The 118,895-nt window shown below is 38.6% G+C and overlaps 1 protein-coding gene, 2 long non-coding RNA genes and 2 other non-coding genes across 5 annotated transcripts; 1 reads left to right on the top strand and 4 right to left on the bottom strand.

The window, feature by feature from the left end:
- The first annotated feature begins 10,299 nt into the window (after positions 1-10,299).
- mib1 (MIB E3 ubiquitin protein ligase 1) lies at positions 10,300-66,333 on the top strand. The gene is made up of 21 exons (XM_003219650.4): positions 10,300-10,839; positions 17,847-18,018; positions 18,231-18,360; positions 19,755-19,859; positions 22,476-22,542; positions 24,880-25,084; positions 26,456-26,639; positions 28,537-28,681; positions 29,942-30,075; positions 33,362-33,469; positions 34,176-34,373; positions 35,576-35,727; positions 47,785-47,917; positions 49,908-49,994; positions 52,454-52,615; positions 54,166-54,347; positions 56,276-56,468; positions 58,284-58,362; positions 58,826-58,939; positions 60,048-60,148; positions 62,647-66,333. Exons 1-21 carry the CDS (start codon positions 10,611-10,613, stop codon positions 62,785-62,787), a joined length of 3,021 nt encoding a protein of 1,006 aa, XP_003219698.1. The 5' UTR covers positions 10,300-10,610; the 3' UTR covers positions 62,788-66,333.
- On the bottom strand, positions 28,276-45,301 carry LOC134298897 (uncharacterized). The gene is made up of 2 exons (XR_010006015.1): positions 44,513-45,301; positions 28,276-29,697 (listed from the first exon to the last, which is right to left on the bottom strand). It is a non-coding gene; the product is annotated as an uncharacterized LOC134298897 (long non-coding RNA).
- Positions 39,209-39,305, bottom strand: mir133a-2 (microRNA mir-133a-2). Its single transcript, NR_129850.1, has one exon. It is a non-coding gene; the product is annotated as a microRNA mir-133a-2 (primary transcript).
- On the bottom strand, positions 42,978-43,073 carry mir1a-1 (microRNA mir-1a-1). Its single transcript, NR_129905.1, has one exon. It is a non-coding gene; the product is annotated as a microRNA mir-1a-1 (primary transcript).
- A 7,934-nt stretch (positions 66,334-74,267) lies between the features above and the next one.
- On the bottom strand, positions 74,268-82,472 carry LOC103278532 (uncharacterized). Its single transcript, XR_506119.2, has 3 exons — positions 82,201-82,472; positions 78,395-78,484; positions 74,268-74,621 (listed from the first exon to the last, which is right to left on the bottom strand). It is a non-coding gene; the product is annotated as an uncharacterized LOC103278532 (long non-coding RNA).
- Between the last annotated feature and the right edge of the window lie 36,423 nt (positions 82,473-118,895).

Here is a 118,895-nt window from a genome sequence, read left to right as displayed (position 1 = left end):
CTGCTGTAAAAACCCACTTGAACTGCCACGGCTCAAGGCTATTGGGATCTTGGGAGCTGCAGTTCTTCAAGGTCTTTAGCCATCGCCGCCAAAGGTTGCTGATGCTTCACCAAACTACACATTTCAGTATCCCATAGCCTTGAGTCTTGTCGAAGGCTTTCATGGCTAGAATCACGGGGTTGTTGTGTGTTTTCCGGGCTGTATGGCCATGTTCCAGAAGCATTCTCTCCTGACGTTTCGCCCACCTCTATGTTGGAATATTGGAAAAAAATATACCTCGCAAACTGCTTTCGTTCTTCAGTGTCGTAGATTATAGACAATGTGGTATAACGGTGCGTAGGCTGGAGACGGAGTACATCCACTCTGCAGAGACCACTTTAATTGCCATGGCGCAAGGCAGGACTCCTGACTTGAAGGTTGGGTTGCTGACCTGAAGGTTGCCAGTTCGAATCCAACCCAGGGAGAGCGTGGAATGAGCTCCCTCTGTCAGCTCCAGCTCCATGCGGTGACATGAGAGAAGCCTCCCACAAGGATGGTGAAAATATTAAAACATTCAGGCTTCCCCTGGGCAACGTTCTTGCAGACAGCCAATTCTCTCACACCAGAAGCGACTTGCAGTTTCTCAAGTCACTTAACACAAAAAAATGCTATGGAATCCTAGGAGTTGTAGTTTGGTGAGGTACTCTGGCAAAGAAAGTTAAAGGCCTTGTAAATGTGCAACTCCCAGGATTCGATAATATTGAGCTATGGCAGTTAAAGTAGCATCAAACTGCAGTAATTCTGCAGTGTAGAATTCCTTAACAATCTCTTCATAAATTATAATGCTTCATGCTGCTATCTTTATTATTATAAATTGACTTTAAAAGAAAATACAAGCCACAGCAGTTCCTAGCTTCTAACATTAGCTTCACCGCTCTAGCAAGACTTCTACACTCAAGCTGACTCAAGGCTCAACTGACTTCTAACTGTCATCCTTTTAAAACTGAACATTCTAAACTGTCACTGAGTCAGTCACATGGTTTGCAGCCCCACCCACTGCTTTAGTACAAAGAGACAAGGAAACCGCCAATCAAAATAAGACATACATTTCAGGATATAAAATGACATAATACAAAAACAGACAAACATCACATTGAGGAGGCTTGAGAAGGTTGCTATCTCCAACACTGCTTTAACTGCTGAAGCTCAATGCTATGAAATCCTGGGATTTCAAGTTTGGTGAGGCACCAGTTCTTTTTGGCACAGGAGGCTAAAGACCTTGTAAAACTACAATTCCATTGGTTCCATAACATTGAGTCATGGCAGTTTAAGTGGTGTTGAACTTCATTCATTCTGCAGTGTAAATGTATTCCAGGATTCGAATAGGCACAGCCATAGAAACCTACTGGGTGTCCCTAAGCACTTAAAAGATGTTGGTGTCCCTATCTCTATATATAAAAGGGTAATGAAATTTCGGCCTAGGACAAAACAACAAAACTACACATCCCAGAAACACTAAACTCAGCAGCACAACCTGTCATCCATGCCTCTACATTCATACAACAAAAAGAAAAGAAAAATAAAGTCCTAATTAGAGGGAGAGGAAGAATTGTTTTTATCCAATTACTGCCAGTTAGAAGGCTAAGCTCCACCCACTTGGTCTCCTAGCAACCCACTCAGCCCAGGGGACAGGCAGAGTTAGGCCTCACTTAGGCCTCTTCCACACTGCCTATAAAATACAGATTATCTGATTTTAACTGGATTATATGGCAGTGTAGACTCAAGGCCCACACAGCTATATAACCCATTTATAATGGACTTAATGTAAGGTAAAACCTTTACCCTTTACCTTAACTACCACCAATACCTCAATACTTTATTTCCCATACCACCATACTTCACCACAGCAACGCGTGGCTGGGCACAGCTAGTATAAATCTAATTAAAAGGACAGACAATAATAAACCATACAATAGAATTAATGTATGCTATTAACTTCTAGCATTACTATTTTATTATTTTAATTATTGTGTCTGTGTGTAATCTTTTTCATTCATTGTGGGAGCACCTTTTTGTGAAACCTGATTCAGCTGCACTATTTGCAATTTTGAACCCTGTGGCCAATGGGAAATTTCTGTGGTGCCAGCCTTCACTTGATGCTTTAAGCACACAATTATTTTGCTTATTCGTGATTCCAGCCTTGAGTCACATGCTCTCAGCCTCAAATGCCCTAGGAAAACACCCTCTGACCAAATCTTGCCAAGAACCCTCCTTTGATATGACTGCCATCAGTAGACATGCAACGCCCAAACCTTTCTGATATAAGAGACCACACACAGTCCCTGGCTTTCTCTTGACTCCCCAAAGCATCCAGGTAGACCTTTTTTATCCTAAAGGCTGCAATTTGTTTTATTTTAAAGTATTTACACCTCGCCCTTCAACCCCAAAGGCCACAGGGCAGTTTATACATCATTGATTTGACAGTTCCCTGCCCTTAGGCTTTCAATCTAAGGTAAACACCAAACAAAAGGAAATGAAAGATGAATTAAGATCCTGTTTCATAATACTGCAGCTCACTCTGAGTGTTGTTAAGTTTTGCTTCTGTTTGGCTGCCACGTTTAATGTTGTCTTAAATTATATGATTTTATGCCTTTTTATTTGAGCAGTGTCTGCGGTTTCCTTATCCTAAGGTTCCTTGAAAACTTCTCAGTGCGCAGATGTTACAAATGAAATACAACAGTGAAGGGTTTGTGTGTGTGTGTGTGTATAAATGGGGACAATAGTTCAGAGGCAGAGCACATTCTTTGCATGCAAAAGCTCCTAAGTTCTTAGTCTTTGGGAAAGGAGCCCTCTTTTAACATTATGTAAGCTTGTGGGCACTTCAAAACTATTCCACTGTTGTTTGTAAAATTGGTTTCCATCCAGGCTGGGTTCTCTCTTTTGCAACCAACACCCATGCCATAATAAGAAGTTTGTTTCTAGAAAACTGATAATTATAAACTAAACTTCTTTGGGCAGCATGCCCGGGACTGTGGGAAGGCACATTGCTCTTGGAAGTGGTTCCCAGCCTTTAAAGACCACGGCAAAAATTGAGAAGATTGCTGCCAGAGTCCTGTTTGCAGACTCAGGTGACAGGAGGGGGGGCTGGGTTAAAAGAAAGATACTACAACCGGGACTCCAGCAAAGCAGCCTCCTCAAGCCCAGGCAAGGAAGGAAGCATCCAAGGCCTCATTTTCCACCCCATCAATTGGCTGCTGCTGCCAGACCTGTTTGCAGTCTCCTCCTTACAACCCAGCCCTCTGCTAACAGGAGCCAGGGCTCTGTTTGGGATGAAGCAGGAGAGGAGGGCCAGAAGAAAAAGAAATGTGTATGTGCGTGTGTGTGGATTAAGCCTCCAGGGCTCCTTCTTCAACTCAGGTTTTCTGTGAAAGACCCCCAGGGACCACTTTTCTGTTTTTGGCAAACCACCTGTGGTCCACGAACCATTGATTGGGAACAGCTGCTCTTGGGGAACCTGTACATGGAGTCTCCTCTCTTCCCTTAACTGGCATACTTTGAAGACGGCCCAGAATCTGCAATTAGTGCAAAGGTCTGCAGTCAGGCTGCTTAGTGGGGTGGATTATAGGGAACATAGGTAAAGGTTTCCCCTGACATTAAGTCCAGTCATGTCCAACTCTGGGGGTTGGTGCTCATCTCCATTTCTAAGCCGAAGAGAAGGCGTTGTCCGTAGACACCTCCAAGGCCATGTAGCTGGCATGACTGCATGGAATGCTGTTACCTTCCCGCTGGAGCAGTACCTATTGATCTACTCACATTTGCATGTTTTCGAACTGCTAGGTTGACAGAAGCTGGAGCTAACAGCGGGCGCTCACTCCGCTCCCAAGATTTGAACCTGGGACCTTTTAGTCTGCAAGTTCAGCAGCTCAGCGCTTTAACACATTGAGCCACCGGAGGCTCCATTATAGGGAACATACTACCCCTCTTTTAAAGCAGCTCCATTGACTGCTGGTTTGCTTCCAGGCCCAATTCAAAATGCAGGTTATCACTTATAAAGCTCTACACGGTTTGGGCCCTGCCTATCTATGCAACCGCATCTCCCCCTATGAACCAACATGGACTTTAAGATCAACTGGGGAGGCCCTTCTCTTGATCCCATCTGTCACAAGCATGGTTGGTGGGGATGAGAGAGAGGGCCTTCTCAGTGGTGCCCCCCCCCCCAGAGAGATTAGACAGGCACCCACACTGTTAACCTTGAGGAAAGAGTTGACAACATGGCTATAGAAACAGGCTTTTGACAACGGCTAAATGGTTTGACATCAAACACTGAATTGAATAATACAATGAACAATCTTAATTGGGACTTAATTAGGACAATGGTGGGGAGGTTAAGGGTAACATAGTGTAAGTCTTATGCATTATCTATTTTATCTTATTCATGTATGGTGTCTTTTTGTCTATTATGGTTTGATTAATTTTTGTAATTGGTTATTGTTGGTTGTGTATTTAATTTGAAATATTTGTTTTATTATGTATTTTGTGATTTTATATTGTTGTGAGCAGCTCCGAGTCCCTGCAGGGAGAGGGAGCAGGATATAAATAAAGCTATCATCATCATCATCATCATCACATCATCATCATCCCATTCTTTTAAAAAATCCCATTCAGATAATCTGCTGCCATTTCCAATATTCCATTCACTCATCTCCTCCCAACAAATGACTGATTTTATTATATTTATTATACTACACATGTAGCTATAATTTTTCTAACAATCACAACGTTCCCCTCTCCCCTCCAAAATCCATAACATCACGGAGGCTTGCAATTGGTAGAGTGATATTGATTAGGGCCAATCAATCTTCCAAAGCAATCTTTCCAGTTCCACAGAAATCTTTCTCAGAATGTTTACCATCACCACCACCACCACAAAGTCAATGGAAAGGAAAATTTAGTTCAAGGTGCAGGTATTTCCTCAGAGGAACTAACTTTTTACCCCCTTTCCCAACTCATCAAAGTCCTAAGGGCCGTGAAAGAAAAAGACGAAAAAAGATACATTCTGTAAAAGTGTTTTCTTTCCCTAAATATAATGTCTGTGTTGAGAACTAGGAAGCATATCAGAAATTCACCAATGAAAAGGGCTGCTGTTCTATACTGTACTTTATCTTCACATATCCTTGTGAACGGTCATTGTATATCTGGTTTTGCCGTACAACCCTCCTCCTGTCACTGGATATCCCAATTTATCTGTCTCTTCTCGATTGGAAGATCCTCAAAGACAGAGTGAAATCAGTGCTCCAGTCAATAAATGGGGATTGTGGTTGAGACCAACATAATTTAATGGTGGTTGGATTTACAGCAATGTTGAATGAGAATAAGCATGAAAATGGAAGCAGGAGTTAGGAACATGTTGCACAAAGAGTGCATTTGACATTATCAGGAAATGCATTGTATGCACACAGCTGGGAAAGCTAATATATGCATGGCAGCTTTGTGTCCAGTTAGCTTTTGAAGAGCCAGAAGGTCAGCTTGGTATTAAAACAACGAAATGCCCTAATTGATACTCCACACACATTGTACAGCACTTTTGTGGGGAATCAATGAGGCATATAACCTGGAACAGACAATAGAGGGTGCCACCTGCAGTTTCCCTCTTGGGAATGACATTTCTCCCTCTTTGGCATGGCTAGGCTCTGCCATCTACCGGGTGGAATCTGAATCCTCTTCAGTATTCATTGCCAGTGGTAAAAAGGAATGGGGTTTTCCAGACAGCTACCTTGGTTCTGATATGGGATATAAAATCATTAGCAATCCAGCATTTGAATTATTGCTCACTGAGATACTGAACACGGAATGTGAAAATAAAAAGTAGGATTTTTGCTGAGACGAGGACATGTCAAACTCACTGGGTATCCATGCTTGGAGTTCCCAGTGGGTTTGAATCTGAATATAAGTAATTTCACTGTACTCTGGAACTAAGGGTACATCTACAACGTAGAATGAATGCAGTTTGACACCGCTTTAACTGCTACGACTCAATGTGATGGAATCCTGGGAGTTGCAGTTTTGCAAGGTCTTTAGCCTTCTCTGCCAAAGAGGGCTGATGTCACATCCAAATACAAATTCCAGCATTCTATAGCGTTGAACCTTGGCAGTTAAAGTGGTTTCAAACTGTATTCATTCTATGGTGTAATGTATGGTGTCTCAGAGAGTGTCCCAGTCACTTTGGCCCCTTCCACACAGCTGTATAAAATCCACATTGAACTGGATTATATAGCAATGTGGACTCAGATAATCCAGTTCAAAGCAGATATTGTGGATTATCTGCCTTGATATTCTGGGCTATTTGGTTGTGTGGAAGAGCCCTTTCTTTCTCTCGACCTGACCTACCACACAGGGTAGTTTTGCGGGTAAACTGAGAAAGAAAAGAGCCATGTATGGCACTTTGATTTTATTGGGTTAAAGGTGGGATACAAATGAAAAAAAGAAATAAAATTAAGTGGGGCTAAAAATAGACAATGAAAAATTACAGCTGCTGATAAAACAAACATTCTCTATTTTCTCCTGGTGTGTCTTTGATCTCTAATGAGTATGCTACAGATTGAAGCAATTATTCTGAAATGCACAGTCTTCCAAAACAGGTTTGTGGGCATGAGTATATCCATCTTTTATATATGCAGGCACACAGGTATGTAATCTTATCATAGGCTCCTTCCATACAGCTGTATAAAATCCAGATTGAACTGAATTATATGGCAGTGTGGATTCAGATAATCCAGTTCAAAGCAGATATTGTGGATTATCTGCTTTGATATTCTGGGTTATATGGCAATGTGGAAGGGCCCTCAGTCTGAGCTTGTCCAATCAGAAATCATAGAGATTGGTGTTAGGCTCCTTCTACACAGCTGTATAAAATCCAGATTATTAGCTTTTAAGTGGATTATATGGCTGTGTAGACTCAGATAATTCAGTTCAAAGATGATAATGTGGATTATCTGCTTTATATTCTGGATTATATGTCAGTGTGGAAGGGCTTTTAGGCACCTGAAAGCAGACAAATGTACATCAGGGTTCCTTTACTAGCACTTTGCTTAGCATCTTGCATCGGTCAAGATGTACGCATAATAATGTGATGTATTACACCAAGGTTGGGCAAATGTAGTACGTACATTTTCACTCCTGCGTCCACTTTTAGCGGGCCACAGTAGCATCAAAATTTAAGTGAAATTCGTGTTTTAAAAATCATGGTTTTCCCACTTTCACAGAAGTTCTGCACCCCAACACATGCATAAGTACAGATTGGATAAAATAAGAGAAATTAAAGATAAATGGATGCTTTATATTAAGCATGGGAAAAGTTCGGCCCTCCAGGTGTTTTAGACTTCAACTTCCACAATTCCTAACAGCGTACTAGCTGTTAGGAATTGTGCAAGTTGGATTCCAAAACACTTGGAGGGCCGAAGTTTGCCCATGTCTGGTTCATATGGAATGGATAAAAAGTGGCAAAGCCAATGTAAATATTGTACAGAAACTAAGAAAAATGTGCTCACGGTTAAAGATATAGATGAAATATGTGGTCTGGGTGTTGAGTGGCGTGGTTGGGAAGATTTTAACAATTAAAAAGTAAGGTACTGTGCCATTATCTGGGTGAAAGCCACAAGGGGGCACTAGACAGAGAAGGATAGTCCATTTTATTGGGGGAAGGGGGGGAAGGAGAAAAACAATTTTCCCCATTTCTCCATGTTATTTCCCCCCCTTCCCATATCATAAATGATGGTTTTTTCAACTACGGTGACATGGGAGGGGAATAATAGGAAAGAATAACAGGAAAACAGGGGGAAATTATTTAATTCCTTCAAACTCCCCCGCCTCTGAAATGGACTATCCTTCTCTGTCTAGCACCACGTTGTGGCCTTCACCCAAATAATGGAACAGTACCAAAATTAATTTAAAAAATGTTTATTCATTCAGTTGCTTCCAACTCTTTGTGACCTCATCATGGACCAGTCCACACCAGAGTTTCCTGTCGGACATCATCACCCCCAGCTCTTTCAAGGTCGAATCAGTCACTTTAAGGATAACATCCATCCATCTTTCCTTTGGTCGGCCCCTCTTCGTTTTTCCTTCCTTTTTCACCATCATCATGATCTTCTCCAAGCTTTCCTGTCTTTTCATTATGTGGCCAATCTACTTCATCTTTGCCTCTAATATCCTTCCCTCCAGTGAGCAGCCGGGCTTCATTTCCTGGAGTATGGACAGGTTTGATTTTCTTGTGGTCAAAGGCACTCTCGGAATTTTCCTCCAACACCACAGTTCAAAAGTGTCTATCTTCCTTTGCTCAGCTTTTCTTATGGTCCAGTTCTCACATCCATAGATTAATATGGGGAATACCATTGCTGTAACTTTGTGGACCTTTCTTGCCCAGTTCTTTAAGCTGTTTCTCATAGGGCTTGTTCTCCAGACCCTTGATCATTTTAGTTGCTCTCTTCTGGACACATTCTAGCTTGTCAACATCTCCCTTCAATTGCGGTGCCCAGAATTGGACACAGTATTCCAGGTGTGGTCTGACAAAGGCAGAATAGAGGGGTACAATGACTTCCCAGGATCTATACTCCTATTGATGCAGGCCAAAATCTCATTGGCTTTTTTAGCAGCTGCATCACACAGTTGGCTCATGTTTAACTTGTTGTCCACAAGGACTCCAAGATCTTTTTCACACGTACTGCTGTCGAGCCAGGTGTCCCCCATTCTGTATCTTTGCATTCCATTTTTTTTTCTGCCGAAGTGAAGTATCTTGCATTTGTCCCTTTCTTCTGATTTCCTGGATGCAGTCTGCATCTGGTAGTAATCTTCATGCCTAGAAATATAAAGTCTATCACTGCCTCCACATTTCCTCCCTCTATTTGCCAGTTATCAGTCATTCCGGTTGTCATAACCTTGGGTTTTATATGTTTAACTGCAACCCAGCTTTTGCACTTTCTTCTTTTTATTTTAATTTTTATTATTATATAAAAAGAAAAAAGTCAGTACATTTGCAATACATTTATAATACAGTAGACATATAGGTAAAGGTAAATGTTTCCCCTGACGTTAAGTCCAGCCATGTCTGACTGGGGGTTGGTGCTCATCTCCATTTCTAAGTCGAAGAGCCGGCGTTGTCCGCAGACACCTCCAAGGTCATGTGACTGGCATGACTGCATGGAGCGCCGTTACCTTCCTGCCTGAGAGGTACCTATTGATCTACTCACATTGTCATGTTTTCGAACTGCTAGGTTGGCAGAAGCTGGAGCTAACAGCGGGCGCTCACTCCGCTCCCGGGATTTGAACCTGGGAACTTTCAGTCTGCAAGTTCAGCAGCTCAGTGCTTTAACACACTTCGCCACCGGACATATAATTTCTTATTATTTTCACTTTTGTCTATATTTCTATCACTCACCTTATTGCCCTCCTCCCCCTGAGCCACTTCCTTTTATATCCTCTATCCAAAATTTCATTTCCTCTTGTGGAGGTAATTCTCCATCCTTCGTTTAAAATCCCTTTTCAATCATTTTTCTCCAAACTTCATCAAAATTGTTTTTTTTTCCATATTCCTCTTCTAACTTTTTAAAATTGCATGTCAACTTATCATTTATTGCCAATTTCCATAATTCCTTATACCACTTTTCAATTTGTATGTTTATTTACCCTTTTCCTTTTGTTGCTATAATAATAATAATAATAATAACAATTTTATTGCTTAAGTTGCTTAAGTCGCATTGACCAACCGTCTGCGCAGGGTTCCATATTTCTCACGTTAACAACACAACCGTTCAATGCTAAGGCTTCCTGCCAAATGGAACTGTAGAGGAGACTCTACTGAACAAGCCAGTATCTGCCGCATACCAGTACTGCCATCTGTTGAGGTGTTACGAAGGTGGAGGAATTACTTTTCATTCAGCCCTCGTATCTTCATAATTTTTGAGTAATGTTTGTTAATATTCGCTCTTTATACTTGTGTTAAATACCATTTCCATATTAATTTGTAATAGTTTTCTTTAACACGTATTGATAAGTTTTTAAAATGTCTTTGCTCCCATAATTGTGTCCACTGGGGGAAAAAGTGCAAAGAGAAAAATAGAAAATGTTGTCAATCAGCATTTAATACACTCCTCCTTCAAACCTTTTTGCCGTGTCAGATGCAATACCTGTCCCGGCCCCTAGGTGTCGCTACGGAACATCCCTCTTTGTTCTGAATAGACCGCTCCCTCCGCTCCTCCCCCCCCCCCCCCCCCCCGTTCTCGACTGAAATGACAGAATCGGAACATGCGCAGAAAGTTCTATGGCCCTTCCTCCACTCAAGAGGCCGCTGTCGCTGCAGGGGCCCGGATGTAGCAGCAGACATCCCCCCCTGCATTTGGAATTTGGACGGCGCCGCGTAAGGGTCTCCCCAAGTAGGAAGAGACCATTTTGGGACTGAAAGGGAGGGGTGACCGTGTGAGAAAGAGAAAGAAACGTTGCGGTGTGCAGGCCGCGGACGAGGCAGTTCTTCCCCGCAAGCTGAGGAGACCGGCGGGCCCGGCTCCAACTCGAGCTCCTGGTCTTTGTTGCGCCGGCGTTTGTTTCCTTTCCCCGCTTGCGGCCTCCGCGTCCAGAGGATGAGCAACTCGCGGAACAACCGGGTGATGGTGGAGGGCGTCGGGGCCCGCGTGGTGAGGGGCCCCGACTGGAAGTGGGGCAAGCAGGACGGCGGCGAGGGACACGTCGGCACCGTCCGTAGCTTCGAGAGCCCCGAAGAGGTGGTCGTGGTCTGGGACAACGGCACAGCCGCCAACTACCGCTGCTCGGGGGCCTACGACCTCCGCATCCTCGACAGCGCGCCCACGGGTGAGGCGGGGACAGGGACAGGGACAGGCCTGGGAGGGAAGGGCCTCCACACAGCGGGATTGGGGCGCTATCATCGCGCGTTAACGGCCCTGGCGCCGCCCCTTGGAAGCCTGGAAACTCCTCCCTTGACAGACTACGATCCTTGGATTCTATGGACACTTCATCACACCAAGAGCAGGCATGGGCCAGCTTGGCCTCTCCAGGGGTTTTGGACTTCAGCTCCCACAATTCCTAACAGCCTCAGGTCTTTTCCTTCCCCCCCTTAGCCGCTTAATGTGTTGCCGAAGGTTTTCATGGCCGGAATCACTGGGTTGCTGTGAGTTTTCCGGGCGGTTCCAGAAGCATTCTCTCCTGACATTTCGCCCATATCTATCGCGGGCATCATCAGAGGTTGTGAGATCTATTGGAAACTAAGAAAGCCACCATGTCAGATTACACTGAGAAGCCATTGAAATCCACAAGCATGTAGACAATTTCAACAGAAAGGAGGAAACAATAAAAATGAACAAAATCTGGCTACTAGTATTAAAAAAACCCTCTCAACCCTCTCAAATCCCAACAAGTTTATCAGCTTTTAGGATTTCTGAGAATTTAAGGCCAAAAGCATCTGGGGACTCCAGGTTGAGAAGCACTGCTCTAAGATCAGGACAGTAAATAAAGAACAACACTCTGAAAACGGGAATTCCAGACATGAAACAATCAGGGCCAGTTAACATCTCCCAACAAAGGATTCCCTTAGGCAGGAAGCAGCCAGGCTTTGAATCTGCAAGGTCATTCAGTGCTAATCAAAGTGATCAATTGCAACATTCACACATGCCTCCAACAGACAAAGTTCTCTCTCCCACCCTGGATTTTCCACAGATAAATAAATCTCATATGCCTAGTGGAGCCTCCGGAGGCCTAGGGGATAAAAGCCTTGTGACTTGAAGGTTGGGTTGGTGACCTGAAGACTGCCAGGTTTGAATCCCACCCGGGGAGAACACGGATGAGCTCCCTCTATCAGCTCCAGCTCCATGTGGGGACATGAGAGAAGCCTCCCACAAGGATGGTAAAACATCAAAAACATCTGAGCGTCCCCTGGGCAACGTCCTTGCCGACGGCCAATTCTCTCCAGAAGCAACTCAGGTTGCTCCTGACACGGAAAAAAAAAACTTGCCTAATTTCCAGCAGACCTCACAACCTCTGAGGATGCCTGCCATAGATGAGGACTTAATGTTATGAGAGAATGCTTCTGGAATACGGCCATACAGCCTGGAAAACTCACAATAACTCATCATAATTATGGTTTGAGTGTTGGACTGTGGGTGCATCTACCCTATAGAATTTATGCTGCTTGATACCTACTATAGAATCATGAGAGTTGTACCTTTGGCCTTCTTCACTAAAGGGTTTTACAAAGTTTTTAGCCTTCTCTACGAAAGAGTGCAGGTTTCTCACCAAAACACAACTCCCAGGATTCCATAATACCGGCAGTCCCTGAGTTACAAACATTTGCCTTATATCCGACCTCTACTTAAGAACGGGAGTGAGACGTCAGGAAATGAGAGAAATCCACCCCTTGGAAGGGAAATTCACTCCTGAAAGAGTAGTAGTAGTAGTAGTAGTAGTAGTATTAGTAGTTCATTTTATTGTACAGTAGAGTTTCACTTATCCAACGTTCTGGATTATCCAACGCATTTTTGTAGTCAATGTTTTCAATAAATTGTGATATTTTGGTGCTAAATTCGTAAACACAGTAATTACTACATAGCATTACTGCGTATTGAACTACTTTTTCTGTCAAATTTGTTGTATAACATGATGCTTTGGTGCTTAATTTGTAAAATCATCTAATTTGAAACACCACAGGGCTGTTAACTCTTCCCTGCTATGCAAAGCTTACACTTATTTATTTGGTTGGAGTTACATTTAAAAAAATATAGGAACTACAGCACTATCTTGATTGTAACTTGAGGTCTGCCTTTATTGGGACATGGCAGTTCAAGTGGTGTCAAACATCATGAATTCTATGAGTCCACCTGTGACTCTGAATACCAGGGTTTGAATCCCTGTTCAGCCATGCAAAACCCTTGGTTGACATTGGGCAAGTCCCATTTTCTCAGCCTCAGAGAAGGGCAAGCGCAAACCCCTTTTGGAAAAAAAATGCTGCCAAGAAAACCCCATAGGTTTCCCCTTGGAAGCTACTTGAAGGCGCACAGCAGCAACAATGACCCTACTCCTGTGTGGGGCTTTTTTCTACTACCTGTGGTTGTTGTGGCATCTGGCTGGGCTCCTCTCCAGACAGCCAGGCGGCTACAAGGCAATGCTCCTTGCCAAGAGCTTGCCCAGCTGCCCTCAGGGCTCCTTGTTGCTGTTCAGGATTTCCCTGAGGCAGAGGTGTGAATGTGGAAGCAAGGAACAGCAACAGGCCACAGCGAGGTCAGCAGAGAGGCGGGTCCATGAGAGCTGGGAGAAAAAGGAGGTTATAGGGCAATAATCCAAAGCATGCCTGCGTAGAACTCATGCTGTTTGGCCCCAGTTTAATCAGCATGGTTCAATACAATGGAATCATGGGGTTTGTAGTTTGATTTTACAAACTCTTTAACATTCTCTGCCATATAGTGCTGTTGTGTCACCAGACTGCAACATACATGATTCCATAGCATTGAGCCACAGCAGTGTCATTCTACTTGAGTTCCACAGTGTAGATGCAGCCTGAGCCATGTTCAGATCAGCTCCCAGGTAAGTGAGTTTGAATAAGAGTTTGCCTTGGAGGAATCTACATTGATTACAGTTTTTAACCGGTGTTGAAGAAAGTGATTTCACTGTGCAGATGATTACATAGATCATACTGGAACCAGTTTGTGGCCGGGGTGGCAATTACGCAAACCATAGAGCATGGATGCACATTAAGGACTTCGTTTCACACGCTTTTGAGGGGGTTTGTTGGTTGACTCCCATGGCTTGAAGCTAGCTTCAAACTGCATTAAATGGTTAATGTAGATGGGGCCTTTGGCCCTAGTTTAGGAGTAGGACTGAGGGTGTATCTACAGTTCTACACTATAAAATTACTGTCTTGTTTCAATGCTATGGCATTATGAAAGTTACGGTTTTACACATTCTTTAGCCTTCGCTGTCAAAAAGGATTCCATAGCATTGAGCCATAATATTTAAAGTGGTACCAAACTGCATTCATTCTACAGTTTAAATTCACCATTAGTATTAATCCTCTTTAAGAGATATTGCCTTGATATTTAGAGAAAGAAAGATCTACAAATCTAGCATTTGAAGAACGTTTGCATGGATGATCTTGGTACCAAACTGCATTCATTCTACAGTTTAAATTCACCATTAGTATTAATCCTCTTTAAGAGATATTGCCTTGATATTTAGAGAAAGAAAGATCTACAAATCTAGCATTTGAAGAACGTTTGCATGGATGATCTTTTTTTTTTTTTGGGGGGGGGGGCGGGTAGACACTTCTTTCCTGGTAAATGGGTGCATGTATTATGTGACTCTCCAAATGTTGTTGTATTGCAGTTCCCAGCATTCCTCTTCATTGGCTATGCTGTTCAGTAGTCCAGCAGCAACTGGAGGGCTGCATAATTGGGTTAATTTCTTCTGAAAACAAAATTTTGCAATGAATTCAAATCCAACATAATGGAAAAGAAAACCCTCTTGGTTTTTCATAGGGCTTTATGAGCATTGGATTGCTGTCAAGACCCAGGCTGCAGAGCACCAATAACCATACACAGAGGCCAAAATCTATCTAATATCTTTATTGAAGGAGTATATAAAGTTAATTAAAACAAGTGTAGAAAATAGTCCAGAATTAGACCTTTCAGGAAAGGTCAAAATTAGTCCAAAGAAACAATGTCCAATATGAAATATTAAGGTCCAAAGTTGTAATCCAATAACCGAAACACTCACTTTGCCAGGCAAAGTGAGGGGAGATGACAAGGTCCTTAGTCCATGAAACTTGAGCGAGGCTATGGAGTAACTTGAAACAAGGCTTGGTACAAGGCAGCAAGGAACGAGAAACAAGGACAAGATCCGTGGAATTACTTGGCAAAATCCGGGAAACAAGGCAAGGCTGAGTCCTGGAAAAACAAGGCTAAGTCCTAGGAAACAAGGCAAGATCCGTGGAGGTAAACAAGGCTGAAAACGGGAACGAAGGCTTGGAAACAGGAGCGCGCTGTCCACACACAACTTACTCCCGTAGCTGACGAATTGACTCCGCAAGAACTCTTTGTGGGCAAAACACCTAAATAGGGTCTAGTTTTCCCACCAAAGAGCAGTTCTCTGGGGAACCAGAAACGAAAGCTAATCTCTGAGTCCAGATGCATGACTCCTTAAAGTTTCCCATGGAAAGCAGGCTTAATCAGCTGAATACTTAGCAGCTATCCTAGCACTCCTGCGAGACGCTGCTTGAACTCCCCTCTGTTGTTTACAAAACTCGTGGCGAGAAAACACAGGAGATTTAGGCTCAGGGCTTGTTTGACAGACTTCTGGAAGACAAATCTCTTGCAGGTGCAAGGTTCCCAAATCTGGCTGGGAAAGTTCCAAATCTGACTGAGACGGTGAAAAACCCAAGTTTTCCTCTTCATCTGGCACTACAGTGCCAGGAATGGGACTACATGGCCCATGACTCATCACACTTGCAGCCTTGGACTGCATAAAATGCATTAAAATGAGTTTCCTGCTGTTATGTTAATAATCTTTCCTGTAACTCTAGGAATGCATTGACTTAGTAAGAATGACTTGAGCAACTTTTGGAAATGTTTTATTACTTGAGAAAAAGAGAGTAGGATTTGAGAACCTTTTCCCATTCTGGTGACTCATTTCATTACTTATTTGTGTTATTTTTAATTTCCTGGCAATTTTGAAAAGTTATGCTTAAAGAAGGTACCTGTTGCATTGTTTGAAACACCAAGTGATGCAATACCTGATGTTGTCCTTCTAAAATAACAAGGAAATTTTGATGGTAAATACTCCTATTTTAAAAAAGGAATAATGATTGTAATATCTTTGTACTTATGGTGTGGTAAACAATTTATAAATTATGACAAAATCCAGATTCCATAGCATGCCTTGAAGTCAGATCTTGACTTATGGCAACTCCTTGTGTAGATGATACCTTATTGAGCCTATTAAAAGTTCCAGACTATATCACACTAACTTTCAAAGCTTTGTTGATTTCTCATTGTGCAAAAAATTATGCAGGAGAGAGTGAGACTGTCTGCATTTTAGGTTGTGATGTGATGGTAGCTATGGCTAAATCTGAGGCCAGAGGGCCTCTAAATGGCCTTCCACAGAGCAGCAGATGAAGGGACAGTGGCAAAGAAGTGAGGGATGAGCATCTGGGATACAATGAACATAATGTATTTCTTTGTTTAATTTTGAAGACATTGTATAGCAGAAGATGTGACCTTTCATATACATGGCTACAGAAAAGATTTTTACAGGTTGAGCACCCCTTACCCAGAAATCCAAAATTGTCCACATGGATGTCTGAGATTGTGACACTTGTTTTTTATGCACAAAATGATTAAAGATGTGGTGTATAAAATTTCAGGCCATGTATGCATGTGAAATGATTTAATTTCATGTTTAGACTTGGGGTCCATCTGCAAGATATCTCATTATATTTATGCAAATACTCAAAAATCCAAAACATTTCTAATTCTAAGCACTTTGGATAAGGGATATCCAACCTGTTATTACTTGGAAATTCCCACTGAGTGAGTACATTTTCAAAGACAGTGTTCTGTATGATTGGCTTTTAACACTGAGGAATATCATTGTCAATATCAGAATGTCCCTTTATGGGATATCGCTACACTCCATGAAGCTTGTGTAAAATTGGAAGAATATAATCTATGCATTCCTTTAAGGATCTTGATTCACACATACTACCTAACATCATCAGCACCATTAGTGAAGATGGTAAGCAGCAAACAAGTGTTTAAATTAGAGATTTGTGTGAATATTTTTTTTTGCTATGCAGTATTTTTCTGTGAAAAACTTACTGCAGTATTTTTCTGTGAAAAACTTACAGTATTTCTAAAAACATATTTTTACATGAAATTAATTAACAGTGTAATTGATATTAATACTCAGTCAGTGAGACTGGAAATTTCAAAATTCTGAATATACATACAACAGGATGCTGATATTTGATAAGTTAACTGCCTTTATTACATTCATAGTTTATCTTGTAAAAAATAAAGAATTCAAAGAAAATTAATCTGTTGAATTATTATGTGGCCCAGTATGAAAAATAATGTCCAGATGCATTATAGTTTGTATACAATTTTCAAAGCACAAAAACATTGGAACTCTATTTAGGACTAAGCCCTTTTCGGTTCAGTGAACTGTACTTTCATGTGGATGTGTGATTGCAGTCTAAATGTACTGTTCCAATAAAATATTTCATTTTTGGCTATTAGAAAAAGCTTCTAAGATATTTGTGTAAAACATAACCTGTTTTAGTTTTGTTGAGAAGAAATATGTGTTAAGTCTATTGCTATTGTTATAAGACTGGAAAATTGTAGTAAACTTCCAACAAATTTGAATCTTTATGGGGACTCATATTGAGACTAATAATAGGATTTAGGTCAACAGTATTACCATTGAATTAATGTATCAATATTAATTGAAGCTGAATGGAGAGCCTTGTATGAGACACCAGCTGGTAAGCATCTGCCTGCTTTGTCCATTGCTTTGCAGTGGGTAATGCTGAATTCCTATACTTTTTTACTGATTAAGTTCAGATGTATGATGTTTGTCAAATTACTAGCATTAATAGATCTACCTATCCTAAAACATTGTACAGTTTATTGACTGAACTTGCATGTAGTACAAACAGTATGTCATAGTAGGAGAATGGGCACAAAGTAGTGCAAGAAGCTACTTCTGAAATGAATAGGATATTTGAGACATCAGGTTGTGCACATAAGTATGCCTTTTTGTATATACATGCAAATAAATATACCAAAGTATTGTACTAATAGTACTCTTTTCCACAGGAATTAAGCATGATGGGACCATGTGTGATACTTGCCGCCAACAACCAATAATTGGCATCCGATGGAAATGTGCAGAATGCACAAATTATGACTTGTGTACAGTATGTTATCATGGGGATAAGCATCACCTGAGACATCGCTTTTATAGAATAACTACCCCAGGAAGTGAAAGGTAATTTTACATGCACATGGTAACAAAAAATACCTGTGTCATCAGTTCTGTGAGTGGGAAACAAGAGAGTCCTAGCAATAGTAAAAATGCTGAGATAAGTTGCTTTTAAATAATGGTTGAAACAGTCTGTCTTAATTTTTGAAAATAAAATATTATGTTGAATTTATTTTAGGTGTGGAATTTAAAATCTATTACATAATATTAAATTTTAGGGTACTACTGGAATCCCGCCGTAAATCTAAGAAAATCACTGCAAGGGGAATCTTCACTGGTGCCAGGGTGGTGCGAGGAGTTGATTGGCAATGGGAAGACCAGGATGGTGGCAATGGACGTAGGGGAAAGGTAAGAGTAAGGCGCCAATGTTGATTCCTGCGTCTTTGATACATAATTATTTGGGTAGGCATGAACTAAAGATAATGGGTGAAAATACAGATTTGGTTTTTTGATTCACTTTTTAGTGGCTTATAGATACAGATGACTTCTCATATATGTAAGGGATTTACATTGATATGCTGAGCACTCCTGCCATGGTCCTTGCATACCTCTGAAAGAAGGGCCATATTGAGGTGCTTTGCTCTGATATGGTTCTTTCTCAGCACGACTGTTATTACCTATCTCTTCCAGCAGGTCTACCTGGACAGATTTAATGGTGAATTTTAAACTCCACTGTATGCCTTGTTTTTGTTTTGTGTATTTCGATACGTAGTTTATGGATACAGTATATGTTTTAATGTGTGTATTTTATGAAGTGTTTTAAAATGATTGTGTTTGTTTATGTTTTAGTAATGCTGTAATCCGCCTCGAGCTGTGAGGAGAGGCGGGCTAGAAATAAAACTATTATTATTATTATTATTATTATAACTGAACAAAGAAATTGGGACTGAGTATTTGGTAGCTCACTTTTTCTTAACTTTCAGTAAATTTCACATGAAACTGCTTATATTAGTACCCGCTTATGTCATGTTTAGAGCAGAACAAAAGATGAATGCAATCAGTGTTCCATTTGGTGCTGTTAATAATTAATACAGAGTGTTTGAAAAAGAACTCCCTAGTTTTAATGTGTTTATACTTAAAACTAGGGAGTTCTTTTTCAAACACCCTGTATATTTCAACTTCTGCAGCTTGAGGACATGGAGCTACTACTCCATGGTTGTTGGCCTCCCTAAAATATTCTTGATTCTTGTTCCTCGCAGTTAATTTTTTAGGGTATTTGACTCCTTCAGTCACAGAAATAAATATTATAGGAAAGGTGTGGTTTTCTGGAATTGTTTAAATTTCCAGATATGATTGACCTGTAATTCATCTTGTTGTAGAAGTGAAACTTATTTAGATATTGCTTTGATGATAAATCAAAATATAATTCACAACAGATTTTCCCTCATGCTGTCATTGGGACTAGAAGAGAAGCCTTTTGATGACTGTACCTTTTACATTCCTAACCCAGAACTATCTGCTTAACTGCTAGCTGCTTGACTTCCTTTTTAGGGTGGCCTCCTTAGGTTATCAAAAGTTTTAATGCAGTTTGTGTTAGCTTTTATTGTGCTTTCATTATGATTTGAATGTGTGTATGTTTTCTGTTGCTGCTTTTGGTTATTGGCAGTGTTTAGTTGTATATTTTATTTCTTTTTCATGTTAATTGCATTAACAGTACACGCTAATATTCTTATCAGTATTCTTATGATGTGAATAAAGGTAGATTTCTTTTTGAAAACAATTCCTCTTCTTCACTTTTCTAGGTAACTGAAATCCAGGACTGGAGTGCATCAAGTCCGCACAGTGCAGCATATGTTTTGTGGGACAATGGAGCTAAAAACCTCTACAGAGTTGGCTTTGAGGGCATGGTAAGAGTAAAGCCGTACAAAGAGTAAAACTGCATGTGCTGTGCTTTTATCTTCTTTTGTGATATCCTTCTGTCAGTTTGCATGCTATTAGAAACTTCATTGTTCATACAGCTGTAGGGATAGCTCATGCATATGCAATAGTCTGGTCTCAGTTTATTAAACATACAGACAGAGTTGGCTTCTGTCTCAGTCTTAGTCACAAGTACTTTTGTAAATAGCATATTTATTTTTATAAATAATATGGATAGAAATGGTTAGATATAAAGATGACTGAAAAGTATTTAACTTCATCATTTTTGTTTATTTACATGCTATAAGGTAATCTGATATTTTGGGGCTGTATGGTGTGCTAGTGTTGTAAAAACTTTGATTAAGTTGCAGTAAACTTTTAATACTAATTTCTATAATCACTCTATAATTGAAAGTAGAAGTGGGCCAGATAATATTTTCTTTTTCTTGGAGGTTTTGGAATATTATTAAAATAATATATAATATGTTCAAGATTCAGTAAACAGTATGGAAATGCCTGGTATAAGATATAGTTACCAGCCCAATGTACTTTTTGACATTTGTGAAATCATTATTCTTTTCTTTGGATCTTGTATTCAGTGAAATCTATTGTCTTTGGGTGAACAACCAATATATTCTAATTGATTCCCACATTCTCTGTTTTCTGCTTGAAAACAGCATCATTTACTGGTACAAAACATTCTTTACATTATTTGCTTTCCTTTCTCACTTTATAGAATGTTTGATTTTGTGTACACAAAAATATGCATGCTTAGTGTCAAAATTGTGGTTGAAATGTAAATACGCTTTTTTTTGAAGTTCTATTTTTATTCCTGTAATGTCAGTGTTGCATATGTTTTTCTTCCACTAAATTATACAGAAAGGAGGATTAGTTGTAAAGACGTTGAGCTGAATGCAGGGTGACTAAATTCACTCTTTAATCCACTTTTAAAGGTTATTGTCTTACATGCCTAGGCAAAGCCATATCTTTAACTACAGGAAAGCAGCTTCAGTACATTGTTGTTCAGACACATACTTTTTCTATTGCATATATATTTTCTGCCTCATATCTGTAGTATGTTTATGATTCTTGTCCTCCTGGAAGTTTTTGTTGATAATATTTTATTTTAGTATATATTTTTTTCAAAAAGTCAATGGTCAAATGGTTATTTTTTTCATCGTGCAATCTTCCAGCACCTCATATTTGCTGCTTTGGACCTTTTTTCTACAAGCAATAAAGAAACAGACCTTTGCTGTAGCACATGGTTAGCCCATACACCACCTGTCCTTTTGTTTGCTTCCTTGGTTCCAGATGATATGAATAAAAGGGTTCTTCTCTTCCTGTTCGCTTCACACTTTAGTGTAATATGTGCTGAACAACCTTTGTCCAGTGGGAATTACTTCAGAGATAGCACCAGATGGCTGCTATTTGGATTAGGAGTCGCAAGAACAACAGAAAAGGGCAACATAGTAGCAATGGTTGCTAGGTGTGCTCAATAAATGTTACTTTTGAAATAAATAGCTTATGTATCCTGTAAAGGCAAAATATAGAATATTGAGTTATATTACTGTGGGATATTATAATTTTTTGTTAAGCTGGTTAATTGTTATGCGTAGAAAGTTTTATTTTGACTATTTACAATTTAAGAGTATTTGGGGAAGCAGTCATACAATTTAGAATTGTAACTAGAGCAGCAAAGGACAAGTGTGTTTCTGAATTTGGAGGCTTTTGTGAACTGAATATAATAGAAAAGGAATGCCATGCTTGTTGGGAAAGAAATGTTGCATTTACAGGCTTCTTTTTGTCAACCAGGCCAGTAGTTTTCTTTCTACTGGATTTTGTTTGGAGCTAAGACATATGTCATAAACAATATTTCAGAAAAAAAGATAAGTGGTGCTTAACTCAAGCTAGCCCCCATACTTTCTTAGGGGAAAACCTATTTATTATTAGTGCCATCCTTATTGATTGGGATTAGGCAAGGCAACCAGGCAAGGAAATCAAATCTTGATTTCTAGTCAGAGGTTGGAGGCAAAGGCTATGTAAAAGTATTTGCATTTTAAATACTCTTTTAAATTTTTTATATCAAGTACTCTTTTTAATTATACACACCTTGGACTTTGCATTGTATGTACAAAGCTGTTGGGGACATTTTTTTGTAGACATGCATAGAATTGATTTTTACTTAGCTTGCCTAAAATTTGAATAGATATGCTTAGAATTGAGCTATGTTCTTCATGTTAGGTGAGAAAATGTCCAGTTTGGTAAGAATTTGTGCATGTATGTGTGTACATAAATATATATACAGAATACAGTCACTAGCCAAGCTTTAATACCGCCCTTTGGATAAAGATTTTTTTGCATTCTTGGAAGACGATATTCACATAGGATCTATGGTAAAGCATAATCACCTATCCTAGTACCCATGGAAGGAATAAGGCAAAGCAAAGCTAATTAGTTGAAGACGTGGTTAAAGGGAACTCCAAACAGCAGGCCATCATAGTTAACTGTTTGAAAAGTCACTGCAATGCAGATAGTAGTTCACCAGGCAAATTAATCTGTGTTCAGATAGCTAAGGCTAATTTTTGTGTGTTTTTTGTTGCTTTTAGTCAGACCTTAAATGTGTCCAGGATGCAAAAGGAGGTTCCTTCTACCGTGATCACTGTCCAGTGCTTGGTAAGTTAGGAGAAACATGAACTGCTATTTTTACAAAATTATTGTTTATGTTCTGAAGGCTTATAAGATTTAGTTTGGAAAAATGAGTGTAAGTGGAAACATGGTATAGATATATAAAGGTTTCCATATAGTGGAGAAGAAAAAAATTGTGGGGATTAGATCTCAGTGAAAGTGGAAAAATACTAATATGAAGAAAATTAATTTTTACCTGAGAGAACACTCCTCTATGTCTAGAGACAACATATTTTTGATCATGCATAGGTCAGTGGGAGAGGTGGCTATATTAGTGTGTGAATAATTAAATCATCAAATGCTTAAACTGAAAATGTGGAGGTAAACTGTGAAATTCCTTGCTACAAAATGCCACAGGACAACGGAATAGAGAGCACACATCTCAAATTTGACACCAAATTGAGAGGCATACCCCAGGGGATAGAATCAGAATCCAAAATGATTGATTGATGGGGTTTTCAAACTTTTAAAGCTGCAGAGCCCTTTTTAAAGGAAAAGCTTATTGTGGAGGCCCACAAAACTTTTGGATACAGGGGACGCATTGCATTTTAAAATTTAACAGATGGGCCTAGCCAGTGGCAGATAAATGGAGAATATTTGTGTGAACTAATTTAAAAAATGAACACATTTCTATGTACACTTTTTATATCTTGTTTCTAGTGCAAAAGAAAGAAAAAACGATCAGTACAATATTTTAAATTAGGAACAATTTTAACCAACATAAACTTGGCAGTATTTCAGTGGAAGACCCCAGGGCCACCCAGCTTTTGCAACAACAACAACAACAACAACAACAACAAAAGCAACCCCAGGGGCCACTTAGTCCAATCTGTTTCTGCCATGCAGTAAAAGCACAAATCAATTCACCTCCAATAGATGACCATCCAGCCTTTGAAATAATAATAGTAGTAGTAGTAGTAGTAGTAGCAGCAATTCTATAGGCCATCCATGCCTCCTATGTGGGGAAGGGGCGGGGGGCAGAGCACAGTTTGAAAATCGCTGGACAGCTGGGTCAAAACTAACAAAATGAATTTCAACAGGGAAAAATTTATGGTATTATACAGACAATACAAATCAAATGCACAGATCAAATGCAAGATGGGTGACTTGAAAACAGTATATGTGAAAAGGAACTAGGAGCCTTAATAGACCATAAAATGAACATGAGTTACCAGTGATACGGCTCCTGAAAAAGATAATGTGATCCTAGGCTGCATCAATAGTAGCCTAGTGTCTAGATCGAGGAAAGTCGTAGTCCCACTCCATTCTGCTTTGGTCAGACTCATCTGGAATATTGTGTCTAGCTCTTGGCACCACAATTCAAGAAGGATATTGATAAGCTAGAATGTGTCCAGAGAAAGGTAACTATAATGATCACAGATTCGGACACCAAGCCCTATGAGGAATGGCTTAGGGAGTTGGGTATATTTAGTTTGGAAAAAAGAAGGCTGAGACCGGGAACATAATTATGTTTAAATAATTGAAAGGATTTCACTTTGAGGAGGGTGCAAGCTTGTGTTCTGGTGCTCTAGAGACTAAGACACAATGGAACAGTGGATTCAAATTGCAGGAAAAAAGATTCCACCTAAACATTAGAAAGAATTTCCCAATGGTAAGATCTGTTCAGCAGTGGGATATGCTGCTGTGGAGTATTGTGGGAGTCTCTTTCGCTAGAGGTTTTTAAGCAGAGACTGGATGGCCATCTCTTGGGGGTGTTTTCATTGTGTGTTCCTGCATAACTCGAGGTGGACTGCATTGCTCTTGTAGTCTCTTCCAACTTTAGAATTCTATTCCACATCAGGAGCATTGTGCCTCTATCGGTTGTTGGGGACTACACGATGATGGTACACTTGTACTAATTCGCTGGCACACCTCCCTAGATAATGTATTGGATAGTGTGTGAACAGAATGTAGGTCAGCATTATCCAACTCAGCATGTATCTTTTTAGGTTTATGTGTTGCAAGATATATTGAAGTCTGAGAATTTGTCTGTATGGTTTGACAAGCCATAAATTAGAGTAATAGTTATATTCTCTCTAGAGATTACCATAGATAATGGTTCCCAGTCCGTACAACATACCTGTAAGTGTGTTAGATCTAAATTAAATACTTACTGACTGCACATCTAGCTACATTACACTGATAAATAACTACACTACCTTATTGAATTCATAATTTGTTTGTCTGCATAAGCAAATTTATGCGGTTATGACAGTAGTTTCTTTCTGTTATATGTTGTTGAGTTCATTGTTCCTTTATTATAAGATATATTGGGTTCTTCAAAATATCATCTTTTCTCTCCCCCCCCCCCCCCCCCAACCTTAGGTGAACAAAATGGTAACAGGAATCCAGGTGGCCTGCAGATTGGTGATCTAGTAAACATTGATCTTGATTTAGAAATTGTTCAGTCTTTGCAGCATGGCCATGGAGGATGGACTGATGGAATGTTTGAAACCTTAACTACTACTGGCACAGTTTGTGGCATAGATGAAGATCATGACATAGTTGTACAGTACCCAAGTGGAAATAGGTATGTTAATCTCATGTAATTTGAAGGCATTTTTTCTTATAGTTTGGTTAGTGTTCAGAACTTTTCCTTGATTCCTTTGGTATTCCAAAACAAGAAAGAGACTATAAACTTAGTGAAATTTATTTTTAAAAAAATTCATATAGAATGCAAGAAAGGAAGTAACCCTTTTCTTCTTTATTTAAGTTGTATTTTGTGCCAGAGTATTTCCTTTAGTCTAGATCAGAGATTCTCAGTCTTTGATCTTTCACTTGTACTAGAGCACAAACATTTATCTGCCAGCATGCGAAATTCTGGCATCTGAAGACCAAAAGTTAGGAACCACTGGTCTAGGCAACAGAATAGGAAATAAACAATAATTTTCTGACTCATTGGGTTGTATGCAGTAATGTTAATTTACTAGTGCAGAGCACCAGTTCAAATCTTTGAGTGACCATTTTTAATGTTGTTTCATTAAGAGAACTAGCCCTTAATTTCTAACTCTGCTTCTTATTCTTTCATCGATTAGTCAAACTTTAAAATGGGGTGAGCAAGGGATAATGACCCAGATGTACGTTTTTTGCAGTTCTTTAACTCCTAATTTTTTATTGGTGGATTTATATCACACTTTTCTCCCAATATAGAACCCATAGCACAGTGGTTCTCAACCTGGGGTCCCAAATGTTTTTGGCCTTCAACTTCCAGAAATCCTAACAGCTGGTAAACTGGCTGGGGTTTCTGGGAGTTGTAGGCCAAAAACATTTGGGGACCCCAGGTTAAGAACCACTGCCATAGCAGCTTACAATATCATTTTCTTAGATACATAGACTTTACCATTGATTATGTAAGCTTGGGCTGTTGAGGCAGAGACTTTATCCTCTTATTGTTGTTGTCATTCAGGAATTAATGAGGTTCTGTTTATTTGGAGTTTCAGAAAACTTTTGATAATAGCTTGCTGATATTCCTTATTCATTTACATGTTAACCCTTAGATGACTCAGATTTCTTAGACAGAGCTTATTTTGGAGAAAGCCCTATAGACTCTTTGGCATGATTTGTTCTTTTTGGAGTGGCTGAAGAAGTAGTCCACAACCAGTAGGTTATTCTGTTGTGCCAGTTGATTCAAGCAGGAGTCCCAAAATTCCAGTTCTTTTTAATGTGTTTACTGTTTATTTAGAAATTACGCTGCTCTGTGATTGTCTGGGGCCCTAGATCCAAATTTTAAAATTGATGTTGAACATGAATCTTCTTACTTTTCTTATAAGATTCAATATGAAATAGCATAATGGCATGCAGGGGCGGTGGAGACCTGTTCATAGTGCAGTTACATAGCTACTGTTTATTAAAATACTAAACTTTACACTTTTTCATGTTTCACGTTACTCATCTTTTCTAGGTGGACCTTTAACCCTGCTGTTCTGACCAAAGCAAATGTGGTCCGAAGTGGAGATGCTGCTCAAGGGGCTGAAGGTGGCACTTCACAATTTCAAGTGGGTGATCTTGTCCAAGTTTGTTATGACTTAGAAAGAATCAAGCTACTTCAAAGAGGACACGGTGAATGGGCTGAAGCAATGCTTCCTGTAAGTATATAGATATACCTTTATTAATTTGAAATAAAAATACTAAAAATGCCTCAGATTAATATATGATTAAATTAGCTATAAAACTGCTTTGTAGTAAGAGGAAAAGCCAAAGAGAAGTTTTCTCATCTTGTTTGATGCATAGATAACTCGATACATTTCTGCTGTTTGAGCTGGGGATAGAAACTGAGTATTTTACTCTTGTATTGGTTTGTGAACCACTCACAAATTGCCTCTATGTTTATGTAAATAACATGTCATTATTAAAAGTTGTCATTCCTGTGACCTCATGTTAAAATGCTTTTCTAATGGTTTTGGTTTAGGAGATCCTAAAATAAAATTTTGTTTAATTTGTAAAGCTAGCAAACATTTTCCATTAATATGTGCTCTGAGAAGTTTGATGATCAAATGTTAGACTTGTTTCTTCATCACATCAGTTCATAGAGAACAATGAAAGCATTTCAGGACTATTGGTTTTGATGTTTTGTTGCTTATTTATTAGTTGAATGAAATACTGGAGAAGAATCGTATTGATATCTCTCAAAAATCAGTGAAAGCTTTTTATGTAAATACAAGACAGTGGGAGAAAAATGTATTTTTATCTTTGGGTGAGTGGGTGGGTTTTGAAATGTTTACTCATCTATTGCTATTATGGTAAAAGTGATAAATCTAGGTTTTTGAAAAATTAGAATTTCACTTTATTGTTGCAGTTTTACACAGACATTCTGCACATTTCCCAACCTTTTGTATTCAATATACTAAACCGATGTCTGGTTTTGATACCTACATGGTCATATTCTTTTTACTACTTATTTCTGTAGTGTCATCATTGTACATGAGTTTTTACAAATGAAAGGACAAAGCTATTACCTACCCTTGTGTCAGTAAGACATGACACAAAAGGAAAGCAGATGGCAGTGTGGGAGGACACTGTTCTAGTAGAGTTGGCCCTCCATCCACTAGGGTACAAGATCCCCACAAATATGGAAAACCTGTGAATATCTAAGCTCTCTCAAATCATATTTATCACACCCCCCCTCAAAAATGTTCCTGTACTGTGCGGTGGCTGGGCTCAACTCTGTGCATGTTGCCTCACTCACTAGGGTAAGAGGAAGGAAGTACATATGCAAGAGAATTCACATGCACACCCTCCTTTCTTGGTGGTTCTCCTCCATCTCATCCCCATCCCTCAAGCAAGTGTGCCAAGGAATCCACAAGCCCCCCCCCCCCGTCATGTTCCCCATCGCATACCCCCTTGCCTGCACAAATGAGTATGCACACATCACCCACCATCCTTGCATTTATCCCCCCTCAAGCATGAGGAACATAGATTCCCCCCTCCCCCTGTTGTGATCCCTTGCCTCATACACTTCCTTTCTCAAATGCCTGAGAGTGAGCATGAGGGAACACACAAAGGATCCGGTTTAGCCACCCCATCAGATTTGATAGCTGATTTAAGATTTATAAAAACTCATACAGTTCTGATTTTCTCAAAACATCCTAATGTCATTTGCACCAGAGAAATAAAGCTGTGGATAATTTATTAAAGGAAATGATCTGGGAATTGAATCAGAATCATTTATATACGTAATGTCTGAAACGATAAGAAAATAAACTGTATTTCCAAACAAATTCGTAATAGAACAGATCAAAACATTTATTATAAAGTTACACACAGTGCAGTTTTTTAGCTATTACCTTATTTTTAACTGTGAGCCGTTTTGAGTCTTCGTATGGAGACAAAAAACAGGATATAAATAAACATAATAAATAAATAAATTTCTTGACTGAACTGGAAAACCTGGCCAAACTAGAAAAAATGTATCAACATTAGTGCAGATAAGTGTACTTCTCCAGCTTTTCAAAATAAATCATATGTATTGGGATTTGTCTTTAGACTTTAGGTAAAGTTGGAAGGGTCCAGCAGATCTATTCAGACAGTGATTTAAAAGTAGAGGTTTGTGGAACTTCTTGGACATATAATCCAGCAGCTGTTTCAAAAGTAGCATCAGCAGGCTCTGCTATAAGCAATGCATCTGGTGGTAAGTTAGAATCTTAGTCTCTCTATGTGATTTGAAATGTTTAAAATGTCTTTAAGATAATAACATGCAATAAAAGTATCTTGTTAAACTTGCAGAAGCTTTTCCTTAATGCATAAAAACCCTCCTTTTTAAAATTCTGCTTTTTGAATTAATGGAAAGGTAGTTGCATACTTCATATGTTGAGAAATTTATTAGAAGAATAGTTGAATATGGATATTTCTAATTAATTTTTGGAAAGCTGCACATTTCAATTCTATTGTGTGTTTCTGCAAGCTGCTTCAAAAGGATAAAGAAAGATTGATAGTATGTAGTACAATTCTGTATATGTCAACCCATGTTGTCACTAAATATGGGGTTTTTTTGGATTTTTAGTCTGAGACTGATAAAAACTTCTGGAGAGTTTGAATATTATATAGTATACTCCAGATTTGCTGGGGTTGGGGCACAGAACCTCCACCAAAGTTGAAAAGCCTAAAGAAACCCACAACCCTATTTTGTTTTACCTTCTAGATTTCCACATCCTTGGGGTGTTGTTGAGAGGAAAACTTGCATTTTTTCCATTCGTAATTTTTTCTAGAAATTTTACCTCCCCTGATCAAGGTTTATGTTTGATATGTATTTGCGCTGAGAAGGAACATGGAGAAAATGGTGATGGGATAGGAACTCATTGAGTAACGACTGAAAAGACTGCAGTGTTTTGACATAGAGATTATCAGTATTTTCCCATGCTGTCAGATCTTGACCCTTGTTTTTTCAGTCTTCATCTACACTTCTCTTGTCTCCACTTCATGCCCCCTTGTCTTGTCCAACCAGTTTACTTCTTGTTATTGCTTCCAATAGACAACTCCCGCTTACAGTTGAAGTGTTATATATTCCTTATGTCACTTCTGACACATTCCTTTATTTTGACCTATTGCATTTGTCACAAATTTTCATGTTCTTCATCTTATCTCATTTTTATGTTTGTGCTCTTTCCACAAATTGGTGTAGTGGTGTACTTTTCTCATCTGCCTAAACTGTGAAATAGGAAAGTAAAGCAAAATAATCAATTGTATTGTGAGACTCCTCCACCACATCTCTTTTTGCATTTTGTTTCAACTGTAGGAAAGTATTACCACATTTCTGAATATAGTTATTACTCACACACTAATAGCAAATCACAAATGATTTTCAAAACCGTTTGAAATATTGATTTCTTCATTCAAGTGCAATAACATTGATGTACACAAGTTCTGATAGTATTTGTTTTGATAATCACAGAGAGATTGTCACAATTACTGAAGAAACTGTTTGAAACTCAAGAATCTGGGGATCTTAATGAAGAACTGGTTAAAGCAGCAGCTAATGGGGATGTAGCCAAAGTGGAAGACTTGCTTAAGAGACCAGATGTGGATGTGAGTATCTTATTTTCTAACTTCTAATGCCAAACAAATTTGAGAGCTTCCAGCATTACTCAAAAGAGTTTTTGAAGAATCAGGGCACATAATTGAGATATAAGAGAGATCAGTTTTTCACAGTTTTTCCTGCCAGAACTGTGGCAGTGAAAAGCAATGATGTGTTGTTTTTGTTGTTGTTTTGTAGGCGGAGTAAGTTGGGAAAGTGCATTCATTTTTTCATGTGTTTGTTTGAGCACTAGGGATTGTTGATGCTTGCCTTAGAAGAATACCAAGAATTGCTTATGCTGTATTTAACCCATCAAATAAGATTGATTCTGGTATAACAACCTAAGGATAAATGTAGATACAAATATATGTGTATACTGTATATGTGTGTGCATGTATATTTCATGTTAAAAAGTTGCACTAAATGGTGGGATACTATGAGGAAAATATTGTTTTGGAATATTGCATTGCACTGGAAATTTTTCCCTACATTTCTGGTGAGGGGATGGAAAGTTAATGACACTGAGTGGGAGAATCTGGCTGGTTTTGGTATTCTACAGTTCATTTCTGTTGTGTTGCTTATACACTATTTCCATCAGTTTGAGCATTACTGCTATTTGGCCAGTGGGCGAATATGACTTAGAATTGACATAATTAGTCCACTGTATAAGCATGTTTGTGGTGGAATCCCAGTTCATGCATGGAAAGGGAGAGTTAAGGGACTATAATATTTTATCAGTTTTAGTCCATTTGTCTTGCTCTGGATTATATCTTTCAGTACAAATTGTAATTAACATTTATATTAAAAATAATAGGATAGTGATCTACTCAGATCTGATCAGGTTCCCTTCAGGAAAATTTCTACTGCCAAATTTTAAAATTCTTCCCAGAATTTTAAAAGTAGCAATTCTGTTACTTTAGCATAGTTAGTAAATGAGTAAGACATTGAGATTTGAGAAAAGGAATCCTAATACATTTGTGGTAGAAAAATATTTGTAAAGTGTATAACAGATTATCAGTGCAATACAGGTATTTCTTATCCAAAATTCTTGGGACCAGAAGTGTTTGTGATTTCAGATTGGGTTTTTTGGGGGGGATTTTGGAATATCTATGTATGCATGTAAGTACATGAAGAGATATTTTGGAGATGGGACCCATCTATATATATATAATGGTAATGGAATCCCGGCGCCGAGCAAAACAACAAAACTAAACACCCCCCAACCTAGCAATTTAACCACACAATACAACATCCATGCCTTAAGGTTGAAACAACAAAAGATCACATCACGCACCTCCACACGGACAGAAAATCACACAAACCCACAACGCACCATCTACGCTTGCGCAAAGACGCCCTCCTCGGGCTTCCCGCCATGGCGCCCCATTCACTCACCCAATCCCTCTTACGCACACACCTCCCTCTCATCTCCCCTCCCAGCCTCCCACCCCACGTGTCTCACCTACAGCAGAACCTCTGCCCTCCTCCATGACCAGCATGTCAACCGCACTCTCCCTGCTCCTCCTGCCTCTCCTGACCACGAGAGCAACAATGGCGGCACCCACTTTCCCTCACTAATTGAAGAGAACCACGGATGCCGGGAGCCATGCTGGGGGGAAGGAGAAGCCTCATGGCCAGACCAGAACAATCCAGCTCGCCGGCTACAGGAAAGGCAGGCAATGGGAAAAAGCTGTCCCCTGGGTCCTACCGCCCACCCATCATCTGGATTATTCACTCTCACAACAGAAAGAAAGAGAAACAAACCTGCCCACCAGTCATTCTACACTACTCCACAAAGACACACAGAAGCACTACTCCACAAAGACTCACAGAAGCTCTACAAGATATACAATTATATACTGTATATATAATTATATATATACACACTTTATTTATTTATATTATTTATCTCCACTACACTCTCCCTTATCCAACCTTCTAGAATATCCAACCCATTTTAATACTCAATATTTTAAATATATGCTATAAACCATGACAATCAACACAATCTGACTCCTAATACTTTAACAAGCTTAAAATCAGAACACCAAATAAAAAACAACACCCTTAAAACAGGGCCATTCCAGACACTAAACAATCAGGGCCAGCTAACACCTCCCACGATCTGCCATGCAAGACACAATCCAAGCACTCCCAACAGATGGCCACCCAGCCTATCAATAATAATAACAACAACAACAATAATAATAAGAACAACATCATACAATCCTAAGGTTTGCAGAGACCCCTAAGAATCATCCAATACAACTTCCTTCTGCCATACAGGAGGACACAATCCAAACACTCCTCACAGATGGCCATCTAATATCTCCATAATCTCCACAATAAAAATAATAATAGAATCCTACAGTCACAGAGAAAGGAGAGATCCCTAAAGGCCATCCAGTCCAACCCCTTCCTGCCATGGAGAACACAATCCAAACATTCCCAACAGATGGCCATACAGCCTCTTGATAATAATGATAATAATAATAATAATAATAATAATAACCACAACAATATCACGGAATCCTAAGGTTTGCAGACACCCCTAAGGATCATCCAGTACAACCTCCTCCTACCATGCAAGACGACACAATACAACCACTCCTGAAAGATGGCCATCCACCCACTATATAATGATAATGATGATAATGAAGATAATGATTATGATGATAACAACAACAACAACAACAATAGAAGTATAGAATCCAATAGTTTGGAGACACCCCTAAGGACCATCCACCCCAACCCTTTCTACTATGCACCAGGACACAATCTAAGCATTCACAACACTTGGACAACATATAAGTACTATACAATACTACACAGGGACAAAGACCCCCTTTACTCTCACCACTTTCACAGTACACAAACAACCAAATACATACTAAATATAAAGACAACCATACAACAGACATTCAATACCACCACTAACTCAAATTTTTCACCAACACCACCAGACAATGCCACAGCAACGCGTGGCCGGGCACAGCTAGTGTCTAGATATTTTGTATGTATACATAGCCTGAAGGTAATATTATACATAATTATTTTAAATACCTTTGTGTATGAAAAAAAGTTTGTGTACCTTGAACAGTTAGATAGCAAATGTGTTGTTATCTCCGCCACCCATGTGGACACTTTTTGGAGTATTTTAGATTTCAAAATTCTGGGTAAGGGATACTCAGCCTATACTCAGTTTAATTGAATGTGTCCTTTAGAATTTTAGACAATGTAATTGTCAGTATACATGTATGTTTAAGCTTCCTTGACTTGATTAACCATGTATTTCAGGTGAATGGGCAGTGTGCTGGACACACAGCTATGCAAGCTGCTAGCCAGAATGGACATGTTGACATTTTGAAATTGCTCCTGAAACAGAATGTGGATGTAGAAGCAGAGGTATCTTAATGTTATTTTCTAAATTTAACACTAGTAGACGTAACTTATTGTGAATTCAGTAATGGTAAACTCAGTCACGTAAAGTGTGTAAATCATTTCTTTAAAATTTGTGGACAAGGACCATTTTTACATCTTCCTATTTATTTTTATTTTCATCAGTAATATTGTTTAATTAGAATATTGAACAATTGTATTCATCTGGTTCCTTATTTTTTGCTATCAGCGGTCTAATTGTCTTAAATGCAAACTTATTTTTTTATTTTCTCTGATTTCAGAATAATAAACCAATAAACTGATGTAATACATTTTGTTTCTGAAAATTAACAACAATTATTTGTAATGTCAAATACACAAAAAAGGGGACAAGTGATTTTGTTGGTTGTACTATTCGTAAAATATGGTTCAGTGCATTGGCTTCACATTTGAGCAAACTATTATGTATAATAGTAGTACACTACAACACCAAAAAACTGGTTGAAATCTTTAGGTACTGTATTACAAAAAAGGCACACACATTACTGTAGATAAATGTCAAATGAATTGTATTTGATTTCCATTTTCAATATCCTCATATATACTTATGAATATAGAAATACTAGAGTGATAATTACAAAAATAATGTCAGAATGTAAAGCATTCCAATTTGTTAAAACTGTTGCTTAGAATAAAAGTAATGTGCTTAATTCTAGTGAATGTTAATTTCTAGGACAAAGATGGAGACAGGGCTGTTCATCATGCAGCTTTTGGAGATGAAGGAGCTGTGATTGAGGTTTTGCACAGAGGCAGTGCAGATCTCAATGCTCGCAATAAACGTAGACAGACACCCCTCCATATTGCTGTTAATAAGGGTCATCTTCAGGTGGTAAAGACACTACTAGACTTCGGTTGCCATCCTAGCCTCCAGGTAATTCCTTTTTTTTGCCATTGAATGTATAAATGTGTTAAAATTACTTCATTAGACAATATCTTCAAAAATCCCCCAATCTGCATTGCCAGCAACTTTATCAATTGAGGTTTTATTGCTGAAGAATGTTTGGAAATGTGGTATATTTTAGTATGTGTATAACAGAAAAGTAACCAAATAAGGTCTGCCATTAAATTTACTATTTCTTTGTATGCCTTTAAGTAACCTGTCAAATATGTATATTTTAATTTATTCCATATTTCTTCCCACTCTTCCATCTTAATTGAATGTCCCACATTGGCTGCCCATTTGATCATACAATCTTTTACTTGTTCAGTTTCTGTTGCTCATTTTAGTCAACAGAAACAGACCATTTTAGTAGTACAGTATCTTCTAGATATTTGTTATAACCTTTTCTGTCAAGATTATCCCATATGGATTCTTTTCTCATCCTATTTTCTTGCCTTTGTGGATTTTTTTTCAATTTTTGGTACTGGAACCAGGAAATGCTTTTGTGTGTTTTATTGATTTTTTTCTTAAGTTTTTATTGTGTAATTTCCATATTGTTTTTCGAAAATTCCCTTATATGTAGGCCGTTTTTCCCAGCTTAATTCTCTTCTTTGTATTGCTTCCAAGGGTGAGATCCATAGTAGAGTTTTCAAATAGAACCTAGATTTATATTTTTCTCAAACTTTAATTAGGGCCAATCTTATGAAATGGTTTCGAAAGTTAAAATCTTGGTTTTAATTAGTTTTGTCCAAAACACTCATTTGCTTTATCCCACACTTTCAGTTTCAAAATCTTGACTTTTCTCCACTGTGTTAACCAGTAATTTTGCAAATTGTAAATGGGTTACATCAAAGAGAGAGTGTATCTGTTTTAGTTTTAATGCGATTTTCCTGCTGCTTGCCAGGGGGTTGGACTGGATGGCCCACGAGGTCTCTTCCAACTCTATGATTCTATGATCCATCAGGCACTTTCTTTGAAGACATGGTAGTTCAGTATTTCAAGTATACATTACCGTATTCTGTTTAAAGTCAGCTTTTTCCTTGCATTGATTGAATGAAACATATGCTTTAAGTTTTATAATAATCGTTACCCAAGAGTGTATATTTAAACTGATTGAAGAAACTTAGTCTTAAAAACACAGATTGTTTTTCTGAGAATAAGTTTTTAAAAGAATTAATTAATGCTTTTTTCAGGACTCTGAGGGTGATACACCTCTTCATGATGCAATAAGCAAAAAGCGTGATGACATCTTGGCAGTACTTCTAGAAGCTGGAGCAGACGTTACTATTACAAACAACAATGGATTTAATGCTCTACACCATGCAGCCCTGAGAGGAAACCCAAGGTATTGTACACATTTCTTCTTCCTGGGATTTGGTAAACAAAGTAGCTACTAGGAAAAAAAAAAACAATTATGGAGAAGACAATTCAAATATTGCAGCTTTTTCTGTTCCTCTGTGTGTGTTTATTCTGTTCTAATGTACTCCAATGCTACTTTTTTTTTTTTGGTATGATGTTGATTGGCCAGAGCACTTACCAGTGTCCCTAGCTTATCATTTTTCTAGTGCTAACGTGAAATATTCATATTTCATATAGGCATTTTTGCATTACTAGCGCAGAAAGTCAGCTGTGTATAAATAGTTCTGCTACGTAATAATAATAATAATAATAATAATAATAATAATAATAATCAAAACCGCACTACAAACTAGAGCTGACAGCTGGCACAACAAAACATTGCATGGAAAGTTCCTTGAAAAAATTGAAGGAAAAGCTGACAAGGAGAAGATCTGGCTATGGCTCACGAATGGGACCCTGAAGAAGGAGACAGAAGGCCTGATCCTTGCAGCCCAGGAGCAAGCCATCAGAACAAATGCAATTATGGCCAAGATCGAAAAATCAGCTGATGACCCAAAATGCAGACTGTGCAAGGAAACCGACGAAACCATTGATCACATCCTCAGCTGCTGTAAGAAAATCACACAGACAGACTACAAACAGAGGCACAATTATGTGGCCCAAATGATTCATTGGAACTTATGCCTCAAGTACCACCTCCCAGCAGTAAAGAACTGGTGGGATCACAAGCCTACAAAAGTATTGGAAAATGAGCACCCAAAGATACTGTGGGACTTCTGAATCCAGACTGACAAAGTTCTGGAACACAACACACCAGACATAACAGTTGTGGAAAAGAAAAAGGTTTGGATCATTGATGTTGCCATCCCAGGTGACAGTCGCGTTGCCGAACAACAACAGGAAAAACTCAGCCGCTATCAGAACCTCAAGATTGAACTTCAAAGACTCTGGCAGAAACCAGTGCAGGTGGTCCCAGTGGTGATGGGCACATTGGGTGCCGTGCCAAAAGATCTCAGCCGGCATTCGGAAACAATAGGCATTGACAAAATTACGATCTGCCAACTGCAAAAGGCCACCCTACTGGGATCTGCGCGCATCATCCGAAAATATATTACACAGTCCTAGACACTTGGGAAGTGTTCGACTTGTGATTTTGTGATACGAAATCCAGCATATCTATCTTGTTTGCTGTGTCATACAATAAATAATACTTTATTTCAAGACTGCCCTCTCTCCCCAGAGGGACTCAGTTGTAGAGTTAGGGCTGAGACTGAATCATACTGAATTTAGAGTATTGCTAAGAATGTCTCATTTATAGTTCTTTGGTAGACAGACAGAACGTCTTCACCTCAAATAGATATACTGTTACCTCTGGAGCAGAACAATCTGCGGAAGATGGATTTGAAGTCTGGCCATAATAGGGGAGAGTCAGTTTAAACATGTCAGCCAGTGAATAAAGAAATCAGTTATTATGTGATGTGATACTGAATTGACAAACTCGGCTGATGAATTGTAAATCGTGCTTTCAACTGTGTTTGGATACCAGAGTTTGTCTGTGGTTTTGTTGGTCCTCGGAATTATAAAAAAAACAAAGAAACAACCCGACGCTTTTGTTTGTTGTGTGTTTTTAAGTTATTTTTGATTTATGGTGACCCTGAGGTGAATCTTACTTATTTATTTATTTGCCCCATTTGTACCTCACTTTTCTCACCTCAGAGGTGACTCAAGGTGGCTTATATAGGCACTTGTTCAATGCCTTCAGATACATATATCGGACATACATTGAAAAATATAACAAAAATTAAAAATCATACAGTACCATTAAAAACCTGATAATTAATTAAAATTAATTAAAATCATGGGGTCTTCTTGGCAACCTTTGTTCAGAGAAAGTTGCCTTTGCCTTGCCTTGAGTGTGACTTGCTCAAGGTTATTCAAGGGATTGAGCAAGGATTCGAACTCTGTTCATTGGAGCCATAAGCCAATGCTCAGACCACTGCACATACTACAACATTCATTTACCCATTTATTAAATATATTTAGATCTACTCCCATCAGTAGATGTCAGTAAATAAAAATAGTATAACAAACAAGAACCCAATAAAAACAGTGGTAATAAATGGTCAGTAAAAGCTAAAAACTTGTGTAAAGAGCCAGGTCTTAATTAGGCACCAAAACTCAAGTATTCTTCATCTTTCTGGCAAGATCACACATTAACCCCTGAACTGTTTAATAATTCTTAACTCCCCCAAACCTTTCTCAGCTCTTTTCCCTACCTGACTGTCCTCTCTGTTACAGTTTTTACCTTTCTCTAAGCCTCCCATCTATCTGAAATCCTTTCCTGGTCTCTATGCCATAAACTCATTACTTTGGTTTATATTTTCTCACATCTTCACGGGAGCAATTGCATTGAGTGGTGATTAATATCTAAGGATTCTATGCAATACTATTGATTTGCAATGAATTCCTTCTCATCAGACTGCCAGGTGTACTTTAGATGGTTGAGGAATCCTCTGAAACAGATTAAGGGTTGCATGAGAAGCATGTGCTAATAATGGAGGTGCAAACGGCTGGTGGAGCCCAATATGTGTGAAGGTGTTTTTTTTTTTTTTACACAGTTACCATAAATAAGTGGTAACATCATGGTGGCCTAATACCCATCTGATCTCGGAGGCTACGTAGGGTCCTAGTTACTACTTGGATGGGAGACTACCAGTGAATACTAAGTGCTGTAGGCTATATTTCAGAGGAAAGAATTAGAAAAACCTCTGAGTATTCCTTACCTAAGTAAACCCTAAGAGATTCATGGGGTTGCCACAGGTTTATAGGCAGATTGAAGAGATGTTTGCCCACAAAAATTATTATAGTGATCCTACCAAAGTAACACTATCAGCTTAACCTAATTCAGTGTAGTATTTTTTTGCTGCTGGATGTTCTTTACAGTGATCTTCTGAAGAACTATCCCATTTTGAACATTTATTTAACGTCAATGAATACTTTGTCAAATAATCTCACATTTGTGGTGATGAAAACAGTTTTGAGTTTAATACCTTCTTTGGTCAAAAAAGGTTTTTGTGAGTGCATGGTATTTTTTAATCTTAATTTGAGACAAGAAAAACATTGAAATAGCAGGCTCAAACAGTATTTTAAAATACTTTGACTTTATTTCATGAAAACTTTGATAACTCCTTAAGCAAAAAAACCCAAACATGTTCAAGAAAGTGATAGAAAATTAAAATAACCATTCTTTTCAAGGTTATATTTGATGTACAACAGTGGGAGAGATTGAACAAATTTTAATATATAGCTTTTGTTTAGAAGTAAAATAACCACTCCTGGCTTGCTCACAATAGGTGTTCATTTTTTAAGTTTGTTCATAGTTATGTTCACCGGTTTTAAGGTGCAGAGGGACTCCTTGGTCTTTTTTTTAAAACAAATCTTGCTGATGAAAGTATTTGTCCAGTAGTGATCAATACATAGCTACAGCTGGTTGAAGGGGACCAAATCCATTTAACAGGTGATTTGGTTCCATTTTACCAGCTTTAGCAAAGCATCGACATTAAGGAAGCGTAGAGCTGCATACAAATGGTATCACTAATAGTTTATTATATAAATAGATATTCGTTTACAAATTTTAATTTGTATTCCGACTTGAGTTTTGAGGAAAGGAAATAGTGTAAATAAAATTGTTAGTCATCACTTCTTACAAAATACAGTTTTGAATTTGAAATGATTTCTCATAATAACTTAGATATCACAGAGAATAGAATTTTAAATATTGTCATACAGCAAACACATAAGATACAATATTTATTTATCCTTCACTGATCTATTTTTATTCATAGATTTTAGTGATAAATTAATGTAACAATGTACAATTAAGCTCCTTCCTTGACTGTTGAGTTTTACAATTGTAATCCTTTGTTTCGGCTGAACAATGTATTTATCACTCAGTGGGAACAGATTAGTGCAGCAAGATATATATTTTAAACAGCTGTTGCTCCTAATTATAATTCCTGCTAATAGAAAGATAATTAGGAAAGGTGGAGGAGCAAGGTTTGGCGTTTTTTTTTAAAGCTTACATTTGTAATTCTTTCCTAGTTTACAGGTATATGTATAGCTTTTTGTGTTCTAATGTTTGTGTTTTCTATATAAAATATGCTGCAGTGTACATTTTATATGCAATTGTTTTACATTTTATGACAGTATATCAAATAGCTTGTAAAATCAGATACGGTGTGCATTTTGATTAATAAATGATTAGCTCAAAATGACAGTAGATGTCATAAAACAGTATTTCAGTGTTGAGTCAAGTAAGAGGGGAGCAGTATTAATTTAGGCTATATATTAATAATGCATACATTAAATTTGTACTCTTTGTTGCAAATTCTACTGCTAGTGATGATAAGATTTCTATAAGTATACTTTTATCATTTGTTTTTATTAGATACTGTGTGTGGCTTGTACTTGAGCACTTAAGGCAGCTATAAAACTGGTGTCTATTTTTATCAGTTATATGGAAACTGTTGTACTGGTACAGCTGCTCAGACGTTCTCTTGGATGGCATTGGTTTTATGTACTGGCCATATCAGGGCAAAAAGTGACTGTGGAAAGACCATGGTAGCATTTGATAATGTCAGCATCTGTTATCCTTGTCAGTCAGATGGTTGAGATGTTTGAGTTACAACTCTGTCAGCAGATGTCCAGAATTCAGTTTGTACTTAGCCAGAATTCAACAGCTGACCTCAGTAGCAGAGGTGATATTTTAGTGTCGCTGACAAGGTTCTGAGCATATGAATTCTGACTCACTTTATGCAATATTCAGGTTTTTTATTTAAAAAATTGCAGCCTTTAAAATTAGTCATTTTTTAATTATATGTTTTTGGTCAGTATGTACTGTTTCATAGAAATAACTGTATTTCTAATACTACTTGTGAATTGTCAGTCTTCATAAATCTCCTCATTGTGGATCAAAATTAATTTTAGACACAATCTTCTGGTGTTTCTCAAAGGTTCAATATAGTGTACTTTCAAGATAAAATTGACAAGTACATTTTTTGAGTTTTTGCCTGCTTAGAAATTTTATCTGAAATTTAAAAAGTAATATTTAACATAGATCCATTTAATCCATATCAGATAATTGCCATAATTGACAATGTGTCTTTATTTTAGAATATATTTAAGTCTTGAAATATCCCATCTATATTTTGAGTGTTCGCTTAATGTTTCAGGTTGGTATTTCAATTTTTCGCATTACTTTTGCATTTAACAATTAATATGATTTATTTGGAAGGAGGCAGCAGAAGAAAACATTTCACATTAACTGAATCCGAACTTAAGAAATAAAGTGCTGTACATGATTCAATACGACCCAGAACCCATTCTGCCATAAATTACTAATTCACCTACCTACTTTGAATTTTCAGTTAGTAATCACTTGAAAACTTTTTCACATACTGGTATCATCTATATCGGTGGTTCTCAACATGCAGTTCCCAGATGTTTTGGCCTAAACTCCCAGAAATCCCAGCCAGTTTACCAGCTATTAGGATTTCTGGGAGTTGAAGGCAAAAAACATCTGGGGACCCCAGGTTGAGAACAACTGATCTATATGGTTAGCAGTATTTCATGGATGAATAAAAATCATGTTTATAACTGTTTTAAAATTATATATTCTCTATTTTAAAGAATATATAAATACATTTTTTCTTAAATAATAGTTAGATTAATCCCACTTTCTGAAGCAAGTCTGGTGGTGGTCAGGTTGGCAAGCTGGCCTTCCAGCTTGTGCAGTGATTGTTCTAGCATTTATCTGGCTCCATCATTACAAAAAATACTTCAAGTTCTTTAGCAGTGTGTGGCTATTGGGCTTAGAGAGTGCTTGTACATGGGAATATTGTAATGACATTTCCTATACAGGCAGTCCATATGTTACAAATGACTCATAGTTATAAATGGGGGTGAGGCAACAGGAAGTGAGAAAAATCTACCCCTAGGAAGGGAAATTCACTCCTGGAAGACTTGTCATGGGGAGAAGGCGTCTCCACTGAAGCTTTATCACTAATTCTTGTTTCTACAACAAGCCAAATTTTTTCAGAATCTAATTGTCACAGGGACTGAAAGTGAGGTGAAACTTTCTGAACAGGCGCACAGACAGCAAAAGAAACAATACAGTGGTTTAAACCCTTCCTATATTATCCAACGCGTACACACACACACACATATATCATGTTCGTAACTTTCAGCAAAAATGTACTGGTTGCAAAGGTGAAACTTTCTAAATAATACTCTGGTTATAAATTAACATGCTTTACTGTTCATATCTGCATCGTTGTTGAGGAATATGTGATATGTCAATGGAAAATTTATTTAACTGCCATTTGTTTATGTTGCTTTGAATCATATTAGATCAATCCAGCACACAGCAAATACCATCACCTTATTTCATTTTAGCAAGTGAAATGATTGAATATTGTTTTAGATTTTCTCCTGGACTAAGCCAGTTGATATGTTGACATATTTGCCCAACTGGATAAATTAAAGACACTATTTGTTTTGCTTCAGTGTATGCATATATAGATTTTATGCATAGGCATATCTTAAAAACACAAAAGTGGGCTACAGAAAGCAAGAATAATGAGTGGACCACATGCACGAGATTCAGAGTGCATGAGTAAAATTCACATTACGTCATGAATAGATACTGGGCAAGTGCAGGACGAGTGCCATTTGAGAAACTGCTAATCACAGCAAGGGTTGCCAGTAAGTGGATAAATGCTTACAAGATTTCTGACTTCAAAGGTAAAGGGAGATTAGGCAGGTAGAAGTTCAATTTTGCTAGTATGTTGAATTTATCACACATTGAATGTTAAATATTTAAAATGAATCCTTTTTAGAGTACACAAAATTTGGCGACCAGGAATTTTTTTTAATTTTAAAGGGAAATTATGTAGTAGCTATAATCATTTGGCAAATAAATTTACTATTGTTGCTTTAATCTTCTTAGAATTTGACCTGAAATAATGTGTACATGTATTGTATTAGTAACAGTAGTACAAATATTGTACTGCCCAAGAATAGCGTAGTCAGCAAATTTTAAACATGCTACTATCTCACAATTGTAAAACAAAAAACAAATGTGCAGTTTCATACTATTACTTGTACATGTTAATTTACATGTTAAAAGATCAGCATTTTTTTTCATCAGGAGTTTAATTCAGCTTTCTTTTCCTGGTAGTTTGTACCTATCAAAAATACATACTTCTTTACATTCCATAACATTGTATCTTCATATGGGTACATAAAGAAGTATGTGCTCTCAACAGGTTTAATAGCTGCTGTTTGCTGAACAAAGCTGAAAATCGTTTTCCTCTAAGATGCAAAATATTTTTCCCAGTTAGTTACAACAGCAGATTTGAGTAAATAAGTCCTGTTATTGGTGATGCTAAATTCCACAATGTCATTTATCTGCATAGTAGTTAAAACCTATTAAAATCATTATTTTTTCATGAAGATTTCAAGTAGTTATCCACAATTCTGTTGTTTCTTACTATTTCTTAACGTATAAAGAACAATATGATTTCACGGAAATACAAATGCTATCATGAAATTGTACATTATACTTCACCTTGTGCTTCTGTTGCCATTTGTCTTCATCAGTACTTTATTATACTATTCTTAATCTTCCCAGTTCCAGGACTTTGCTGTAGTTTTTATTATGCCCTTTAAAATCTTTTTACTGGGTATGTGTTGATTAAAAGGCTGACACACTTCAAATGGAGAAAAACCCTTATAATGCAAAGATTTGGCGTTTAATTCATTCCATTTCTCACAATTTATACTGATTCTCACTTCAGTAATAGTTAACTTTGTGAAATAATTCATTTGTTTCATAACAGTATTATTTGTAGACTTGCCATACTATTTTAGATATATTACGATTTTTGACAGTCTAATCAGTTCTCTCTCTGGCTGCTGAATCCATTAGCAGGGCAACAAAAGCATAATATGAGTTTGGAAGAAACAATTCAATTTTGTAGGATTAGTTTCCTTTTAAAAAATTGAATGATGTAGATTATAGTTTGCCAAGATTTCTACTTGTGTTTTCAAAATCAGTTGGTAATCCAGACAAGGAAATAGGTTTACACTTGATTAAAAGTTAAGAAAAAAACTCAAGTGTAACAAGGGTCTTGAGAGAAGATGAAAACCATAAATGTCCTATTTCTGCAGCCCATGACAAAAAGGTAGTGCAGCTGGTGGAGAGCAAATCAGAGCCTACCAAGTAGCTAAGTACAGTACTACAAGGAGAAACAGCAATGCAGCATACGAATTACAAGTTGCTTGTTTCAGACAAACTAGATTGCAAGCAAAATAAAATACCTTTTAATAATTTCTCTTCATAACATTACATTATAGTTACACAATGCATTTCAATCTGTTAATGGAATTTTTGCAAAATGTTAGCTAGATGCGATCCAAAAGGAAGAAGAAGGCAGTGCATTCCTTAATACTTTTAGAAATGCTTAAACATCAATAAATACAATGTGAAAAATACAAATAAAATAAGATAATTAGCTATGTTATTCTGTTAAGAAGGATTTTTCCAAATCTGCTATTTGCATTAGAAAAGCTTGATACTTAAGAACACTGGTTATAGATTTTACTTGTACTAGAGATTACTGTACTGTAACAAAAATACAATCTAGTCGATGATACATGCAATGGAAATCTTTTGAACATGTGGAATAATTTAGGACTTTTAGCTGTATTACCTGTAAGCTTATCATGCAGCATTTGTGGTTGGAAGAAAGGTAATGACCTAGAGAGAGACATCAGCAGCAGCCATCTCTTCTTGGGTGTTCACTCTATTCGCTGATTCAGCTCTTCATTATGGAGGAGGGGGAGCAGTGGGAAGAGGGGGGGGTGGAACTGAACATATATTTCACTTTCTAAAATACTTATAGCCCAAGCATATTGGATTGTGTTAATAAGTCTTTGCTACTTTTTATCCAGATATTAAGGTGCAGATGTGAGAAAGTTTTTTGTACCTGCAAAGGCAAAGTATCCAGGATGGCTGCTAGGAAACCAAAAGAAGGATAAACTCAGTTTTGCCTTTCTCTTAAAGATGACCTTTTAAAAAGTTCACAAGACCTTCGAGATTCAGCATGCTTCCCCCCTTCTTCCCCCACCCTCCATCCCGCGAGTATTGCTTCTTTCTCCTTCGAAGTTGTATTTTCTTCGTGTTTCCAGACATCCATTGTCTGTCTTCTCTCTTCAGAGGTCAAACTGTTGTTCATGTCAGGGCTCATAGATGCATATTCCTTCTGTTGGATCCATTTGCCACTCAGAACACAAGCAAAACGGTTTCAGCTTTATAGACTGCTAAGCAGTTGGGAGCTCCACTCCCAGGCTCTCTCTTGCCTCTCTCTTTCTCTTCCCTGACCATATTTAGTCAACCATTGCAAAAAATAGTCTCTCGGTTCTTAGTTGCTGTTCAAGTGCAGAGGGTGGCTCTATCTTTCTCTCTGCATATTGATTGCTAATCCTGCAGTCCCAAAAGTGTTCACCTATTTGCACTGGTTTGTTTTTAGCAGTCAAATAAAGTGAAGACTTGTGTTTCTACTTTCCTAACCCCCCACCCCCTCCTAAAATTCAGGAGACTGGTGAAATCTCAGATACTGCAAATATCTGTCATTGTGCTTGGAGACACTAAAGATCAAAGTGAGGAGAATATAGTAAGGGGAAATTGAAGATAAACAACATCTAAAATCACTTCAGTTAGACATTTTGGTTTTAAAAATACTAAAAATAGTTATAGACTGCAGTGGGGAATCACAGGTAATTCTGTTTAGTAATCAGAACGAAAAAAAACCTATATTCATCATTTTATATCAGACCCTTCTGCAACTGAAAGACAGTACTCTGTTTATTTTTTACTAATTTTTCTGTGTATGTTATAGATAGTTAGCTTGGTATTCAAAAAGCTATTTTTAAAAACATGTCATTCATTGTGGTCTGTGCGTAATATACATGTTTCTGTGACTCTCTGTGAACTTTTTGGATAGCTGAGATTTTTTAAATTTTAGTTTAAACAAAAAAGCCATATTGCAGACATTTAGGGTTGAATTCCAATCAGATTACAGTCTTGATCACACCTCCCTGTTTCTGGGATACCTGATAACTGGAGGAAGTGTGTGGTCAATAACAAGATCAATTTAGGGTGTGCTGTGGTTTTAAAATTTGATTTTGTTTTAATGATTTTTAACTGGGCTTTTAAAAATACTGTTTATATTTAATCCCTTTTTAATGTTTGTATAATTGTATATTTAAATGGTTATGTTGATGCTTTTATACTGAACTGCTTTGAGTCCCCTTCAGGGGAGATAAAGAGAGATATAAATAAATATGATGATGATGATGATGATGATGATGATGATAATAGCAGCAAGGGATTCCCATATGCAGACCATGGTTCATGGAAGAGGATGAAGAAAAAATGGTTGAATCTCCCCTGTTAAACATTTTAAAGTATTCTTTCAGTGAATTTGATTAATTTTGGAACTTTTTGGATATCTCTTTTTCTCTTCCTTTTTTTGGCTTGGTATATATTTCATATTTTAATTATCTATAAACTGCCTTGGGAAAGTATGCTGCAGTATAAATGTATTTAACTAAGTAATTTAATTAATGCAAATCACCCCCAGTCCTTTCTGCTGTTAAACTCAAATAGTCTCTTGTGTTGTAACCAAAACATTGGACTATAATAATAATAATAGTAATAATAGTAATAATAATAATAATAATAATAATAATAATAATAATAATAATACTTTAGATTCCGCCCTTCTCCTTGAGGGGACTCAGAGTGGATTACAACATATTAACAAACACAGGTAAAAATTCAATGCCTTGTTACAATCAGATACAATGAGACACACATACACAGACAAAGACAAAGGCTTCTCTCATTTCTGGCTCTGGAGGCGGTGCTCATCTTTGACTCTGAGGGAGGTGCTCTTCTTCCTTTACCAAGCCGAGGGGCTTCATTGTCCGTAGACACCTCCCAGTTGTGTGGCTGGAATGACTGCTTGGAGCATCTTTTTTACCGTTTCCTGCTGAAGCAGTACCTATTTATCCACTCACATATGCATGTTTTCAAACTGCTAGGTTGGCAGGAGCTAGGGCTAACAGTGGGAGTTTACCCTGTCCCATGTATTTGAATTGCCAACTTTCAGGTCAGCAGTTCAGCAGCACAAGGGCTTAACCCATTGCTGCGACTACATGGCAAGCTCTTGAAGAGGGCAAGGTAGCAGGGAAAGTTGTCTTTTAAAAGCATCCTAGATTTGTTTTAACAGGGAATGTCAATATGTTTTTAAATTTTAAAATAAATAAAAACCAAACATCTCCATGTTTTTGCCATTGAACCCTGTACAAAATTCCCTGCACATACTGTATATGAGAAGCAGGTATGCAATGTCAATCTAGGAGATTGAAGTACACCAGGTGGTACATATACTGCATGAATATCATTCCTGAACATGAAGTCATGATATTACAGACAAGAGAGAATGAACAGAATTGGAAATTGAGATTGAGGACAGTATTTAAAGTAGAAACACTTCTTGAAATTATGATGTAATAATCCAAAATGATGTTGCTGCATGTGTACTTAAAATTTATACTTACTAATGATTACTTTAAAAATTTCTATCACTAAAAGTACTACATTAAAAGACACTGCAGCAGTATTTTATTAGCAAATTATATAGAGAGAATTTCTAAAAAAAAACTGGCCCTGGCTTGTTAATTTCTGCAGTGAATTTTTAGACAATTCTTATAAAGATAAAATGATGAAAATGAATAAATCATAAATTATGTTTAAAGTAAGTTTGGGACAGTCTTTCTACCATCATGAATAGAAAAAATGATTTTTGGCTACTCTAAAATCAGTGAGCTTGGGGTTTTGTGTTTGACTATTTGGTTTTGGCTCTATTATAAAAAAAATACAAGACAGTAATACTGTACAATGTTTTATGTTTTTCAGTGCAATGCGAGTGTTACTTTCCAAGCTCCCGAGACCATGGATTGTGGATGAGAAAAAAGACGATGGCTATACTGCTTTACATTTGGCAGCACTTAATAATCATGTAGAAGTAGCAGAACTCTTGGTGCATCAGGTAAAATTTTTACTAATATTTTGGCATGTAAACAATTATCTGGTTGGATTAGTTGCTTATATGTTGTTCTAAACTGTTTTCACTAGCCATATGAACACAAACAGCTTTATTTTATTTAGTATATCTAGCACAGTGGTTTCCCAAACTTCCCCAGAGGCCCCAACTAGTTTTGCCAACCATCAAGACTTCTGGGAATAGACATCCAAAAGATCTTGAGGACTAAAGTTTGGGAACCACTGATCTAGCCCATTTTATCTAGTTTTGCAGTCATAGAGGTTAATTTTGTACATCATATTAGCATTTTGTGCATCATATTAACACTGGCACTGATTTAGAATTATAAACCTTCTTTATATAACAACAACAACAACAACTTTATTTGTATATTGCTCTATCTCCCTGAAAGGACTCAGGGCGGTTTCCAACATAGGTATAGCATTTAATTACCAACACAGAAACATACAACAGAACCATAATAAAACATTAAATATAATTACAATTAAAACAAATATACTCATTTAGAATTAAAACTAGTTTCAGTACTACTCCATTGGGCGAAATTCAACTGCCAATGGTCAAGATTCCAGGGTGGACCTAGATAACTATGAAAGGTTAGGCCAGGGGTAAAGTGCAAACTGATGGCCAGGGTAGAGCCTGGGTTACTCGATCCCAAGGCCTACTGAGCAGCTATAAGAGGGTTAGACTAGTGAAATGAGGCCTTGTAGGGCTGGGAAAGTGGGTAAAGTGCAGCAGGGTCCTAGGTGGTGGTCAGGGTAGGGTCTGGAGCTAATCATTTTCAAAGGCCTGTTGGAACCACCAGATTTTCAGATTCTTGCGGAACAAGGATAGTGACGGGGCTTGCCTTATCTCTTTGGGGAGGGTGTGGATCACTGTGGCCAATCAGACTTCACAAAGTATGGTCACAGCTGGCGTACAAGCTTTAATTGTGCAAAGACCCAGCCACCGCTGACACCTGAGTTATCAAGCATCAGCACAGAAACCAGGAGGATCCCCAAGCTGCAGACCTGTGTTCTCAGGGGCAATGTAACACCATCGAGCACAGGTTGCCACCCAATACCCCGATCAGCCCCGGGACTGACCTGGAGGACCTCTGTCTTGTCTAGATTAAGTTTCAACTTGTTAACCTTCATCCAGTCCATCACAGCTGCCAGACACTGCTTTAGAGTCCAGGAGGCTTCCTTCCAGTTCGGTGGAAAGGAGTAGTAGAATTGGGTGTCATCTGCGTAAATATGGCACTGAACTCCAAAACCCCAGATGATCTCACCCAGCGGTTTCATGTAGATGTTAAAAAGCATGGAACCTTGTGGGACGATTTCAACTGTTACTTCCCTTATCACATGACTGAGATTGGAAAGCAAATAAGCACACATCCATCACATTTACAAGCAGACATCCATGGAATTCTCAGTCGCTTCAGTATGTGACTCCCTTTGGGCTGCTGTGTTGACTAGTTTTGCAAACAGTCTTTTTTTATTGTCAAGGTAGACAGAGATCTAAATGCCATTAATATTTCCAAATTCAGTAGACACGTTAAATCAGTGGAACATATCTAAATGTTGACTTAGCAAAATCTTATTTCATTCATAGCTCTGCTTTATTTCCAAATGATAGTGGAGTTAGGTCTTAATCCTATTTCTATGTAAAAAAATTGTATATTTTTAGGAATTGAAGTTTGGCAGCATACAGGCATTGCATGATTGCCATCTGTAACGTAAAATATGCCGTTGTAAATTATTTGATTATGTTAGTTTAGTTCAGTAAATTAAATCAAATTGCTTTCAGATAGTTTGCCGAAACAGAGACAAATTGATCTCTTCTTTGTTTGTGTCTGCTACTTTCCCCCCATGGACACAGTATTATATAGCTTGCTTTTGCAATAATGATAATGATGATGACTACAATAATAATAATGATCTCTCTCTCTCTCTCTCTCTCTCTCTCTCTCTCTCTCTCTCTCTCTCTCTCTCAGGGAAATGCTAATCTGGATATTCAGAATGTAAACCAACAGACTGCGCTGCACCTTGCTGTTGAACGGCAGCATACCCAAATAGTGCGGGTAAGATGTCTACAATATAGAAAATGTTCATTTTAGATTTTAATTTATAGCATATTTCTGAATGGATCATTAAATAAAAACATTTCTCCTTCATTTTCAAAAGCACGCCATTTGTATATTATGGTCCTTTTAAGAAACAGGCACAATCTTTTACCCAATATCATGCTTAAAATGTGTTCAATATGTTATCTTCATCGTAGTTGTATATATATGTGTGTGTGTGTGTGTGTATGTAATTTTAAAGCAAATGCAAAAAGCATGCAGCACTTCTCGCAGGTCTGTTCTGGATCCCCAAAGGATAGGGGTAATTATTATTTAAATGATTCATGAATAAAAATAGTTGCATCAATTTTGTTCTAAATAGCTAAGGAAGGCAGAAGCAAAAATATTTATTAATAATTCTAATATATATTTTGCATATAGTATGCTATACTATTAATAATAACAGCCCATTTGTTCCGTACCTTGGTCAGTTCTCTGATGCACAGTGGGGCAGGGGACAGCAGTAATCTGTAAATTTGTAGCAACCATATGGTTTGCAGTAGTATAATAACATTAAAAGAGTTCTGTGAGGTCATTGGATAGGGTACAGACTCGACATCACAAAATGCTGGTTCTTTGTGAAAGTATACAAAGAAGGTGGAAGGAAGAATGATTAGTGGGAACAATAAAAGAGGAAGAAAGGTATAGGTAATGAAAGATTAGTGAGAACCAGTTATTTGGGGTGTTGTGTAGTTTCCAGGATGTATGGCTGTGTTCTGGCAGCATTTTCTCCTGACATTTTGCTTGCATCTGTGGCTGGCATCTTCAGAGGATCTGATGGTAGTAAAGCAAATGGAGTGTCTTGGATGGGAGAAAAGAACCATTGTCTGTTGAACAAGTGTAAAGGGTGCAGTTAGCAAGCTAGATTTGTATCTGTTGAGTGGGATCCACTCATTAGCATGTGAGTAGCCATGAAGGGATATGGCACAAGTGTGACTGCTCCACTCAACCAGAATTTAGAAGGAGCCATCAGCCCAGCAAAAGTTGAGGATATTCAGTGAATACTGAAGACTGTCTGTACAGAGAACTAGAAAACCAGGGTGAGCGGGTGAGTCCAAACTTAAAATGGCTGAAACTTTGAATAGGCATTACCTGGACTGCAATACTGAAAGATAAAACATTTCCCAGTGTTTGTTATATTGACATTATCATTCTTGTATTAATATGTTTTCTGCTTGGCCACAGTTGTTTCCTTTGCATCTGTGGCTCCTTCTACCATATAAAATCCAGATTTATTATTTATTTTGTGTCAAAAGCATTGCATAATAAATAAGTTTAAAAGTGATAAAATAAAGGAATCACAAACAGCTAAATAGTTTTGGACCAAAAGCGGGCAACAGCAATCGCATTGTCCGTAGCTTTAAACAACTCCTCCTCCGTGCATGAGGCAGGGCATTGTGGGCAAGCATACATATGAGGAGTTGTTTGTTCAGCTCCACAGTCACACAAGGTGGAAGATTCCTCCAGGTAGTGCCATCTTGCCAGGTTGTCTTTTGATCTGCCCACTCCACTTCTCAGTCTATTTAGGGACTTCCAAGTTGCCCATTCTTGGTTTGCCCCTGGAGGCAGACCCTCATGAGGGGCCATCCAGTTAGAATTGCCTGGTTTAGCTGCCCAGAGGGACACCCTTGCTGTTGCTGGGGGGACATCAAGAGGAGTGGTGGTTCTCATGAAGCCCTTCCTTGATTTGAGTCTCGTGGGAGGAGGGTGATAGTCATGCAGTGGATGGCTTTCACAATGTTCAACCTTTTTTCTCTCACAGTTAGCTGCAACTTCCCGTCGCACGTCAGGGGAGGCAATGCCAGCTAGCTTATAGAGTTTATCAACAGGTGTAGGTTTAAGGCATCCTGTGATTATTCTGCATATTTCATTCAGTGCTATGTCCACCTGCTTTGCATGGGCAGACTTGTGCCAGACAGGACAGGACCAGATTATCTGCTTTGAACTGGATTATATGTCAGTGTAGGCTCAGATAATCCAGTTCAAATCAGATAGTGTGGATTATCAGATTAAATAATCTTGGTTATGTGGCAGTGTAGAATGGGCCGTTAGCTGTCTTTACGCAATTTGCTACCTTCCATATGACTCCCTGTCTACATCGTGTTTTAGAAATTGTGACAGATCAGAGCGAAATCCGTCATGTTTAATACTTTTGCATGTATTTAAACAGTTTCATTGAGTTGAGGCAACTGCCGTTAGAACCAGTCAATATAATCTTGACAATTAATAAAGTAGTTGATGAAGTTAAAGGTGAAAAAACTTGCACAACTTCTAAGGTGAAAATAAGTGCAGTCATATAATTGTCCTGTCTTGCAAAGCTTTGTGCTGTTTTCACTTTTAAAGTTTGGTTGTAACTTAGCTATGAATTATGCATAAAAGAAGATGTTAAAACTGTTGGAATATTTATTTCTCTTCAGCTCTTGGTCCGTGCAGGTGCTAAACTGGATATTCAGGATAAAGATGGGGATACTCCCCTGCATGAAGCTCTCAGACATCACACTTTATCGCAGCTTCGCCAGCTTCAAGATATGCAAGATGTGGGAAAAGTCGATACAGCTTGGGAGCCATCAAAGAACACGGTAAATAGATTAAATTTATTTATCACTTTTCTACTGTACAGTAGAGTCTCGCTTATCCAACACTCACTTATCCAACGTTCTGGATTATACAATGCATTTTTGTAGTCAATGTTTTCAATGCATTGTGATATTTTGGTGCTAAATTTGTAAATACAGTAATTATTACATAGCATTAATGTGTAATGAACTACTTTTTCTGTCAAATTTGTTGGCTAACATGATGTTTTGGTGCTTAATTTGTAAAATCATAACCTATTTTGATGTTTAATAGGCTTTTTCTTAATCTCTCCTTATTATCCAACATATTCGCTTATCCAACGTTCTGCTGGCCCATTTATGTTGGATAAGTGAGACTCTACTGTATTTCCATTTTGCAATGTTTCGTTCTGAACTGCTTTCTATTTTCTGAAATTTGAAGTTAAAAAATATACTTATCAAGCATAAACGCCTTTTGATAAAGTTATTTACACTCATGGATATACATATATATAACAAAATCTTTAAAAGACCCAAATGTTTCACTGTAATTGATTTTGTTAATGGTCATACATACGTTTAAAATGTGTATTAAAAGTGTCAAAATGTACACAAAAGTATCATTTGAACACATGAGTAGCAGTACAGAATAAAGAGCAGCTACAACACTTATCTTTTGCATAGCTAGTAGTTTTTTCATAGAATGCTTGCTACAAAACTATACAAACCAATATACTGTGCATGTATCCTCAAATCCATGCTCTTGAGGAGGCACAAAAGTACTTATTTTGTATGGATGGTTTTATTTATCATAGATGGCATTGCTTTCTAATATTATTTAGTTTCAGGGTTTTTTTTCCGTGTCAGGAGCGACTTGAGAAACTACAAGTTGCTTCTGGTGCGAGAGAATTCGCCATTTGTAAGGACGTTTCCCAGGGGGTATCCGGATGTTTTACCATTCTGTGGGAGGCATCTCTCATGTCCCTACATGGGACACTGAAGCTGACAGATGGGGACTCACCCTGCTCCCTGGACTTGAACCGCCAACCTTTCGTTCAGTAGTCCTTTCTGGCACAAGGGTTTAACCCATTGTGCCACTAGGGGCTTTTTTAGTTTCAGGTAGAATAATTGGGGGGGGGGGGGGAATTGCAAAGAAAATTTGCAGTATGATTGGATTAGCAGTAACAGGAAAGAAGGTTAGATTTAGGATGCCTCTGAACCTTCAAATGGGAATACAGTAATGCCAGAATTGCTGGTTGATGAAAGCTATCCATGAAGTGTTGGTATATGGGAACAGGGCATGCGACTTTCAGCATAATGAGTCATGTACTCCAAAACGACTTTCAGCATGGTGAGTCATGTACTCCAAAGAGACATAATGGTTTGCCTGTTTGGTTTATTCTTTGAATGAAAGGAACTAACAGCATCATATTTTTCAACAGTATTTGCTGTGATCTATTAACAACATTTCTATCTGTTACATTATATATAATCTGTTTTGTTGGCTCTTGAAGACATTTTTTCTTGGGTTCATCAAGAAAAATTCAAGAGGTTGCATAATTACTTTGTTTCAGCTTATAATGGGACTGGGTACTCAGGGAGCAGAGAAGAAGAGTGCAGCATCTATCGCTTGCTTCCTGGCAGCCAACGGAGCTGATCTTGGTATTCGTAATAAGAAGGGTCAGTCACCGCTTGACCTGTGTCCTGACCCTAGCCTCTGTAAAGCATTGGCTAAGTGTCACAAAGAGAAAGCGAGGTTTGTATTGTAACAAAACACATATTCATGTTATTCTCCCCCCATTATATTAAAATTAAGTGAACAGTGTTTACCATTTCGTTTAACATGAGCTAAAACAAATGTTGGCCCTCTTGCTTCACTTTTTTAATGCATGAGACCTTTGTCATTCATTGTTGCCACGTTGGGTCATTATATTCCTAAGTTTTGACAATTTTTATGGCATGACTTTAGTGGGCTTGAGTAAGTAGCATTTAAAAATCTATAGTCATGTTAATTGATTGGGAAAGAATATACTATAATACTTTTAGGGATAGTTAAACAGCAACAGAAAGAAGTACTTTAGTGAATTCAAACTTTTAATCATCTAGAAGATAGGGCAGTACAGGATGAATGCTATGCTGGTGTAAGATGCATGCTCCTAATAGGTGCCATCCTCTATCAGCCATACCCTTTTGCAGCCTGCATTGGACAAACAGGATAGTTTCTACACAAAAGAGAAAAAAATGAAATCAAATTTGCTATTACATGATAACACCTCAAAACCAGTGGCGGAATACCTTTTAATCTTTCTGTAGTGACTTTCAAGTAGCTATTCTGGAAAAAAGAATCAAAGGAAGGTTAGAAAGAAAAACTGCTAAATTGCAGTATATTAACAAATTCCGATCCATTAATATGAACAGAAATAATGATTGCTTGTCAGTACATTTTTAACATACAGGCCGTTGCAACTTCACATGTAGCAAAATAATTTTCTTTCAGTAAAAACAAGATATTGCTTTAACAACTCAAAAGACCAGCTTCCTCACCAATTTCTGCCATCGTGCTCCGCTCTTCTAAGTTTTATGAGCATTTTCAGTTTGCATCTTTTGATATCCTATTGTATTCTGATCTATATTCCCACATCCACAAAGCTGTTAATATATCTTTAGCCAGGGGTTTCGAAACTAAGGCCTGTGGGCTGAATGCGGCCCTCCAAGGTCATTTACCTGGCCCCCGCCCTCAGTTTTAGACTTAGGCTCGCCCAAAGTCTGAAATGTCTTGATGGCACACAACAACAACAATCCTAATTAACTTGACTATCTCATTGGCCAGAAGCAGGCCCACACTTCCTATTGAAGTCCTGATAGATTTATGTTGGTTAAAATTGTTCTTATTTTTAAATGTTGTATTGTTCTTTCATTGTTGTTGTTGTTGTTGGACTATAAATAAGACATGTGCACCGTTCATAGGAATTTGTTCATATTTTTTTCAAGGGATAATTTGCCCCCTCAACAGTCTGAAGGATTATGGACCGGCCCTCTGCTTAAAAAGTTTGACGACCCCTGTCTTTAGCTTTCATATAGAGTTCATTTATTCACCCAAGGATGTAGACTGATACTCAGAAAAGTTATGCTAAAATAAACCAGTCTTATAAATGCAGCTAGATTCCTAGTGTCTCTTTCCCCATATTTTCTTTTCTATGCTGAAGCGGACTAATACATTTGTCTTTGAAAACTTGCATATTATGTGGTCTTTTACTTAATATTAATGAAGCTTTTGTTCTGGCATTTATTCTGTCTTTTTACTCAATGTCAACGCTACTCTAATCCAGAGTTTTGATTTTGAAAGAATACTGTCTGCTTATGTTTTTGTTACATTGGTCCAATATTAAGTTATGTTGAGTCTCTTTAATGGTTTGATAGGATTGTTGCCATGGCTTCCAACTTGTCAAGGGCTTTCTGTTAGTTGGCTGTGAAGATCTGTTTGGTTATTTCTATAACTTTGAAGTACAAATGAATAAAGTTCACACAACAGAATGAACTTTTATATAGCAGAGTAAGGTTACAAATAGCCTGCTGTATATATTTGAAATATATATTATATAATTATAATTATATAATTATTATATTATATTATTGTTATATATTATATTATAATTTAATATTTGGATTAATGTTTGTTTTTAGTGGCCAAGTTGGCTCCCGTAGTCCTTCTATGATCAGCAATGATTCAGAAACTTTAGAAGAATGTATGGTATGTTCCGATATGAAGAGAGATACTTTATTTGGCCCATGTGGACATATTGCTACTTGTTCGCTCTGTTCACCAAGAGTCAAGAAATGTCTCATCTGCAAAGAGCAAGTTCAGTCAAGAACAAAGGTTTGTGTGTTTATGTTTGGCATTCATTTTTGTATGCAATATCTTAAACTAGTTCATCCCAGGGTGTCTGATCTGGGGGAGATCCCTCCCCTTTTTAATTTTTGGTAATGTGCTAGGGATAGTACCATATTTGTGTCCATGGATCACACATTTCTTCCTTTCTCTCCCCCCCCTCTCTCCCCCCCCCCCCTTCCTTCGTTTCTTACTTACTTACTTACTTACTTACTTAAACAAAGATCAACACTGGTCCACAAGCCATCATTTTGATTAGCATGGTCATAAATGATGCTCCACATAGCATCAAGGCAACTGTCCAGCTTCAAGGGTCTGCACATACCTGTCACTAGATCTCTGAAGGTTGCATATCGCCATGTGCTTCCCTCCAGTGTTCATTCAGTCATTCATTTTCTGGCTAATATAGAGGAGAAATGTACTAACATTCCTCGGCAAGAGCCCAATATTCCTTTTCAGTTAAACTGAAGATTCCCGTTTCCCTTGTCTCATCTCTTGTGCCCTTTCAATGATATGAGTATTATTGTGCTTCCATTTTCATTTGTTTTAGACTTTGGGGAAGCCTTTTCACCAAAGTCTAAAACAAAGAAGGGAATGGATAAAAAATGAAAAATTGAGGCGTACTGTCGGGCCACACTTGTAACATAAGCAAATAAAGATTTGAAACAGTAGTTTTTAATGTTCTGATTCTGCTTCCTGTCTGTTTCTTAAAATATTAAGGTTTCCCTTTTTTGACTTTTTGATGAATATTTTCAAGCTGTGGTTGGTGGAATCCATGGATACAGAGGAAAATGCTATCTAGGCATTTTCTAGGGCCTCCCATGCCACTCTAAAGTATTCTTGGTCCAGAAATTCATCATTTCAATAGAATTTCCTATTATCTACAGTTTTTCATATTTATACAAAGTGCAGGAATTTAACCCTCACAGATACAGGGATCATACTATAATTAACAGTCTGTAAAATCATATTTCTTTATGGTTTAATCTGTGTGAACAAGATATACCCTTGGCACCTACCAAACTTTTGCTGCATTTAAACTTTAATTACCAGTATTTTTATTTGTCATGTAGAGGGGAGGTTGTGTAAGCATAATCTGGATATCCATTTTTTAGGATTGGACAGAAATGCTTACAAAGTCCTTTCTAACCATGTGATTCTGCAATTCTTGGTTTGTTGTTTACTTAAAGGTAGACATTAGGACACTATCTTTGCAAGATACTGATCTTTTGCAGAAAAAATACTTCTGCTGCTCCATCTAGGACAGATTTTATGTTAATCCTCATTACTATTTCTTCTGCTCTTCCTCCTACTATTACCACTGTTTTCATTTACACCTCACATTTCTTCAAAGGAGATCAAAGCAACATTCACAAAATTCCTCTTTCCCACTTTATCCTCATAAGAAGTTTGTAACTAGTCAAAGACAAAGTCGATAAGCTCACAGCAAAGTAGGGAGAACCAGATGTAATTATTTGAACACATCTCAGGATTAATCTTTAATGAAATTAGAGCTCCACTCACTCCTATGTAATAACCCCTTGCTTTGGAATGCAGTGCTCAGTTACATGCAACATATTTAAGTACCTTTGTTTTTTTCTGATTGTAAATCAGAGGTAATAGCCAGAGAAGAATTTGTCAGAAGGTAATCCCATAATTTGGAGATTTCTGCTTCATGATTTTTATCTTTATTCATCATTTGTCAGTTTATCCTGAAAAAGGTTTATCCTAATTGGCCTGTGATTAAAAAAAACTACATACTAATGTATGAAAAGTTGAAGGGTGATCATTATATCTTTGTAGATTGAAGAATGTGTGGTGTGCTCAGACAAAAAAGCTGCAGTATTGTTCCAGCCTTGTGGACACATGTGTGCTTGTGAAAGTAAGTGCTTTTGGTGGATTAAAATTATTCCATGTGATTGAAATTATTTATTTAATTTGACTGACTTTTATTATTATTTGTAAGAAAAAAATCTTAAATTCATATGTCAGAGGTTTCATCTTCAGCCTGTAAATTGAAGGATCTCAGTTGTGTATGGGTCTTGTTTCTGATCCTGATGGTTCAGAATCCACTGATGGAAACTATATGCAAGGAATATGATATATTTTTAAGATCTATGGTCTTCCATTCTTAAAGTGAAATTTATTAAAGGGATTATTAAATTTGTTTAAGCCTCTGGTGTCAAATTGGTATATTTTGGACATCAGCTTCCAGAATTTCTGGCCATTGGACAAGCTAGCTAGGGCTTCTGAAAGTTTCAAGGCCAAACAAGCTGAAGGGCCACAGATTTGACACCTCTGGTTTAAGCCATAGCAGCAGTTGATACTGTACATATTTCTTGCAGATTGTGCCAGCCTAATGAAAAAATGTGTGCAGTGTCGAGCAGTGGTAGAGCGAAGAGTGCCTTTTATTATGTGCTGTGGTGGGAAAGGTCAAGAAGATGCTACAGATGATATCTGTGAGTTATTTCTTTTGTTTAGCCCTACCCTGCCTATGACTCGTGTCATTTCCTCATCTTCACCCTTTTCTTTTCTCTGCTGCTCCCATTTTCCAATGACCTTATAGTTCACTTCAAACTGGAGAAGATGCAGGGATTACTATACTTCTTCCTAGTACTTTGTGATCTGGGAAAGAATAGTACTCCAGGGGCATCTCAAAGTATAACAGAGCTAGGAACCAATGTTGGGATGGTCCCACATCACTGTTTTCCAAATCCTGCAATTATCAGGGATGTGTCACCCTGAATTAAGGGGAAAGCTAGAAATGTGTTTGTTTTGTAGTGGACTGTCAGGTTCTGTGAGAGTATAGTTAGAGTATTTAATGTTGGAAAGGTTAAAATACTATCCTCAGTTTTTTAGAAGAAAGTTGTTGCAGGTCATCTTGAACCTTTTTGAACTGCTGCTAAATGTGGCTGTAGAATCCTAGAAAATGCTGTAGTTCAGTGTTCAGAGATTATAGGTTGAGGAGTACAGAATTATAAACACTTTTCAGTAGGATTCAGTATTATCTGGGAATCTATCCCTTGCGGATATGGGGGTCATTCTGTATTAGAAACTTTGTGTACTTGTCAATATTTGTTTAGAGGGGGATTTACTGTTGTTTTTCTAGGAGGCTGCGAGAGTGTCTCTTGCCCAAGGCCACCCACTGGCCAAGTTCTGTGGCCAAGTAGGGATTATTTTAAGTGGTCTACCAGAGTCCTAAGTAAATGCTCAAATCACTGCACCACATTGGCTCTCTCCTGTATTTTGAAATAATATCTTATTAACAATAAAACAATTTCCAGTATTATTAATGAAGAATTCCCAAGTCATTTTCAGCAAATGCAGTCCTGTATAGAAAAACAGTTTATAAGATTCATAGTCACGATTTGAGTATCTTTATAAAACATATTTGATAAGATTTTGTAGGGGTTTCAAGCAAGCTTTATGAGTTTTTAAAACTGTAATTGCGATACGGTTATGCATTTAATAGGCTAGAAAGAACTTGTAAGTAGGTTTCATTTTGTTGTTGTTTTTATTACCTGCAACCATTTCATGTCATCATTTTCTCTTCTCTGCAATGTGTAGCAAGTGGAAACATCCCTGTTCTGCAGAAAGACAAGGACAATACCAATGTCAATGCTGATGTACAGAAATTGCAGCAGCAATTGCAGGACATAAAGGAACAGGTAAAACAAATACACTTCTGAGATAAATACCAAAGGAATTCTGAAGCCATTCTATGAACATTCTCAAAATACGTTTTATATGCATTGAAAAAAAGGTGCATTTTCCACTGTATTTTGTCATCAGCTGTAGAATAAATTAAAGGATTATTTTACTTAAGATTGTAAAAAAAATGAAAATATTTGGTTAAAGCATGCAGAAAGATTCAGCTCACAATGTTATCTTTATATCAATTTTAACATAAAAATAATGAATATAGACTAAATTTCAGAAGAACAAGAGCTGGGCTATGTCTCCTTATTTATTTATTTATTTATTTACAGCATTTATATTCTGCCCTTCTTACCCCGAAGGGGACTCAGGGCGGATCACATTACACATATAGGCAAACATTCAATGCCTTTTAACATAGAACATAGAACAAAGACAAACAAACATAGGCTCTGAGCGGGCCTCGGACTCATGACCTCCTGGTCAGAGTGATTCATTGCAGTTAATTGCAGCTGGCTTGCTCTCCCGCCTGCACCACAGCTCGGGTCCTTAGAGTAACTCTTGCTTAAATTAAACAAATAAAAACGAGCCACAAAAATATATATTTTTTTCTTAAACTGTGTACTGTATTTGTTGTGTCAAAACACTTATTGACAGTGAAATCTTAAAATACAATTTTTTAGAAACTTCAACTGGCTCAAAATGCTGACACTATTTACTGAGACGGGCTACAGGAAGCATATGACTCATTACCAGAGTTTTACTGGCTGTCATCCTTTTTTCAGGCATACCTTGAATTGTTAGTTATAACCTACAAATCCGTGTATGCTTTGGATATTGTCTATGAATAATCACACATTCTTACATATGAGAAACAAGGAGATTCTTCTCAAAGTTCCAAATGAGAAGAGGGCACCTGCAACTCCTAAACACTCTCATAAGACATCGGGAAGGCCTCTTCTCAGGCTTCCCTGATATATAAAGTGGTCATGCTGTGGGTTCAGTATATTTTCACTAAGATTTAAATGCAAATCTCTGTATAGGTCACTTCTAAAAATCTATAAATACTTAGCCTTCATAGCAAAAACCACTAGAGACACATTTTTATTCTCATCTTGCTCCATCCGTTTGGCTGAAGCACTGAAATGCATACATACAATCTTGAGCAAACCTAGGCTCAATCTGCTGTACTAGTACTTTGTGGGTTTTTGGGAAAGATGCTCTTAAAACACCTTCATAGGAACCAAAGTTAAGAAGAAAGCTTCTCTTCAAAAGAAGGAAGCAAAATGAAAATGTAAACAACCTTCCAGTCCTTTAATCTCTTTTGCCTTTCTCCTGCCTTAAAGACTTTAGTCTGCAAGATCCCCATTCTCACACCATCTGCAAGGACGGTCCAACCGACCTCCTCAACCTGGAGATCCCCCACCAAGAAATGAAAAGTCCTTGTGACTACCCAGCCCGCCAGATAAAATGAAGGCTAATCACCTTCACCAGTGCCTGGGAGGCCTGTGCTTCAGAACTGTGGGTTTTGCGGACTATAATCAAAGTCTACTCCATACTGTTTTACCATACTCCCAATATCTCACTTTTTATAGCCTCCAACATCAAGATCTCGCACAAAGGACCAAGCATTCAGCAGGTCATATCCCATCTCTTAGATCTGGGAAGTGGTATTTCCCAAAGATTATTCTATCCTTTTTTGGCATATCCAAAAAGAAGAATTGAGTCCGTCCAGTTCTATATTTCAGATACATAAATCAGAAAACTCCGGATGGCAAACCTCCAGACCATTTAGGAATTTCTCTTCCCATGGGGTTTCCCTCTGTCTGTGGCCCTTTCAGAATCTTATTGTCATGTGCCCATGCATATTTTCTCAAAGTATTTTTGTTTCTGTTACCACAGAACCCCCTCTCTCAATTCAAAGCAATTCCCTTCAGTGAAGCAGCAGCACCCTGAGTATTGCCAAAACGTATTATAGCTAATTAAGCAGTGTTGAGACTGCAGTACTTCTACTGTCTCCTTATAAAATCAACCTCTCTTCAAGAAGCCACAACTCTGTAGTGCTATAAAACAACATATTTTTGCAGTCAACAAGAGGAAGACTCCACCTTAGTCACTCATTCACCCCAGATTCCTCATAGACACCAAGAAAAGACTCATCTCCCTTTCTCCAGACAGAATCCAAAAGGTTTGCTTGCAGTATGGACAAGATTACATTCTCAGCCACTTTGATGGCTACTCAGACCTTTCCAAATATTCTCCATCTTATACAATAACATACAATTACATCTTCCCTAGGAGGTCAGGTGTTGCCTCCTATAATCGATGCACATACTGTGTGAAGTGCTCAGGATGTTTTAAAGTGCTGTAGTAGTTAAGCTACTCTAAACATTACTCCAGTCTGATTTTCTTTTCTTCAAAGCTATTTAGATGAAAATAAACAAGATAATGAACTATTGCTATTGATTATTTTCTTCCAGTGCTCCATGTCTTTATTATTCTTTTACAGACCATGTGCCCTGTATGTTTGGATCGTCTGAAGAATATGATCTTTCTCTGTGGCCATGGAACATGTCAGCTTTGTGGTGACAGAATGAGCGAGTGTCCCATCTGCCGGAAGGCTATTGAACGAAGAATCTTATTGTATTAAACTATAAAGTGTCTTCCTTTAGTCTGTCACATTATTACTATATTTTGCTATTTGAATCTCCATAAGCTTTAGTGGTAGGTAAAGATTTCATGAAAATGTAATGCTATGGAGCGTGCTGCATTTTAAGTGCTGATAACCACAACACAAACCAGTATTTGAGTGGTCAGCCACTCTTTACATCAAGAAAGCTAGCCCAATTAAGATTATTTAACAGCATAGTTTGTTTTATATTGTTTGCCTTTCTCCTTCTCCCTACCCCCTTTATGTTAAAGGGACAATCTTGATTTCCCCTTTTGATATTTTATCTATATATATAATAAAAGTCAATGTTTGTTTGCGAGTATGTGGCAGCGTTCTGATTGGCTCCCACTTTCACAGACAACTGTGACCGCCACGAATGACGGACCTGGCCCAAACTTGGCACACATAACCCCCATGACCCATTTTATGTCCTGGTGCCGTTTGGGGGATGATGGGCCATGGAGGATGGGATTTGCAGTACTTTTAATTGCTTTGCCTTCCACAGACCACTGCGATGCCCACCAGTCACGTAACTGGACAAAACTTGGCACGCAGAACTTCCATGACCCCCTTTATATCCTGGGGCAGTTTGGGGAAGGACAGACCAAGAATTATGGGACTTCCAGTACCTTCACCCACTTCTAGAGTCCACTGCAACTGCCGCGAATCACAGAACAGACCCAAACTTGGCACACATATCCCAAATGACACACTTCACATGCTGCAGCAGTTTGGGGGAGGATGGACAAAGGATTATGGGATTTTCAGTACCTTCACCCAAATTGCCTCCCACTGAAAACCCCATCAGCCACAGATCTGCACAAATGGGCCCATTCAAAATATCCAAAACAACTCAATGCCGCCCCCAAGCTAGTTTTATATATATATATGTGAACTCTTTATTTCAGCAGTGTTGATTTTTATACCGTTGGTTGTTTTTTATGTATAAATATTTTTAATTCTCTATAAATTGTATCCATTGTAAAGTTTTTTTTCTCACAGTAGTATCATATTGAATTGCAGCAGCAAGCTAAGCCTTGTAGCTAGTTGGAGGAATAAAAACAATGATATTTCAGTATTACACGTTGCCTCTAAAATCTGAAAGCCTATACTTTTTTGTGCTCCAAGATAACTTGAAGGAGAACAAGAGTACAAATAAATCTGCTCCTAACCAAAGGGGCTGCTAGGTTAATCACACATAGTAGCCATTTCTACTAGAACAGGTGAGCAATTGTGGCTATCCAAATGCTTTTGGACTGCATAGTCTCCCAGTAGTTGCCTGTGATGGGCAGGACTGCTGGAAGTTGTGGTAAGAACATCTGGAAATTCACCGCCTACCCTTGTCTAGAATAAGACAGCTGATAAACTTCTAAAGCAGGGAGACTCGTAACATGAGGCTGAATGCAACACATACTGCTGCTTCTGATAATAAAAAGTAACAGTATGCCAGGCAAATGCTTCTGTATACCCATAGAGCTGTTTGGATCTCAGAAGTCTTTCAAGTGATAAATAAATCTGAATGAAGACATATATTGCAGCATATAATATTATTTAGATACTTAGAATCATTCTAGCTGTAGTATTGGATCCATACTTAGTGGAGCCGTTGCAGTCAGTGGACTTGTCTGATAACTCACTCTAGATTCATTTATTTAAATAGATGTACTCTAAGTATGACTAAATAGGTGTCCAATCCATGGGTCAGAATTACGCTTGAGTGCTGTTCTGCAATAAGAGAAAAATATAGCAAGAATTTAAAGAACTTGAACAAGAGGCTTTCCTATAAGAGTATTCCTGTTTGTTGCAGACTGCACCTTACCCTTGAATTGTTTTTTTTTTAGTCAATACTCTTGAACTTCACTGGGACCATTTTGTTCATAATAACTTAAGACAGTCATTAATAGGTTGCTGAGTTTTCTTTAAATTGGGTAAGATGAGATAAGAGTTGACTTCAAAGCTTAATGTAAGTGGACACAGGAGAGCAATTTGCTCTAACTGTTCCATGGTAGGCTGTAGATAGATATCTATAAGTTAAAGCAGCTATTAAAAATGAATGTGTGGCTGAAAATTTTTTTTTTATATTTTTAATTGGCAGATAACACCAGTTTTATATTTATTTCCAATTAAGTTCTTCTAAGCATTGTGAAGGAATACACTACAATAGATAAATGAATTGCCTTTTCTCTAACAAATGGTTTTATCCCTGTTTAAATTTACTTAATTAAGGGAATTGCTTGCAGGAACATTCTGTATTTGATGTATGTGATTTGTACCATAGAGATTTGAGCTTTTTATTTTTATTAACTTTTTAATTTACAAATATCTTCAGAACTGGAACACTTTTGATCATGTATTAGGAACGTTGCTCATAGATAGAAACAGGTGTGAAGGCATATGGTATTATCACGTAAATTGGCAGTATTCTTCAATATTGAAAACCTAGAATCTTAAATCTTGACTTCCTGGAGTGTCCAGATATTCTCTACTTGCTATAGCTAAATGACTAAGGTTGCAGTCCTATGCATACCTGGGAATAAATCACACTGTGCTTACTATGATTTTGTTCTGACAGGTTTGAACTATGATACCAAAGCACATCTGTCTATAATTTACGTCAAAATTAATGGTTCTTAGAGTTAAGTTTTTAAAAATGATACAAGTGGTAAATGTGTATTGGAATGAAATATAAATATGTCAAATGTCGATTCTTAGTCCAGTTTATAAAATGATAAAATGTATAAAACAACTCTTGTAATGATTGCATAATGAATTGTATAGTTCCGTTTCAAAACCAAACTAGCCGATTCCAATTTGATAAACTTTTTCCACAGGTATTTTCCTGGGGGGAAAGGCTTACATGCATTGGGTCAAATCTAACATATCAAATCAATCTAACACTTAAGATAGATTTATCCAAGCATTTAGAGTCAATTTGATTTTGAAAGCTAAGTTTTTATAGATAAGGAATCACACAGAAAAAATAATGTTGTATATCATTGATGGTGGGTTCCCTTGATAAAGTAACGTGTGGTGTACTGTGATAAACCACACAGACAAGAAGGCTGAATGACAAACTTATTAAAATACTTTGTATCATCTGTCCCCTTCAATTTCTGCAATACTTTGTAAAGCATGTAGTTCTGTGAACAAATGACTAGAACTACACACTTACCTCAAAGTAATTCCCATTCAACTCAACAAAGCTTACTCTTGCATAGGCATGTGTAGGTAACTTCATGTCTGAAAAGATGGACGGGAGGTGCCACTCTCAACCTCATATCTAGTATAAGAAAGTAGGACACTCGTTATGTTAGTACCTCTTAACCTTTTTTGATGTTTTGATGATATTTTATACCATTTTGTTCACCATGTTTTTGTAACATCCGTTAGTCAACAGAAAATGCTACATTGGTTTTAATTTTTCTTAATTTATTTGATATGTATCTTGTTAAACTTTTATAGTATATGAAGTCAGATATGGAGACTTGAATTTATACCTTTATTAAAGTGTAAATACAAACCTGAGGTGGATGGCTTTGTCAAACTATGTTACAATACGTACATTTCAGAAAGCTGTAATTGCAGTCCTTCTCGAGGAATCATGTGAGATTCGCCCTTATTGGAAAAAGTAGTTTTATGGGCAGAGCAATTCGTCTGTCAAGGGCTGATCAGCTGCCAAGGTAGCAGTGCGTTTCCTTCATGCTGTCTCTCCAGCATCTCAACTCTGGCTCCTTGCATTGAATCTGTGTTGCCTAATAGCTTTACAGATAAGAACCAATGAAGGAGGAAGCACCACTTCATAGCCAATAGACCATAAGAAGAGCTGTGCAATTCAATGGCTGGAGTCTGTATTTTGGTTCTCTTGATACACAGCAGAAAGGATCAATTTTAGAAAATTTTAGATGCACACACTAGTGAGGAGAGAATGAGCTACAGTTGATTGCTGGGTCTGTGGACTATGCAGATCTCCACACGAAACACTTGGACAATAATGCGAGTGAGCTTTTTCGAAGCTCTGGGAGCCTGCTATTCCTTCATCTGGGTGGAGAGAACTGGATCTTTTTTCATAAAGCCGTGAAATTCAGCAGGTAGATCCCCCCCTCCCCCCCCCCCCAAAAAAAAAAACTTGGGCTAGGTATGGCACTGAGATGCAAAGAACTTCATTGTTGTGTTAACTGTTCCATGTAGTTAATACAGTATGATTGCATTTTTAAGGATATATTCTCCGAAAAGAGGTTTAAAGTACTTTACAATTTGATTGATGTAGACTCAGCTCTAGAACTGGAAAGATGCCTTTCCCCTCCTTAAAAACTTCTAGGGAAAACTCTTCTCAACTTTGTGCCATTGTGCATTTTTAATAATATACTTAAAACCAATTCCTTATTAACACATGCTCATATGTTGCTGAGAACTTTATTTTAGAGTATATAGTCATAAAGTAGAAAGGTATTTTTAAATGTTTATACCGTATATAAAGCAAGCTTTCCCCCACATTGTGGCCCCCAAAGTATAGATGCCAAATCCCATTTTCCCATTGGTGTTTGCATTATAGTACTAAGTTCAAACCTGATGTGACAAGAAATGTGTAAACATATTTCTCTTTGCAATTTGAGTTGGGATCATAGTGCAAGAAAAATGAAAACCATATTTCCCCTTCCCTTCTTGTAAGAATTACCCTTTGCTTTGAGATTAAAACATGTGCTTGTCATTTATATGGTTGTGCTTCCTCCTTGCACAAATACAACCAGGTAAATGGCAAAGTGGAGGTATTGTTTTCCTGATGTAGATTCCTGAAATGCTGAATTTTATAGAAGCTCTAAAATTGAAAATGGAATAATAGAGTTTTGTTGCTTCTTCAGATAATGAATACAGTCTGGGTATGCAAGCAAAAACATCAATATGCATAGTTACAGAATTATTTTTAATACAGTAAAATATTAGCTCTGGGATAGTTTACAGCATTTTATGTAGAAACATGAGTGCAAAGGCATAGGCTAGAAAAAATGCACAAATGTATTAATTGTCAATAAAAGCTAAATCAGTTCTAGCTTGGTCCCAAATTGGAATCGAGTAACATGTCAGCGAAGTGTGCCTTCTCAATATAACGTCAATGTGCATTATTGTTGGATTTGCTTGTCAAATTTTAATAGAGATTTTTGCTTGGAAAGATGTGAATTATTTCGTAGAACTGGTGTGTGGATCAGTGAATGGATGTGTGCATAATATTAATAATATTGGACAGCTTGCATATTGTACTATTTCAGCAGTTTATAATAGGCATCCATATCATTCAGGGGCTTCCCTGCGCATCTGATTGCAGATACGTATTTGCCTCCTTTTTGCACACGTGGAATGAAAGCACCCATTGAAATGAGGAATACTCAGAAGAGTTTAAGCTCCAAGTTCATATCAATATGTTTGCAAATGTCAGGGTGGAGTCCAGCAAGGAGCCCTACTGTGCAGCCTCCATTTGTTTGATCCGTATTTGGGGATTACTACAAGCAGGTTGAAATAGATGTGGATTATGCAGCGACATCAGTATATAGTTTCTATCTTTTTTTATTTTTAAAGCAATTTCATTTTTATAATAGTGTGGTGCCCTGTAATATCTATAAAAAGATAAAGTGGCATGATAACACTTTTATGATTGACATGTTTTAGAGGTCAGAAACTCTTATGCTAGGGTTCTATGCTTAGTTTATTTTTGTTTTTAATTGGATACAGCTTTCAATTTCTTTGTGTCTACGTTGTGGGTTAGACTGGTTTCTAACCCAAGTTAATTTTTTTATCAATCCCTTGTTCTTTATCAAAACACTAATCACACATTACTACCTCCTGTCTGGAACTATTGCATCTTGATTGAATTAACTTCATAGTGAACAATGTTGGCCACATTTTTTTTACTAAAGTTTGTTGTTGTTCTTGTGTGTGTTATTTGGCAAGAGGAGGGATAAAAGAAACAGTAAATAATATGGGTAAATAACCTTACTTTGGGGGATGAGCACAGTGATAGTAGTGAGAGCCATAATGCTCATATCTGGTACATTAGCAGATGGCTAGCTGCCCTACATATAGGTAGTTCTCTCAGTTCTTCTCCAGTGCCTCAGTTCTGTTGGACTGTTTGTGTCTTTTAGTTTAGTACTTACTACAAGACATTTTGGACCAAAACTTGCTTTTTAATTTTCCTTTCTCTAAACTTTTCCTCCCTTTGTTTTGCTAAGCTGTCTGCTTTCACACTGTCAAACTGCCTGGTAGACACTGTCTGTGACTAAATTGCATAAAAGGCCCACCTCTGTGCTATACTGAAACTTGACAAGGGAAAATGTCAGGTCTGTAGCTTTCAGGTGCCTCCCACGTTGCCTTTTGACTATCCCAATACATTGGGGGTGATGTTAACTTTTCAATACTGTACACTCATGTTCTTTCCTTGAATTTTTAAAAAATATATATGTTCTTATTCAAAGATTCTGGTAGAGTTGTAGTACAACCTTCATAAATGTAAAAATGGTTTGAAAGCTTTTCAGACATCTTGACTTTTACTCAAAAGGATTTTAAGATCGAAGCTTGGTCATAAGCATGGTTACTTGGAAGTAAGGCCTCCTATATTCATTGGGGGCTCATCACCAATTGATCATGCCCAGAGTTGCAGCCTTAATGCTTTAACAAAATTGTTTGTCATACATTACATTCTTACAAAAAGCTGCCCATTGGCTTTGATTGGTAATGGCAATACTGAAACCTAGTCTGAGAAAGAGGTGATGTTCCTAGACTCTTCCCCACAGATACTAACCAACAGGTTGGCTCCTGATGGCATGGCCAAGCTGATGGCACGGCCAAATGCTCAACAGGCTAGTATGGTCCTGCTTATATGAGGGGGAAAATCGTCTGCCCGATAATAAGCAGCGAGGGTTCCCCACCAAGTGAGCCTAACATCTCAGCCCTACGTAAAAGCAATGGTGCATTGTGGGGTTTCAATTTGTTTTAACTCCTTTAACAGTATTCTGTGTTGAGCAAGCCATCGTTGAGGTGTAATTTCTGTTCCAGCCTGATAATATATTAGGCAAGCAGGGATCCATTAGTACAGGCAGTTCCTTGGTGACCAGAAGGCCCTGAGGAGCAGTGTGCACCTCGGCTGTCCTCCCCTGGGCTCTTCTTCCACCACTTATGGTGGTGTGCCAAATAGCATTGGTCTCTACTACTACACTAAAGAAATGTTCTAGATTAACTCTCACTTGATATGATACAGCAAAGTGGCGCTGAACCACGGCAGTATGTGAGCAAAAAGACTTGTGCTCAGATAATTGCAAAAGGGACTGCAGCTTCAGAATAATTTGAACAAGGTTCACCATACAGCAAGGCTGTTTCATTTGGTATTTCCTGCACTCCAAAATGCACATCTGCCTAGGATTTCCCAAAATGTTTCTAGAGTTTGGTTAATGTAGTATATTTCATAGCACTGTATGAGTTGTGTTCATACAACCTATCTTTGCTGTCCTTAAAAACAGTGTTTCAGTTAATGTTACTATGTCAGATTTTAATTTATGTGGATGTCATTAATTTTATGATAAAAATTATTCTTGCATAATTATTTTGATAGGATGCATTATAAAGCTTATGCATGCAAATTAATGTACTTCATTAATAAAACATGAATGATCATTTTAGTGTGATTTCTTCCCTCAAATATCAGAATGAATGAGTTTTTGGTTATGTGAATGTGACTCTCCTAATTGTAGAATGAATAAATGTGTAGTTATTTGAATGTGTCTGTCATGTATTATGTATGTTAAATACTTTTATTCTTAATGTTCTTCTCTATTAGTACCCACAACTACCAGTAGCTCTAGCCATCATAGCCAATGGGAAGGAATGCTTGGAGGGACTAACAATTTCCATCTTTGCTATATATTAGTGGTTCTCAACCTGTAGATCCCCAGATGTTTTGGCCTTCAACTCCCAGAAATCCTAACAGCTGGTGAACTGGCTGGGATTTCTGGGAGTTGTAGGCTAAAACACCTGGGGACCCACGGGTTGAGAACCATTGTTATCTATCATTTTGTTAGCGTTTTTTATCTTCTCTCTTTGCCCCTGGTAGCGTAATGGGTTAAACCCTTGTGCCGGCAGGACTGCTGACCGAAAGGTCACCGGTTCAAATCCAGGGAGCGCGGCGATCCCCTGTCTATCAGCTTTAGCTCCCCATGCGGGAGAATGAGAGAAGCCTCCCACAGGATGGTAAAACATCCCGGCATCCCCTGGGCAACATCCTTGCAGATGGCCAATTCTCTCTTTTCTTACTTAGGTGATCCCTTGTAGATCAAGGATGATAGTCCTCCAATTGTGGGGTCTTGGGGGCGGGTCCATAGGTGGCTGAAGAGACCTATTTTTGTTCCGTGAAGACATCGGTTTCCAGGTGGAAGATGGTCCTTTCTCTTGGCATGTTTCTCCCTTAAGCCCTCTGTTCGTGCCTCTTCGAATTCTGCAGCACTTCTGGTCACAGCTGACCTCCAGTTAGAGCGCTCAAGGTTCAAGGCTTCCCAGTTCTCAGTGTCCATGCCACAATTTTTAAGTTTGGCTTTAAGCCCATCTTTAAATATCTTTTCTTGTCCACCAACATTCTGTTTTCTGTTCTCGAGTTGGGAGTATAGTAACTGCTTTGGGAGATGATTGGGCATTCGGACAATGATGGTGGACTTTGCTTCTTCCAGCACACTGACATTTGTCCACCTGTCTTCCCTGTCTTCCCTGTCTTGGAAGACAGGCCAATTCTCTCACACCAGAAGTGACTTGCAGTTTCTCAAGTCGCTCCTGACATGAAAAAAAATTAATTATGGTAATAGTGGATTTTGTTTTTAAAATTCTGTACATCTCTGTTTTGAAAAACATGAATGGTAATATTGAAATATTTTTTAATAATGTGACTGCACAACCTTTGTCATTCAGAAATTTGCCCTTTTTCAAGGAATTAACCCCCCCCCCCAATAAGTGCATACAAATGATATATCGATTGTATAAAATCCTTGTCCTCAGATACCATTTCACTCTTCAATTTTACAAAGATAGCTGACCTAATGTATTTGGGAGTTTTGTGACGCCCCTTATAGATTGTAATGGTGAGAAAAGGCAGCAGGAAACTTATGGTGTGCACAATCTACATCGCATCAACGTCAATGCTCAAAGTAACCTTATTTCTCCCTGCAGTTGTGTTATATTCCAATAAGGTGTAGACAACATATTCTGGAATTGAAGTGTCATCGGATATAGAATTCAGAAATCAATTAGAATGTGGTATCTACATTTGATAATACCTAAAATGTTTATCAATTGATCATGAAAATGGCACCTATTGTTCCCTGACTTATTTGTGTTTAATCAGGTTACTGTAGATGGGATGTTGTATGGTTTACGGACTGTACAGCTGTGTTCCAGAAACATTTTCTCCTGACATTTCACATGCATCTGTGGCTAGCATCTTCTGATGACATGTAGATTTTTTAAAATCAGAACCTTTGGTACCAGATGCAAAGATAACATGCTTTACCCTCTGAGAACTCAGAGCATTACACATGGCTTTATAGCAGGCCTGCATGACCTGTGACCTTCAGCTTCCAGCTCCCAGAATTCCTGGCCATTGAACAAGCTGGCTAGGGTTTCTGGGAATTGGAGTCCCAAACACCTGGAGGGACGTATGTTGTGCGGGCCAGCTTTAGACCATATTTTGTCCTTGCAATACCCATTGAAATAAGTTAAATTGAAATATGTTATTGGCCCGCAAACACCCAGTGGAGCTCAGTTTTGAACCTATATATTTCAAAATTGTTCAGTAATTTTTATGACATTATTCTAGGTTTCTTACAATAACATCAATATAGTCAGAGGTGCAGATGCATCTCCCCTCTCTTTTTCTTTACTTAAAATGACAAAAGTTGTGAACATACATGGTATAGTTGAATATTTGTCACAGAACTGAGATATCGGGGTTTGGATACCTGCTCAACCGTAGAAACCCACTGTATGATCTTGAGCAAGTCACACTTTCTCTGTCTCAGAGGAAAACAAGTGAAGAAATCCTTGCAGGAAAGCTCTGATAGCTTAGAGTCTCCCTAAGTCAGAAATTACTTGGAAGCACACAAAGATCATCTTGCTATGTCTGTTGGGGAGAGTGTAAGCGTGTGAGAGGCATGCATTGATGAGACAAGAAACTCCTTTCCCTGTGTTATTTCAGGACACTCCATGTTTTTAAAATAATGCAGGAAGATCATGTTAAAGACATCTTTAGTGGATAAACCGAGTGATGTTTCCGTTTGAAAATGCTCCTTTTATCACTGTTTGCTGCTCAAGTTTCTGTTCCTTTTCTAAATAATCTGTATGGGTTTTTAAAAACTTGTTCAAAGAGAAACCAAAAGCTTTATTTGCAAGGCTTCCATTTTTTCAAAGCCACTTCAAAATGTCAAAAAGTGGATTGAGCATTCTTTCTTAGTGATAATGCTGGCATGTTTTTAGAAGAGTAATTTAATTGTGCCTCGGATTGTTAAAAATAAATGTGTATAGTAAAGGTAAAGATTTCCCCTTGACATTAAGTCTAGTCGTGTCCGACTCGGGGGGGGGGTGGGGGTGTTGGTGCTCATCTCCATTTCTAAGCCGAAGAGCCGGTGTTGTCTGTAGACACCACCAAGGTCATGTGGCCGGCAAGACTGCATGAAGCGCCGTTACCTTCCTGCTGGAGTGGTACCTATTGATCTACTCACATTTGCAATGAAATATGATGTATACATTCAGTTTTATCGTATTTATTGTATTGTTACATGTGTTTTATCTAATTTTTGTATAGAATGTAATCAGGTCTTTTCAAGCCTGGTTGTTTGGCTTGGTACTTTGATATGGCCTAAGGGCTAATCAATAAAATGTTCTTCTATTCACATTTGCATTTTTTCGAACTGCTAGGTTGGCAGAAGCTGGGGCTAACAGCAGGAGCTCACCCTGCTCCCCGGATTCAAACAGCCAACCTTTTGGTCAGAAAGTTCAGCAGCTTAGCGGTTTAACCCAGTCCAAGTTTTGTTAAGGTTTATTTTCAAAGCTTTGTTAGTTTTGACAGTGTAAATACAGTGAAGTATATTACAGTGTTGTTGTTTTCCCGAAAGATACTAATTATTGAATTTGTTCAATTAGACACGCATGGCTACATCATATGATTCTTTCCTGAATCTTCCACTAGGGGCCAGTAATGCATTGTAATTGTAAAGAAATTGGAGCAAAGCCAAGTATTTGGCTAAACTTTAAACCTTTTAAAAGCCACCTTTTGTGAATTGAGACCTAGATAAGGTGGGAGTAATTATTTTCTGCTGCGTAATGTTTCAAAGATCATATTAAAAATCAATATATTTCAAACATACAGGTCCATACCAGGTCTATTAGCATAGCTGAAATGTAAGTCTATGCTCTTGGAACTAAAAGTCAATGCTGTCATTTCAAGAACCTAGCAATGTCCCTGACTCAAATGATTTTTTAAAAAATGTTATAATGTTGCACACTTAGCATTTGACTAATATTTTACATAGGAAACTTACCATAAACTTCCACTTTGAAATCATTGTTATCAATAGTTAATTATGTGATCTCACATTATTGGATATTTTACTTACTTCCACTTGAATTTTGCAGTATTAATCTGCAGAAATATACTCCCATTTGCAAAAAAATGTCAATTATCTTTTATGTAAAGTTCCTAGGAAGCCCCAGATGTTACTTACTAGCTTACGGATCCAGACATCCCTGGTCATTCTAGGTGTGGCGGATAGGCCTCAGATTCCCTAATCCTAGTATATTAGTAAAACAAAACAAACAAACAAAATCAGAAAACCCTAGCTATCATGTACTTTATTAGTTCAATAGAATGAAAACATTGGTAAGAAAAACATTAGTATCACCCATTTGAAATTTTTAGGGGTTTCCCAGTTAAACTTTTGCTCCAATAAAATGTCCCAGTTTTCTGAATTCAACAAAAATGTGAAGTTTCCACTAAGATATCCTTGTCCCGCACAGAGGAATGAATTCACATGAATGGAAATGGTATTAAGACGGAAAGCATTTAGCTGGGCTATCCTTCAGTCAAATGATATACAGTAGAGTCTCACTTATCCAACATAAACGGGCCGGCAGAACGTTGGATAAGCGAATATGTTGGATAATAAGGAGAGATTAAGAAAAAGCCTATTAAACATCAAAATAGGTTATGATTTTACAAATTAAGCACCAAAACATCATGTTATACAACAAATTTGACAGAAAAAGTAGTTCAATACGCAGTAATGTTATGTTGTAATTACTGTATTTATGAATTTAGCACCAAAATATCACGATATATTGAAAACATTGACTACAAAAATGCGTTGGATAATCCAGAACGTTGGATAAGCGAGTGTTGGATAAGTGAGACTCTACTGTATTAGTAAGACTTTGTATTTTGAAGACTGTTATATATCTATAAGTAATAAAACATGGATTTGCCTAAATCATGTCAGTGCTGCTTTGCAGCAAACTGGCACTATCCAGGACTTTCAGAATCACTTTTGCAGCACTCTCCCACCGGGAGTTGGGAATCTTGGTCACGATGTTGTGCCATGCTCAGCTATTTCTCTGAGTCTGCATATTTCAATATTCTTGAAGTCAGAGATCAGGGTTAGGATCTCTTAAATTTATCATTGCAATTATGCACTTTACCATTTGGTGTCGTGGTGGGTACTTTGTTTAGGAAAACAGGAAAACCGAACTATTCCTGTGCAGAGAGATGTGAGTAAAAAAAAAGGGGGGGGAATGAATCCACTCACCAGCTCTAGATTCAACAGGAGGAGCTGTCAAATCTTTTATAGAAAATTGGAAGTTTCATGGCTCTTTAATTCTGCCGCAACTTCCCATGGGTGAAGTGAACTGAAATATTGTGCCTGACAAATTCAGTTATCTCTACTGCCTTTGTGTGAACAGTCATGGTGATGGTTAAGATGAGCTCTTTCGGCTTTTGCACGAGCCCTCCTGTGAAATTGTCTATATTTGCAGATCTAAGTGCTGAAGGTCATTCTGGCTCAATGCACCCTTCGCTCTCAGGTTATTCCCCTTTACCAAAGCCAGAGACATTGTGAAGAAAATGCCCTTTAAAACTGGTGCCACCAAAATGTATATATACACACATACCTCACACACATACATGGACATCTTTCAGCTACCCATAACCCTGCACAAAAAACAGCCACAGAGGCTTTGAGCTGTTTACATGAGATACATTACACAATTGGATCTGAACTTTTCAAAGAGGCCTCTTCCACACAGGTCATTGCTAAGGCCCAAGCTGGCTCTGTGCGTGTTATCAGGAAGACGACAAGTTTAAACAGACCTTATCACTGTGTGTTCAATTGAAGTTTATGAGGGCTGATAACATTGCTTTGTGTGTTCATTAAAATGCTATTCTGTGGTAGACGCAATAGTGATGTTAATATTCACGACTTCCAGCTTGTCTCTGCTCACAGAGCATAGGAGCAAGATATTGTGTTTGTTTTCATTTGCCTTACTCAGTGCCTTCGCTCAGTCAACAGTCATATTATCTTTTAATATCACAGCATATCATAACCGCTTATTCAGTGATTCAGTTACTTTCAAGTAGGTTTTCATGCAGAATCAAATTATATTTGCCTTTCCAAGATGGTGTGCTGCAATAAGCCCTGACATTAGTTGGAATGCGTTCCACATCTATTTGTGTTTGCTTGCTCTGCATGCTATAAAGGCACCAAAATTCACAGAAACGTCTCTTCCCTTATCCAAAGCAAATGAGCATCACTTTAATCTGTATTTTTTATACATTACTGCTACAATAAAGAAACTATACCTTAGGGACATGTTTTGCTTGTATACAGCTCCAGTTTTTGTCTCCAACTTCTCTAGATAAGATTGGGAAAGACTCCTGCCTGAAACTATTTAGAGCTGCTGCCAATATAGATGATACTGTGGCGAAGTCAGCCTTCCACATACACAAATTCAGCATCCATGGATTCCACCATACATGACTTTGAAGGGTTTTTAATCCAAAAAGCACATTTTAATTTTGTTGTTTATAGAGTATTACTGATTTTGGTATCCATTGAGGGTCCTGGAACCAAATTCCAGTGGCCCACTCTGTGTGTGTGTGTGTGTGTGTGTGTGTGTGTGTGTGTGTGTGTGTGTGTTATTTTTAACCTGCAATTAACATTCTGACCATGATTCCACCTTTATATTTGATTAAACAGGCAGATACATGTAACCAATCCAAGGCAGTGCAGAATTGTGGAATAGGTATATCTCAGGTATCTTTGAGTTCTGTAGCAAGTATACATGGTCCCAAATGTAATTAGAACTTTTAAAAAATATATAAAAATTATATTGAACATACATGCCATTACAGTTTATCCCCTTCATCAGTTCCAGCACTGCTACAACTCCTCATAGCAGGGAGAAAGTCTTCACTTGAGTTGTTGTTCAAAGCCCTTGTTGCAATTACCTGTACATTTTCAACTGTCCCAAAATAATGTCCTTTGGGGCAGATTTTGAGAAAGGCTATTGATGATCAGGATTCTTGGCAGTGTCTCATTCATTGCATGTAACTTCATTACATATAACAAAAACAAACAAGAGGATACTCTGGCTCTAGATACAAACTATGACATTTATTGACATTTAATTTGTTTCAACAGGAGTTTGGAGCTTGGGGCCTTCAATCTGCTTCCAATTTTGTTTTATCATTTGCTATTTGAAACAATATTCTTGTCTTTAATGTGATATGCCATTTTTTGTGCTTGTAGAGTACATGGAGACATTGTATTTTTTTTTAAAGAACAGTTATAAAGTTTAAAGATACTGCTACTTAAAGATATTATTTTCAATGTCTGTTGTCAAACCCTTGTTCTTTTGTATACATCAGTGTTAATAAATGAAAAGTTAAAAGCAGCATTATGCAGATAATGATTTGCAGAAGTCAGACAGCATTCCTAAGCATTCCTACTAAGATGGAAATATCCTTGAAACTTGGTGAGACTTAAATTCCAAGTAAACATGATGATTATAGCATATTCTATATGTGGGAAGGTTTGATAAAAGTCAATGCATGCAAAAGTAAAACATGAGCAAGTTTCTTTCCCTTTAGATTCTAAGTTTGATGTGGACCGCTGGATTGGATCTGATTCAGACCAGTCTGCAGCCCACACAAGACACTGCCAACACCTTTTCCCTGCACTCCAAATCATGCCTGTGACACCACTCTTCCTTCTTCCCAGTTACAAGGGCACCTTTATTAATGTCAAAATAGGACATTTGTGATAGCCAGGAGCTTCCATGGAGCCCTATGACTGATTGGCAACACTGTCACAGAAGGTGAGGTGACAGTACAGTAGGGCTGATGGGGTCTTTGCTTAGCTGGATCGTGTGGATGATTTGGTTTTGTCGTAGTTGGACCCGTAACACATCCCAGATGGACTCAATGAAATTCCCCAACCCCTATTTTTGTTACCTCCTGCTGTACTGTCACAAAGATATTAACTGATTTTGTAACCAATTGTGAGATACTCACCAATATATGTAAGCACCAGACAAGAAATACACATCTTGATAACAAGCCATTTAGCATAGAGCTATAAAGTTCTTTTTTACAGCAGGAGAACTGAAGAACAAAAGCAGAGTGACTTTAATATTATGGTAAACATGCATTTCCCACAAACAACAAGCAGCCCAGCCTGATGCAAACGTGAAAAGGTCATCCAAGTAAAGTTTATTCTTAAAGATGTTCTACTTGAGAAATCTAGGAAAAATGTGCCTCACTGATAACTCAGCTCATTTGAAACTAAAGTGCAAGACAGAGCATACTGCTATTTTACTACATAAAATGAAAGCAGAAAACTAGTGAGATCCAGACTTTGACATGCTTGTAGTAGATCTAAAGAAAATTATATCAGTCATAACTAATGTGCCTTATTAATTTCAGTACATCAGCTGTAAGCATAACGACATCTGCATTTAATTAGCAATTAAGCTTGTCTTCCATGTGGCTGGAACAAGAACTGACAATAAGATGCTATGGAAAGAGTGATTAACAAGCTATCAATTACTAACCTTTTGTGTAGTGAACTGGAAGGGTAGAACTTCCAAGAAGGAAACTTACAAATAAAGCTTTTTTTTTTGGGGGGGGGGGGAGTTTTCCTAGAACTTCAACCACAGTTTATTTTCAATCAACAAAGATCAGGTTTTGAGGAAGATAACATGTACAGAAGGCTTTGAAATCCAACAATTTGCCCATGCCTGGGGGAAAGTTCATGAAAGATGACAACTATAGCCTAAACTACAAAAGCAAGATGCAAAAGAAATGAAGTTCTTGGTTAAGCTCTTGATGACAGTGGATGAAACTTTTTCACAAACACAATATTGCAGCAATAGAGGAGAACAACTTGCTTCAATCAGATACTTTGGATTGTATTTCTTATCCATTCAGCCAGCATGGCCAGTGACTAGTGCTCATGGAAGTTACAAGCCAAGAGCATCTGTAGGGTCACAAATTGCCCACCCTTATGTACAGTGGGAGCAACTCTGGCAACTATGAGTTATGAGTAAATCTCTGGCAACTTTGGGTCCTTGTATTTTATGAGGTGTTTTTGGTCATTATTTTATTTTATTGGCCGTCATTTTCTTTATTAAGTTACAGTTAGTGTAACTGGTGTGCTTTATCTTGATGGTTTTCTTTGGGCATTTGAATGGTTGCCATATGTTTGGAAACCACCCTCAGTCCCTTCAGGGAGACAGGGCGGTCTATAAATAAAGTTGTATTATTATTATTATTATTATTATTATTATTATTATTATTATTATTATTCTATTAACTTTGGGTAAATGGAGAACCCCAATTATACGGTCATCCAGGAGCTCACTTAAAAAACAGTAACACACAAACACATTAATGGGTAAATGACAAGACAATGGAGGTCACCTAATTCATTTCATAATTTTCCTCTCATCTTTTTCCGTAACTTTATGTGGCAGCCACAATGGCTGCTTTGGGTTCACAATAGCTCCATTTATATATAATGTTTTGCTTGTAAGCTGACATATAAGGGAGTATAATGGGCTCAGGAGACCTGCCCACACAGGAGCGGTTCCATTCTTTTTCTTTTTAATCCTCTCATTCTCCTGGATGCACACTGGGCAGCAGTTGTATTTGATCGCATGTGGAAAGCAGCACTATGGTGTTCTGCCAAATATTGGCCATGGTAGAGTTACTAGAAGGGGTGCAAGAACAATGAAACCAGTGTGTCTTCCGTTAGGAGTGTGTATGTTGGGAGAGACTTCAATATTTTAACCTAACTGTCTGCTACTAGGAACTACTAGGGGAAGGGAAGCAGGGAGAGATTCTGTACAATTATAAGGTGGAATCTGTCCTTTAGCAGTGACTCTTCCTAATGGGATCTTAAATAGTAGAAAATAGTAGCATATCCTCTAATATTTCCCATATGGGTGAGCTCTATTAGAGTGCAGCCAAGCAGCAAGACAGAAAAATGTATTAATAAAGAAAACACAATACTAGAAAAAACAGAAGAACCATGACATTTATGTACAGAGTTTAAGAAGGTCACTTCTCTCTTTCCTGGCGAGTTTACAAAGTAAATCTGCACTTTGAATTCAGTTTGCAGCAATTAAAGTAAACCGAAGTGGGAGGAGAGGAAAGATTCTGGGACATTTTAAAAGTAGCTGAAGAAGTGGGACAGAAGAGTATTAATTAGGACTATTACTACCAAATTGGAACAATTAGAGGTCATGCTGTAAAAATAGCATCACTATATATTTTAGATGCTAGAAAAATATGAGTGGGTTGATGTTGATGTTTCTTATTTAGCTATGTTATTAGTCACAGGGAAGAAGCCACCTCGCGTATTTTCATAAGAGCATTTTAATATTCGCATTCATTTAAAAAGTTTTAGCAAGGTTCATTTAATAACAGTTTCAAATAGATTAAACAGTTTCCTAAGATAGTTTCTATAAATTGTTTCTGAAAAAGCTCATCTTTTCTCCAGTTATGTCTCATTGTTACCCTTTTGAAATAGCTTCTTTTATCAGTAGTTTTATGTAATAGTCTTAAATGCAAGGCTGTTCTAGGAGACAATTGGAAAAATCATTTAAAATAAGAAATATATAGTATATGCATTGCATACCCATTAAAATAAGGAGAATTGAAAACAAAAAAACTGAATATTTAGAAAAAGTATGTACCCCCATCATTTTCGATTATTAAGTTTCTTTTCATGAAGGGATGTAATCTTGAACATAAAAATAGTTATGTCTGAAAAAGGATCTGGCTAAGAAAATATGAGAAAGGACAAGCTTATATGTGATGCATTGTCTACCTGCTGTCCTCATGTTCTGGTGGAAGGTGTCTGATTGAAGGAAAATTCATGTTATTTTCTTTACACTAGGTAAACCACAGATCACCTACTAAAATGCAGTCTTGAGCCCTGCCACATGCATAATGGAGGATCTTCTTACAGTGACACCAGAGGCACTCAAAGTGGCCGGCTTCTGGTCAAAGGAAATTTAGTATAATGCCAAGTTTTTAACTTTGTGGGTTATCTGTACACTATAACTGTATTCTCAATTTGCTTCTGACACAATAGATTAAAAAAATACACTGGATATAAGGCAGCCCAGAGCCTTAAAAATATATGTAATAAACAGATCAAAACAGTATTAACCGGTAGAAATAAAGTCCATGAAACTTAGAATAAGAGTAGCATAGTACTCCAAAAAAGGGCTTCGTGAACTTTTTCCACTAGTGTCCCCTTTGTGCGTGAGAAATTTTAACATGATCCGTGGTATATAAAATAGGTTTAGAAATCAAACATTTGCTGATTTTAAACCAGCATTTGCAAAGCTTGCTAAACTGGCTGATTTTCCTTTTTTGTGAAGCACAGCTGAAGCATTTTCTGCAGTGTCTACTGTAAACACTGCATATTGTTGTTAACAGATTCGTGTAAATGGGTGGCATTTTGAAACTTTTTACTATTGTCATTTTTTGTGATCCCAACATTGAGTAAAGGGAACCCCATTTAGGGTCTGGACCCATAGTTTAAGAAGCAGAAAGTCATTTACATGTGAAACAATTTGTATTCGAACATGTGCTGGAATTGAAAGCTCTTCACATACTGGAGAAAGGACAAGGAGGAAAGGGAGTTTCAATGTCTGGGAGCAACCACAGATAAGGTCCTCTCCCACTTTCCCACCAAATATACTTGCAAAGTGGGAAATTTCACTCTTGTGAGCATTGCAAACTGGAGAATGGGCAATCTTATCTTCTCACTCAGGGAATTAAATGTTTTAGGCCATCATTTTCCTTACCTGCCCTTTAGTAGGTTTGGAGTGGAGCTTCCCTAGTTATTCTTCAAAGAGAGTACCTAGGTGACACAAGGAGGATGTGTCTGCGAATTCCTCTGATTTTCAAGGGTCCTGGTGGTCCCATTAAACAGGTAACCAGGTAGCAGCTTTGCTTTGCTTTGCTTTGAAGGCTTAGCAAAGCTGTTAAGAAGTCTGGAAGTCAGCGGCCATGAATAATTACCCTGAGACTAGGCTGTATGTTAAACAGTCCTCACTGAGGTGAAGGACTGCTGGCAGCGATTTAATTGATCTGTCTGCCGCGGCTGCAGACTTTTTGATTTGTTGGACTTGCTGTCCCACGTGGAATATTTGTCACAGCTCCTACCGCAGCTGCTTAATCCCTTCCTATTTTTCAAAAGATTCCAGGAATTGCCTTGATTGTCTTGCAGAATCCTCATTAGATCTTTTGATTAGTCCCATTGAATAGAATCAGGGAATTCCCAATTAAGGCTGAAAGGAGTGCATTCATTATAAGAATGTACTTGCAAATTTTGCTGCATGTGCAGTATACATTTTAGTTTTAAACAACCTAAAACTTGAAAGACAGATAAATTTTAAAAACTGATTCTGGGACTAATGTGTTGTTGTTGTGTGTGTACCAGTCATTTCCAGTCTATGGCAATCTTAAAGTGAACTTATTCCAGGAATTTCTTGGCAAGATTTTATGGCCAAGCAGAGATTTGAGCCCTAGTTTCCAAAGTCATAGTCAAACGCTCAAACCACTGCACCACACTGGGTTTCAACAATCCTTTTCAAAGACTAATTTTTACTGGCCAGAAAACGTCAGCTTTCAGCTCTGCGGATGGTGCTTTATTTTTGCTGTGTGAGTGACAATTTGTGGGTTTTCATAGAATGTGGCATCTTCACTACTGAACTCTCTCTGTAATTGATGAGGTGCAATTAGCTATGATCTAAAACTGATAGGAATAGAAATCATTATGATGTGTAATGTAACTTTTTTATGCAGGGAAGTGTATGTGTTGCCTCCATTTCCTCCTGCAAGTTTGTGTATCCTATACAAAGCCGTCTTTCTTTTCTCTCTCTCTCGTTCCATTACAACATGTGCAATTGGATAGATTTACTAGATGAGCCTTGAAACAGATCCATACATACAGAAACATAGATAATACCAAGCATGTGTAATTGTTGGCCATGAAGAGGGGTCTGGAAAGAAATGTAAATAGGATGCAGTGAGCTTCTTATATGTTATGGATATATTTTAGACACTTATTTCATACATTAGTTTCGTGTATGTCTTGTGTTTTCTTCCAAATATGCTGAATTCAGCATATATGGCTCTATCACAGCATCAAGATAACCAGGACCTATCTATACTGTGTTACTATAGCTGAACGTTTTTCAATCTGGGGGTCGAGACCCCTGGATGGGGGTCACGAGGGGGTGTCAGCGGGGTTGCCAAAGACCATCACAAGACACATATTTCTGATGGTCTTAGGAACCCCTTTGTCAGAGAAGGCTGAAGATCTCTCCACCTGTCCTTCTCTTCCTTTTTGGAAACAGAACTTTAAATGAACCTTCAGTGAACTATAAATCCCATCTTCCAAATGAAAAAGTCACACACACACACACCCCAACCCTGCCAGTATTCAAATTTGGACATATTGGGTATTTGTGCCAAATTTGGTCCAGTGAATGAAAATACATCCTGCATATCAGATATTTACATTACATTTAATAACATTAGTAAAATTACAGTTATGAAGTAGCAACGAAAATAATGTTATGGTTGGGGGTCACCACAACACGAGGAACTGTATTAAGGGGTTGCGGCATTAGGAAGGTTGAGAGCCATTGCTATAGCTGGTTATATCCTACTTTAATTGCCTCAGTTTCTTCCTATTGGGTTTGTAGTTTGGTTTGATATGTAGAAATCCCCACTGTAATCTCTTGATATATAGCACTAATGCTTATATGTCTTAAGTCAAGCTACAAATCCTGGGATGCCATAGGACAGAGCCATGGCAGCTATAGTGGTATTAAAGTGCTTCAGTTGTGTAGTGCAGAAAATTTCTAGTCACCCATGCTTTTTATAAATACTTATTATAATATATTTGAACTAGCTCAGCATTCTGTTCCTGACATCACATTGGGTTTCTATGCTAGACAGCAATCTTCCAAACACAAAGGTAATATGTACAGTATAAGCAATATTGAGGAAACCATGGGACTCAGCTATAGAAACCATGTCTCCTACAAGCCTAGTGACAAAAAAGATATTCAAATTGCCCTCCAAGGCTCAAGCAATGTGTCTGGAAACTTTCTCTTCCAGTAGAGGAAGTAAACTGATTCAGTACTTTTTTGCCTATTATTTATTGAAATCTCAGAACCCTCCTTGCTTTTTGAGAGAGAAATTTTAGAGAAGGTTGGGCCAAGCCCAGTGAAGCTGAAACCAGCCCTGAACTGTGGGAATGCTTGGGGTTGGAGAGGAAGGAAGAGGGCTTCCTGGGAAATAAAGAACTGCATTGATCTTAAAGCCTAACCTAAACAGCCAGAGTTGGCTCTATTGTCCGAAGAAGACTTAATCCAGTGGAAGCTGAGAGGGGAAAATGAAATAAATAGCAAGGAGAACTGTAATACAAACAACAAACAAACCACCACTCTGATTTGTAGCTTCTCCCCTGCTGAGAACAGACCCCCTATTGTGGAAGACATATGAAGTAATACCTTTAATCCCTATAGGTTCACATTCTAGCTATCGCTGTATGTGCCCAATTTGGTGGCTCATAGGTCATTACCAGTAAGTTTCTTGAGGCTGCAGTTATTGGCTGAGGGTGCATCTCCTTGGATCTTATAGGTCTGACACCTGACATACAAATATAAACTGTTTTATTCCTTTTCTTGTCCAAAAAATGATATATATTGTATGATAATATTTTAAAAACTATTTAAAAATATCAATTTGGTATAGAAAGTTAGAGAATAATTTGAAACTCAAATCAAAATGGGGGAGTTGTCAAGCTCTTTTCTTAAATCTAGGCAACAAAAATGGGACTGGAAAATTATTGAGGCACGCAACATTTCCTCTATGGAAGTCTTTACACTTTCTTAATATTCTTATATAGTATACTGGACACCTGACACTTGTTTAAGTTGTTTTATCCTTACTAAAGAATGTAAATATATTTAGAACCAACTCCCAGAGATCCCAGCCAGCTCGTCCAATGATTAGGAATTCTGGGAGCTGAAGTCCAAAATACTTAAAGGGCCAAGGGTTCTGGTTAATACTTGAATGCGGCCATACCACCCTGAACATGCACGCCTGATAGTACTTGGATGGGAGACCAGCAGGGATTACCAAGTGCTGTTGACTAGGTTTCAGAGTAAGGAACTGGCAAAGCCACTCTGAATATTCCTTGTCTAAGAAAACCCTATGAAATGCATGGGGTCACCATAAGTTGACAGGTGACAAAGGCACATGCGCAAACAGCATGGGCTTCTACTTAGACATTTCAACCCACTGAACCATAATAACTGTTCATGCTCAAGCCATGGTTGAAGGACTGAAGCATTTTATGTATAAGTAAGACTAAATTATGGAAGCCACTACATACATGCCTATTAGAGCTCTACAGATGGGCATGAAGTTCTCCAGATCTCAAATTGTATGTCAGATAGAAATAATCCAGTAGTGGATCTCTGATTTTCCATTAATCCATTTACTTTCTGGTTTCAGCAATTCAATGGGAGACCTGGTGCCGAAGTGTGTTAAAGCACTGAGCTGCTGAACTTGCAGACCGAAAGGTTTAAATCCAGGAAGCGGAATGAGCGCCCACTGTTAGCCCCAGCTCCTGCCAACCTAGCAGTTCAAAAACATGCAAATGTGAGTAGATCAATAGGTACCGCTCCGGCGGGAAGGTAATGGCTCTCCATGCAGTCATGCTGGCCACATGACCTTGGAGGTGTCTACGGACAACGCCGGCTCTTCGGCTTAGAAATGGAGATGAGCACCAACCCCCAGAGTCAGACATGATTGGACTTAACGTCAGGAGAAACCTTTACCTTTTACCTTCAGCAATTCAATCTTGGTGTACCACCGTAAGAGGTCCATCATAGCAACTGTCATATTAAGAATTGGGTTAGACAATGAATGGTTGCAACTCTTGGTTTTTCACTCCGGGTTTTGTTTTGACCATCTGTATGTGGTTAGCTTGAGAATGTCTGTTCCGTCCTATGGGTACCATTTGAATGGGAAGGGCATGTTGTTTGATGTATCTTCACTTTAATGCAAAGCACACCATTACTAGGTTAATGATCACGGGTCATCATTCCAGTCACTTTGAAAAGGTGGCAGTGATGAATGGAGCCAGCAACTCTGAGGTAGGTTGATCACTGAGAGTGCACAGTGAAGTTTATTTAAGCTGAGGTTGATAATGGGCCTGTATTGAAGATTATTTGAGATGGGATGTTTCTAGTCTCTATTTGGATAGCAGACATTCCCTGGCATGGTGTTTGTCCCCTCCCACCCCCCACTCCACAGGCATTTCACTGACAGAGGAAGAGTTGCTATTGCTAGTCTCACCTTCAGCAAATCCATTGAATTCCTTGTTGTTGCATGCCTTCAAGTCATTTCAAATTTGTGTGACACTAAGGCAAACCTATTATCAGGCATTATGGGTATTATGGAGCCCCTGGTGCTGCAGCAGGTTAATCTGTTGAGCTGCTGAACATGACCAAAAGGTCAGTGGTTCAAATCCAGGGAGCGGGGTGATCTCCTACTATTAGCCCCAGCTTCTGCCAACCTAGCAGTTCGAAAACATGCAAATATTAGTAGATAAATAGGTACTGCTCTGACGGGAAGGTAACAGTATTCCATGCAGTCATGTTGCATGCCACATGACTTTGAAGGTGTCTACGGACAACACCGGCTTTTCGGCTTAGAAATGGAGATGAGCACCAACCCCCAGAATTGGACACGAGTAGACTTAATGTCAGGGGAAAACTTTTACCTTTACCTTTTTATGGGGCTGAGAGTGTGTGACCCAGTTGGTTTTCATGGCTGAATGGGGAATTCAACTCTGGACACCAGACTCCGAGTCAAACACTCAAGCCACTACATCATGCTGGCTCTTATTGAATCCCTAGTGTTTGCTTAATTGTTAGTTTAACATACAGCAGTGGATTTGGTGTGTGTATTTTACTTGGTACTAGCAATTGGTTTTAGGATATAATATCCAAGTGTGCACAATTTCATAGAGGGTGTGTGTATTTAATTTATTGAGTGAGAGGAAAAAGACTCCTAATCGGAGGCAGAGATAACAGAGAGATAGCAGTGTGGTTGTAAGAGGAGGGGTGTGTGAAGTTGAAAGGTTTTAGGAGGTCTCTCTGGAAACTTTATGTCACTGACCAATGTGAATATTATCTAGGCAAGAGTGGAAGCTAAAAGCTACTTTCTTTGTGCAGCCAGCTGCCATCATTTAAGTTGTAATTGGCAAGTGGCTGCTCATGGGACCCTGGGAGTTTATAGACTGGGAATGCTGGTGCTTTCGGGTTCAGAGCATTGAGGACCCAAGATAAACAAATCTGTCGGTGAGAGTGACTAGTGTTAGGTCAGGCTATGGGTCACTGAAAGGTCAAGCGGCCTCCAATCTGGATAGTTTGGTTGCCTATTTACCTACAGGAAAAAGGTAGGGGTGCTGAAACACTCTCTGATCCCAAAACAGTCTTGACAGGTCATGCAGGAGATCTCTGGGAGATCTTGTTTCTTGGGAAATACCCCCAAAAGTGGAGTCAAGGTTCCTAGTATTATGCAATTCTTGATTCCACTATAAGCCACATTTATGCAGACAGGTCTTTCAAACAGAAGGTTTCCAAAGGATTGGCCAGGAGGTACAGCATGGTTTTAGTGAATTGTTTTTTTAACAGCTGTTAATTTATTTGTATGTTTGTTTTAATCATTGTTCCATATTTAAGTCTATTTTAATATTTACCTTTCAGTCTCAACCCTGAGGATAAATATAAATAATAATAGTAAAGGTAAAGGTTTCCCTTGACGTTAAGTCCAGTCATGTCTGACTCTGGGGGTTGGTGCTCATCTCCATTTCTAAGCTGAAGTGCAGGCGTTGTCCATAGACACCTTCAAGGTCATGTGGTCGGCATGACCACATGGAGCGCCGTTACCTTCCCTCCGGAGCAGTACCTATTGATCTACTCACATTTGCATGTTTTCAAACTGCTAGGTTGGCAGAAGCTGGAGCTAACAGCAGGCGCTCATTCCGCTTCCCGGATTCGAACCTGCGACCTTTTGGTCCGCAAGTTCAGCAGCTCAGCACTTTAACACACTGTGCCACCAGAGGCCCCTAAATAATAATAATAATAATAATAATAATAATAATAATAATAATAATAATAACCAGTGCAGGTGGTCCCGGTGGTGATGGGCACATTGGGTGCCGTGCCAAAAGATCTCAGCCGGCATTTGGAAACAATGCTGGCTGCCAACTGCAAAAGGCCACCCTACTGGGATCTGCGCGCATCATCCGAAAATACATCACACAGTCCTAGATACTTGGGAAGTGTTTGACTTGTGATTTTGTGAAACGAAATCCAGCATATCTATCTTGTTTGCTGTGTCATACAATAATAATAATACAGTAGAGTCTCACTTATCCAAGCCTCGCTTATCCAAGCCTCTGGATAATCCAAGCCATTTTTGTAGTCAATGTTTTCAATATATCGTGATATTTTGGTGCTAAATTCGTAAATACAGTAATTACAACATAGCATTACTGCGTATTGAACTACTTTTTCTGTCAAATTTGTTGTATAACATGAAGTTTTGGTACAAAATTTGTAAAATCATAACCTAATTTGATGTTTAATAGGCTTTTCCTTAATCCCTCCTTATTATCCAAGTTATTCGCTTATCCAAGCTTCTGCCGGCCCGTTTAGCTTGGATAAGTGAGACTCTACTGTAATAACAATACACGGCAGGAGAAGTAGAGGTGATACTATTATTAAATGTTCTTCAGAATTCATAGACTTGATTGGATATTGTTTCATCAAAAGAAAGAGACAGGTGCTGAAAGGTCACTAAGTGAATTCATGAATTGACAATATTTGGATTGATAGTTGGAGAAATGGAGCCCCGTTGGTGCAGCAGGTTGAACTGCTGAGCTGCTGAACTTGCTGGCCGAAAAGTCAGCGGTTTGAATCTGGGGAGCGAGGGGAGCTTATTTGTTTACACTACAATACCCTCAGTCCCCCAGGCAACACTGCTAGGGTACTGGTTTAAATACATCACAGCATCCATGGGGGATTTGTTCCTGGCCAGACTGTTGTTGTTTGAAGCCATAGTTGTTGTTGTTGTTATTATTATTATTATTATTATTATTATTATTATTTAAACTTATATGCCGCCACTCCCCTAGGGCTCGGGGCGGCTTACAAGAAAGGCTAAAATCTAACAATTTAAAAACATCTTTAAAATATCTTTAAAAAAAATTTTTTTAAAAAATCTTAAAAACACTCCCCCAGGGCTCGGAGTGGCTTATAAAAACAGCTAAAATCTAAGCAATTTAAAAACAGCAATAGCGGAGATCAAAAGCCTGCCGAAACAGGTTTTCAGTTATTTCAGTTATGACTGAATGCCCTTAAATTAGCTTATTTCTGATTACAGTGTACCATACAAATTAATTTTTCTAGGTGGACCTAGAAAAGTCCTTCAAAGGAATCTCTATTTCCTCAAGCGGAACTCTGTGGCAATTTCTTGGGAAAGCATATCATAGAATTGCTGGAGAATCTAACATATTCCTGAGCAGAGCTGCTGAACTTGCTGACCGAAAGGTCCGCGGTTCTAATCCGGGGAGTGCAGTGAGCTCCTGCTGTTAGCCCCAGCTTCTGCCAACCTAGCAGTTCGAAAACATGCAAATGTGAGTAGATCAATAGGTACCACTCCAGCGGGAAGGTAACGGTGCTCCATGCAGTCATGCCGGCCACATGACCTTGGAGGTGCCTACGGACAATGCTAGCTCTTCGGCTTAGAAATGAAGATGAGCACCAACTCCCAGAGTCAGATGCGACTACACTTAATGTCAGGGCAAAACCTTTACCTAGTTGGAGAAATAGATATTTGAAGAAGTAGTCTAATGACCAAACCTTTTTAATTTCCTCTGCTCTATTTTGAAGTTCATTTAACAATTCTATTGCTACCTAGCACCTAGAAGAAAAAGCCCAGTAATGCTGTTTTGATTTATGACAATCAGAAACTGTGGTAGGAAGCTGCCTCCATCACAATAACCCCAAACCCCACCTTATATCAACAAACTATTGAAACAGAAGGCTACAAGGCCTTTGCACAGCCTGGTATTGTACACTCTAAACAGCTCATGTTTTACGTAGAAAGGAAAACACTGTGACAACTCTTTTCCGACTGCAAAAAAAAACAAAACTCTTTTGAGGAGTTCTTTTTTAAAAACCTTTATTGCCACAATTCTGAACTGAGGTATAGGTACACTTCTGGAATTTTAAATATTGCATTAAAGGAAATATTAGTCTTTTTTTTAAAGTATATGGGCGATTTTATCCATTAATCATACTTTCTGCCTCTCTTTATCAGGATTGAAAAATGCAACTGTTGGGAGTTGGTAATAAACATTAAAATGGGGATTCAGTGTATGATACTAACAACTGGATTTCAACAGGGGTAAAGTGCCTTCTTTGGGCTCCTTTAAAACAGTAATTTGCCCTAGAACCAGATGTAATTCCAAGCCTTTCCAGGAGTACTTTCAGTGCCAAATTGGGACATACAGTATTACTACAGCATACGTTTTATTGGTGGTAAATGCTGCAGGACAATCAACTTGCATAGTAGTTTGAGTGTTGGACTAAGACACGGCGAGATTAGGCTGTGGAAACTCACTGGGTGACCGTGGGCAAGTCATACTCTGTATTGGGTTGCTGTGAGTTTTCTGGGCTGTATGGCCATGTTCTAGAAGCATTCTCTTCTGACGTTTTGCCCACATCTATGGCAGGCATCCTCAGAGGTTGTGAGGTCTATTGGAAATTAGGCAAGTGGGGTTTATGTATTTATGGAAGGTCCAGAGTGGGAGAAACATACTCTGGCAAATGCAAACCCAGGGTCACTATTAGTTGGAAACAATATAAAGGCATACATCATCAGCCATATTAAACTGAAGCAAATATGAATACAGTAGAGTCTCGCTTATCCAACCTTCGCTTATCCAACATTCTGTATTGTCCAACGCAGTTTGCCTTTTAGTAGTCAATGTTTTTGTAGTCAATGTTTTCAATACATTGCAATGTTTTGGTGCTAAATTCGTAAATACAGTAATTACTACATAATATTACTGTGTGTTGAACTGCTTTTTCTGTTGATTTGTTGTAAAACATGATCTTTTGGTGCTTAATTTGTAAAATCATAACGTAATTTGATGTTTAATAGGCTTTTCCTTAATCCCTCCTTATTATCCAACATTTTCACTTATCCAACGTTCTGCTGGCCTGTATATGCTGGATAAGCGAGACTCTACTGTAATTCACAAATCAGTTTCGTTTGTGGTTCAGCATCATTCTCATTCATTCCCAGGCTTAGAGGAGATAAATGCTGCATAGTCTTCTACAGAAGTAGCACTAGGTGACTGTTTTTATTTCATTTTGTTTTGTTTTAGCTAAGCAATCCAGTACCAAATGGCTCAATAATCTACAGTTAGAATATCTAGACCAATAAAAATAAAACAATGTATAGTATATGATGTATTCTGACCATATTCAAACTAAATCTGATGATTTCTTTTCCTGTCACTGTGTTTGAAAAGTTTACAGGTTTATGAGTCACATTTGCCTCATTCTTTCATTCATGGGGAAAGACAGTAAAGAGAATCATACTGGCCTAAATCCAATTGTTAGTCTCAACTAGAGTAGAGCTATTGAATCCTTGTTGTTGATGGTGATGATCTTTATACATGTTGAGCATCCTTTATCAAGAATTCAAAAATCTGATATACTCCAAAATCAAGACTGATTACAAGAGTACCTGAAGTAGTGGTGCCTTTACTTTCTGATAATTCAGTGCACACACTATTTGTTTAATGCACAAAATTATTAAAATATTGTATAAATGTGCATAAGGTATAAATGAAACATACATTACTTTTGCGTTTCAGCTTGCATCCCATCTGCATCCCATTTCTTTAAAAGAGAATATAATTTATCCTCCTTTCCAAGGTTACAAAGAATGGGAAGGAGAGGAAGCTACCATGTCTTTCTTCCCCATTCACTGGGTGTTATCTCCTGATGGAAATAGGTCACTGGAAACACCTTTGGCCATATTCCTGGCTTCCTAAAGTCTTACAGTCAAACCAACTCAAGGCATCTCTCTCCAGTTATGTTGGATTAAAGTGCCTTACCATCCTTAGCCATCATCACCATTGTTCCTATTTTTTTGGAAATGATAGGAGTTACAGTTCAACAACATTTGAGAGAACTAAATTGGAGAAATTTGCCCTAAATGGAGTCTAACACTCCTTCATATCTACTTCCTTCCTTTCTTTGTTGCAACCAGGCCTGTAGCAAGGGGGTTGTTTTAGGGGTTCAACCCCCCCCCCCCGAAATTTTTCAAGTTATAAAAAAAATCTCGTTTACTCATGAATTTTAACTGGTTAACCAAATCCCCATGCTAAGTCTATGAGATGCAAAACATCAAGAGTCCCTCCAGGCACTATCTCAAGCAGATATTGACAGGTTTGTAGCGGGGAGGGGTATGTGCTAGGGGTTCAACCCCCCCCCCCCCTGAAATTTTCAAAACCCCTCCCGAAATTTTTTTCTGGCTACGGCCCTGGTTGCAACCTTGGTGATATCACCTCATAAGAACTAAAATTGTGTGACATGTTATGTTAGACCATGTTTGGAATTGTACATCACATCAGATGAACTTTATTGATTAGGGATTAAAAGTTGCAATTGAACAGCATCTGTAGAATGTGTTGTCAAAGGCTTTCATGGTTGGAATCACTGGGTTGCTATGAGTTTTCTGGCTGTATGGCCATGTTCCAGAAGCCTTCTCTCCTGATGTTTTGCTCACATCTATGGCAGGCATCCTCAGAGGCTGTGAGATTTGTTGGAATCTAGGTAAATGGAGTTTATGTATCGGTGGAATGAGCCCCTGGTGGCTCAATGGGCCAAAACTAACAAAATGAAGAGATGGGCCAAAACTAACAAAATGAAGTTCAACAGGGACAAATGCAAGATACTTCACTTCGGCAGAAAAAATGGAAATCAAAGATACAGAATGGGGGACGCCTGGCTTGACAGCAGTGTGTGCGAAAAAGACCTTGGAGTCCTCGTGGACAACAAGTTAAACATGAGCCAACAATGTGATGCGGCTGCTAAAAAGCCAATGGGATTCTGGCCTGCATCAATAGGGGAATAGCGTCTAGATCCAGGGAAGTTATGCTCCCCCTCTATTCTGCCTTGGTCAGACCACACCTGGAATACTGTGTCCAATTTTGGGCACCACAGTTGAAGGGAGATGTTGACAAGCTGGAAAGCGTCCAGAGGAGGGCGACTAAAATGATTAAGGGTCTGGAGAATAAGCCCTATGAGGAGCGGCTTAAAGAGCTGGGCATGTTTAGCCTGCAGAAGAGAAGGCTGAGAGGAAACATGATAGCCATGTACAAATACGTGAAGGGAAGTCATAGGGAAGAGGGAGCAAGCTTGTTTTCTGCTGCCCTGCAGACTAGGACACGGAACAATGGCTTCAAACTACAGGAAAGGAGATTCCACCTGAACATCAGGAAGAACTTCCTCACTGTGAGAGCTGTTCGGCAGTGGAACTCTCTCCCCGGGGCCGTGGTGGAGGCTCCTTCCTTGGAGGCTTTTAAGCAGAGGCTGGATGGCCATCTGTCGGGGGTGCTTTGAATGCGATTTCCTGCTTCTTAGCAGGGGGTTGGACTAGATGGCCCATGTGGTCTCTTCCAACTCTACTATTCTATGATTCTATGATTCTAATGGGTTAAACCCTTGTGCCGGTAGGACTACTGACCGACAGGTCAGCAGTTCAAATCTGGGGAGAGCGGGTGAGTTCCCTCCATCATCTCCAGCTTCCCATATGGGGACATTAGAGAAGCCTCCCACAAGGATGGTAAAACATCAAACATCTGGATGTTCACTGGGCGACATCCTTGCAAACAGCCAATTATCTCACACCTGTAGCAACTTGCAGTTTCTCAAGTTGACACGAAAAAAAAATCTATGAAATGTCCAGAGCGGGAAAAAGAACTCTTTTCTGTTTGAGGCAAGTGTGAATATTGCAATTGGTCACCTTGATTAGCATTTAATGGCCTTGCAGATTCAAAGCCTGGCTGCTTCTTGCCTGAGGGAATCCTTTGTTGGGAGGTGATTAGCTGGCCCTGATTGTTTCCTGTCTGGAATTCCCCTGTTTTCTGAGTGTTGTTCTTTTTTTTTTAAAAAAAAATTATTTATGATTTTCAATGTACATGGCAGGCATTGCCTTCCGGAAAACTCACAGCAGCCCAGCATCTGTAGAATCTCACAACTCCCATCTCTGTGTTAGACCAACAAGAGCATGCATTAAGGGTTGTTGTATGTCTTTCGGGCTGTGTGGCCATGTTCCAGAAGTATTCTCTCCTGATGTTTCACCCACATCTATGGCAGGCATCCTCAGAGGCTCGCAGCCCGAAAGACATACAACAACCCTGTGATCCCGGCCATGAAAGTCTTCGACAACGCATGCATTAAGATTTTGCTCTTTATTACAGCATCATCCAGGTTATTGCAGATCCTTTCAGAGGGTAGATTCTCATGTTTAATGACCAGAGTAACCCTTACCCAAGCAGTTGATCTTAAGTGTGAGTCTTTCAGATATTAAACACCTTATGTTTATATATATTTGAATGAGATCTTTTTATACAGAAAATCTAGTACTCAGCCTCTGTGGACAGACTAAGTCATAAATCCAAAACAAATAAATAGAAACACTGAGCTACTTTCTGCATTTGCACACAGGCTTTAACTCCAGTATTTGTGTCCTTGAGCCAGTTACTGAACAAAGTTGCAAGCCAGGCACTTTACTTTGAAATAAACATCAAGAGTTCCCACTGGTTCTAGTGGAAATGAAATTGCTTTCTTCCTCTTCGAACAAGCGAGCCTCTATTATGACTAAAACAGAAGGCCAAAAATCTAGTCACTTTGTATCTTCTGCCAGGATTTGATGGTGTTAATGAGCAAAAAGACCTTGATGCTTGTGATGTCATGGATAAGAAAGTGGGGGAAAGCAGCAGATGTCTGACCTTGCCTGTTTTGTTACTACCCTTTTGCTACTGCAGAGAATAATATCTTTCCAAGGCTTCTGTACCAAAAACAAGAAGAGACAATAAGCTTAAAATCAAGGTAATATATTGAAGTGACCAAAAATTCTGGCTGTGAAATAAGGAATTACTCTGTTGTTGTTGTGTGTCTTCAAGTTGTTTCTGACTTATGGCAACCCTAAGGAGAACTTATCACAGGGTTTTGTTGGCATGATTTCTTCAGAAATAAATTATTATTATTTTAATGACACAAAAACACAATATGACACAGCAAACGAGATATATATGTATCACAAAATCACAAGTCGAACACTTCCCAAGCGTTTAGGACTGTGTGATGTATTTTCGAACGATACATGCAGATCCAAGTAAGGTGGCCTTTTGCAGTTGACAGATTGTGATTTTGTCAATGTTTATTGTTTTCAAATGCTGACTGAGATCTTTTGGCACAGCACCCAGTGTGCCGATTACCACTGGGATCATCTGTACTGGTTTATGCCAGAACCTTTGTAGTTCAATTTTGAGGTCCTGATAATGGCTGTTTTTTCTCTTGACAAAGTTTTGGAGCACAATACATCAGACCTCATGGTAGTGGAAAAGAAAAAAAAATTGCATTATTGATTTCGCCATACCAGGTGACAGTCAAATTGACAAAAAACAAACAAAAAAACCAAAAAAAACCCCCAAAATTATTATTATTATTATTATTATTATTAGTAGTAGTAGTAGTAGTAGTAGTAGTAGTAGCAGTAGTATTCAGAGAGTTTTCTTTCCTTTACTCTGAGGCTGAAAGACTGCAACTTGCCTAATGCCATTCCATGGCTAGGGACATTTTGAAACCTAATCTCCAGAGACATTGTCCTGTACTGAAACCACTATACCATACTGGAATGCAAATCATGAAATCATAGAGTAATATCCTAACCAGGTTAAACTCAACAATAAATCTGGATAAATTCAGACAATATTTTGTTTATGGGATAATTACGCTAGAATTTCGTTTATGGTCGGTTCACGTTAGTTTCCAGCTGTATAATAAGAGGGGTTATTCAACAGAATAAACAGTTATTTAATTTCATTTTGTTTATTAGTTGTGCTTATATCATACTTTTCTTCCAATAAGACTAAGGTGGGCACTAACAACAACAACAACAACAACAACAACAACAACAACAACAACATTCTTATATCCTGCCCCATCTCCCAAGGGACTCGGTGTGGCTTATATGGAGACCAAGCCCAGTAATGCAACAGTAACAGTAAACAACATAAGATACATGTAATTACAATGAATTAATACATAAACACATATAAAAATCATAAAAGCATAAACTCAACAACAACCGATAACCAATAACCAATACTTCTTCACATTACCTCTGTGTGAGGTAGATTGGATGACTGAGAAAGATCACACAGTGAGTTTCACGTAAACACAATGTATGGAGAAACCCTTTCCATGAAAGCTTTAAAATTATTTCATGTTGTCACTATATGTGGATTACATTCAGATATCTCTCTCCTCCAAATCTCACTTCATCCTTCATCTAAAGCTGTACCTTTAATGGCTTTATTTTTTGACATCTTACTGCCATCTCAAACTGTACATATTTAGGACTGAACTAGGTATCTTCCTTTCTTAGATTGCATTTCACCTCAGAGGACAATTCAACTTCTTGACTGGGTCTTGACTTCATATTTGACAATTATTGGGACTTTCAATACATTTTATTGCTTTTCTGGCATTGGGTTTTTAGATGGAATACACTTGATTGCACATACCATTACTTTGATATAGGTATATAAGGTGTTTTATATAATACTGTTACCATCATTTTGTAGTATGATTAGAAATGAACTGGAAGCCAATGCAAATAGTAATAAAAATGATAAGATATATTCCAAAAACAAACGCTAGGAATTCACATGTCACTAAATTTTGCAATGGCTGAAGATTTCAAATAACCTTTGGGGGCAAACTGACATAGATCCATTGTGACAGTCCAATCTGGATGTGACTAAGACATTATGTGCAGAAGTGAGATCTTCATGGATGGCATCTCTTTCCAGACATCCTTGTTAATTTAGTCAGCATCCTTTTCTGCAGATGATGATTCATGTAGATATTGAACATGGAGAGTGGGAACATAAGTTCCTCTCCAATGCAATGATGCCAGAAAAGTGAGATGTCTTCAACATCATCAGCCATAAAGTTATAAAATGCATGTGAACAAACCTCCATCCCCAAAGCCTGATTGTGTAACAATAGAGTGTGTATCGTAAGTTGAAACTAGGATAAGATTTCATTCCTTTCTTCTCATATTTCGCATTTCTTTTGTTTTCTTTTCTTTTTTGTCCCACAGCATTCAAGATGCCTCAGGTAGTATGGCAAAATATTTTCAAGCTCTGACTTAGGCCATGGGTCTGGCAAGTTTCCCTTCTTTGGTCCCATAGACTCATTCTTATCAGGATTATGCACATTTCATTTACTTCAAATGTAACTATGGCATAACTCCCGGTATCTTTTGCTGTTGCCAAACTAAAGATTTTTTAAAAAATGAAACATTTTATACACAGAGAGAGAGGGATGCATATTAAGGATAAGGGGTAAAATCTCTTGGGGGCAGGAAGGAGTAGAGAAAAATGGGAATGATCATTAAACCAAACTAAACAGCAAAACAAACAGAGAAAAAGAAGGATAGAATGGAAGGAGAAGGCTAACAGGGACATATAGGGATACTTAGCCCTGTTCTGCTGAGCACTTGGCTCTACTCTGTGTCTTCACTTGTGTCACAAGAGCCAAGAACAAAGTGAACTGTAGAGAATGTTCCTGTACTTCACTACTGGGCCAGCATATATCTTCTGTGCCTGTCATCCCAGTAACACTTGACCCTCCTGCTGACGTTGCTCATGTGGCTAGAGACAGCTCTGTGCTCTGCCTTATTACATACATATTTGCCCTGCTCACTTTGCACTTCATAGACAGAAAATTAGTGTTTGGTGGAGGAAATGGTATGATGGATGGATGGATGGGTGGGTGGGTGGATGGAGAAGATGGAATGCTTGATCTGTATCAGAGTACAGTGACTCAGGCTGAATCTGCCCATCCTGTGGCCCCAATGACATCTTTTAGTGTCCGTGTCCAAGCACGGGACACTACCAAAATTTGCTGGCTGGAAGAGTTTGAAGTTAAATATTTTGGGATTTTTTTTTTGGTGTCACCCTTTTGCCTTTGCCCTCAACTGGAAAGTGATCCTCTCCCTCATAACTTTGCTAAACATGAAAGAGGTTCTGTTCTGTATATAATACCCTAATATTAATTATATATTAAATGTAATATATCCTCCTTCAAGAAACAACTGAAGACCTGGATGTTTAGGTTGGCCTTTGGTGAGACAGTCACTGGATGACCAGCCTCAGTTGACATTATAACTCTATCCTGAATTTTATTAGGTCCCTTTTATTCCGGTATTTTAACTGATGATGTTATTTTTATATTGCTGCTGCAGTCCCCCCCCCCCCCAACCAATGAAGTCGACTGAATTGCACTTGGTGGTTGATTGATATTATTACTGTTGTATTAACTCTTGTTTTATTGTCTTACTTTGTTTTATTTTTATTGTATATTGTTCAATGTATTTATGCTGTTGTTTTTGTAAATTGTGCTAGTTGGGCCCTGCCCCATGTGAGCCGCCCTGAGTCCCCATGGGGAGATGGTGGCGGGGTATAAATTAAGTTATTATTATTATTATTATTATTATTATTATTATTATTATTATTATTATACTAATAATATTACCATATAATGATATAATACAATATAGTAATTTAATGCTTATATTGTGCTATGCTAATAATATATTGTGTGTTCATTTGATTTGTAAGCCACTCTGAGTCCCCTTTGGGGTGAGAAGAGATAAAAATGTAGTAAATAAATAAATATTGCTAATGTACAGCTTGGTTGCCATCATCCCCTATAGCTAAATGCTTTTGTCACAGGGCTCATTCAACAATCACTGGAAAGATTTTAAATAAATAATAATAATAATAATAATTGCCAGTGTTCCATGGCTAGCCAATGACATAGAAGTCACTGAAATGCCTCTGATACTGCTTTTACTTTGTGATTAAATTCAGACAAGTTGATGCCTGTGTGTTAGCTCAGATCAGTAGTAGTAGTAGTAATAATAATAATAATAATAATAATAATAATAATTGAAGTCAAAAATCAGAAACTCCTCAAAGCACAGCAGACAAAAAATCAGTACAAGAAAACCGCACTACAAACTAGAGCTGACAGCTGGCACAACAAAACATTGCATGGAAAGTTCCTTGACAAAATTGAAGGAAAAGCTGATAAGGAGAAGACCTGGCTCCGGCTCACAAATGGGACACTGAAGAAGGAGACAGAAGGCCTGATCCTTGCAGCCTAGGAGCAAGCCATCAGAACAAATGCAATTAAGGCCAAGATCAAAAAATCAGCTGATGACCCAAAATGCAGACTCTGCAAGGAAACCGACGAAACCATTGATCACATCCTCAGCTGCTGCAAGAAAATCGCACAGACAGACTACAAACAGAGACACAACCATGTGGCCCAAATGATCCATTGGAACTTATGCCTCAAGTACCACTTCTCAGCAGCAAAGAACTGGTGGGATTGCAAACCTGCAAAAGTATTGGAAAATGAGCACGCAAAGATACTGTGGGACTTCCGAATACAGACTGACAAAGTTCTGGAACACAACACACCAGACATCACAGTTGTGGAAAAGAAAACGGTTTGGATCATTGATGTCGCCATCCCAGGTGACAGTTGCATTGACGAAAAACAACAGGAAAAACTCAGCCGCTATCAGGACCTCAAGATTGAACTTCAAAGACTCTGGCAGAAACCAGTGCAAGTGGTCCCGGTGGTGATCGGCACATTGGGTGCCGTGCCAAAAGATCTCATCTGGCATTTGGAAACAATAGACATTGACAAAATCACGATCTGCCAACTGCAAAAGGCCACCCTACTGGGATCTGCACGCATCATCCGAAAATACATCACACAGTCCTAGACACTTGGGAAGTGTTCGACTTGTGATTTTGTGATATGAAATCCAGCATATCTATCTTGTTTGCTGTGTCATAATAAAATAATAATAATAATAATAATAATAATAATAATAATAATAATAATAATAATAACAACAACAACAACTTTATTTTTACACCCTGCCACCATCTCCCCAAAGGGACTCGGGGTGGCTTACACATGGGACAAAATGTCCACAGACACAACACAAAAAAATCCATCAAAGCAAAAACACAATAAATAATAAAAACATAGTTAAATATAACAATCCAGATAAATGCACAATTCAACGGAACATAAGACTATAAAACAGCAACGTTAAAACTCAATCAAAACAATACTTAACGAAACCAATTGCCAGTAGTCCAATGGGTGTGAACTCAAAGAACAACCTCAAAGTAATTTCTTTTGCATTGTAACTTTTTGTTACTTTTGTTTTCCAACATTGATTGGAATGTCTAGAATGGTGCTTGGAATAGCTAATCACATAGGGAGCAATACATTTTATGTAAAGGAAGGAGTATTATCAATCTGGTTTGAATTAGAGAAGTAAAAGGATTTGGAATCCACAAGCTGAAATAAGGGTAGGAGTAGGAACTATTGATAGTAATAGCTTAAATTTAACCTAATAATTTGAAATTACTAATCAGTTCTTTCAAAATGCCAATTTCTATGTAATATTCACAGTTGTATTATGACAGAATTATCATGTCATTATCGCAGTGTAATTCAAAAGGCTGGTGTTTGCTGACCAAAATGTCGGCGGTTTGAATCCCAGGAGTGGGGTGAGCTCCTGCTGTTAGCCCCAGCTTCTGCCAATTTAGCAGTTCAAAAACATGCAAATGTGAATAGATCAATAGGTACCACTCTGGTGGGAAGGTAATGGCGCTCCATGCAAGTCGGCTCTTTGGCTTAGAAATGGAGATGAGCACCAACCCCCAGTGCTGGACACGGTTAGACTTAATGTCAGGGGAAAACTGTTACCTTTACCCTTAATTCAAAAGCAAAGTGTCTCAATCCAAGGAAAATTGTACCTACTGACACCCCCCCTTCCATTACTTTTTTAAGCCATGGAAGGTCTTCTGGAACACAAGTAATGGGCATTGCCTTCTTTTTGAATAGAATTAAACAAAACATTGCACATGAGGAAGAACTTCCTGATATTAAGAGCTATTCAACAGTGGAACTCACTGCCTTAGAGTGTGGTGGAAGCTCTTTCTTTGGAGCAGAGGCTGGATGACCATCTGTTGGAGGTACATTTTGCTTTTTTGTGCATGCCAGGGTTTGGACTGGATGGCCCATGTGGTCTCTTCCAACTCTGTGATTCTGTGGTTCCATGAAAAGAATATTCAGCTGAAGATTGGAGCCATACATTATTTGCCTCTTATCCATGCTTTTTGCCTGCTCCTAATTTCTTTAAGAAATCTTTTGCTAGAGAAAGATGATTCCTGAGCAAATAAACATTCCAAGATGGGAAGCAAACAGAATGAAATCAAGGTACTTGGAGCCCAAATGTGTTCCCTTTGCATTTTTTACCTTGAAAAGCTGGCGGCCCCAACATGCTGAGAAAATACCTGGACAGAGTCTTTATTGCCCATTATTTGCTTAGCAATAATCTCCCTGCATCATATGCCTGTTGGTGAGAACTCTACTTTAGAGTGCAAATAAAAGGCCTCTGGACAGTGACCCTCAAAAGGCTGAGTTTGCTAAAGCCATTGTGCCTAGATACAGGGCAGTCTCAACAATTTAACTGGATGCTAGGGATAATTGTCCAAGGTGCACATGACACAAGAGGTGACCATGTGTCTCTAATGCTCAAAATGACAGAGTCAGGATTCAAAATGCTGGACCTCTAACCAATGGAGTACAATTCAGCAGTGATAGATGTAAAATCCTGCATTTAGATACATGTTTTCAAAAAGAATGAAAGGCACAAGCCTAGGGAGGGGATATCTAGTCTAAGAGCAGCCCACATGAAAAGAACTTAAGTTTTCTAGTCAGTCACCAGATGGGCATGAGCATGTGAGTTAGTTGCTAAATCTTAAGCAGTATAAATTAAATGATCAAAGGTTTGGAAACCAAGCCCTATGAGGAATGGCTGTGGGAGCTGAGTATGTTTAACTTGGAGAAAGGAAGGCTGAGATACTTAGACTAGATAGCCATTTTTAAATATTTGAAAGGCTGTCACTTTGAGGAGGGGGAAAGCTTGTTTTCTGCTGCTCTGGAGACTAGGATACAAAGCAATGGATTCAAATAGCAGGAAAAAAATCCACCTAAAAATTAGGAAGTACTCCCTGATGTTGAGAGCTATTCAGCAGTAGCATATTTTGCCAGAGTGTGGTGGAGTCGCCTTCTCTGGAGGGTTTTAAGGAGAAGCTGGATGGCCACCTATTGGGAGTGCTTTGATTGTGCGTTTCTGCATGGGTTGGATGACTCTTGTGGTCTCTTCCAGCTCTGATTCTATGGATAAGGGACAAATCACAAAAGGTAATCATTTTACTGTGTAAAGTTTACTATGTCCATATTTCTATGTTCTGTTCTAGGTACTACATTTTAAGAAGAACATTTGACATGTTAGAATGTCTTGGGAGAATGAAGACTAGGACCATGAAGAACCATGCCTCTTGGCAGGGGGTTGGACTGGATGGCCCACGAGGTCTCGTCCAACTATCTGATTCTATGATTCTAAGAAATCAAGTCATAGCAGCAGGAAATGTTGACCCTGGAAAAAGAAGACCAACTATAGATGAACGTAACTATCTTCAAATACCTGATGATATGCCAAGCAGAATTTGTAGTGGAGGTGCTTTGGCTCTCTCTCTATTGCTCCAGAGGGTAGGACTACAACTAAAACACAGAAATGGCAAAGAAGCAGATTTGATTTGAATGTTAGCAACATGTTCCCCATGTTGATTTCATGTTAGTGACGTTGTGACTCTTGTCTGTGTTTTGATATGCCATTTTTAAAAGCTATTCAAAGTGCTGGATTCTAGCTTTCAAATAGGAGCAGCACCTTGGATAATATCTTTAAAGTTTGAACTAAACCTCTGGAGTGGATCACAGAAATAAAATGGAACCCACCAGTCACTATTGTGGTAAAAGATTCCCCTCCACTTAAGGTACTCAGACACATGCTGAGTGTCCTTCTATTAGGGATTACATACCCTGTTTCCCCTAAAATAAGACATCCCCAGAAAATAAGACCTAGTAGAAGTTTTGCTGAATTGCTAAATATAAGGCCTCCCCCGAAAGTAAGACCTAGTAAAGTTTTTGTTTGGAAGCATGCCCGCCGAACACAACACCAGAGCATGCAGCATCGGTAAATGTATGTACCATAAAGTGTTGTACATGGAAATATTGGTAGTAACAAGAAATTCTTGATAGGATTCACAGTTTGTCTGGTTATGCTGGTTTATGATGACAACTACTGTACAGTATATAATAAATGTTCATTTTTTTGTTCAACAATAAATGTGAATTCTTCTTCATGGAAAAATAAGACATCCCCTGAAAATAAGACCTAGAGCATCTTTGGGAGCAAAAATTAATATAAGACACTGTCTTATTTTCGGGGAAACACTGTAGTTACAAGATTCCTGCACAAGTCAAAATTGGAACAAGATTTTAGGTTCTCTACTTTTAGGATCTCAAGTCCCACCAATCACTGCGTCACAGAACCTGCATGCGACTGTTATAAATAAATATTCCACTTTAAAAGAGAGAAACATATTTATATGTTAATAGATTGTTTCAGATGTCAATTATTTATGTTAAGGTGTAAAGACATTAAACAAGTCTAATACATTGCTCGTTCATTCAATAAAGGCCTTCGTCTCAAAGGCGCTACAAGATCCTTTTGCATACTGATATTCCACATTAGCACGGCTACATCTTTAAACACAAGAAATGTGCATTTTTTTAAAGTATAGTAGTACTGCTGGAAATTAATGTATTGCTATGGTTAAGATCAACTGATGTATTGTCAAAGGCTTTCATGGCCAGAATCACTGGCTTGCTGGGAATCTTTCGGGCTGTATAGCCATGTTCAAGAAGTTTTCTCTCCTGACATTTCGCCCACATCTGTGGCAGGCATCCTCAGAGGTTGTGAAGTATGTTGGAAACTAGGCAAGGGAGGTTTATATATCTGTGTAAGGTCCAGGGTAGGAGAAAGAACTCTTGTCTGTGGATGCCTTTCACAGATGTGGGCGAAATGTCAGGAGAGAAAGCTTCTGGAACATGGCCATACAGCCCGAAAGATTCACAGCAACTCTTCTGATGTATTTTGGTCTATAACATCATCAGAATTCCTTCCTTTGCTTTCTGGAAATACCAATCCTCTGTGGCAGCAAAACTTTCTTCAGAGATTTCTCCAACTTCCCCTTAATCGCAAACGCATTTTAGGATGTACAGAAGAAGGTAAGAAGGAAGGGACGTGTTGATTCTGATGGAAGCAGCATTATCCAGTAAGTATACATCACTGGATCCTGTCCTCTATTCAAAATAGTGGCAGTGGCAAACAAGTATCAGTGGCTGAGGAACACTGGCGTGAAAGGCCTTCTTACTATAAAATTTAATCATGCTGTTATTTCTATTATACGCTGCAACACATTTTCTCTGGTGAGGAGGTTCTAGAGCATATTTTGTACTAAAGTGCAGAGTTATTTCAGTTATGATTAAATGAGAGACATTCATTCATGTGGGAGAAACCAAGTAAAATTTGTTCAGTGAAATTGTTATATATGTTGTCCTGTACTGCAACACATAATAAAGATTATAATAAATCACTTTTCAAGTTGAAGATATCTGAGCGCAATGCAGATTCCCAAATTCAATGTTTACTTTACCCATCATTGTATATCCATATCAGAAAAAGCTTTCACCCTTTGATTTTCTGCCTGCCGTGCAGATGTTGAAGATCTAGAAAAGCTGCCTGATGGGAGAAATCTAGCAGTCTTATCCAAAGAGTTGTCTCTGTTCTGTAAAGTTTGTTTAAAATGTTGTGTATGAAGCATTATCTTTGTCTTTCAAGGTGATATTTAAAGTGTTGCCAAATTCTTAAGGAACCCAAAATATTAGGATTACACATAGTTTGTCATGTGAGAATGATGGAGTTAACAGGAGGGGGAGAGAGGGGGGCAGAGTGAATATTTAGATGGAGCAGCAATGCAAACTTACCTTCAGTTCACTTTAAAAGCCTAGTAAATCATTACACTTTTTTATTATTTACCTGGTACAAAATTCTCTAGTGGAGGAGGGGATGTACGTCCTTCTGAGCGCATGTTCTTTTTATATTCTTTTCCATGGCTTGCTCAACACTTTTTCTGAAACTCAAGATAAGGCAAGGAAGATGTTCCCCAGATATGTTCATAAATGAGGAATATATTGGTAAGGTTGAGTTTTGGCTGTGTGATTAGGTTGTTTTGTAAGGGCCCAATGTACCAGTGCCAGGTGGGAGTTTTGAGAAGGACGGTAGTTCTCGCACAGGCCAAGGAAGACAAAGGTTGCATTTACACCTGGCCAGGAGGTTTAATCATCTACTATTTCCAAACATTGTAGGCTAACAATCTGCTGTGTCTGAGATCATAAAATATATCACAAAGTGGAGACAGAAGAATTGGGACTCAGTTGACCGCAGCTTATTTTTTTTTCGAGAAGCAAGCTAGTTGAGAAATTCTTGCAAATGCTACCTCCAGAAAGGTTTGTTTTTATGGTGGTGGTATTGAAGCAAACACAAAAATATGTACAGAATAATTCCCCGTGATGTACCATTTTTTGAGGTTGTAGGGGCAGAAATTATATCATTGAAAGGACAAAGATCCCAATACAGAAATTTTAGATACAGATGAGATCAAAATATGTTATGTGAACAAAATGTGGATCAAAACTACTGCCCCAAAGAAGTGGCTCTTGTGCTGGACATGTCATTCCTAATAGTTGTAAATGATTCTGATTTTACGTAGTTTATTAGATTCTCAAAGTGACATCAAGATGTATCCTCTCCCCCCACCCCACTTTATATTCACTGAAGATCACTTACAAGCAGTGATTGTTTCCACCCAATAAAACGTGTGTTTTCTCCAGCAGTTCCCTATCTGTAAAATGGGAGTGTAAATATATTAAAGATAAGAAGGTGTTCCAATGCTTTCAGGCTGGATTACATGCCTAAAGTAACTAGATAGATTTGGACAAGATTTTAAAAAAATCTGTTGGATGTTATTTGCTTTTACAGCGCTATACAGTATTTGCTGAGATTCCTGGCCCTTTTTAGCCATCAGTCATAGTACAACAATGAATCTACAGGTTAACACTAATGTTGCAAAATTAGATTTATGGAGGGGAAAATTAAGCCAGAATGTAAAAAATATTTTTTCTGGCAATACATTTTAATTGTGTCTTCTAAGAAATGATACTGTGTGTGTGTGTGCGTGTTGTTTTCCTGAACTTCCATCTTTGCTATCTCTTGCTATCTTTGCTATCCCTTCCATCTTTACTATCCCTTTTGTGTGTGTGTCATGGAGAAAAGACCCTGGAGCTGTTGCAGCACATGGCAAATAAAATGAGCATCAAAGGACAGGAGGAAGGGAGGAGCAAGAAGAATGGATTGTCTCATGGACAGAGGCCGACGTGGAGAAAGAAGGCCTCCGTGTTGGAAAGTGAAAGAGATGAAAAAAAAGGTGTATGGGCAATGGACAAGACAAGAGTATAGGAGTCTAGTCTCTAGATCCAGGGAAGTCATGCTCCCCCTCTATTCTGCTTTGGTCAGACCACACCTGGAATACTGTGTCCAATTCTGGGCATCACAATTGAAGGGAGATGTTGACAAGCTGGAATGTGTCCAGAGGAGGGCGACTAAAATGATCAAGGGTCTGGAGAACAAGCCCTATGAGGAGCGGATTAAAGAGCTGGGCATGTTTAGCCTGCAGAAGAGAAGGCTGAGAGGAGACGTGATGTATAAATATGTGAGGGAAAGTCATAGGGAGGAGGGAGCAAGCTTGTTTTCTGCTGCCCTGGAGACTAAGACGCAGAACAATGGCTTTAAACTACAGGAAAGGAGATTCCACCTGAACATTAGGAAGAACTTCCTCACTGTGAGAGTGGTTCAGCAGTGGAACTCTCTGCTCTGGACTGTGGTGGAGGCTCCTTCTTTGGAGGTTTTCAAGCAGAGGCTGGATGGCCATCTGTCAGGGGTGCTTTGAATGTGATTTTCCTGCTTTTTGGCAGGGGGTTGGACTGGGTGGCTCATGAGATCTCTTCCAACTCTGTGATTCTATGATCCTAAGAGAAAGAGTGAAAGAACAATGTATAAGGAAAGAGCAGAAGGGATCACATAAAGCTACAGACACATGGAGGAGTGGTGAGTGGATGGGATAAAATACAAACTGGTCAGATAGAAATGCACATCAAAAAATGAGGGTGTCAGAACCTTGGGGTTGGAGAAATAAGAGGAAGAGGGCACAAGGCATCAGAGGATGATAGCAACTATGGAAGATGCAGTAGAGATGAAGAACTAAAAAAAAAATAATGCAGCTGTTTTCTTATTTAGAAAGGCACACCAGGGATGGATGCTGAAGTGGAATGAATTCAAGGGCTGGTTTTTCATTTCACTCCAATAAGTTTTTAGAACAGGGTTGAAATATTAATTTAAATGCCAGTTTAGAATCAGTTATTAAAATAGGAGCCCCCAGTGGTCCAGCAAATTAAACCACTGAGCTGCTGAGCTTGCTGGCAAAAATCTTGGTGGTTCGAATCAGGGCAGCGGGGTGAGCTCCCGCTGTTAGCCCCTGCTTCTGCCAGCCTAGCACTTTGAAAACCTATAAATGGGAGGAGATCAATAGGGACCGCTCCAGCAGGAAGATAATTGTGCTCCATGCAATCATGCCAGCCACATGACCTTTGAAGTGTCTACGGACAACACCAGCTCTTTGGCTTAGAAATAGAAATGAGCACCAACCCCCATATTCGGACACAACTAGACTTAATGTCGGGAAAAACCTTTACCTATTAAAATACATCTCCTCTTTCAATGTAATCAATCTACCACCTCCGAGTATTCATGGGGTCACCATAAGTTGAAAGGCAGCTGAAGGAACATACATGCATGCAATATAACTATAATATTTCTATTATAGAATCCTCATATCTTCCACATGAAAGTTCTTCTTTTCAGGGGATATTACATTTTAACTAACTCAAAATGCAATAATTGATGCTGGGAAATTGTTATTATTCTCCCAATTACTTGAGATACTATGATTTGGAGTGATGTTTGAAATATGGCTCAATGAATCTTATGGGCGATAAGTAACCTAGTCTTGACATCTACCATTCAAGTAATATTGTAATCTTTCAGAAGCACATCTTGGAGGACAACACTGATAATGACAATGACAACAATGATTATGGTGATGGTCATCATCACCTCCCTTAAGTATATATAATGCTTTATTTTATTACTGAGAAACAAAGAGAAAGACATATTGGTATTCCAAAGAACTTATGGAAGTGGCCCTGTATCATGTAATGGACTCAGTAGAACTCCGTTTCGGCAGTGCGGAGAAATGGGGAGAAGGTGCAGAGAAGACTGTGTTTGATGAGTTTATAAGTCATTCTTCCATGGCCATGGGCATATCACTGGCAGCCTGCATTTGTAAAAAGAGTAATGATCTATCTTACCAAGTCATGCATTAGCCGGATATGGCCTTCCAAAGATATTTATCCAGCCCCTGCCCCAAACTTTAGACTTGGGGTCATCCTAAGTCTGAAACGACTTGAAGGCACACAACAACAATTCTAACTAACTTGACTATCTCATCAGCCAAAAGCAGGCCCATTTTCCCCATTGAAATACTGGTTAGTTTATATTGGTTAAAATTGTTCTTCATTTTAAATATTCTATTGTTTTTAATGTTATTTTTGTACTACAAATAAGATATGTGCAGTGTGCATAGGAATTCATTCATTTTTTTTTCAAAGTCAGGGATCGTGAATTGGACCTCTGTTTAAAAAGTTTGAGGAACCCTGCATTGTATGGAGATTATGAAATATCACATTTTTCTTTGCAGTGATTTCTATTTTTATGCATTCAAAGTCAACGTTCAGCATTCCATCACACTCTTCCAACATTCCATCACATTCTCCAGGCATTCCGCCACTCTCTAGTGTCAAGAGAGCCACACTTTAGCACAAGAGGGTCATACACCGCTATGTGGACAGGTAGTGGTATGCTGAGAAGGGGCTTTCTGACTCTAGGGCCTGCCCTGCTATTAAGTCAACTGTGTCAAATGGTAGTTGTTGGAAGGCATCAGTGACACCCAGCTATTCATGCTGAGGCTGGTGGCCATTCTTTGCATTACACTAGCCTGCTTTTTAGTTCACTAGCAGCCCAGAAGTTTGGTGCGACCATCAGGCCTTGTGGCTACCATTCATTTTGATGGAGCAAAGTATAACTGGGAACAGAGATAGGAAAGAGCAAAACTATTTCCCCCCATATATTAGGACCAAGGGTGAACACCCAACTTGCATGAATTCTTATATTCATTCCAATGAGAACAACAGTGGCACAGTGGGCTAAACCACTGAGGCTGAGCTGCTGAACTTGCTGACCAAAAGGTTGACAGTTCAAATCCGGGCAGCGGGGTGAGTTCCCGCTGCTAGCCCTAGCTTCTGCCAACCTAGCAGTTCGAAAACATGCAAATGTGAGTAGATAATAGGTACTGCTCCAGCGGGAAGGAAACAGCGCTCCATGCAGTCATGTCGGCCACATGACCTAGGAGGTGTCTACAGACAACGCCAGCTCTTCGGCTTAGAAATGGAGATGAGCATCAACCCCCAGAGTCAGACACAACTATTATTTATTTATTTGCGATACTTTTACCCGGACTTTCTCACCCCGAAGGGGACTCAAGGCAGCTTCCCAGTGTGGCAAGAATTCAATGCCTTTTAAAAACAAGTACAAAAATAGTCATTTAAATAATAATAATAAACATTAGAATACAATTAAAATATAATTAAAACCATAAACATTTAACTCTGACAGCAGAGTAAATCACGTGATCCAAGAGCATGAACCGGGTCGTTCCATTGGTCATTTCCTTATCTTCATATCTATTACTGCACTAAATTTCCAAAGGCTTGGTCAAAGAGCCATGTTTTAACTTTCTTGCAGAAGATCAAAATGGAGGGGGCTGATATAATCTCCCTGGGGAGGGAGTTCCACAGCCACCACCGAGAAAGCCCTGTCTCTCGTCCCTGCCAATCGCGTCTGCGAAGAGGGCAGGACCGAGAGCAGGGCCTCCCCAGACAATCTTAGACTCCGAGATGGTTGATAGAGGGAGATACATTCAGACAGGTAAACTGGGCCAGAACCGTTTAAAGCTTTATAGTCTAAAGCCAGCACTTTGAATTATGCTCGGTAGGAAACTGACAGCTACCCTGTTTCCCGAAAATAAGACATTCCCTGAAAATAAGACCTAGTAAAGGTTTTGCTGAATTGCTAAATATAAGGCCTCCCCCAAAAGTAAGACCTAGCAAAGTTTTTGTTTGGAAGCATGCCCGCCAAACAGAACACCAGAGCCTGCAGGTTTGGTAAATGTACGTAGTCGTGCCATAGATTTTTGTACATGGAAATAATGGTACTAACAAGAAATTCTTGATAGGATTCAGTTTATCTGGTTATGTTTGGTTGTGATGACAACTACTGTACATTATATAATAAATGTTCATTTTTTTGTTCAACAATAAATGTGAATTCTTCTTCATGGAAAAATAAGACATCACCTGAAAATAAGACCTAGTGCATCTTTGGGAGCAAAAATTAATGTAAGACACTGTCATATTTTCGGGGAAACAGGGTAGTGGAGCTGGCGCAACAGAGGGGTTGTGTGCTCCCTGTATGCCATTCTGGTGAGCAATCTGGCTGTGGCCTGTTGGACCAGTTGCCCCTTTCAAACAGTCTTCAAAGGCAATCCCACGTAGAGCACGTTGCAGTTATCTATTCAGGATGTAACCAGAGCATGGACTACTGTGGCCAAGTCAGACTTCCCAAGATACGGGCGCAACTGGTGCACAAGTTTTAACTGTGCAAAAGCTTTCCTGGCCACCGCAAAGACCTGGGGCTCCAGGCTCAGCAATGAATCCAGGAGAACCCCCAAGCTGCGAACTGTCATCTTCGGGGGAGTGTGACCCCATCCAACACAGCCTGTAACTCTATACCCTGTTTGGCCTTGTGACTGACCAGGAGTAACTCTGTCTTGTCTGGATTCAATTTCAATTTGTTCGCCCTCATCCAGACCATTACAGTGGCCAAACACCGGTTCAGGACCATCACAGCCTCCTTAGAGTCACAGAGTTGGACATCATCTACATACAGGTGACACTGTACCCCAAAACTCTGGATGATTTCTCCCAGCGGCTTCATGTAGATGTCAAACAACATGGGGGACAGTCTTGAACCCTGCGGGACCCCACAGAACAAAGGAAGGACCAGAGCCACTGCAAAACAGTACCTCCAAGGCCCATTCCCGCAAGGCGTCCCAGAAGGAAACTGTGTTCAATGGTATCGAAGGCCGCTGAGAGGTTGCAAAACCAACAGGGACACACTAGACTTTACCTACCTTATGAAAACAACATTATTATTTCCAGGGAGGGTGAGCTACTTGTGAACTGTGTCAGAGAGGTTATTTTTGTTACTTCACAAAGTAGCCAGAATATGTGCTTCATAAGAGACAATCTCATTGTGAACCCTCTAAGTTAGCAAGGGGAAAGAATAAATGTGGATGTGGCAGAGTGGGAGAGCGATAGAAAAACAGCCTGCAGTCCCACCATCATCTCCCATTTCAAACCACCCCCACCTGACTGTAAAATTTCACAGCCTGTTACCTACCAGCCATTTCTTTTTCAAGGTAGCTATGATTCTTTATATTTTACTCTTAAATCTTTTAAGTGCCTGACTTTATGTTTAGTCTGTCTGCTTGCTAAGTACTAGATTCTCAAGACTTTACTGTTTGCTAAAGAAGGCAGGAGAATAAGGTAGATATGGCGGTTCATGCTACAAAAGCTTTATTTGAAAAACCTTTAGAGTTGTTCCCTAATATCGGCTTTACAGAGTATTTTATGTTGTTTGGAGCTGTGGCCTTGTCAGATTGCATAATCAAGGTCACTGGAAAATTACACAAAACTTTGCTCCACATCTCTTGCCGAGATATGAAACTCTTGGAATGAATACCCTGATTTGGCAGTATTGTTACTCTACAGGCAAAAGCACTCTAGGGGTCATGTTATCATATTCACAAATGTTAAATGCATGTACAGTATTTGCTAAAGACCTTCATGAAATGGATATAAGAATAGCAATTGGTCGGCTTTTACCTTTCTTCCTATCCTGTTGTACCTCTTCTTGAATGAATGATTAAAAAAGGAAGCTGTCAACAGTAAGGTCATCCATTGCTTAACTTCAAATCTGGCACCAACTGCTTTGAAAAAAGTTATTTTCTTTTTCTTTGTGATCTACTCTTTAAGTTCTAGCGCTGATCTTTCAAACCACCCATCTGCCCATATCTAACAGATTCTACTGTGATCCATCTTTTCAAAATCTGAACATATGACTTGTTGAAAAAGAGGGAGCTGTTTGTTCTAATTGTTTATAATTTTTTCTACTTCTTGTGAGAATCCACTGCTGTGATGATAGAGAATAAATAAACAAACAAACAAATCAATCAAATGAAGCTGCCATATTATTGATGGTCCTATCTGATTACTATCGTTTATCCATTGGTCTTCAAGCTATGGATGGAGTAGGACCCAAGACTGGTCCACAGGATAACAGTTTGACTTAAGGAGGATCATAACCTTAGTACAGAGTTTGGACTGATTAATTTTGAATCACAAATCGTGAAGCTAGTATGACCATTGGAACAAAGTGAGTGCTATATTCCTCATGGCTTAGAGAGAAAGTCAGTCATGTAGAGTCTAAGAGTCTTTGGATGATGTTCCCATTTTTATTGGGAAAAATTAAAATTAACATACCAAAATGAAGTGATCCTAAGGTCCATAGATGAGAAACCAGTGGAAACAAACGGGACATATTTCCCTCATTTTTTCTTGATAGCAGCTAGAACAGCCAGCCTCCACCTTATACTTTTATGATGTATTGGATTATAGCTCTTGCTCATCATTTTGAGATGGCATGGTATGGATGCTGTAATGCAACACATCTGAGGGACAAATAAGGTTTGACTGCAAAATCCAGAAGAGAAATATAGAACTGACAGTCTTCTATAGAATGCCAATTTTTGGAAGGCCCAGTAGATGATGGTGGTGGTGGTGGTTGCCATTCAATAAGATGTCTGCCTAAGATAGAATATTAATACTAACAGTAATCTGAATACTACTACTTCTTTCTAAGGCAGAAAATGTATGTCTTTGTTTCTGTCTCCATCTCTTCCCAGCTGTGGAATCTAGATACTTGAAATCTTAATATGAAAATTATGAGGATTCTTGTTATGTAATTTATGTTGTTTGCTTTTTTTCAAATCATATTAATCGGAATATGACTTAGGTCCACAATGTTCAATCATTAGGCAGATGTTCCCTAATATTCACTAATAAGGATGAACAACAATGGGATCTTCATTTCTCCAGCGGGCCTCTATGCAGTTCCATTTTGTGCTTGTCTCATGAAGAATTAATAGAGTTCCAACAATTCAAGGATATGGAGGGAGAAAGTTATATTTATGTGAAGCCTGAGACCCATCTGCACTGCCATATAAAATCCAGATTATCTGTTTTGAACTGGGTTATATGGCAGCTCAAAGCAGATAATCTGAATTTTATATGGCACTGTAGATGGGGCCTGAGTAAGAGAAAAAATGCTCTGTAAGAAAAAGAGGAAGAAGAAGGAAAAGAACAGAGAGGGAAAGAAAGGGAATGGGAATGAGGATTGGGAGGAACTTAAAGTTTGATGAGGATTACAATGATGATGATTATCATCATCATCATCAGAGGGATTATACCATTGCTCAGATTATCCATTTGAACTTGTGCCACAAATGCCAGAGTCTTACACCATCTGCCTGTGGCAAAGAACTGGTGGGATCACAAGCTTAAAAAGTGACAGAAAATGAACACGTCAAACTACTCTGGGACTTCCGAATTCAGACTGACAGAGTTTTGGAGCACAATATTCCTGACCTCACGATTGTGTTAAAAAATAAGTATGGATTGTTGATGTTGCAATCCCAAGTGATAGCAGAATTGACAAGAAGCAACTGGAAAAGCTTATGCAATACGAGGATTTAAAGATCGAACTGCAAAGACTCTGCCAGAAGCCAGTAAGGGTGGTCCCAATGGTGATCTGCTCACTGGGTGCAGTGCGTATGGTCCTTGGTCAGCACTTGAAAACAATCGGCGCTGACAAAATTACCACCTGTCAGCTGCAAAAGACCACCCTACTTGGATCTGCACACATTATTCGCCGATACATCACATAGTCTTAGACAATTGGGAAGTGTTCAACGTGTCAATACAACAGCCAGCAAAGTGATCTTGTTTGCTGTGTACTAATTTTGCTGTGTATCAAATAAGAATAACGATAATACCTACAGCTATCAACAGCTTTGTATAAGCATGTATAATTACAGTCAGAATACTTCTTGCATCAGCAAGAAATAGATCAATTTTGAAACATTCTGTCTTAAATCTACAAGCACCAATGGTGGCCTCTGCTCTGTAAATCAGATGTGATTTTTGAAACAAATAATTTCAGTGGAACCCTGCCAATTTCATTGAGCAGATTTAGGAAGACCCCCAGTGGAACTGTAGCGGATGCAGCTGAAGAAATGATCCTGATTTATGGCTCTTCTGAAGGAACCAATCAATGGGTTATTTTACAAAGTACAGAAGAACCACAAAGTAGTTCCTGCATGAAATTAACTCCATGAACCCAAGGGCACAAGCCTCCTTTCTTCTTCCTTCGTAGCTTGTCTTGGACACACCATGGCCAGATGCTTTAGATACTGAAGAGTAACACACTATTTATAATCTATATGATTGCAAAAATAATTATTATGAGCCCCGCCTCACAGTGGTACATGCAACTACATCTGCCTGTATCCCTGTATAACATGCTCCATGGGGATGTAAATCCTGATGACAGGGCTCCTGTGCATGCATTTCCCATCTTCAACTTAATGCTGATCTCATTGATCAGGAGCTGTATCTATTGTATGTGTTGCTGTCTAGGGAGTAGATAGATACATGGTTTTGTTTGTTTTTTTGTGTCAGGAGCAACTTGAGTCGCTTCTGGAGTGAGAGAATTTGCCATCTGCAAGGACGTTGCCCAGGGGCCGCCCGGATGTTTTGATGTTTTTACCATCCCTGTGGGAGGCTTCTCTCATGTCCCCACATGGAGCTGGAGCTGATAGAGGGAGCTCATCCGCACTCTCCCCGGTGAGATTTGAACCTGGCAGCTTTCAGGTCAGCAACCCAACCTTCAAGTCACTTAGTCCACTAAGCCATCTGGGGGCTCAGATACATGGTGAAAGTCCCATTATACATTCAATACTCATAAAGTCCTAATGGCTGAAGAAGTCTAAGGACAAATATGTCTGCTTACAAATGCATAGAATTGTTTTCTTCTGTATTTTTCAGGGATGGGAAACTTCAGATGTCAGTGTTGAGATCAGTCCCATGCGCTTCCCTTCTTTATGATACCATCACTTTCATTCTCCCCTTCCATAAATGCTAACACACTACCTCCAAATCTTACTGTTGGGAAGAGCTTTATGTTGCAATATGCTGTTATTTTGCCCTTTGACTTTCCAGCATTAAAATGTGACTCCCCAAGAAGTTTTCTGAAATTGAATTTGGCCTTCAGGTTGGAATTGGTCTCTTTGTTGTTGTGTCTGACTTATGGCATCCCTATCACAGGATTTCCTTTCCTTATCTTCTCTTCAATAGCTTGCTAAGGGAAATTCTGAAGTAGAAGCAAACCAACAGATCTGTTTCATTCTCCTGATATCCAGTATCATTTGCACTGGTGTTATGTTTCAAAGTGGGCATCAGAGAGATCTGTTGTGGTGTCGGAAGTCATGGTTGATGGCTCATGGGTGCGAATGGGGAGGTGGCAAGACAGGAGAAATAATACTTGTATTTTGATTGTTGAATTTCAAAGATTGTATGTTGTCATTTCCCCCCTCATATATCACAATAAAATTTTATACCAAAAAAAGAGAGAGATCTGTTGTTCTGCCAGATCTGCTTTCAGCCAGTGATGAAGCTTGTGGGGAAAAGGTTTTTTAAATCTGAACCTCACAAAAATGCAAATAAGGCTGGAATGCCATAGGTGAAATGCTAATATAATAACCATTTGAAAGCTATTCATCTATCCCCAGCTTGTGTGGTGCATACAATAGTCTGCGCTCCTCTCCCACCAGCACTTCCAGGGGCAAAATGACATAGCCAATACAAAGCACATGAGATCTGAGGCAAATATCTAAATGGCAGGGCCTTGGAGCACTGGGATGTCTTCCAGTGGGAGTAAATATTTCAATAGGGTTTACTATTACCTGCTGTTTCCTGTTTACATTAAAATTCAGGAATGTATGCTTGTCGATACATATTTCACACTGTAAAAAAAAAAAAGCAGTGTGTTGTCGAAGGCTTTCATGGCCGGGATCACAGGGTTGTTGTATGTCTTTCGGGCTGTGTGGCCATGTTCCAGAAGTATTCTCTCCTGACGTTTCGCCCACATCTATGGCAGGCATCCTCAGAGGTTGTGAGGTATGGATAAACTGCAGTGTTTCCATGACCTGGTCTAAGTGAGCTTTACGACAATGAGCAAATGGAAGCTCATCATAGGCTATCACTCATGGCCAAGTGGATTGTCTTCCAAGGGTAGAATCTTGGCTGTGGATATGTAAGTGATTGTAGAGACCTGTTCTGGATCCCGCACAGTCTTTTGCAGTAGGAACATGCATTTCCAAATGAAAAGTGGTCCCAAAAAGGGTTTGCTTCATGTGCCTTCCTCTTGGCATGTTTCTCCCTTTTGCCTTCTATTCATGCCTCAAAATCCACAGGACTGTTGATAACAGCTGATCTCCAGTTAGAACGCTCATGGGCCAGGGCTTCCCAGTTCTCTGTGTTTATTCCACATTTTATTAGGTTAGCTTTAAACTCATCTTTAAATCTTTAAAGCTATGGCAGCTGGCTTAAGCAATAGGTCAAGACAGGAAAATGCTATCCCATTATCAATGTATAACCAAGTTTCAGGTGCCAGAATGGAGTCACTGTCCCACTAAGGAGAGAGACGCTGCCACTGCTGGAGGGAAAATGGATTTTCCCTTGAGTAATACTGTATATTGTTGTGAGCTACCTCTGTAGGAATGCAAAGTATCGTGAGGGTGGGGCTTTGCTGTGAATGGACAATTGAGACTCATTAGCTTTACAAAACATCTGCACTTGGTAGAGATGAAAATGACTAGAATAGGTTGGCTGATACAAAGGTCTCCAGATCTCCTTTGGAATGCAGCCACAGGGAATCTCATGATTATCATCTCCACTTCAAACTATACTCCCACCAGTCCAAACCACTGATTCACAAAATGCAATGCTGAGCCTACTATGGAATCAATGGTGAGACACCGAAGGAGGAAAGTTTCTATGTGGTGCAGCTGTAAACTCTGCCTATGAAAACAGCCATAAAACCTATACAGACGCCTTTGTTCTAGATTAGTAGGCTCTTGGTTCCAATGCATCACCTACAATGAATAGATGAGTAACAGGAGATTAAATGAGAATAAAGCAGTTAAGTGAGCAAGACTCCAGAGGAGCCTCCAGTGGAGTGGTGGATTAAAGCCTCATGACTTGAAGGTTGGGTTGCTGACCTGAAGGCTGCCTGGTTCGAATCCCACACGGGGAGAGCGCGGATGAGCTCCCTCTATCAGCTCCAGCTCCGTGCAGGGACATGAGAGAAGCCTCCCACAAGGATAGTAAAAACATCAAAAACATCCGGGCATCCCCTGGGCAACATCCTTGCAGACGGCCAATTCTCTCACTCCAGAAGCAACTCAAGTTGCTCCTGACACGAGGGAAAAAAAAGCAAGACTCCAAAGAATTCAAAATGTAAATCTGTTCTAAGCATCAAAAAACTTCTTGTTGTTTGCCATCAGGTCAGGTTCCTTTTTTGGCAACTCTATGAACAATGACCTTATCACATGAGCCAGTTGAAGCATCCTGCTTAACTGAAGAAACAGAGAGGCAGTGGGGTGAATCTGTCGCCC

Source organism: Anolis carolinensis, chromosome 4 (assembly GCF_035594765.1).
Source record: "Anolis carolinensis isolate JA03-04 chromosome 4, rAnoCar3.1.pri, whole genome shotgun sequence".
Taxonomy (NCBI): domain Eukaryota; kingdom Metazoa; phylum Chordata; class Lepidosauria; order Squamata; family Dactyloidae; genus Anolis; species Anolis carolinensis.
This window is presented reverse-complemented; position numbering and strand designations above follow the sequence as displayed.

Excerpts from the sequence above, each read along its gene's own strand:
- mib1 (XM_003219650.4), top strand. The coding sequence starts at position 10,611 with ATGAGCAACTCGCGGAACAACCGGGTGATGGTGGAGGGCGTCGGGGCC. Across the intron at positions 30,076-33,361 it reads TTAAGAGACCAGATGTGGAT|GTGAATGGGCAGTGTGCTGG; the intron begins GTGAGTATCTTA and ends CATGTATTTCAG. Across the intron at positions 58,363-58,825 it reads ACACATGTGTGCTTGTGAAA|ATTGTGCCAGCCTAATGAAA; the intron begins GTAAGTGCTTTT and ends TATTTCTTGCAG.